At 42.0% G+C, this 132367-nt stretch overlaps 2 protein-coding genes and 1 pseudogene across 3 annotated transcripts in view; 2 read left to right on the forward strand and 1 right to left on the reverse strand.

Annotated features, from left to right (window-relative positions):
• Positions 1-7616, forward strand: part of fbxo22 (F-box protein 22) — a 13042-nt gene extending 5426 nt beyond the window's left edge. The window contains exons 5-8 of the mRNA XM_084062920.1: positions 1529-1681; positions 2321-2486; positions 5442-5679; positions 6202-7616. Of these exons, the coding sequence (XP_083919046.1) occupies positions 1529-1681; positions 2321-2486; positions 5442-5679; positions 6202-6354 (710 nt within the window). The 3' untranslated portion in view covers positions 6355-7616. The remainder of the gene's footprint in view (positions 1-1528; positions 1682-2320; positions 2487-5441; positions 5680-6201) is intronic.
• A 31124-nt stretch (positions 7617-38740) lies between these two features.
• Positions 38741-113945, forward strand: LOC311043185 (transmembrane protein 266-like; annotated as a pseudogene). The gene is made up of 12 exons: positions 38741-38775; positions 41224-41415; positions 88571-88725; positions 96791-96864; positions 98836-98892; positions 99554-99692; positions 103396-103511; positions 107121-107325; positions 111696-111758; positions 112706-113037; positions 113430-113671; positions 113895-113945. The product of its transcript is annotated as a transmembrane protein 266-like (transcript).
• LOC311042695 (E3 ubiquitin-protein ligase TRIM39-like) lies at positions 73871-74476 on the reverse strand (the record flags this gene model as incomplete). Its single annotated transcript, XM_084053600.1, has 1 exon — positions 73871-74476. One exon carries the CDS (start codon positions 74474-74476, stop codon positions 73871-73873), a length of 606 nt encoding a protein of 201 aa, XP_083909726.1.
• Positions 113946-132367: the final 18422 nt, after the last annotated feature.

A 132367-nucleotide genomic window follows, 5' to 3' on the forward strand; every position in this document is an offset into this window, starting at 1 on the left:
CTATAAATTACAGTACAACAAATGTTTATACATACCCATACCATTTACATTATGGTAAAATGCTAAATGTAAAGTGTTATGTTTAGTTTGGACCATGCACAAAACACATGGATCTCAAACAAAGACAAGAGATGCTTTGTACCAGATGATTAAAACAAATCGAATAATGTGGATCTCGGGATCCAAATGGGAACAGCTTGGCTTCAATGTGGATCTTGTCTGTATGACTGTTTTCAGCCTGATCAGAGCCGGATTATAAAAATAAACCTAAATATTTAAAAAAGTATAAAACATGCAGGAAAAAATATTAGTGGAGATACTTCTGTGGCACATGTTGTGTGCACACATGTGGTGCTGATTGGTCCAGCGGTTTGCGAGAAAACCTCTGGACACACACACACACACACACACACACACACACACACACACACACACAGACCCTCCCCTAGACGGCTTGCCTCTGAGGAGCTAAGCCGTAAAAAAAAGTTTATTTTGGCTAAGAAAACTTTGGGAACCATGTGCTGTGTACACTAATCCACATTTGAAATTAAACATTGGGCTAACACAGCTGTGTTTAATTTTTATTAGCCAGGACCTGGTTCCAGCAATCAAACTGGCTGTTCTTTATTGCGAGGCCAACAACTCACTTTTACAATAAGAAACTCAATGAGTTGTCATTTCAAGGTCGGAAGAGTCTGAATATGTCCATGTGGATCACAACGTTGTGAACCTCAATCATTCATAATGCTTTTGACTTATATGTACATATGTACAGAATCCAGTGTCACTCCATGCTGTGGTGACAGTAAATGTCTAGTGAAAGAGTGAGAATTCCTTCTTCAGCTGAGTGAAGATGTGGAAACGATTCAGAAACAGACTTTTCAGACCCAATATTTCTTTCCCATGAGGGACACAGCACACAACACAGACTGCAAAGACGAGAAAGGAGTCTCTAGGACAGTTGCATCTCCCACATTTACGTACTGTAGATCTGAAACGCACGATTACTGTGCGATTACGCAACATTCTTGTAGCTTTGCATGTTAACAACATTAAGCATGTCAGTCTGGCTCATCCAACTCTACAACTGGTTTCCCCTTCTCATTCATGTAAAGTCACATTTCCACACCCAATTGAAAGAACCATACAACTCGAGCACCGATCACTAGACCAGTCAAGATCAAGACCATTGATGTTTAAGTGTCTTTGCCTTAATCAAATTAACGGAGGGAGAATGGCTGCCAGAAACAAACGGATAGCTGGAAGTGAATATTTAAATTAAAAATATTTTCGCCTTATGTCATTGCGCGTGATGTTGCACTTAGTGTGGGGCACCAAAAATAGCAGATCTACAACCTCACAATACATTGCAGTGTGATGTGTAGTGAGCTCGTAGATCCACTGTTTTCGGTGCAACTAACTATGAATTAGGCTTAGATCAGCCAGCAGTTTGACGCCGTTGGGTTAGAACCAGGATAGGACCATCAATGACTACAATGTTTAAGTCCACCTTGTGTCTGTTCCCCAGTGACTCCCAGTGGCTCCCACTCGGGTCCTCCTCAAGAGTACCAGGAAGGAGAGGCAGGGTTCGCCATCATGTTCCCCAGCGTGGAGGGAGTTCACATCAAGCCCTTCCATTTCTGCAAGAAGACCATGTCTCAAACAGCCCTGGAGGAGGCAGGTCAGGCGTCAAGTTTAAGGCAGCTCACTGTACCCGGGGGCAAAGTTTGCCTTGTCGTAGGGCTGGGGCAATTAACTGAACATGTATCGAAACAGACATTTGGAACTTAATGTTTACGACTTAATAATGGATTTAACGTACCTATGCATGAAACAATGTCTGCGGTGTGGAATTAATTCAGTCTGAATCATATAACAAATTTGTCATTGTGACTGTGCAGCTTCAGTCATGCAAGAAGGAAGCAAGACACAATCGATTAATAGCAAACTTAATAAACCACATCCTGAATATAACTCTCCTTCGTGTGGAGGGGCGATATGTTTCAAAGAGACTGGTTGCAAAAAGCATATTGCGATCATATGTGAGATGCACTATATTACACACATAAATCCAGCTGTGGTTGTAAAATATTTGGAAAACTTCTTGTAAAGTTATTGAAAAGTCATAAAAATCCATGTCAAAATATACATATATAAACCCAGATTTATTCATTGTGTAAACCTGCGATATGAGATAATATACAGTTAAATCTGCAGCCGTATGTTGAAGCAATTCCTTGGCCCATGAATTTCCAAAATTGTGTGTGTGTGTGTGTGTGTGCCTCCCTCCCTCCCTCATTGCTTTCTCTCCTCTCTCTAGGATTAGTAGATAACCCAGAGCTTCGAGTGGTGCTGCTGTTTGTCTATGAGGCGTATAAGCCTGGAGCTGCTCGCTTCCTCAGCCAGGTGCTGGAACCGCTGGCCAAGAGCAAAGCTCTGGTAGCTGGAGGACTGGTGGAGAGCGCCTTCTCTCCTCCACGCCAGTGGTGAGTTAAAGCATTGGTTTTATGCCAAGGCCCCCCAAATTAATGTATTAAATTGTATTATTTGGCTGTAGACCCCCATCTGAAAAGATTTCAGTGTCCGGTACCCCCATACAATATTTTGTTGTTTCCAAAATATTCAAAGTTTCAACATTTTCCAAGATTTTGTTTTAGAATATAGCAGTCAATTAATCAATTTCATTTAAAGCCCGGCATGGACAGGCTCCCAGTTACATTTATGATATCGTCGCTGTCGGGTGGAAACCTCCAAAACAGTTACTTATCAGTATTCAAATTCAAAAATAGCAAAAGTAGCAGATCTACAAGCTCAAAACGCATTTCACGCCGCATTTCGAGCTTGTAGATTCGCTACTTTGATGCTTTTGTGTGACCCTGCAGTATGATCAAGTATAGGGCATTCATTTATGAAAAATCACAAAAAGTTACAATATGAAGAAAAGAGGTTTCTGCCCGACAGCAACGAAATGCTGGTCGCTTACAAGCCCGTGCGCAGCCTTAGATCCTCAGGCAGGGCCTCCTGGTTACCTCTAAAACTCGCCTCATTATTACCGGGGCCGATCAGGCTCGTGTGGGCCAGGCAGCTAGGCTTTGGAACACCCTGCCTGAACACCCTGCCTGAGGAGCTATGCCTAACAAAATCAGTGTATGCTTTCACTTCTGAAAACATACCATTACATCTATATCAAGTTTTTTTTTCTTAAAGGGATATTTCACGTAGGTGATAAAAATGACCCCAAACATATATCCCTTTATCCCAATTATCCGTTTATTTGCCTGTGATAGCTCAAATGTTCTAACTTATATATGAGACTATTATTATTATTGTATTCTGTTCTTACTTTGTTGTTTGTGGCTTTTTAACCTTGTTCTGTAAAGCACTTTACAAATACATTCATTTTCATTCAATATCATATTGAGGAAGTATGCAGTGAAACTAAAGAAGCTGTAACCCGACGCCACTGTGCGTCTGGTCAACCAGTATGCATATATACTGTACTGTTGTGTTCAAATGTGTTGCTGTCGGGTGGAAACCTTGTATGTCCAAAACTTACTTTACAGGGAATGGAAAAAAAGAACCTGCGTTCCAATGGCTCCAATATAATGTCATCGTTTAAATATCTATAAAACGTACAGTCAGACTTAACCACTTTCACTTAAATATTTTTTTCATAAAATATCGTAAAAAGATCTACAAGGGCACATCGCGACAATGTTGTGAGCTTGTAGATCTGCTTTTCGAGCTACTTTTGCATGGCACTCTTGTATGAAGAAGTAGGGCATTCATTTTAGAAAAAAACATGAAATATGGAGGAGATACAAGGTTTCTGCCCGTCAGTGACGATATGGAATACTAAATGAAGGCAAGGATATAGAAAAGTACTGTGAAGCTCCTTTTGGGACGTTTTCTGTGAAGAAAAATATTTTTTTGTAATAGAGAAAGAATGCATATGAAAGAATGTACTAATGAACCCAAGGGTCCATGTTAGGGTGCGTTCGGAAATTGCGCACTGGAGCGCACTCGCCTATTAGTTTGTATTGGCCAGTGTGCTCAGTGCTGTATTTCCGAACGCACCCTTAGTGTGCACCTTGGTGTCCCATGGAGAATTAACCCTACTGGTTCAGTTGACTCCAACACCATTTGGCCACAATTTCCACTTGCACACAAGATAATCTCAACATTTTAACGGACAGATGTGCTGTGTGTGTGGTGGATGAACCCTAACCATTTGACCCCCATGTGACCCCTTGGCGTTTTCTCATCATAATCTAATAGAGGATGAATCCTAGTGATTTTGTTAACCCATTGGCCTTTCTTCTAGTCTAAAGCCTCCGTCACTAAATAAACAACATTCACTGAGGGCTCCAAGGATTGTCGTCGGTTGTACACTGGCTATTTTCAAATAGCCAAAGTATAAAATAGGTCTCACGTGGTTAAATATGAGGTAAAGAGCTTTCTATTTATGTCATCCAATGTGTTGAGGCCTCCGAGGTAGTAAAATGTTTGAAACCACATTCTAATCTATTTTCCGCGAGGATGAGCCTGTGGCCACCTGGAGAGTGAAGACCGCTGGGGATACACTTTTCCAGGCTGTGTAACTTTAATCTGAGCCATTTTTCTCTTCTGAAAGTAAATTGGAGTACAATGCCTTGTTCCCCAGCAGCTGACGAGAGCTACTCTGCCTCTATAATGTGACTCCAGAGAAACTGGACTTATCAGCATTATTCCACTGGTGTTCTCGCTCTCGCTCTCTCTCTCTTTCCGTCTCCGTCTGTCTGTGTTTTTCTTTCTCTCTCTTTACCTGTCTCTCGCTGTCTTTCTCCCTCTCCCTTTTGGTCTCTCTCCCTCCCCTCTGTCTCGCCCCGCCATCTCCTTCTCTTTCTCTCCTTGTCTCCCCCCCCTCTCTCTCTTTCACTCTTTCTTCCTGTCTCACTCCACTCCTATCCTGTCTCTCATTCTCATTCTGCTGTCCCGTCTTGTCTCTCTCTCTCTCTCTCTCTCTCTCTCCCCGGGGCGATCAGAGCCCTGAACAATGACAGAGCTGCCAGGTCAAACTCAGTAAACAGCCCTGCCTGCTCACAACACGCCACAGCGGCACTATTCTTTTTGGAACAAAACCCCCTTGCACATGTTGTACTTGCACTATATATATATATATATATGTATCTTTGCTGTCAGATTTTATGTCCATAACTGTTAACTTTTCAGAAAACCCCAGAATAGATCAGGAGCGATTATCGGGTAAGATCATCTATCACCTAGTGCACTGGTTCCCAAACAGTTTCTCTTCTGGGGGATCCCTGGCAAAAAAAAAATCAGATGGGGCGTCTGCAGCCAAATACATATACATTTGGGGATTCCTTGACATGAATGAGTGACAAATAAATCCTTTGTTTCCCCCCCCCCCCCCCCCCCTCTCTCTCTCTCTTTCCATACAGCTGCAGTCAGGGTGCGTACGGCGTGGTGGGCGTCACCCTGAGCGGGCCCAAGGTGCAGGGGGCCTCGGTGCTGCTGGAGCAGGACGTCAGCAGCCCCAAGGCGGCCGAGGCCACCATCCGCCGGCTGAAGGCGGCCAAGCTGCCCGAGAGGAACACCCTGGGCTTCATGTTCGCCTGCGTGGGCCGAGGACACAACTACTACAACCAGAGCAACGTGGAGGCCGAGGCCTTCCGCAAGGTAGGCCCCTCACAGTTATTACCTAATCGCAATTATTTGAGATAATCGCAATCATTTTTGCTTTATCGTGATAATCATTTCCATGTTGAAAAAACAGCGGAAACAGAAACAGATCTACAAGCTCAAAACACGTCGCATCGTGACGCGTGGCTGTTTCCACTATTAATATTTTTTAATCTTTTAAGTATAAAGTTATTTAACTGTTCCTGTTCCTGTTCCAGTTGTAAAAAAGAAGGCATCGCGACCTCGTTCGCTTGTTATACGCCATTGAAAATAGCATGTCTCGCCAAAAATACATAGTAAAACACAGGAGATACAGGTGATTTCCCAAAAACTTTAAGTCGTCCTTGGCAGTGAATGAGTTAATATGTTATTTGTAATATCTGCCCTGTGCAACTTTATTTTACGAAGCCTAAAAGCTAAACAGAAATGTAAAAAGGAAACTCAAGTAAAAGTAACCTCAGAATTGTACTTGAAAGTACAGTACAAGAAGTAAATGTACTTGTTTGCTTTTCCACCAAGGTCTTCCCCAACACGCCGCTCTTCGGCCTGTTCGGCAACGGCGAGATCGGCTGTGACCGCATCGTCAAAGACGACTACACGCTGTGCGACGCCGACACAGACAGCCTGCAGCACGAGTACACCACGGTAATGACACTGGTGCACCTGGGCTGACCAATCAGCAACAAGAAACCCTGCACCTATAAGGAACAACAAAACATTCTGGTGCTCAACCACCTAAATAATAACCGTTGTTCTTCAACAGTGGTTTCCAGGGGGTCCCGCAGCTAAACGATTGATCGTTAGGAACCAAATGGACCCTTACAGGCCTGTAACTCAGAGAGCGTACAACTGGAACAAAATGGACCTGTAAGGGTCCAATTGGTTCTATTTGTACACTCTCTGAGTTATATTGGGGGGAGGGGGGTCCGTGGCCTAATGCTTAACAAACTGGGGGTCCTCTAAACTGGGGGTCCACGGTGATGACACTGGTGCACCTGGGCTGGCCAATGAGCACGCACAACCTTCCACTGACTGAACGAACTCAGAACGGTGCACCTTCAGGAAACTCCCAACATTCCGGTTGCTTGCCTGCCATAGAGCACCGAGATCTGACATCACTGACCGCTAGAGGGCGCTATCCCCCAGGGTTGCGTCGTTATTTTTTGTGTTGAAATCCCCATAGGGGAATCTTGGCTCACGTCATATATGTGATGTAATAAATGCATCATCCGGCGTTTCTGTCAGGGGGGTGACTGCATCATTTATGATATTCATTAATATTTGATACAGCCTGTTAATGGAGAAATTTTAATTGATCCTGCCTTGAAAGTCTTAAAAACTACACTTCCGGGTCTGAAATCACTGTCCCTACAGCAGCCGTGTTCATGGGAAATGTAGTCTTTGGGTCGTTTGACTTGTTTATAGCATTTATTGTGTTGCTCTTTGGGTAAATGTATACATTTCCACCTTCAGTCGATGCTTCATATCCATATGAGTAAAACTTCTGGGTAGTTTGTTAATTTTTGGAACACAGTTCTTATATGAGGCGATCTAAGATTCCCCTAATGGGGATTGCAACTCAAAAAATAACGCTGCGACCCAAGGGGATAGTGCCCTCTAGCGGCAGTGATGTCGGGACTTCGGTGCTCTATTAAGGCCAATTCCACACCAATGATTAGCTATGCAACCAAACCGTTGCAAAATACGCTGCTTAGAAGACTCGCAAGTCTGAATTGCCCCGTTGCAGGTCGGTACAGTTTTGGTATTCTGATGCACGCGGTTGTGAAGTTGCAGCTGGTAGTGTCACAGGTCACTGGTGTGGACTGGTTCTCAACGTGGGCTTCCAGGGACCCCCCCCCCCCCAAGGGGTTCCCAGGGGTCCCCAGCTAAATGATTGATAGTTAAGAACCAAATGGACCCTTACAGGCCTGTAACTCAATAATGTACAAATGTGGTTCCATTTGTACATGGGGGGGGGGGGGGGGGGGGGTCGTAGAAAAACAACATTCTGGTTGTTTGTGTGCTATATAATCCAGTGGTTCCCAACCTGAGGTCTGGGGCCTCCCTTGGGCAGGACGCCAAATATCATGTGGGCCTTGTCTGTTTGGAGGTTGTCAATTTTTTTAAAAACATGTTGCACAAAATCAAAACTTTGCTTTCATCCATTTTCAACCTGGCATCCCATTTTTGTGCATGACATTATATTGTCGGGAAAAAAAAAAAAATATTGGAAAACATTTTTTTTCCAAGATTTTCCAAAGAATTGACAAGCTCACACCGCGGTGCGTTGTGAGCTTGTCGATCGGCTATTACGCTGTTCTTCGTATGAGAACTTTAGTGTGTGTGTGTGTGTGTGTGTGTGTGCATGCGCACATATGGGGTCTCAGCTTTTGTCAGACGTAAGGGGGGCCTCCATTGAAAAAAGGTTGGGAAACACATGGGGAGGGGGGGGGTGTAACCATGGTGATGTACGCACAAGACAATATGGCTGCCACCATCACAGCACTTAAACACGCCAGATCTATCCTTAGGCTATTCGAAAATAGCCGATCTACAAGCTCACAAGCTGTTGCAGGCTTGTAGATCTGTTACTTTCGAGACATGGTGAAAGCTTTAAAGAGTTTTGAAAATGTTTGCCTATAATGACAGCGTGTTGATAGATCTGCTATAATTGAAATCCTATCGAAAGCTTTCAAGATTGTTGAAAGACTTTGAAGAATTGTGGCCTATAATGACATAATAGGTACGCCAGGGTGAAAGTGGTTGAAGTGGAAACAGGTGCTTTTTAACAAAGAAATAAGGAAGAAGTTTTACTTTGTTGTTTTTTCCCCTCTCATGCCTCATGGGGCTGGGCGATGCATTGATATTATATCGATATTCGACTAGAAATCGTCTGGGATTTTGGTGTTGTATTTCCTAGTTTTAATCACTTAAGCCTTAATTTATACTTTAAGAAATGTTCTAATAATTTGCAGAACGGCATTTTTTTGCTATATTGGAACATTTTAGAAAAAAAACTAAAATAAACTGTTATTACTCAATATCGATATTGAGGCATTTTGTAAAAAAAAAAAGAAAGTGATATTTGATTTAGCCTATATTGCCCAGCCCTAATGCCTCTCCTGCAGACATAACTGTGTGTACGCATGGCTTAGTCTTCTAGATATTAACGAGTTTCACAAAAACGGAAAACATTTACAGACCTTTTGTTTTGCTTCCTTCCTGTGTAATATATAGCATTCTTGTAAAATATGTGTATATTTCCTCCAAATTATGTGTACATTCAGCACATATATCTTCAGCACCTCCACCTCTGGGCTGCTCGCTTTGCATTTGTCTCAGTTGTGTAGCTGTTATAATTGTTGATTGCCGTAATTAAAAAAAGTCAATGTTTTGATGTCTCGATGTCTTCAAGTAATATTCCCATTTTTCATAGGTTTTAATGTGTCTTTGTCTTAAACATAAGAGGTTTTTATGTGTCTTTGTTTAACATCGGGGCAAAAGTTTACACTATCTTCGCTTGTATGTCCAAAAGAACCTGTTTTTTAATGTATCTAATGTAGTTATTATTTAGTCAAAAGCTCCCATTTAGACCTGAGGCTGATTCTGATAACGCCTTCTAAATCCTGATCCAAATATTTATTCAAAAATTAGAAAGAATGCATGTTGCTATATACGGTACCTAAAAGGGGTTCCCGCCCTGAAAGGTATAGTTTCATTGGTTCAGTATTCCGACGCTGTCGGGCAGAAACCTGACTTTTTGTGTTTTTTTGTAAATTAACGCGCTACGGCTACTTGATCATTCTACAGCGTCACACAAAAGTATCTGATCCACAAGCTTGAGTTTTGAGCTTGTAGATCTACTACTTTTGCTATTGTTTTATTTGAATCCTGAAAAGTGACAGTTTTGGACATATGAGGTTTCCACACGACAGACGATTTATAAAACTCGCCTACTAAAAGTGGATAATTTGTAACCACTAACTTAAAAAATGTATTTAAAAATGGCTAAAACGGCTCATAACACGTCACATTGAAACCTTGTAGATCGGCTACTTTTGCGCAACTCTTCTTAGGCCAGGGCATTAATTAACTGGAAAAATGGAGATACATGGTTTCTGCCCAACGGCGACGATATGTTAAAGCAGGTTGCTTGTTTCTTCCGTAGACGCCAGGATAGAAGAAACAAGCAACCTGCGTCATCTCGTTCTGCACGAATGGTGGCTCGTTCGCGACATTCACTGCATGTTTGAGTATCATGACACTCAACAATGAGCAGGAGTAGAGAAAAAAATAACTTTCCATTGGTTATATTAGGCGAATTTCAGCCTTCCACGCGCCTCCCATTATGCCAACGGAGGGGCTCGCCAGACTGGACGAAGGGGAATCTCTGAAATAACTCTACGTCCCTTTCAATGTTGGTGAGTGATTAGCGACACATTAAAGATAACACTTAACATGTCCGGATTTCTCCTTTAATTTTATTAAAGGAGTTATCCGCTATGCGCGTGTCTTTGTCCAGCTCGTCAGGTTCCTATATTCTACAACGGTTTTAACTTGTAACTCTCCCTCTCTCCAGATTCCACTGTCCACTTTAAAATATAATTCATGTGCTTTGGATATTTTCATACGGGCCACGGTGACGTCAACATTGCTTAACCTGGACCGCTGGCGTAGCGGTCCAGGCACCTAGGCACAATGTAGCCTGACAGTGTGTCGCGGGTTTGACTCCCGACCCCGAAGAACTTTGCTGCATGTCATTCCCCATTTCCTGTCAGCCTACTGTCCTGTCAAATAAAGGCCCTAATAAATAAATCTTAAACATTGATTAACGGAAGACTTGATAACAAGCCGGAAACGCAATGGTGAGATGTCATCTAATGCGATTTTAACAACACTACAAATTGAAAAGAAATGGTCAACGTTCATGTGTAAATGCACAGAAAAATCCTTACTGTTGTTTTAACTCAAGAGTTACAAATGGATAAAATAACAATGAGGATTTTACTGTGTACGCATTCAGATTTTAGGTGGATTTGCCGTCTTTCAGAATAATTTTCAAACTGCAGTGGAAACATTTTGACCACTATAAACAGCTTTGAGCATTTTGGAGAATACATTGCATTTCAGTCTTTGACAAGGCTTGATGTGTGGTAATTCTGCTAACATCAATAACAGCAAAAGTCTTAAAAACAAAACAAAAATATATGTATTCTGGAGCAAGTTTCTACTTTGCACAGTTGAAATGCTCTCAAACTTTAGAAATGTTTTTAAACATGAGGGCTCTCAGCAAAAATAATAAGTGAATGTGGCACTTTTTCCTGCAACATGTCTTTCCTAAATATCCCTCTTATGGAAGAGGACCTTTCAGTTAGTCGCTAAGTGTTTTGGTATTAAAAGTGCTTAAGTAAACTTTCCCGGAGCTTGCTATGCTTTTTCCTGGTCTGGTCGTGCATGAGCTTGATTATCTGGGGGAGAAGTAGCTATTTGGCAGCCTAGTGCCAGTGGGTCTGTGGCAGCATCTGAAACAGTGAGTGTTAGGGGAATATTCATGTCCCTTTTTGGAAAGAAGAAAAAAATGATCATTATTGTGTCTCAAACAGACGATTCTGTAACTGCAAGTATCAATTTTGGGATGCGACTTTTCAAATCTATCGTCTTTAAAATTGTTGGGTGTGGGGACCACCGGGGGTCAAATGGATCCTTACAGGTCTGTAACTGAGAGTGTACAAATGGAACCCATTTGTTTTCAGGGTCTTGCACTTTTATACAGGTTTTGCCAAATCATACTTGTTCTGTTATTTCTTCCTCAATAAATGACAGATACTGAATATATACATACAGTATGTAGTATTTCACTGTCAAATGCAGGCCTTTTTATCTCCCCAGAGAGTTTTCTGTGATCATGACGACGGTGGTCTATATCCCACCGGAGGCTAATGCTAACCTGGCTATAGGACTTTTACATGGCAGCATTAGCAGCCAGCTGAGCAAATATCCTGACGCCGTGCACATCATAGCGGGGGACTTTAACCATATAGACTTAAAAGCAGCACTCCCCAAATTCCATCAGCATGTAAAATGTGCTACAAGAGGAGATGACACTCTGGACAAGGTCTATTCTAACATCAAGCTTGCTTACAGGGCGAAACAACTACCGCACCTGGGCAAGTCTGACCATATGTCCCTGCTCTTAATTCCTGCATATGCCCCCGTCAGGAAAACTGCTCCCACCATTACAAAAACTGTCAAAACATGGCCTGATGATGCTTCTCTGCAGCTGCAGGACTGCTTCGACAGAACCAACTGGGACATTTTTGAACACCAGGACCTGGACATATTCACAGACAGTGTTTTGTGTTATATTAAGAACTGCACTGACACTGTCACAGTGGATAAACGCATCCGGGTCTACCCCAACCAGAAGCCCTGGATGACCCGGGAGGTCCAGTGGCTCCTGAAAGAAAGGAACACCGCCTTCAGGTCCGAGGACAGGGCTCAATACAACACAGCCCGTACGAACTTGAGGAGAGGCATCAGGAAGGCTAAGTCCGACTACAGGAGGAGGATCGAGGACCATCTGGACAGCAACAACAGCAGGCAGGTGTGGCAGGGAGTCCAGCATCTCACCAACTATAGGACTACCATCGGAGCTGTCGAAGGTGACGCCTCGCTGGCAGAGGAGCTCAACATCTTCTTTGCCCGTTTTGAGGCAGACCCACCTGAAGCAGACACGCCACATCCCACGGTCCACAGCGGCTTCACCCTCACAGTGGAGGAGCATGAGGTGAGGCTTACGCTGCGGGCCATCAACCCGAGGAAGGCTGCGGGTCCTGACGGCGTCGTGGGACGTGTATTAAATAGCTAGGCAGTTACCGGGAATAATCGTTCACTTCCGGATAAAAGCGCCAAAATTGGTACACATACTCCTTGGGTAGTACTGTTTTGATAAAACCCGTTAGCCACCTGAAAATTCAAGATGGCGGCCATTTTTCAAGATGGCCGCCATTGAATATACAGTAATATTACATTTCCCAACAAAATCCCATAGATACAAGCGCCAAAATTGGCAAACATACTCCTTGGGTATTGCTCTTTTGATAAAAACCAAAGATTTTAAGATGGTGGCCATTTTTCAAGATGGCCACCATTGAATATACAGTAATTCGCAGTAATTTCACAATAAAATGTCATAGATATGCACCAAAATTGGCACACACACTCTTTGGGTATTGCTCTTTTGATGAAACCTGTTACCCATGTAAAAATTCAAGATGGCAGCCAATTTTCAAGATGGCCACCATTGTACAGTAGGCTATATACAGTCAAATCACATTTAGAAGTAAAATAGCTTAGAAGCAAGCACCAAAATTGGCTCATATACCATTCTTTTAATAACATATTAGCAGCCACCTAAAAATTCAAGATGGTGGCCCTTTTTCAAGATGGCTGCCATTTAATATACAGTATTGCTACATTTTGCAATAAAATCACATAGATTAGCGCTGAGAGACAAGCGGATCTTGCAAGTGTAGATTACAAGTAGTAATAGCGCCCTGGGATCACCCTTCGTCTAGTCTCTACCCTTCGACCCGTTTGGCTTGGGTAACCTGTACAAGACTCCTGCCGACATAGTTCTAGGGGTCATGGACACATGCAAACTGCCCCACCACGTGCTCCTTCAGCGCTGATCGGGTTGGAGGAATGGCTTCATATGGTCTCTGCTTCCGAGCAAACATGTCCAACCTTGCATCATCAACACCTTCAGCTGCGCTTGATCTGTCATACATCATGAGCGAACTCTCTCTCCTCCATCCTGATACTCCTGGACCTGTCTGCAGCGTTCGACACAGTGAACCATCAGATCCTCCTCTCCACCCTTAAGGGGATGGGTGTCTCAGGCTCTGCACTCTCCCTGTTTGCATCCTACCTGACGGGTCGCTCCTACCAGGTGATGCTGAGAGGGTCTGTATCAGAACCACACAGACTCACTACTGGGGTTCCCCAAGGCTCGGTTCTGGGTCCTCTTCTTTTCTCTCTCTACACTACAACTCTTGGTGCTGTCATCCACTCCCATGGCTTTTCCTACCACTGCTATGCCGATGACACCCAGCTGATCCTCTCATTCCCCCCCTCTGACACACAAGTGGAGGCACGCATTGCTGCTTGTCTGGCTGACATCTCGGAGTGGATGTCGACGCACCACCTGAAGCTCAACCTGGACAAGACCGAGCTGATGTTCCTCCCGGGGAAGGGCTGTCCGCACCGAGACATGGCCATCACCATTGATAATGCTGTGGTGACGTCAACTCGGACTGCGAAGAGTCTGGGTGTGACCCTGGACGATCAACTGTCGTTCTCGGCAAACATCGCATCAGTGACACGGTCCTGCAGATTCCTCCTCTACAACATCAGGAGGATTCGCCCCTTCCTCACGGAGAAGGCAGCCCAGGTGCTCATCCAGGCTCTTGTCATCTCCCGCCTGGACTACTGCAACTCCCTCCTGGCTGGTGCTCCGGCATCTGCCATCAGACCTCTGGAGCTTGTTCAGAAAGCTGCAGCTCGTCTGGTGTTCAACCGCCCCAAGTTCTCCCACACAACTATCCTTCTCCGTTCTCTACACTGGCTCCCCGTAGCAGCTCGGATCCAGTTTAAAACCCTGGTGCTAGCCTATAGGGCAGTGAAAGGAACAGCTCCTTCTTACCTCCGGGCTATGGTCGATGCCTACACCCCTGCCCGACCACTTCGGTCTGCCACCTCGGGGCGACTGATTGCCTCGTCACTCAAGGGTCCTTCTGGTCGATCGACACGGTCACGACTTTTTTCTGTTCTGGCCCCACAGTGGTGGAATGAACTTCCCACTGATGTCAGGACAGCAGAGTCACTATCTTTCGCCGCAGGCTGAAAACACTACCCTTCCTCTTTGTCTTGTACAAGAAAATGCTACACATAATAGACTTATAACATAGCATGATCCCCTAATTTAGCAGAAGATTAGGATTCCGGGGCTGATATATGGTACAAGGAAGCCAGTGAAGTCAGTCCATGGGTCCAGATTCAGATTCATTCTACATAGTGAAAAATGTATGATTTGACACCAAGATTACTCAAATAGGACATATTATGGTGATTTTATTCAGAAATGCATTATTGGTGTATATTCAATGGCGGCCACCTTGCAAAATGGCCGCCATCTTGAATTTTTAGGTGGCTGCTAAAATATTATTAAAAGAATGGTATATGAGCCAATTTTGGTGCTTGCTTCTAAGCTATTTTACTTCTAAATGTGATTTGACTGTATATAGCCTACTGTACAATGGTGGCCATCTTGAAAAATGGCTGCCATCTTGAATTTTTACATGGGTAACAGGTGTCATCAAAAGAGCAATACCCAAAGAGTGTGTGTGCCAATTTTGGTGCATATCTATGACATTTTATTGTGAAATTACTGCGAATTACTGTATATATATGTGGCCATCTTGAAAAATGGCCACCATCTTAAAATCTTTGTTTTTTATCAAAAGAGCAATACCCAAGGAGTATGTTTGCCAATTTTGGCGCTTGTATCTATGGGATTTTGTTGGGAAATGTAATATTACTGTATATTCAATGGCGGCCATCTTGAAAAATGGCCGCCATCTTGAATTTTCAGGTGGCTAACGGGTTTTATCAAAACAGTACTACCCAAGGAGTATGTGTACCAATTTTGGCGCTTTTATCCGGAAGTGAACGATTCGCCTGTTTTTAGCCTGTTATCTGCCTAGCTAAAAGGACTGCGCAGTTGAGCTGGCTGGGGTCTTCACAAGGATCTTTAACCAGTCCCTCGCTCAGTCTACTGTCCCTCTGTGTCTGAAATCCTCCACCATAGTCCCCTTGCCCAAGAAACGTCATATTTCCAGTCTAAATGACTACCGGCCTGTCGCACTCACCCCAGTGGTGATGAAGTGCTTTGAAAAGCTGGTCCGGGCTCACATCACCTCACTCCTGCCCCAAGGCTTTGACCCCCACCAGTTTGCTTATAGGGCAAATAGATCCACAGAGGACGCAGTAGCCACAGCCCTCCATTCTGCACTGTCCCATCTGGAGCAGCCGGGGAGCTATGTGCGGATGCTCTTCGTGGACTTTAGCTCCGCATTTAATACCATCCTCCCCCACAGACTGGTGGACATACTGGGAGACCTGGGTTTTCCACACAACACCTGCATGTGGATTAAGAGCTTTCTGACTGATCGCAGCCAGAGGGTGAGAGTGGGACCTCACACATCTACGTCCCTCAGCATCGGTACCGGCTCCCCGCAGGGCTGCGTACTGAGCCCGCTGCTCTACACCCTCTACACACACAACTGCACCCCCACCCATCGCAGCAACACCATGGTGAAGTTTGCGGATGACACCACAGTAGTAGGGCTCATCTCCAAAGGGGATGAGTCTGCCTACAGGGACGAGGTGGTGCAGCTGACTGAGTGGTGCAGAGAGAACAATCTGCTCTTAAACACATCTAAAACCCAGGAACTTGTCATCGACTACAGGAGGAAGAAAACGGACATTTCACCAATAATCATAAACGGGGACTGTGTGGAGAGGGTGTCCTCCTTCCGCTTCCTCGGAGTCCATATTGAGGAGGGCCTGACCTGGAGAGTGAACACCTCTGAGCTGCTGAAGAAGGCCCAGCAAAGACTGTACTTCCTGAGGGTACTCAGGGGGAATAACATCACACAGAGACTGCTGGTGTCCTTCTATCGGTGCTCCATAGAGAGCGTATTAACACACTGTATATGTGTGTGGTACACCAGCTGCACAGCGGCTCAGAGGAAAATGCTTCAGAGGGTCATCAACACGGCAGAGAAGATCGTGGGCTGCCCTCTCCCCACACTGGAAGAACTACACAGATCCCGTTGTCTCAAAAAAACTGAGAACATTATGAAGGACACTTCCCACCCCGGCCACTCACTGTTCGAACTGTTGCCATCAGGCAGACGGTATAGATCAATTAAGTCAGGGACCAGCAGATTCAGCAATAGCTTCTATCCCACAGCGGTAGTCACACTCAATGCTGTGAGGAGATGATGATCTGTTGCATGGTTATGTGTATGGTTTTTGTTGTATCTCTGTCTGTTTTTCTTTGTTTTTTTTTGTTCGTTTTGTATAGATAGATTTTTAATGCACTGAACGGTTGGCACTTTTTAATTTCGTTGTACTCTGTGACAATGACAATAAAGCTACTACTATTATCATTATAATTTGCCAAGTTAAATATACACAGTTGCTGTCGGGTGGAAACCTTGTATGTCCAAAACGATTCCTTTTTTTATTTTAAAAGCCTTTAAAATAGTGAAAATAACTCGTTCTGAGCTTGTACTGCAGATATGCTAGTTTCACTACTTTTGTGTGACACTCTTGCATGATGAAGTAGGGCATTAATTTACAAAAAAAAACAAAATATGGAGATACAAGGTTTCTGCCTGAGAACGATACACCGATCGCAGCGAACCTGCCAGAGCAGAACCTCTGCCCAATTTGTTCAGATCGGCCTGTTATAGTGCCACTAAAAATGTGTTTTGCAAAGATCTGCCATCTTTGCAAAACACATTTTTTTATATTATTCCTACAAATGTTGTCCAAACATCACGCAAATCGGTACTCAGTATATCTATAGTCATTAAACCAAACAGGTCTTTCAGATTTGGTTAAGATTAGCTAAGTCATGTGCTCAAGACGGATCTGTCTGTTTCATGTTCCATCCTGATTGGCGAATTTCAAACATTGCTGCCCCACAATAACCTACCTGACCTGGCGGAGACCTGTGCTCCGAATAGCTTTTTTTCTAGTTCTAGACGAGAAAAGATCAGCCTACAGCGAGTAGTATGATCAGCAGAGCGTATAATGGGAGGCGAGCTCCCAGCGCTCCAGGAACTGTACAAAAGCGGTGTGTGGTCAAAGCCAAGCGCATCATCAAGGACAAGCACCACCCAAGTCACAAACTGTTCAAAACCTTACAACGACCGCGACCAGGCAAGGGGCCCTACCGCAGTACCAAGAGTAACAGCACCAGGTTCTGGTGCAGTTTTAATCCGGCTGCTGTCAGACTGCTGAATGAGGCATGAGCCTTGTTCAGCAGCCTGACAATAGGCGGTACTGTCTAGCTGGTATCTGACCTTTTTGCTCTTCCTTGAACACTCAACACACTGTGGATTATATCAGGGACAAAATGACTTGGATTTAGCTCTTCCTTGGACCCACCTGTGGATTACACCAGGTACAAGTGACTTTCTTTTTTGCTCTCCATCATGGAACTACTTGCGGATTATACCAGGGTCAGTCCACTTTCTGTGGATTATGCGGTCGACACGTACTGATATTTTGCACCTTAATCCCATGTATAACGCACTGACTTTTTTTTGTCTTTTATTGTGCTTTTCTTTTTTTCTCTAAGCACCTTGACCTCAGTCAATTCCAGATTTGGGCCAAGTTTCAGCGCACTTTGACTTCCAGTAGACTATAACATTTTTGTTTGTCCACTTGGTTCTGTAAAAGGTCAAATGAAATGTTCACAAGATGTTACATTTTTGGGACCAGCGGTTTGCGAGATTATCCCCATATAAACACACTGACCCAGAGACCCTCTTCTAGGCCACTGGTTCCATTTATTTTTTTATTTATATCTGGGACCCCAAGGAACCCAGAGAGAAAACATTGAATCGTGTATTAGGACGGTTGTGGTCTAATGCATATTGTTATGGCTGGCTAAATCACCACACAAGCATAAATGAAAATGAAATGAAACATACTCTTTGTGAGACCATTCCACAGCAATTATGTGGCACAAGTGAAGAAAAGAAGACACTCAGGTGTTTTATACTGTGTGGGGAGACTGGCCAGGTGTCTCTCCTTCCCCTGATTACATCCAACTCCACCCTCCAACCAGCACTGCAACAGAACCATGAACAGAGCAGCTACACAGAGCCTTGGCAAAGGCCCCAGGAGACCATAAGCGTGGTGAGTTTTATAAATATTGAACCAATGAGAAGTATTAATAAAAGCTTGTTACTAAATTATTATGTTGGAATTATTGGATTACAGCTTTTTCTTTTTAATCTCCAGAAAAGTAACAGTTTTGGACATACAAGGTTTCCACCAGACAGCAAAGATGTGTTTAATTGCGCGCACAGTGAGTGGAAAGCCTCTGCCTATAATAATAATAACATCCTCTGCAACCCACGACCAGGCGTGTTTAAATAAAGCAAGAGACGCTCTGAGATTGATTGATGTGCGCCATGTAACCATAGACTGGCTAATCCCGGTGACTGACAAACGGTTAAGCCAATTGCTAGAAAGATCATTTATATTCCCATAGTATCTTTATTTTAGGAAACTATAAAAACATAACCTCGTTGGCGACAAGGAGAGGAGCGACCTACCACCAGGCTTGTGAATCTAAAGTGTGGGGATAATCCACCAATTAGCCTACATACAGTATATCTGGAACTGCGAAAGCATAGATAGGCAATACACACACACACATCACGGCGAACATTGGAGGTGCTGCTATGTCGTGACCGGACCGAAGCACACGATTCCCTGGCTATAGTGTCACTATTAGCATCACGTTTTTGGATGGCATTGCCGTTTGGTAAAAAAAAAAAAAGACTTGGCCGCGTTTGTACCGCCGACAGACAGATGCAGAGATTGTCACCGTTTCAGCACCCTGGACAGTTCCCCTCAGAACCCTTCAGCACCCTGCACAGTTTCCTACAGAAGAGATTCCCCGCTGCGCGACGCTGCATGGGGGAAACCCACCAGAGAGAGAGCAACACACACGCACACGCACGCGCGCACACACCGGAGGTATAGGAAGAAAATAAGATGCAGTCAGCTGGTCATTTAACGTGCCGGGGACACTTCTTGTGGCTATAATATGATTTTGATAAAGGACGATGCCTGCTGCATCGGGGCTCCAGTCCTGCTCCGCCTTCGCTTTTTGCAGCGGGTTTCAAACAGCGGGGGAGCTTTATGTGGTCCGATGCACAAGTGCTGAGGAGGATAGCTGTAGTCTCCACACACACCGCCACACACTTTCCCCCAAGCCGGGTAAGCATCACCACCGTCAGCCAGGGCTGTAGCCTCCACACCGCCAGACACTCCCTCCACAAGCCGGGGACGGGGAGACATTATCCCCATCAACAACCAGGGGCAAGCAGGAGCCACGCTCACATAGTCAAGGATGTAACTCTCACACGCAGGTAGGTACAGTGGGTCCTTTATACCAGTGGTTCCCAAACTTTTTAGCTCGAGACCCAAAAGAGACAATTTATGTCTCCCCGGGACCCAAACTAGTGAAAATAGCCGATCTACAAGCTCACAACACGTCACGATGCGACGTGTTGTGAGCTTAGATGGGCTATTTTCACTACTTTTTAAAAGTACCCCCCCCCCCTCTAATTCATGGGTCTCTTTTTTTTAATGGAATTCTTTTGAAAAACGTTTGAATCTGTTTAACTTGTGAAAAATGTTTTTGGGGGGATTTGGGGGGAAAATCTTTTGAAACGATTAAAAACAAAATGTGTAGTAGTAGCCTAAACAAAAAATAAAGGGCTATTTACTCACGACCCACATGTGCCGACCTACTCTTTGGGAAACAGTGCTTTATACTGGTCCAAATCAGTGTGGTTCTCAAACTTTTTTGATTTCAAGGACCCCCCCCCCCCATAACCCAGAGAGCTTATACACATGGAATTGAACCATTGTACTAGCCTTGGATCAAGACTATCATGATGTATTTAATCGATTTTGGCATTTGCATAGATACAAAAGTATAAAGTCAGACTCGATCAAATATGTCTTGATCCATTAAGACAACACTTGTACGCTGTTACAGACCTCTAAGGGTCCATTTTGGTACCCCCATCAAAGAACCACCACCCCACCTTGAGAACCACTGGTCCTATTTCTAGCTGCTTGTGTGTCCCTCCCTGTGTATAATAACGAGGGCACCCCCCGTCGTGTTACGCGCACAGCCACTATACCTGTCTACAATGTGTGGTGCAAATAGCAGCGAGGACATTAAGCTGTCCCTGCATGTGCACGCCTTGCACGCTGTGCAAGAGCTGTTGTCGCCTTTGCAAGTTCACATGGTGTGTGTGTGTGTGTGTGTGTGTGTGTGTGTGTGTGTGTGTGTGTGTGTGTGTGTGTGTGTGTGTGTGTGTGTGTGTGTGTGTGTGTGTGTGTGTGTGTGTGTGTGTGCGCGTGTGCGCGCGCAAAAAAAACGCGTGCATACGGGGAGGACGTGCGTTTTAGCTTAACATATTTACAGCCCTACTGTTAATGCTATTATTAACCATTGTCTCGTGGTTTTGGGGTGTTGGTTGTGGATCTCATATGTATTCATGTCAAGGACCCTTACATTTAATATGTAGGCTATTTGGCCGTGGAATCCTATCTGAGAATATGTGTAAATATCTTTCAATTTGTGCCAATGACCCCCATACAAGATTTGTGTTGTTAAAATGTTTCAAGATTTTTTTTTTTCAAATATAGCAGATCTAACAAGCTCACAACTCTTCTTTGTGAGCTTGTAGATCAACAATTTCCAAATAGCCATTGTATATAGGGTGGTACTGGCCTCTGGAATCCCTGGGGGTCCCCAAACCCCACTTTGAGAACCACTGACCTACTGTAGCAAACACATTAATTTCAGTGTGTTATTAATTTGTATCTCATACTGCATGTGTCACAGGCACTCAACAGTATGGTGAAGATACACATTAGCACAGCCTTGAAATAAATGGTTTTGTCAGATTGTTCTAATAATCCATTCCACTGCTGTTTTTGTTACTTTATTACCACTCGTATAATCCAATGGTTCTCACGGTGGGGTCTCTGAAAGAATCCCAGGGGGTCTCCAGCGAGTTAATATAGCATCAAAACCAGTTTAACCACTTCAAGCCCTTTACTTGGGCCAACACATGTGAGCTTGTAGAGTTGCTATTTTCAATGAATTTAGAATGAATATATATATATACACGTATATATGAAACACCTCGATTTGTCATGAGTGTCACTCAAAAGTAGGGGAAAAAGCCAATCTACAAGCTCACATGTCACAACTTGTTGTCAATGTGGGGGTCCTTAACTCTTTAAGACCGGGAAAGCATCATTTGTGTCATTCTAAGATTTCTTTGGCTATTCAAAAATAGCAGATATACAAGCTCATAGCGTGGCACCGAGTGCCGTGCTATGAGCTTGTAGATCTGCTATTTTAGAAAAATCGTGAAAATGTGTGCAAATCTTGGAGCATATATATATTTAAAGTGAATATATGTAAAATATTTAGTTCCAGGGACCCCCAGAAGCAAAGATTTGAGTTACAAATGTCAAATATATATTGAAATATTTGCACAAATTATTTTTCAAAAATAGTAGATCTACAAGCTCATAGTGCGGCACTCGGTGCCACGCTATGAGCTTGTATATCTGCTATTTTTGAATAGCCAAAGAAATCTAAAATGACAGATGCGTTCCCGGATTGAATGGGTTAACATGAACATGTTTGAGAGCCACTGATGTAATCAATCAATGATCTTTATCTGACTTATGAGGCCATCATCTGGCTTAGCACGATGGTCGCTGTAAGAAAAACTGCTTGCAAGTCCAATGTGTGTAAACAGGCTCCTCACCGTGTGTTGTGTTCCAGACATGGAGTCAGTTTGTTCTAAAATAAGCCCCACTGTATTTATTAAACTCATGACGCAAGAGATGTGCTCTATTTTGGTTTTTAAACAAAGCTTTAATAAAACACAGACAGAAGTGCTCTTGAAAGTCCTATTGTTCACATTGACTCTGAACCACACAGGCCCTCCTTTATACTCCGTGGATAAGGGGTTCTCAAACCTTTTCGTGTCAAGGACCCCCAAACTGATATGTTTGCCCCCACCTGAAAAAAAAATAGAAAAACGTTTTTGATATTTTTCAAAAAATCTCAAAAATAGCAGATGTACAAGCTCGCAGCGCGGCACGAAGTGACGCGCTGTGAGCTTGTAGATCTGCTATTTTTGAATAGCCAAAGTATAAATGTATAAAGTGGTTTAAAATGATTGTGATGCTATATTAACTACTTTTGCTGGGGACCCATGGGGTCCCCGGACCAGACTTTGAGATCCACTGCCGTAGATGGTGTCGCACACAGCAAAAATAGCAGATCTACAAACTACAACGCAAGCTTGTAGAGCTGCTCCACCTATATATAATTAGCTGCCCCAAAATAGGGACGACCAGGGTTAATGAGGTTTAAAACATTCACGCAACAAACGATTTCTCCTGAAACGAAAGGTGCCGTATACAGTATATACTATCGCAGAGGTGAATCTGCCGATGATTTCACTTCAAATCCCCTCTGTTGCAGAGCAGTTACTGTAGATGCTGATGTTTGTGTTCCTCCACGCAGGTTCATCATGAGAGCATCAGTGTGTATCGGATGAAGAGGACGTACAGAGCGGAAACGTGGTGAACCATCTCCTCTCTCCTCTCACCGTCACCCTGCAACATGGCCAATGCTGAGTAAGTACTATACACTCTACCCCAGTGATTTTCAACCTGTTTTCATTACACGGAGCCCCGGTTTGATATGCATTAGGCCACAGACCCCCATTTGATATATTTTTGTGGATGTATACATGCACAAACAGCTGCAACTGATTGCAACACAAAGCCGAAACTGATTGCAACACAAAGTTGCAACTGATTGCAATGCAAAGCTGCAACTGATTGCAATGCAAAGATGCCAATAATTACGCTGATTTAAGAGAGAGGGAGAGAGACGGCAGCAGCCTGCCCGATCTTTAATTATCATCAGGTAATTAAAGATCACCAGGGGTCCAAATGGACCCTTACAGGTCTGTACCTCTGAGAGTGTACAAATGGAACCAAATGTAGCGTTGTAGCTTTTGTAGCAGCTACAAACGCCATTATGTATCTTTGTCTTTGTCTTCATGTCGCTTTGCTTCCACTGAAAATGAATGGTATATTTGTAGCTGCCAGTGTGAACGCAGCATGAGGGTCCATTTCGGGTCCATTTGGTTCCATTTGTACACTCAGAGTTAATGAACACTGAGGATTTTACAGAGTAGTTTGGGGTCCCAGAGGTGAAAAATCTTATCAAATGGGGGTCTGTGGCCCTAATGCATATCAAACTGGGCATTGTTGAAATTCAAAAGGTTGAGAATCACTGAATTGGGCTTTATTTTGCCTTTCCTCAAGTGGTTCCCTGAGTCTCCCAGTTCCTCCTTTACCCTCCCCCTCCACCCCCCCTCTCTCTCTCTCCATCCATTCTCTCCATTTCTGTGGAGCTCCATTGCTTCAGTGTGACCTTTGTTCTGAGAACATTGCTATGGGTCAGACGTCTCTGACCCCTGTCACCTCTCCCCTGAATGCTAAACACAGTCGCACATAGATGCAGAACACACACACGCACGCACGCACGCACGCACGCACGCGCGCGCACACACACACACACACACACACACACACACACACACACACACACACACACACACACACACACACACACACACACACACACACACACACACACACACACACACCGCTGGCAGCAGAGCATCTGTGTTACTGCGATGCACACAAATCACTACATCGTCGGCTGTGGCACAGTTTACCCATCAGCACCTTTACACGGCTTTCCATTTTTAAACTCCAAGCCTTTGTTGATACATTGGTTAAGAGAGACAGAGAGAAGCATTTCTGTAGCATCTTGTGTCGTGACTCGTGTGCATGTGTGGGTCATCTTTCTTTGTTAGCGTAAGGTTTTGCTAGCATGGTACAGTAGTACAACTTCCTAATCTGTCACATCTTAACTGGCCACGTTTATTCTTTTGACTTCTATGAATAGCACCAAATCATTGCTCCATTTTAACTTTAATGAGAGTGGAATGGCAATGCCATATCACACATTGGCCTGATGGCCTCTATTGTTGAACTTGTTGGGTTGTTTTTGTAAATTAATGCCCTAGTTCGTCTCGTCATACTATAGTAATGGATAATGATAATAATAATGGACCCTTAATGGACTTTGAGAGTGTACAAATGGAACCAAATTGTACACTCTCAGAGTTCAATTAACACTGAGGATTTTATAACATAGATTGGGGTCCCAGAGATAAAAAGCAAATCAATTGTACCAGAAGGGGGTTCATGGCCTAATGCATATCAAACTGGGGGTCGTTGACATTAAAAAGGTTGAGAATCACTGTATTAGGCCTAATGCTCTGTCCATATTACGTAGGCCTGTGAGAGCTCTCCCCTCATAATCAATGAATTGGTCGCGGTTTGGTCTGCCAAGAACTTGATAGTTGTTAGTCATTTTTTAAATATATTTCCCCCCCATGCATGTCTTGTAAACTCTAGATTATTCCCTTTAATTATACCAGTCTAAAGGCCAAAATAGTCAGAGTAAGTAGCCATTGTGAAATCAACATCAGAGTGTTCTAAATGAAAAGACATCTCTCTGCATGACTGTGTGCAACAAAGACCATTTTTAAAATATGTAGATTAAATCAACTCATCGATTAGTCGACAGATTCCTGCCTGACTAGTGGACTAAGAACGTCTTTGGTGGACACCAGCTCTAAACCCTGGTGTAATCCATATACAGAAGGGAACTAATAACTAGAACATTTCACAGATTGGCGCATTTTATTTGGACACTAAATACTGTTATGTTCCATCGTCAGTTTGTGTCCACCACTAGTCACATAAACCGTTAACCACACTCGTCAGATCAATAATAAACAGTCCTCATTGCTAATTTAGGAATTGACTCAAATGAACAGCTAATGTAGGATTTTAAGTAACAGATGCAGTATTTTGTACAGATTATGTATAGGCATCCATAATGTGGACTATTACGTGTGTGTGTGTGTGTGTGTGTGTGTGTGTGTGTGTGTGTGTGTGTGTGTGTGTGTGTGTGTGTCTGTCTGTCTGTCTGTCTGTCTGTCTGTCTGTCTGTCTGTCTGTCTGTCTGTCTGTCTGTCTGTCTGTCTGTCTGTCTGTCTGTCTGTCTGTCTGTCTGTCTGTCTGTCTGTCTGTCTGTCTGTCTGTCTGTCTGTCTGTCTGTGCGTGCGTGCGTGCGTGCGTGCGTGCGTGCGTGCGTGCGTGCGTGCGTGCGTGCGTGCGTGCGTGCGTGCGTGCGTGCGTGCGTGCGTGCGTGCGTGCGTGCGTGCGTGCGTGCGTGCGTGCGTGCGTGCGTGCGTGCGTGCGTGCGTGCGTGCGTTGTTTGTACAGTATTTAGGTCCAGGAGTTGAGGATATAATGGTGATATGTCCTTGAAACTCTGTAATATAAACTGTATAAGACTAGACTGCATGAATTCTTTTTTTCTTGGCACTGGCTTGCTTTATTTATTACCCTGGAGTAAACTCAAATGATTTCACACATTTATTCCTGACACTATTTTGAGCCCAAAGTCACTTCACAGTTTTTTCTTTGCTTTAACAAATGAGCAGTCCCATCATTAGCACATCATCCATACATCACCATAATGTGCTAATGAGTTTCAAAACTCCTACACAGCCACTGCTGACAGCCTCCAATACATCATCCTACAGAACACCTTTTAATAAAGAAACGCATGCATGGTCAGTAGTAGATGCGTGTGGCCTTGAGTTCAGGTAATGGATCTAATGTTTCAGAACTTAAATTAAAGACCCACTCAAAGTTCCCCCCCAAAAAGTTTTGTTTGGTTAAAGCACTGATTCCCAATCTGTGGGATATTGTAAGTGGGCCCTGGGACACCAGGGGTTAATATTAAGAGTCAGACAAATACAGGACTCAGACTCCACAAACGGAAACCTTCGATGCTGCACTGTCACTACAAACTTGCAGGAACAGCATTCGCCAAAGGTAGAACGTTCAAGCTCATCAATAGTCAATCTCACCAAGCCCATCCCTGCTCTCACTCACTGCCGTGCTATTGAGCCTGAATCCCCCAAAGTGTCTGAAGAAATTAAAATAACCTATTATTGGACATCCACCTAGGCTCTATTGGCCTTTCCATTTGAAAGGAGGAAAAAAAAGCCTTTACAGTCAGTTGTGTTAAAACATCTACAAGCTCACCGATCTGCTATTTTTGAATGGCCGAAGTGGGGGGCTTAAATGATTAATGCATGGTTTGTAATAATAATCCAAATCTACAAAGTAATTTCTCACTAAACTTGTCAAATAGTTAAAAGTTAAAAGTATCAGAAAATGGAAAAGTAAAAGTTTATGGCAAAGTAAAAGTATAGCAAAATTGCACTTAGCCACTTAAACTGCCGCATCCTTTTGCAGAAAATAGCCAATTGGCTTGTCGATTGGCTTGTCGATCGGCTATTTTCAGCTAAAACAGAAAAGACACTGAGGGATTTACGTGGTTAACCACAGCACTTGAGTAAATGTACTTTGGTTACATTCCTGGACTGCGCCAGAGCCTGCATGCCTCCCTCCAGGGCTTCTAAACTGTAAAGGTCAGATAAGAGGCTGGTTGCACCAGGGCCAGGACAGCTCCATTGTTCAGCCGCACCGATTCATCATCGTTTAATCTGTAATATTATTAATGAGCTAATGTTCCTGGCAGAACTTCATTAATATCAAGCTTTATCGAGCTGTGAAAAGTTTCTGTGAAAGTTTTGATGGGTGTGTAGAGACGGTACGACTCGAATTAAATGTAGTAAGATTGATGAGAAATATGAAAATGTGTGTAAAGCCATAAAGTCATTTTTTTATATGTCACAGATTCAGATGGTTATGTGTAATATATCGTTGCTGTCCTTTGTAAATTACATTTCTTCATACAACAGTATCATGTAAAAGTAGCGAATATAACCAATCTACAAGCTCACAGTTTGTCGCGACGCATTGTGAGCATGTAGATTTACTATTTTCACTTACATTTTGAAAGTGAAAGTTGTTGATAACTACATTGAATCCATTGGAGCACAGGATCTTTTTTATATTTCCATTTCTATTTCTATTTCCTGAAAAGGTACCGTTTTGGACATTCAAGGTTCCCCTCAGACAGCTATGACATATTACTTTATGCGAATAAGGAACATAAAGATTGTTTGCAGAGATGGGAGTGAGGTGTACTTGGTCAAAAAAGTGTTTGTGCTAGAACAGCGAGCTAAAGTGTTTTTATTTTTGCTGTTTCAGTGTTTTTAAGACGGTTTAACGAGAAAGGTGATAACCTCCCATGAGCAAAAGCTAACAGGGTCTGCTTTGGCCTTATATTCATCTTTTGATGCGAAATCCATATTCTACTGTATGAATCAGCAGCAAACGTTAAAAAAAAGAGTCAATCTACAAGCTTGTAGATCGGCCATTTTCACTATATATAAAAATATATATATACAAGTTTGACATTTTTGTGTCATATTTTGATTTGAAGTCTTATCGCCCAGCCCTACCACGTACATCAGTGGAGATTCACTGGGTGCTGTGGGTGTCAATCCAGACCAGTGGTTCTCAATGTTGTTTTTTTAAGCTCTGGACCACACGCATATCATCGCTGCTGGGTGGAAACCTTGTATGTCCAAAACCTTTCCTTTTTTATCATTTGTATTTTTTTGTGTGTGAAATGTTTCGAGCTTGTGGATCTTCTATTTTTGATACTTTTGTGTGACACTAGTATGATTAAGTAGGGCATCAATTTATGAAAAAAACATTGATAAATGGAGATGAGGTTAAAGACGGATTTATACTTTATACTTTTATTTTTAAACTTGTTATACTTATATTTATTCTTCCATATAGACAGATAACAGTGGAGCTTCCAGAGCTCAAATGAATGGTACACACACCGTATGAGTTTAAATTGCAAAGTGATGCAAGAGTGCGACTTGCCAACACCAACTTGGGACCCCTAAATCGCTGCCCTCCACACCCTCCTGTCTAGCATCAGGGTCTTGAGCTCTGTAGTGTTGTTAGCTCCACTGTCGCGCCGCAGTGTGTCTACATAGGTGGTGCACCTCTTTCCCCTCCTGGCTGTGCCTTGGGTTGGCTCCCACAGTGTCAGCTTGCTTGTCACCAGTTCCAGGTGCCTGACGCAGAGCCCAGCCAGCCGTCCATGTGTGAAGTACCATTCGTAGCATTTTTGTGTAGACGCTGTCCAGGACCTTTTCCTGCTGCACTGTGAGCGTCCATGTCTCGGCCCCATACAGCAGTACTGACTCCACTGTATAGTGACGAACAGCCGCCTCATAGGTCATCTCCCAGTGTTTATCATTGGCCTCTTAAGGTCATCTCCCAGAGTTTAAATTAACTCTAACTTACTGTGTGCTTGTGAGAACCCTGTCTTCCGCATGCCGTTGGCTGCTGTGCCTGTGGATGTAACACTAATGCAGAGCGATGGGCAGCCTCTCTCCAGTGTTCTCTCAACAGCTGTGCTGTGATTGGTGGACATCTGCTTCCTATCCTAACCTTCCCTGGACAGGTTGCCGTATGTTTGTAGATTCTTGGGTTGGGCTTTCACCTCAGAACACCAAAGGAGAGGTGTGTGTGTGTGTGTGTGTGTGTGTGTGTGTGTGTGTGTGTGTGTGTGTGTGTGTGTGTGTGTGTGTGTGTGTGTGTGTGTGTGTGTGTGTGTGTGTGTGTGTGTGTGTGTGTGTGTGTGTGTGTGTGTGTGTGTGTGTGTGTTGATCCCCTCTGATGCCAGGGACCAAGTGTGCACACAACGTGCGCAGATGGAAATCCATTTCCCGTGTTGTAAGGAAGTGTTCATTTCAAAGCGCTCGGGGCTGTAGTTTATGACGGGTTGATGTCCTGTCTCAATATGGAAACTTCGTTTTTTTTTCAGCCTATATGGAGGCTGTGATGGCTCATAACTTTTATGTTCTGTTCTGGTTTATGATATTCTCTTTTCTGTACTTAAACATTTTGTTTACTGGCCCCGTGTCAAATGGGTGTAATCTTTGTTCTGAGTGAATGCAGCTTTTTGTAGTATGCTATACATTTTTATAGCAAAATCACATTTCCATTTTTCATTTTTGCGGTACGTTTTTTGCATGATGAATGACACTTTCCATTGACTTTATTGCCTAATTTACACACATACAACATATCCAGTGCAGTAGCGTAGCTATGCAATATCTCCATGTGCCCTCCTTCTCGACCGTTATATTTTATTCAGATGATGTAATCTAATTCAAATGGTTTATTTGAATGCTACCTAACTTTGTCAAAGCAGAGTCTAGCCAGACTCTGTGATTTACGACAGGTGTTTCGTGAAAGTTATTAAATTGCTGAGTTCACTTGAAAGCACCGTGAAGTGAGACTCAGGTAGCCTAAGCAGTGGTGGAAAAAAGTACTCAGTTTTTACTTAAGTGTAGCGATACCACAATCTCCTCTGTTCCAAGTAAATGTCTTGTATTACTTAAGAACAATTCTCAGTGACAGATGTTGTACTTTTTACTCTACTACAGTTATTTGATAGCTTTAGTTAATAGTTACTTTGTAGATTTAGATTATTATTAATACAAAACAGACATTAACAACTAAAGCCCTTTTTTATGCTTTGTCTATTCCAAAATAGCCTATCCGCATAAAGCTCACGTTGTAGGCTTGTAAATCTTCTATGACACTGAGTATATTTCGATGCCAATGCTTTTAGGCTTTTATCCAAATAAAATGTTGATAATGGGTGTGCCCTCTGAGCATGTTATGCCTCATCATGACCTTTCCTGCCTTGGCTCACAACCACTGCCATCCACCATGTCATTAACTTAGCTGAAGGGACAGCTTGTGTCTATAGGTGACAGTGCCCCCCCCCCCCCATACTACAGCGTCACACAAAAGTATCAAAAGCAGCAGATCTGCAAGCTCGAAATACGGCTCGTAGCGACGCGTTTTGAGCTTGCAGATCTGCTACTTTGGATGTTTTTGAACTTGAATCCTTTGGTTTGGACATATGAGGTTTCCACAATATCCTTTATGTCCTCCTCGGTACACAGCTTGTCGCTGTCAGGCAGAAACCTTGTATCTCAATTTGTATTTGTATTTTTTTTTATAAATGAATGCCCTATTTAGGTTTGAAAGCAGGTTGAACGTGGTTCAGTGTGTCTGTAGGTTTCATAAATATTTAACTGAAATGAAGTATCAGTTGGACACACTTTCCACCAGACTGTGGTGATATTTAACATACCGTTGTGATTCATCTCATGTAATGCTTTTCATATCGACCGTGTGACTGAGAGGAGTCCTGCTTTGTTATGGACACTTTATATGATAAATACTGTTTATGTATACCAATGATGTTGGGCTGGCTTGTGCCAGACAATATCCCTTTTCATTTATACTCCCAGCATGTGGTCTCCTATCAGAAAATAAGTATTCAATCCAAGCTTATGCATATGATATGTGACTTGTAGAACCTCTACATATGTGTACCTAATTTATTTTGTTATGTTCCTTGCTAAAACCAGGGGTGGAAGAAGTGCTCAGATTGATCACAATATAAAAGTATTGTTACAAGTAAAAGGTCTGTAAAACTATAAAAGTTTTTTTCTCAACTTACAGTACCAAAGTAAAACATACTAGATACTTAAGTGGTTAATGTATGTTTTGTATTAATCTGAATTAACAGAAAATTAACAGAAATTCTGTATTCAATCAAAGCTGAGGCATAATTATGGTACATGACTTATACAACCTCTGCATACATTTACTTTCAGGTTTTTTTCCTTGTTAAAACACATGGGCTGGATCAGTGGTCGTTCCGCTGGCATGCAGCCAGGCCTTGCTCCATCGCCAGTAGTACATTTACTCTACCTCTTTTGAGGTACTTTGACTGCTCATTTTACAGTACTTTTATACTTAAACTGTAGTTGTTAGTTAATTTGTAGATTTAGATTATTACAACACATACATTAACCAATTAATCCCTATTTTATACTTCATCTATTCGGAAATAGACGATCTACCAGCTCACAACATGTCTTACCGCGTTGCGTTGTGAGCTTGTAAATCAACTATTTTTGGGAAAAAAATTACCCTTTTTTTTTTTACTTAAAAAATAAAAGTTGTTTTACTTTTGGTACTTTAAGTATATGTTGATGCCAATACTTTTGACATTTTTCTCAAGTCATTTTTAATATATTGTAGGCCTTTTACAGAGTATTTCTACATTGTGGTGTTGGGAGTACATCAGTGGTGTGTTCAAGGTTTTTTCGGAGGGCATACGATATGCTCGACGTGTGTGTGTGTGGTCAATGGATGAAATGGTTAGTAGAGGCCAGGGCTACGCTTCTTTTTCAAAAAGGTTCTGTGCGTCATACTACGTATTTAGCGTAACATGGTACTACACACCACTGCAGTACATCTTCCACCAGTGTTAAAACACATAGGCTGATCAGTGGTTGTTGTGCTGGCGTGCATCCAGGGCTCTGTGCTCCATCTCTGCATGCAGGAGAGCAGTGGTGGGTCTGGGGGAGGAGGGCTCTGGACAGCTTGGCTTTGTCACGAGTGGTTATGTGTCTTCGTCTTCGCTGTAGGGCAGAAACCTCTTATTTCTTAAAGGGATATTAAACTTTCAAATGAAATAAACATAGAAAAAAATTATAAAAAATAAATGAAACTAGAAAAAGTGCTCCTCGGAGCACAGGTCTCCGCCAGGTCAGGTAGGTTATTGTGGCCTCCTGGTGGCGTTATAATAGACTAATGTGAAAAGGGTGCCATTTCTTCTTAGGCCTTTAAAGGCAATCGGACACTGCATTCATGATTTGAGGCATTTTGTTCCAAAAATGTGTTTTGCTAAATTAGACCTGCTGGTGACGCTATAGTATTTCTTCCTCGGCCTAGTGGGAATGTGAGTGCAAAATTTCACGGAAATTGTACGCTGCGTTCATGATTTAAGGCATTTTGTTCAAAACGGACCTATCCTGCAAACTTTGGAAGCCAATGTTAGCCAACTAGGATTGAATATGAAGGAGTAATGTAAAAAAATGTGTTTTTCACAAATCAGCCTCCTCATGGCGCTATAACAGGCCAATCTGAAAAAATCCGGGGCAGAGGTTCTGAATTGGCATCCAGGGAGTGTGTGTGCACAGTTTCGCAGTGACCGGGTCAACGGTGCTGGAGATTAGCTTTACATAGACAGAAAGAATGACACGGACGGACGGACGGACGGACAGACAGACACACGGACGGACAGACAGGGTGCAAAACATACTCTCGCCATGCCTTTCGGCCTGGCGGAGACAAAAAGTAATGGAAAAATCACAGCCCTAATGCGTGAGGGGGCCGTGATTCTTTCATTACTTTTTTTATTAATTAAAAAATAATAATTTAATGTTTATTTTATTTGAAAGTAAAATATCCCTTTAACTTTTGGTGTTCTTTTTTTTTGTAAATTAATGTCCTTGATCATACTACAGCGTCACACACAAAAGTATCAAAAAATAGCAGATCTGCAAGCTCGAAACGAGGCGCGAAGCAACGCCTTTTGAGCTGGTCAATTTGCTAGTTTTGAATTTGAGTCCTGAAAAAAAGTAACAGTTTTTGGACATATGAGGTTTCCACCCGACAGAGATGTCTTGATCATTGTGGAAGTGGGCCAAGTCTGACGGTGCACTGGAAACCACAGAGATCAGTGGTAAAAACACACCCTGTGGGTCAGGACCCAATCGTAGGTGGCAGAATTCTGGCAGTGTAGATTAGAGTTTGAATAATCTTTCTGTCTTTAAAATGTATTTGCTGATAACATACCGTATAGTTACATGCACTTGTTTATGTACGTATAACTAAAGATCAGGATTTTGTGTTCCTTGAAAAACTTTATTAAAAATATTAGTTTGCCGAAGTTTTTCAGTTAATATATCGTTTCTGTCGAGTGGAAATATACAGTAATATGTCCAAAACAGTGACTTTTCAGCATTCAAATTCAAAAGTAAGCAAAAATAGCAGGTCTACAAGCTCAAAACGTGTGGCATCGTGACACGTTTTGAGCTATTTTTGCTACTTTTGTGTGACACTGTAGCAAGACGAAGTAGGCCATTAATTTACGAATGCCCGACAGCAACTATATGCAACCAAAAAAGATCAGTTACACCTTGACTGGTGCACATGGCGGTATCATGCACCACTTTGACTTTAGAGCACAGCGATGGTGATATAGGAGACAGACAGACATACCTATCAGCGATGCAGAGACAGGAGGAGGAGAAGAGTGGGCGGAAAGTCTCAAAAAATGGCTGGAGGCGAACTTTTTGACCTTTTTAGTTTTCATCTCAAACACAGAAACGCCAGCGGTTAACCAGTTGAACCCCGGCACCCCCCTCCCCCTGGGGGGAACATTACCCCTAATGGGGCGGGGGGGGGGGGCGTCTACAAGCTGTATCAGCTATATCTGGTGAAGAGATTTGGTTTAGAAGGAAACAACGGCAGACTGAGTACAGTTGTAACTCTAGGTGGACCCGTTTTACTGAGAATATATAGGGTTTAAGTCGTTTAAGCCCTTAAACAGAATGCTCACTCAGACAGGATTTTATGGGTGCTGAAGCGGAGTTGGATTCAGTCTAAAGGTCAGCTCTACAGAGATGTCAGTCAAACGGCCCGGAGATAGTGCAGCTCCTGACATAATTCTTCATCTTTGGTTCATCTCCGTAGGCAGTGAGCTGAATGAGAAAAATATTCCCAGAGAGAGATGGCTCCATCACACACACACACACACACACACACACACACACACACACACACACACACACACACACACACACACACACACACACACACACACACACACACACACACACACACACACACACACACAGTAGTTTGGCGCTTTAGATTAGTATTACAAAACATATGCCATTACCAATTAAGCTGTATTTATTGTGGTATTACTACTTTTAATCTTAGTACTTCTTCCACCACTGTGAGTTTCTGTGTGACCTCTGCTCCAAAGTCGGCTACAGTGAGTTAGAATACAGATCGGAAGATCTCTGTAGTAGGTGCCTCTCTCCATAAACACACATACACGCACGCGTGCAAGCATGTGCGTGTGCACGCACATGCACGCTGATGAATGATGATGACCTCCAACTGCTCTGTCACTCCTGATGGCATCAGAGGAACTTTGGCATTGGACCTATCTCTGTAATTGAGGTGTTTTCACTGATGGATAGGGTGGAGTGTGAGAGATAGAGAGGCAACAGAGAGAGAGAGAGAGAGAGGGAGAGAGAGAGAGAGAGAGAGAGAGAGAGAGAGAGAGAGCCAGACAGACAGACAGACAGACAGACAGACAGACAGACAGACAGACAGACAGACAAACAGAGAAACAGACAGAGAGAGACAGACAGACAAAGTGATGGAGAAAGACAGACAGACAGACAGACAGACAGACAGAGCAAGAAAGAGAGAGACAGAGAGAGCGAGACAGACAAAGTCATAGAGAGAGTCAGACAGACAGACAGACAGACAGACAGAGAGAGAGAGAGAGAGAGAGAGAGAGAGAGAGAGAGAGAGAGAGAGAGAGAGAGAGAGAGAGAGAGAGAGAGAGAGAGAGAGAGAGAGAGAGAGAGAGAGAGAGAGAGAGAGAGAGAGAGAGAGAGAGAGAGAGAGAGAGAGAGAGAGAGAGAGAGAGAGAGAGAGAGAGAGAGAGAGAGAGAGAGAGAGAGAGAGAGAGACAGATGATTTCAGACAGACAGATGTGTCTCTCCTGTCATCCAGCTGATGTTTCAGACAGGACGTCTGTCTCCTCTGATAGGTGAAGGTCACCAGGGTGTGTGTGTGTTTATCTTCATCATCCTGAGGAAGAGGCAAAGAAGGACAGGACGCTGTTCTCTTGAGCAAGACATTTTGGATAATGTGTGGATAATGTATTAATCGAAGTAATCAAGTTAATCGATTACAAAATAATAATAATAATAATAATAATATGTAATTTAATAAAATAATCAATTAACAAATATCAAACCTTATTTTGGACATGTCATAATAGGTTAAAAATGTCACAAAAAATGTAAAATCCGTTAAAATTGTTTAACCATAGCTAGTATGATTATATGAATGAATGATAACCCACATTTTGCAGAATATATAATGGAAAATGGATTGAAAAGAGTTGCATTTAGTTCCTCCCGAGCAGATGTACTTTAAATGTTGCCATAACACTTCAGTAAGATGTCAATTTGTTCCATTAATGTGTCAATGTAAGTAATTCAAGTGTTTGATTTAATTTGGTTTAACACTTTATAGATCCACGGTTCACATAAACATTCATATACCATTGTATACTTTCTCTTACGAGTGAGTCTGGCCTGAACCGCCTTTCTGCAATAATCGCTCTATACGCCAAACTGACGAGCCTATCAGCGTCGTCGCACATCGTTCTGTGATTGACAGCGACAGTTGGCCAATCAGGTGGCGAGTTCGAGTGAGCCCGAATGAAGCCGAGTGCAGCCTGACTGGGGCCGACAAAAGACGAACGGCAGCCATTGTTGTATCTGCGAGTGCCGTGACTTCTTATTTTCGGTTTTAAAACGGTCTCAAACTTCTTTTTTGAGGCACGGAATTTACTATTAAGATATCGTTTGGATAGAATTTTGTTGTTTAACTTCATATATGTGGTCAATTAATCATGACAGAGCCTATTTAAAAATATAAATTTAGAGAACCGGCAGGGGCGGGGAGTGACACGCATGTATCCCAATAAGGCAACCTATTTTCGGCATGGCCGTCCCAAAAGTCCTGTTGCGTCACATAGTCTGGAGCTCGTCAAAATGAACTGCTGATTGGCTGAAGGGGAAAAAACGATCATTGGTTGAAGGGGTTGTCAGTCAACGGTATTACTCCCGCCCAACTCCAGCCCACAGCGAATATTGCAGAAAGGCGGTTCAGGCCAGACTCACTCCTGAAATCAAATGGAAATGAGATTTCCGGAGGGAGGGTTTACCAGGCTACCTCCATGTACCACTAGCAGTACATGTACGCCCATTTGAGAACCACTGCTCCAAGGGTTGCTTTTAGACTCTAAAAGGGGACGGCGCAGTCCACACCACAACTATAAGTACGACAGTGGAAAGTGATATAATTGGGATCCCTTTCAGAGTGATTTAATGAACGAAACACTGGCAGCCAATCAAAGATCATACAAATTTACCGTAATGAGTCACTCACGTTCAACATGTTTACAAAACCTTATCGTTCATCAGTGTGGATGCTCACATCATTATCCTTATAGTTATCTTTATATATTGTCCTGTGGACAGGCGGCAGGCCTTTAGTCTTGTTATCCACAGGAAAAGCATGGTGTTGCCAACTGCCAATGCTGTGCCCCGCCACAACTTTCACTAAATGAGCCTTGCTTCCAGAACAATGCCTATGAAAGCGTTAGAACTCAACATCTGTGGTGGAAGTCACTGTCTGAGAAGTAATGCAACAATACTGCTGCCATTTACTTAATTGAAGTAGGTGAACAACAGCTTGTCACTTTGACGGCTGATTTGACAGGTGTTCACTCTCCATTCCGACATCTCACCACTCCGACTAGTGGCTTCCGCGTGCGGTTAGGGTTAGGGTTAGGGTTAGGTATAGGGTTCGTCAACGTCGGAAAGGCGACATGTCGTAAAGGAGAAATGCACCCGATTTGACAGCTAGCATTAACGGTAATCGCCCTTAACTTGCTATTCTGCAGAATCTGTTGCATTCATGACACGTCTTATCTTATCAAGATGCTGCTTGTTTTTTGCCTCTAGCTTGCATGTTTGCTTCCCTCTGGAAGAAAAGGAAAACATGTACAGGTATAAACTAAAAAACTAAAAACTTCTGCAAAGGAGACATGAAGGACACACTTGATGTATCCTCCCTGATCCTCGTTCAAAGTGGCTTGGGGAGCCTCCTCTCTCCTCCTCGCTCATGGCTCCTCCAAAAGCAATTTAATATTTTAGGATGTGAACAATCTGGACTCGGAGGTGAGGAGATTTGGGGGATTTAGCTTTGGTCTGTCTCTCTTTCTGCCCCTGTTTCTGTCTCTTCACTCTGGCGACTCTCAGGGGCCCTTGACTCTCAGGGGCCCTTGGGGGTAACTGGGCCGCGAGGCCATAGACAATTTTCTAAAATTAAATGTATAGGTTAATCAAATATCAGATAAGTAGGCCCCTCCTCGTCCTCTGTATTTACAGCTGAGGTTCTCAAACCCAGGGGTTGGGTTTGAGGCCTTGACAAGTTAAGGTTATTATTACATGCACATTCATGCACATACTGTACTTAGTTTAGGTTACAGACTGTAAACCCTGTATGATAAAATGTCCACATGTGCTTTCTTGACCCAAGCAAACCTGAGCAGTGTGTTTGTGTGCTGTGCCCACCTGACTGCCCGTTGTGGGTAGCGCACCCCTAAAAGATGCCTGGAGTTCCCAGGGATCAGCCGGGTCACTGATCAGCTACTGGGCTCATTGCGCTTGCTCACTGCCACATGCTCATCCTTGTGATGTGTCGTGTTCTTGGTCTGTTTTGGATGTTCTGCCTTTCCATCACATAAGCCTTTGTTTATTGTTAAATGGCCTCCCGACGTATTTTTTAGTTGGTTGCACTGGTGCACCACAAAAGATATACAATTTAACTTAAGTTTTTTTTTTTTTTAAGTTACCTAGTATTACTTTAACCACTTTAGACATTATTTTATACTTTGGCTATTCAAAAATAGCAGATACAAGCTCATAACGCGACACCAAGTGCTGCGCTATGAGCTTGTAATTTGTGCAAATCTCTGAATATATATTTTTTAAAGTGAACATTTGTAACTCAAATCTTTGCTTCTGGGGGTCCCTGGAACTAAATATTTTGAGATGGGGGGTCCACAGCCAAATACATATAATTTTGACATGAAAAAGTTTGAGAACCACTGATATTAAAGCAACATAAATGTTTCAGAAACCTGTTAGGATTTAGAAGACATTTGTAGAATCGGCCTCAGGTCTTAATGGGTTAACCAAGACGCCAGAGTAAGACTTATGATTCATAGCATCCATTCAATTGTTTCTCCTCATCCATGTAGACATGTTTTCTCATGGGTCACGTCATGTGTCCCCCACACGCCCATGTGGCATGTGACAGGTGTGATCCCATCGCAAAGACTGTCTCTGGCTTCTTTTAGATTTCATCTCATAGTCACCTCGTCCTCTTCCTGTTCGTCCTGTTTTTTCGTCTCTCTCGCCCTCTTCTTATCGCTCTCGCTTCCTCCCAATCCTCCTCCTCTGCCCCCACATCCCCTGTCCCCCTCCGTTCCCGAGCTTGCTTGGCGTGGTTTGAGGGGAGAGTGTGTGCTGAGGGAAGGGGAGGGGTGGGGGATGGCGGAGTGCAGACGTCACAACACACAACATAAACCAGCATCTGCTCTGCTTTAAAAATGCACCACACACACGCACGCACGCACGCACGCACACACACACACACGTTTAACGTTGACCTCTAAATGCCGATAACCCCACCTGAATGTTTGAATTTCTCTTGTGAGTTTCAGCCAGGACAATTGTCTTTTTCTCGAATTCTACTACACTACACTTGTGGGGGATATTTGGCCCCACAAGTATAGTAATACAAGTACACACACACAGCCGGTATGCAGCGGTATGGGACACACATGGGTGCACATCCGTGCTCTGGTGTGATGGTCTAGTTCAGGGGTCTTCAACAGGGGGTCCGGGACCCCTAGGGAGTCCTCAGAGTTACTACAGGGGGGCCACCAAATCGCTGGGTGATAGGATATATTTTTTTTACGTTAACTACTAGAGCCATATAGCATCTCTATTCCGAGGGGAACATTAGCCGAAAATAGCGGCCTGCGTTGCTAGTTGTTATAAGCTTGCAGATCGGCTATTTTTGTCGAAAAGGTTTGGTGTAGAGGGAAAAAGCCCCTTAGCAAACTAAGTACAGAGTGAAAGGTCAAGTTTACTAAACTAGGCTTAAGTGGGTTTAAGTGGTTAAATGTCTGGTAATAAACAAAAAACATGAATTTACACAGCACTGATGATAGTGCTGTCAAACAAGTCTATGAAGCTATCTATGAAATCTATGAAAAAGTTCAATCTGTAACACAGTGTTATACAACATGCAGTGGGGGTCCCTGCTTCATCTCTCTCAGCTAAGGGGTCCTTGGCCTGAAAAACTTTCAAAACCCCTGGTCTAGCTCTTAAACAAGCGTGGCCTGCACGCCTGCAGACTGGCACTTTATTTATAATAAGATGAACGTCATGGAGAAGACAACAAACTAACTGTGACTTTCAACTGTTTATTCAAGTTTTGGAATAAAATATTTACATTTTGCATATCCAATATTTAAAAGATTGAAATATGGCCTTTGGACTGTAAATGGTAGCATTATAGCCTAACTGCACTCAGAGAATAACACAGCTTTTGAATATTTTGTTTTAATTCAAAGTGTTGATGCATATAAGACAGTATTCCACGATGCCCAATAATTACCATACTTAGTTTACTAATGCACTCACTCATTATGTATACTTATTTGTTCTTTATACTTATTTTTAGAGATGTTCTCTATGTGCTGTTCTGAAGGTTAACAGTCTCTTCTCTCTCCATTGTCACGAATCAGGACTAAGGTATGCTAGGTTATCAGGGATGCTAGGTTCTCAGGGATGATAGGTTCTCAGGGATGATAGGTTCTAAGGGATAGGTTCTCAGGGATGATAGGTTCTCAGGGATGATAGGTTCTCAGGGATGATAGGTTCTCAGGGATGATAGGTTCTCAGGGATGATAGGTTCTAAGGGATAGGTTCTCAGGGATGCTAGGTTCTCAGGGATAGGTTCTCAGGGATGCTATAGGTTCACACACAGGGCCACTGGGATGCTGGGTTCACTGGGATGCTAGGTTTACTAGGATGCTAGGTTCACTGGGGATGCTAGGTTCACTGGGATGCTAGGTTCACTGGGATGCTAGGTTCACTGGGATGCTAGGTTCACTGGGATGCTAGGTTCACTGGGATGCTAGGTTTACTAGGATGCTAGGTTCACTGGGGATGCTAGGTTATGCTAGGTTCTCAGGGACACTAGCTTCACTGGGATTCTAGGTTCTCAGGGACACTAGGTTCACTGGGATGCTAGGTTCACTGGGATGCTAGGTTCTCAGGACACTAGGTTCACTGGGATGCTAGGTTCTCAGGGACTACGTTCACTGGGATGCTAGGTTCTCAGGGACACTAGGTTCACTGGGATGCTAGGTTTTCAGGGACTACGTTCACTGGGATGCTAGGTTCTCAGGGACACTAGGTTCACTGGGATGCTAGGTTTTCATGCATGCTAAGTTAACAAGGATGCTAGGTTCACTAGGATGCTAGGTTCTCATGGATGCATCTTGCTTAAGTGTTCCTGTTTTCCTGTGTGCGTGTGCATGTGCGTGTGCGTGCGTGTGTATTGTATGTGTGTGTGTGTGTGTGTGTGTGTGTGTGTGTGTGTGTGTGTGTGTGTGTGTGTGTGTGTGTGTGTGTGTGTGTGTGTGTGTGTGTGTGTGTGTGTGTGTGTGTGTGTGTGTGTGTGTGTGTGTAGAGAGGTGGAGCAGGTGGGGGTATCGGACCTGGAGATCATCTCTCAGCCGGTAGAGGAGAAGGCGTATGCCAGGTCGGTGCCGGTGCAGCTGGTGAGTTTTGGCTACAGAGACCTTCCTCTGGCAGCGCTGGACTTGTCCCTGGCCGGATCCCAGCTGCTCTCCAACGCCGACGACGAGGAGAACAGAGAGGGGTGAGTGAGCCACCGCTGGACGTCATACATTTACATCTATTGTCGCTGTCAGGCAGAAATATCTTATCTCCATATTTTAACTTTTTGTTTCTTTTCGTAAATGAATGTCCTACTTGATAATACTACAGCGTACAGCGTCACACAAAAGCATCAAAAGTAGCAGATCTGGGCCCCGGATGGCTGGCGGAACGGTCCAGGCACCTAGGCTGCTAATGCGCGGGTTCGAGTCCAGTTCCCGACGACCTTTGCTGCGGGTCACTCCCCATATCTCTCTCCCCATTTCCTGTCACTCTACTGTATTCTATCAAATAAAGGCAGAAAAGGGCAAATAAATAAATCGCCAAGCTCGAAACGCGGTGTGAAGTGACAAGTTTCGAGCTTGTCGATCTGCCATTTTTGCTAATTTTGAAAAGTAACAGTTTTGGACATAATGAGGGTTCCACCCGACAGAGACGATACAAATGCGAGACAAGGCTTTTTGGGGTAATATAAGGAAGCAAAACTTGCGCAAACCTATACAGACCGACTAGTGAATCGGAGAAGAACATGGGTCGACTAATGAGCAGGAAAGGACTCCATGCACACTATCTTCTTCACTTGTTGCAAACAGAAATAATGCAATCACTTCAAGTCCAGATGAAACGGCATTTTGAAAATATCAGTAACAGGATAAGCAGATGGGACATAACATTGTGAGGAATTTGATATTCGCAAAAAGTATTAAAGGATCTACACCATGAATTTAAAAAATAATAATAATATTTAATATCATATTGTTTATCTCCCTCAAACGTTTTTCAAAAGGTTTGAGCCTAAATCAAACCTCAGATATACTCATTCCACGGGGCGAGCCAGTTTGTATGCATGTTATCTCCTGGTTCTGTGTGGAAAAAGTAAAAAAAAAAGAAAAAGAAAAAACTTTTCTTTTTTGGGGGGGTTGGAACTGAAAAACGGGAGGTATTGTACCCTGACGTGACGTCACGTCAGGGTGCAAATCAGTTTGGCCTGTTTTGAGACCAATTTACAGAAAACGCCAGATTTGCTGTGAACGCCTGAGTGTTCAAACTGGGGTATTTTTGGGGATAGAAGAGAGTTAGGGGAGACCAAAAACACACAAAAAAGAAGAAAAAGTTAAAATTCATGGTGCAGTCCCTTTAAAACGATTATTTCACAATTTATTGGGGGGAAAGCAATACTTCGATCCCACACAGCTTGGTGAACGAATGTGCGGTAGATATACACACAAAGGACAGTTAATAAGACATGTTACATGTTTACATTACCGTTCTCCTTACCGTAGAGGGTTTTCCCTTTATGTGTAATGTTACCTTTAAGACTGAATACACACCTCCACGTAATTGTCTGTGCGACAGTTGTTGTTATAATTTTTGGTCTGAAAATAAACTACAGTATGAGCATATCATCTCCGTCCTTTCCTAAACCGCATTCCTACAAATGCATTGTTTTCTTTTTCTTTTAGATTTTCATATACCCTTTACGTTATCACATATCTAAATCATACAGTAGACTATATACCGTATAGAATTATAAGCAAACTTTCCTTACTGTTTCTCTGAGCCGACGGAAGCATCATAGCAGTAAATCGTTTTTAAATGAAGGGTGCGTTACTCAGACATGGTGAGTGCATCCATGGCCATAAATAAATGCACTTCACATACTACAAGGCCTAATAAATCTAGTTTCCCCTCTTGCTCAATAGGGCCAGATATGAGCCTATTAAATTATTTACCATTACTGGGTCGGAGACTTGAATGCATCTAATAATGTCACTGTGCTAGACCACTGTTGCCAGGCATGTAATAAACATAAATTGAAGAAATGGTCGGTACGTGTTTCTATGGTTCTATGTGGATCACACGCACCGAAGCTCCATTTATACTCCTGTTTTGAAAGTGTATCGTTGGTGTCGGTCAGAAACCTCTTATCTCTCATGTTTCTTTGTAAATGAATGCCCCTACTTGATCACACTAAAGCGTCACACAAAAGTATCAAAAGTAGCAGATCTGCAAGCGACACGTTTTGAGCTTGTAGATCTGCTACTTTTGCTGTTTTTGAATTTGAATCCTGAAAACAGTTTTGGTCATACTGTATGAGATCTCCATTCGACAGAGACAATATCTATGTACGTAGTGGGGCAGCAGTCGCTCAAAACGGTAGACCGGCCTCTTGGGAATCGGAAGGTTCCCGGTTCGATCCCCGCCCCTGTTCCCCTACATTAGTGCTGAAGTGTCCTTGAGCAGTGACACAGAACCCCTAACTGCACCTGATGAGCTGGTTGGTGCCTTGCCTGGTCTCCTCCACAGTCGGTGGTGTAAATGGGTGAATGTAATGCTCATTGTAAAGCATTTTGGATAGGGTACCATTTAGGTAGGTTTTATTCTTCAGAAAAAGTGCGCAAGCATTGATTAAAAACAGAGAACGATCAGAAGTATCTGTAAAGTATCTGTACAGTATAAATGGGCCTCAACAGTAGTTGTGAACTGAATCATATTTTATCGCCAGTAGCTCCCAGAGTCACTGTAATCTTGTACAGTATATATATCAGCACATACTTATTGTTGAAGAAAATTAACTGCTCTGACACAGCACACCCTATGAATCTGTGTATTGATCATTTTATGTATTTGTCCTTCATTTAGCGCTTGAGCCCTATTTAAAAATTGTGGCAATAACTGATCTATAAGCTCACATTGCGACATATTGTGAGCTTGTAGATCAGATTTTTTGCTATTTGTGGAAATGTTTTCGTAAGTATTTGTAAATAGAGATATGCGTTCGCCTCGTTTCACACAGGCACTGACAAAATATCTTGACAGCGCCGGGATTGCAAACTATCGTGAGCCAAACCTGTGACTATGGATGTGCTGTTGTGTTCCTCATGTGGCCGTGTCAGCAATATTCTAATGACAACATGCAATTTTGACTAATGACAGCCACATATGAAATCTCTCTTATTTGGTGAACCGTGTAGATTGCATAGGATGCACAGAATCCTAACAACATGCCGTTCCTGTAGAGGGTTTTTCCTTTTCATTAGGCAGGCGTTTTTAGTCAGTTAAAGGGATATTTCACTTTCAAAAAAACTTTTGGTCATTTTATGGTCTACTCAGGCTTTAGTGAGCCCTCCAGACCGTTTTTAAGTTGCTTTATTCAGTATTTAGATATTTGATATTCATTTTACCAGCCACGCCCCCTTCCTATACAAACCCATTATAACTTAAAACTCAATTTTTAACCTGTTTAACCATCAAAAACACCCGTCCTTGGTTCTGGTGACTCACCCTGCCCTCCTAATGCGTGAGGGGGCCGTGTTTTTTTTATTACTTTTTTCATTTATTTTTAATATATATTTTTTGTATTTAATTTTTTCATTTTCCAAAAAAAAATATTAAAAATAAATGAAAAAAGTAATAAAAAAAACACGGCCCCCTCACGCATTAGGAGGGCAGGGTGAGTCACCAGAACCAAGGACGGGTGTTTTTGATGGTTAAACAGGTTAAAAATTGAGTTTTAAGTTATAATGGGTTTGTATAGGAAGGGGGCGTGGCTGGTAAAATGAATATCAAATATCTAAATACTGAATAAAGCAACTTAAAAACGGTCTGGAGGGCTCACTAAAGCCTGAGTAGACCATAAAATGACCAAAAGTTTTTTTGAAAGTGAAATATCCCTTTAACACCAGATTAACTTCCGCTGTTGTGTCAAACTTCTGAACTTCTGGCACTTGCACTTGCTCTGTTTATTTGTTTGTTTTTCTTTCTTGTTTTTGTTTTGTTCTTAAACTATATATATACTAGACCATACCCGGTCGGCGCAGCCGTGGTGGGATATACGCACATGATCTGGCAACCCGGGAGGCAGTTTGTCCCATAGCTGGGCAGCCGCAGCTATGGGACGACATTCTTTGACACAAAAACGCTAATAAGAAGCTGAGATTTGATGAAATTGAAAAACGGGCTTCACAGTTAAGTTCAGATGGTAATGGTCAATGGCTGTGTGCAAAATCAGAGCAATTGGTCCAGCCAGTGGGGAGAACCGGGTAGCTTCACCACCACCACCACTACAAACGCACGCACAGAGGTTACTAGAATTATAGTAGGATATATATATATATATATATATATATATGCTGTCAACTTTTTTTTATCCCACGATTTTGTAACCCATATTTTTTCACCCAGTGCCAATTGCCTATGTAATCATGGGCGCTACTCTCCCTCTGCCAGCCTAGGGAGGGCCCAAGCTGAAGGATATATTTAAAAAAATATATATATATTCTTTTACTATCAGTTAAAGGTAGGGTAAGTGATTTGCTTTTGTTAAAATAAGTGTTAAATAGCTCTATATTCTGGTAGTACTCATTGCTATAGAGTGTTTTTTCAGTAAAAGGAGTCTCCCATGTCTCTCCAGCTCTTTATTAAACAGAAAATGCATTTTCAGTGCTCTCTCCTGATTGGCTTAAACTTTGTCACATACCTGAAAATGTACTACATTATGTTTATCTGTGACCAAACATACGCTCTGTATCACTTAGTGTTTGAGTAACTGTTGCACCCCAATTTGATAGCGCTGCAAAGGCTTAGCAGCCTGTTGGGGACCCACTTTTTTACGTGCGATCCTTAGACTTAGAGTACTTGTGAACTCCCAAAAAACAATAAGTGATTGTGTGAGATATGATGGCATGCAGCCAACTGGGATTTGAATTAATTAAACTGATTCAGGGTGTTTCTCTCATAGTGAATGGAAAGTGACTGTGATTTAATTAATTCACGCTGTTCTCATCACCGCTGGTGCTACTAGCTTTTGGACAAATAATATTTCAAGTAACACCTTGAAATATTCATACTCACTGAACAAGCGTGAGTATGAAAAAATGAAAATCTGTAAGGGAACATTTTCTACTGTACTTTGTGCACCTGGAGCCCCCCCCCCAACAAAAAAAAAACATTGAGACAATGTGATGTGGAAATAATTGTGTAATCAAGTGGAACTGCTTCGCTGTGCATAATAAAAAATAAGTTGCAAGTAACTTGACTCAAAGAAACAAAGTAGGATTGAGAAGGCTCAATCTTTGCTTCATGCTTCATGAGTTACTGCAGAATCCTGCCTGTAGACGGAGGGATGAGACCTCATCTAGTTTCACCAGATGATCAGAGATCTCTGCCTACTGATACATCTGATACACCAATGCAAAGACTTTAGTGTGGTCCTTGATATTGGAATGGTACCAGGATTGGTTTTCAAAGCAATGGGTGTGGGTTTGTTAGCACTGGTTTTCTCCGCTGTTCTATTCATTTAGATTTCCCCAAGACTAGAGCCAATCAGATTAGAGAGAGAACCACTCAACGTAAACACTTATACTTGGTAGGGTGCGTTCGGAAATGCGCACCGGGAGCGCACTCGCCTATTAGTTTGTATGGGCCAGTGCGCTCAGTGCTTGATTTCCGAACGCACCCTTAGTTGTATGAAAAGAAGGTTTGAGAGAAACTAAGGTGGCTAAAATATATACTATAACTTGCTATTATTTAAATAAGTTAAATGAGTTGTGTATAGGAGTAGATGTGAGACGTATACTGTATAGAGTAGTGTCTCCTGTTTGTAGACACACGCTTAGACACACACGCATGCACAAATGTCCCATATTATACATGATAACCATCAATCTAGAGTTCTCAAATTCTACCCGAACCCGACCGGGCCCGACCCGACCCGACATTTTCGGGCCGAGCCGGGCCTCAAAACTATGCTAATTGGTCGGGCCGAACCGAGCCTCGGGCTCCATGAAAAAAAAAAAATATATATTTTTTTTTTAATGATTTTTTTAAATAATAATAATAATAGATAAATACACATTCAGACATTCAGAACAGGAAAAAAAAATCTTATTTTTCCCCCCTCGGGTTTTTTCGGGCTTTCGGGCCTAACATGATGGTAATACTCGGGTTCGGGCCGAGCCTCGGGCCGGCCCAGTCGGGCCCAGTTAGGGCCGAGCCTTAATTTTCAGGCCCGTTGAGAACTCTACATCAATCGACTATTAAGTGTCTCCTTAAGCCCTTGACCCGCTGTCACCCCAATTCTACATGATGTCCATTTATCATTGGATGACACCCCCTGGCTTGTCCAGCATCCATATGTTAACTACAATCAATTAATCACATCACTCTGAATATCCGCCTGCCGTCCTCTCTCCCTCTCTGTGGGACAATTACAGCCAGTGGTGCTACTCAAGTACTGTACTTAAGTACAATTTTGAGGTCGTTTTACTTTGCCTGAGTTTTTAAATATTTCAATACTTTATACTTACTCCCCTACATCTCTGAGCCAGATATTGTACTACTCCACTACAATTATTTGACAGCTTTAGCTTAGTACTAATTACTTTTACTGATTTAGATTATTAATAAAAAAACATACACTGACCAATTAAGCTCTATTTAATATTTTATACAAATATTAAAAAATAACCGATCTACAAGCTTGAGAGCTTGTAGATCAGCTGTGTGAAATGGGGCATTCTGCGCTATTTACTTTGGTACTTTAAGTATTGTTTTGATGCCAATACTTTTACTCAGGTAAAACTTTTCAGGTAAAAGTATTGCAACTTTTACTTAAGGAAAAATAAAAACAGCCTTTCTCACAGCTGACACCCTGCCTGCACACCCCAATAATACAGCATGTGCTATGTCATCATAATCACTCACCAACTGTGAAACACTCTGCTCAGCCCTAAAACTTCTACAAGTTCTGATTTAGCACTTATTATTACATCTATAACCACAGCGGTCATTTGCACACTTTCAGAGTTACAAATGGATGTTTCACTGTCTACAATATGTGCCTGAGAATCACCATGGTCCCTGCAACTTTGAAGGTCACTGCAACACCACTCAGTTTGTCTGAGTTTACGGCAAAAATAAAACGTGTACGGTTTTAGAAATGTGTGTTCTCATAATTCAAATGGAGCTATTAATTATATGACTGCATAAACTCCTGAAGTAGCTTCATTACAGAGGAGATTGATTGGAAAATACACACACAAATTGCTGGTTCTTCAGCTGTTCTTCAGTGGTTCTTAAGGGTGGTTGTAGTTCTATAATATAGCACCACTGTCATACAAATAACCTGTTCAGACTCTGTATGGTTCTTTAGAGGTTCTGCTGGTTCTCCAGTTTAGTTTAGACACCTCTAATCGTTCTATAGCACCATTTGACAAAGGTTCTACTGTATATAGCACCTTTAAGATACAGTAGGTGCTATACAGTAGCACCAAAAGAGGTTCCCATGTGATTATGATCCAAAGAGACACTTTTGGTGCTATTTAGCACATTTTTTGTTTAGTTATAATACGTCATCTGGAAACAGCTCCCACTGTGAGATTCTTTGGCAGATAGTACCCAGTAAAAAATTATGCACTTTCAGAGTTACAAATGGTTAAATGAACACTGAGGATTTCACTGTGTAGGTGCCTGAGAATCACGATGGTCCCTGCAACTTTGAAGGTCACTGCAACACTCAGTGTGTCGGCAAAAATAAGATGGAATAAATCGTGTACGGTTTTAGAAATGTGTGTTTTCACATAATTCAAAAGGATACAGCTGCCTGCGGTATGAATAATATGACATTCTCAGTGTGCGGTGCAATTTAGGCATTTAGCAGACACTTTTATCCAGGGCAACTAACAATAAACAAGGGAAATAATCACATAAATAGAGTGCAGAGAGAACAATGTGGTACCTAACGAAACTAGGATACCAAGTAAACAATGCATCTGTCTAATCAACATGATCAACAAAAACTAGACTAAAATGTTAGTGAGGGACAAGTGGAGAAGAGATCCAGTAGAACTAAAAGACAAGTAATTTTATGCTTGGTTGCGCTAGGGTGTGCATGCTCAAAATAGCAGATCTACAAGCTCACAACGCGTCGCGCTTGTTGTGAGCTTGTAGATCGGCTATTTTCAGCATGCAACCAAGTGTAAAATCAAGCATTACGACGCCATCAAGGCACCGTCAAAATACATTTTAGTCAACTAAATCAACTGTAGATTTAGTCGACTATAGTCTTATGATATTTTCTCGACTGAAACTATACAAAAACTAAAACATTTCAGATGATTAAAATATGACTAAAACTAAATTACATTATATTCAAAAGACTATGACTAAAACTACCGGTAAATCAAAATTTGCTGTCAAAATCAACACTATAAAGTATGTCGGTAAACAGCAATGCTAACTAACTAATTAACATGATTAACATTTGTGGTCAAGAAAAACAAATCAAGAAACAAAATACCATGAGAACAAGTGACCAAGACATGTCTGCATATAGCCATATCTTGGTCAGTCACTAGCAAATATAGCATCAGTTGGTAAATATAGCAGTCTACAGAGCAAAACGCAGTGCTTGTTTATCAGATTCAGCGTGGATACAAGCAGTGCTGGTCTGGCATATGGATAGTATATGAGGTCATGCAGTGCAGGTCTAGCATATGGACAGTGTATGAGGTCATTTTTACAGATGTCCTTATGATTAGTCACAATATTAGCAGTTTGTATTTTTTCCTGTTCAAACTTGGCCGTCCAAGCCATCCTGTCCAGCCGTTGTGACTCAAACGTGGGTCTGACTGTGAGCTCGCAGTTGGACATACACAAACACCATAAGCCTAAGACCAGGATCCAACATGCACACACGCATGCACGTGCACACACACACATGGATTCACGTTCACACACTCGCACACACGCACATGTATACAAGCACGCACGCACACACGCACGCACACATGCACACAAACACACGCACGCGTGTTCGCATGCATGCGCGCTCTAATGCATGCAAGCACGCAATGCATGCACACAGTCACACACAGACATGCACACAGTTAAACTATCTTGCTTAAACAGTTTGTGCACACACATATGCAGCTAAATGTATACTTACAGTACATTAACCTTCTGATATGCACACACACACACACACACACACACACACACACACACACACACACACACACACACACACACACACACACACACACACACACACACACACACACGACGAGCCGCCTCGTCGTCCAAGTGCTCCGTTTGACACCAAATCAGGCCTCAGTCCATTGGGTCCCCTCAGCTCGCCAGAACAGATGGGATTCCACAGACACACCGTCAACGGTGGCCAACGGTGACACTGACGCCACGCGGCACGATGTCACAGCCAAACCCTGTACACAACAAGATCTATAATAGGAAGATACTATATTATCAATATAATATAGTATCTTATCACTATAATATCAATTATTTGGGGGTTCAACCATGTACTGGCCCGTCTAATATTGGATTCATTGCATACCGACCACTGAAAACCTTATGCCCATACCTAACACCATGCCAAAAATCTAAAACTTGTCACCAAGTGCACAATCCTCATGAATTCCCTCCCAGCTATCCTAATATTTCCTCTTTTTCACCCCCCCAGGCATTCGCCTAGGTTGCCTAGAAACACCCCTGCTGGTGATGACCAAGTTGAAGAAGACTCTTTAAACAATAGATTTATCAGTGGAGTGAAGGTTATTTTACCAGTGGGTTCCATTCATCCTGGCTGCGTTTAATGCGACAGGTCACTATTTCACATTAACCACAGTCATTAGTACAAAATGTCTGCCTGTAAAAACCCTGCCAGCACCAGTTGTAAAACTCATCATTCTGTCCTTTAGCTTAATGAGATTCCATTTAAAGCCAGCGAGCGTGAGCCGCAGATACGCTGTATCTTGTTACATCTCCACTACATATTAATTGCTACGCTAATAACCCCACATTAATTTACGTTAAGTTAACCAAGCCGTGCATTTGGGCTTTCATTGGAAACTTTTAAATGAGCGTTGGTATGTAACATGGAGGGCTACCGAGTGTAAAAACCAAAATGCTGCCTTAGCTTGACTGCTCCAATTGTGTCAGTCAGAAGGCTTAAGTCAATTTGCAGGAACGGGTAGGTGAATATGTGTCTCCAAAAAACATTGCTGGCAAATAGGGATGCACAATATTGACATTTTCGCCGATATCCAATTACCAATTAAGGTCAAATCAAGAATCAAGAATAAGCCAGTATCGACCGATACAATACTGTTATTGCAGTACGAGTTTCTAGTAGACTTTACTTTACACCTGTTATACAGTAACTGTGATTCTGGGTGCAGATGCAGACTTAAAAAAAACTGGGAAATCTTATTACCTGATTTATTAGGCCTACTGATGCAAAATGATCAAAATAAAGTAATTGTCAAATAATTGTCATGGAGAAAAAAGTACAATATTTGTTTCTGAGATGTAAAGGAGTTGATCTATGATGTCATATTGAAAAATGGAAGTACCTAAAAATCATCAAGTACAGATACTTTCCACTACTGGCCCCTTGCACTATAACTTCATGTTTCACTGCGGCTGTTCACCGCCCCGTGTGCATGAGCGATTCCCAGTAAACCACTTTGGCGCTCTCGCTTTCCATAACGTCCCTCTCGTTATAGGAATCGCTACTGTGTTTGATTACGGAATGTCGCAATAACGCGCAAACATCGCCGCAGCCTCGCGTCTGCATTGGCGTTACAGAGCGGCAGCATGAAACCAGCCGTTTCCTGAGTTCTGTGCGTCTGGCAAGAAGGAGCAATCGCTGAACTCACCTTTAGGGAAATGGGGCAAGGGAAATTACTCTTTCTTTTTTTATGGCTGTGTGGAATGAGGAACTGAAGTCGGGAGAAATAGAGACGGGCCGCGGTGAGTTCAATCCACAGCCATCAAAATGATAACGTATCAGGGAGAGGAATCTGTCGCCCGCTCCACTGACTCTCCCAGGGAGAGTGGATTGCCTTTCCTCCCACAGCCCGTATTAAGCCTGATTACGACTTTGTCGCACCGCGGTGTCGCGCGTTGAAAATGGCCGACCTACAAGCTCACTACGCGTTGCGGATGCGACGCGTTGTGAGCTTGTAGGTCGGCTATTTTCTGAGCATAAGTTAGGCATTAGGAGTTTCATTGGCTCCCCGAGGAGAAGGGCCGTAGTGTGCACTGGGGGGGGGGGGGGCGGCGAGGCTCGCGTGGCAGCGATGTTTGGCAAAGAGCAAGTGTGTGTGTGTGTGTGAGAGTGCGTCTGCTCTGGAAATTGAGAATGTCACGGTCACAGCGTAGGTGCTCTATCAACACAGTGACGCTTCATTGAGACTGAGGAGTGCAGAAGTGATGGTGCCGCTGCTGTATAGCAGCCTTGGACTTTTTGAAGGGGTTTGTCCTCATCTCTCCAGGTCTGACAAACGTTTTAAGGCTTCCAGTTCAGTCAGAGAACTTTCCATGTGTCCTTTGGGATGTTTTTTTTTTGGTCACACAGCAGCTACATTTGCACATACTGTGCGTGAAATGTGTCCGCTGCATTTACTCATCCCAACTATCAGTGGTGTGTGTGTGTGTGTGTGTGTGTGTGTGTGTGTGTGTGTGTGTGTGTGTGTGTGTGTGTGTGTGTGTGTGTGTGTGTGTGTGTGTGTGTGTGTGTGTGTGTGTGTGTGTGTGTGTGTGTGTGTGTGTGTGTGTGTGTGTGTGTGTGTGTGTGTGTGTGTGGTAGTTGTAGTAATAGTTGTAGTAGTTCGAACGGAACAGGTAGTAATGAAGAGAAAACTCTCCAAGCCGTCACAGTGTCATGATGACGTTTCCACTGTGTCAGCCATGTTGGCAGTCAGTGTTGGGCTTTTTACAAAAGAAAAGAAAAGTAATTGATTACTCATTACTCTGTTCAAAAGAAATAATATTTCTTTACCTCCCTGCCAACAGTAACATGTGTAATTTGGTTCAATTTGAGTTAAATGAGCACTCAGGATGACTCAGTGTAGTGATCGTTATGCAATCCTCTTATAATAATGGTTCATTTCATACTGTATGTCTGTTTACACCATCCTGTCTGTCATCCCTCATTAGACCTTCACCACTGATTATGTCCTTTTTCCTCCCTCCCTCTCTCCCCACCTTCCTCCCTTCATTCTCTCCTTGCTAGCTTCCTTTTCTTTGTAGACGTACACAAAATAAACGCCAGGAAAAAAAGAGAAAAAAGGGAGGTTAAGTATCACAGCATTCAAAATTATAACAAACAGACAAACATCACACAGGGAGAAGAGTAGATTTTGAGAACGCCACAACCCCACAGCCGCCGCCCCCCACACGTAGTTCAGTAACCACTGAGATACTGCAGGCCGCATCTCATGAGTCTATTCATTACAATGCACCATAACCGCAGGCACAAGAGGCACCGTCAGGAACGACTAGGTTCATCACAGTAACCGTAGGAGAGGATGGAAGGTTTGAAGCACCCACACGATGCGGATGTGATGCATTGCAAGCCTGTAGATCATTGTTTCCCAAACTTTTTAGCTTGAGACCCAAACTAGGGACTTGTAAATCGGCTATTTTCTCTACTTCTTAAAACATTTTTTAATGAAATTTCCTTGATTTATTATTTATTTATAACATTTATTTTGGGGGGAATTATTTGAAAGTCTTTTGAAATAATAATGGATACAAAAGGGATATTTACCTGCGACCCAAAAATGGGTCCCGACCCACTGTTTGGGAACCACTGCTGTAGATCAGCTATTTTTCAGTGGGCGTACATGGTCGTGCGACGGGGCATACGTCTCCTCTCTGAGCAGAGAGAAGGGGGCGACATTGGGGGAGGGGGGGGCAGGGAACAGGGAGGCGGTTAGTTCTCCGCTAGCATCGGGGGGGCAGCTCTAGCTGCAGTGTTAGCAGTTTGGCCAGTGCCATGGTAAGTGGAGTTAGGTTATTAATAGAGTTGAGAGCATCCATCTTCCTGTCTGGAAGGAGCGAGGTGGCGTGGGTTTGTGTTCAGCGTTTTCACACCCGCCCACTCTCCCTCCAGTCATCAAGATGCTCCTCTTTGTTTGTTTGCTCGCTCCGTTTTTTTTGCAGGTCGGAGAGCGTTGTTGTTGGTTTCTTTTTTTTTCTCCCTCTCCGAGAATTTCAGCTTGGACTGGTTGCAGGACGAGTGTGTTTGTGTGTTCGCTGCTTAGCGTATTACTATACTTGTGTGAGGATTATGTCCCCACAAGTATAGTAGAGTAAGTATTTGGTAATTATGGTTCATTCAAGTATGGCTTGAAACTAAAATAACAAAAACCCACGGAAATAAAATAAAATATTCGTTTTGTTTTTTTCCCACCACCATATGTGATGTCATGCATTCTTTCATCCTACCATTATCAGCTTCTATCAATCAAAGCTTTCGTCATACAGCTGAAACACCTGAAAAACTAAAACTAAGACGAAAATAGACGAAATTCGGGTGGGGGTGTGTGATTTTTTTGGGCTATAGCCTATAATGACAACCCCAAAATATGGACTTCAGGTTGAAAGTGGTTCAACTTTATTTTAGTGGTACTGCAAAGCAGAACACTGAGGCCGTGCAGTGTCTAATGCCCTTCAGATTCAAGAGAGAGAGAGAGAGAGAGAGAGAGAGAGAGAGAGAGAGAGAGACACACACACAGAGAGATGACTCTTTTCCTCTACAAAGGGTAACCAAGACTTTCCAGAACATGTGAAGTTCTATGATGTTTTTTACCTTTTTATTTTGTTACCCAAACAACCCCTGAAGGGGGAGGTACGCCATAAAAAACAAAAGTGAAAATAGATTATCTGTTTAGATTGTCTCTATTAGCTTTTTTTGTGGGGACATTTCTAAACTGCGTTCTGAGTTTGGGATTCCCAGAAACTCAGGCCTAGTAGCCTACTACCTACTGAGCAGGGCCCAAATTAGGCTCTGATTTGAAGACAAATCCAGAACCTGTGAAATGCGTTTCACTGCACGGCACTGACAGTACGCTGAGTTGTTGTAGTGGAAAACAGCCAAAAAGAGAACACCTTGGTGTGGTGTGAGTTGTGTCAGATGCCGTCCCGGTGACGTGCGCCCTGTTTGCCAGACCAACAGACAGACACATATGTTGACACTGTGACACTGTGACATGGCTGCTCCAAAACGTTGGGAGCGCTGGGTCCCATGCAGCACCAGATGGCGCGTCTAAATCTGTGAGCAGGAGAAAAGATACAAGATGTTCCTATCCCATGCCACCCACCAGCCACGGGCCAAAGGTCCAAAATACAACAAACTGGCCTGGTTTGCAAAATTCAGAGAATGTTTGGGGGCGGGGATAGACAGGGAGAATGCTAGGAGGTGGGGAGAGAATGCTAGGAGGTGGGGAGAGACAGGGAGAATGCTAGGAGGTGGGGAGAGACGGGGGATAATGCTAGGAGGTGGGGAGAGACGGGGGAGAATGCTAGGAGGTGGGGAGAGACGGGGAGAATGCTAGGAGGTGGGGAGAGATGGGGGAGAATGCTAGGAGGTGGGGAGAGACGGGGAGAGTGCTAGGAGGTGGGGAGAGACGGGGGAGAATGCTAGGAGGTGGGGAGAGACGGGGATAATGCTAGGAGGTGGGGAGAGACGGGGAGAATGCTAGGAGGTGGGGAGAGACGGGGGAGAATGCTAGGAGGTGGGGAGAGACGGGGAGAGTGCTAGGAGGTGGGGAGAGATGGGGAGAATGCTAGGAGGTGGGGAGAGCCGGGGGAGAATGCTAGGAGGTGGGGAGAGACGGGGAGAATGCTAGGAGGTGGGGAGAGAATGCTTTGGAGGTGGGGAGAGAATGCTAGGAGTTGGGGAGAGACGGGGAGAATGCTGGGTTGAAAACAACAAGCATCAACAGCAATCCAGCAATCCACCAATCTAGGACTGGTAGCAGGTGTTGGTGTTAAGGACATGTTGTAGAAGATGCCCCTGTTGTTGGGAGAGGAGGTGGCTCTGTGACATCACTTAGGTCACTGATGGTTCTCACACTTTATTAATTATAAGATTCCCCATGACTCTGAGCGTGTACAAATGGAACCGATTGGACGCGTAATATGGTTCTGTTTGTACACTCTAGGAGTTACAGACCTGTAAGGGCCTATTTAGAACACCCTCAAGGAACCCTGAGGGTCCCTGGACCCCACTCTGAGAACCACTGGCCTCCTCGTATTTATCAGATTTCATAGAGCCGTACATCCCAGCCAGAGCCCTGAGGTCAGCTGACCAGTTTCTCTTGAATGTGCCCAAAACTAGTTCTATAAAGTTCTATAGAGGTGACCGGGCCTTTGCTGGCCCCACCCGGTCCCTCCATATTCGCTCTACTCCTTCACCAGAGGCCTTTAAATGTGCTTTATAAATATTGAGTTGAGTTGAGGTCATGCTTTTGTTCCCCTAAAACTTGAAAGCCACCTGTGTGAATGCTAAAGCTGTAAAGTTGCCATATCATTGTACAGCAAATGGTGGTAATAGCCGATTTACAAGCTCACAATGAATCAAATGCTCACGTGTTGTGATCCTTGTGGGGTTTTTTTATGTTCTGAAAATGTTCGCCTATAATTACATTCCCCAAATAGCGATGCCAGATTAAAAGTGATTAAGTTCAAGTGTCCCAAAGTTAATTAACTTCAGAATCAGAATCTTTATTGTCACAGGTTTACAGAAGTAAAAAAGTGGGTGAAATTATTTTTTGTGCAATGTTCTATTGCTTTTGTTATTCCCATAGAAACAAAGAAAGGGAAGAAGAAGAAGGGGGGCGGGGCAAGGGGGAAGAGAGATCAAAATCAACAAACAAATGATCTACATATTTACACATAGTACCTGAGGTAAGATATAAAGGTGCGTGAGCATTATAGCAGCAGATGTATACTATACGTGATACTATGGACATTAGTTAAAGTAATACTAGGTAACTTTTTCAACAAAACTAAAGTTAAATTGTACATCTTTTGTGAGTGGCAAATGTTTCACAACACCCACTCCATGAATTTCACCTTCGAAAGCCTTTTCTATATAATTTCTATTGAAAAGGTGGCTCGGTGAGCCTTTCTCGCGAAAATGACATCATCCGGCCGGAAAACGGAAACGGAAATGCACCGGTTTCCTGTTTGGCCAGGAACTACCGCACCGGTTTACTGTTTGGCCAGGAACTACCACGCTAATAACAAAAAGGAATCTCACGCTGTTTTTAAGAAATTGTAGGATTTGAAGATCGAAAAACAACAGAAAAAGAAAACACAGCTCACGGTAACTAAAGCTCCACTGGCTAAGAGAAACGATCCACAGATAGCATAAAACAATTAAAAGAATGCGTTTTGAACCGCTTCCGTCTTCCGGTGAAAACAAATGGAATTCTGGGTAACGGAGGAATAAACGAACGGCCTGCAGTGACGGTAATGACCAGCAGAGGCTGCTAAAAATCGTTATTTGTGGACCTGCATTGTATTACTTTAAGGTGTGAGAAAAACACAAAAAGTTGGCAAAAAAAAGTCTGAGCAAAATGTCAGCGCGTGTCGACCGCATAATCCACATAAGTTAAACTGACACTGGTATAATCCGCAGGCAGGTCCAAGGAAGAGCAAAAGTCTAAGACCAGCCTGACGACAGGCTGGTCTTGTTCAGCAGTCTGACGGCTGCCGGGTGGAAGCTGTTCATGAACCTGGTGGTGTTGCTCTTGATACTGCGGTAGGCCTCCTGGCCCGGCCGCTGTCGTTGTAGGGGTTTGAACAGTTTGTGGCTGGGGTGGTGCTTGTCCTTGATGATGCGCTGGGCTTTGAATACTTGGGAACCAGTTTTAAATTGAGACCAATGACCTTGAATCATGAGCTAACTTTGACGTTCTTGTTTGGGCGGACAGACCTCTGATTTCACGCTTGTGTCACCATGACTCAGCCATAACCATATAAGGAGTTCCCAATGCAGCTACACCCAAATATGGAGTATACCTCTTGCATTAAAAAAAGTTACTAAAGTAAATGTAGAGGTAAGTGAGTAAAAGTATTAAAGTAACTCGTTACTACGCACCTCTGACTCTGACCCTAACGTTGCTAGTGATGGAGTATGTGCTCTGTGGAATAATGTGTTCTTAGAAGGGCGTTCGCTCGGTCGAGTCAATTTGGGCTGACTTAATTAGAAAGCAGCTGGACGCTGCGTGAGCGGGCGACCTGGGAGCGGCGAGCGGTATTCTTGTTATCTCCCGGGCCTCCTAATCCGTTCGCCACAGGGACGACTGCAGCCGCCAATAAAGTGTCCAAACAAAGGGCTCGCTGTGTGTCAAGAATTTAGTTTTCCCATCTGTTTTTTAGGATTGGTGGGCCCTGTTCATGTAGGCATAAAACAGACAGAAGTAATGTGGTTATTAAACCTGCAATAACTTTGCTCCTACCCGGTATTTGAACCCAGGTGCCCAATCGTTTACTGTTGAGCTATATTGTTTTGGAAGGGGAGTTATTTCCATTTGAGTTTCATGCAAAACCTCTTATTAACTAGTAGTGGTCCCACCCAATCATGGGATCTAAGTCAACTACCAGCACACTCTATGCTGCTTGTGTTAGCAGCTGAAGCAGCCATGTCCCAAGGCGACCCTGTATATAGTACTGATGTTGTTGTGGCGGCCACATTCAGCCCCTAAATAGACATAGTTAGGATCACCTTGAGAGAGAGAGAGAAAGAGTGAGAGAGAGAGAGAGAGAGAGAGAGAGAGAGAGAGAGAGAGAGAGAGAGAGAGAGAGAGAGAGAGAGAGAGAGAGAGAGAGAGAGAGAGAGAGAGAGAGAGAGAGAGAGAGAGAGAGAGAGAGAGAGAGAGAGAGAGAGAGAGAGGGACAGACAGACAGACAGACACTGCTTACAGCATAAGTTTGTGGTACTTTTACTTTACTTACTTAGTATTAACATTTCTCAATACGTTATACGTATTCTCCTACTTTTTACTCCACTACAGTTATTTGAAAAACCTTTGTTACAATTTACTTTGATTTTAGATTATTATTTTAAAACATACATTAACCACTTTATATTTTATACTTTCTCCATTCGAAAATAGTCACATTGTGACGTGTTGTTTTTGAAAAAGTTAATACGGTAGTTTAAGTATTTAGATGGCAATACTTTTGTGCTGCTTGCTACTACGGTAACATTTTGAATACAGGACTTTCACTTAGCAGAGTACTTTTTAGTTGTGGTATTGCTACTTTTACTTACTGCAAGTAAAACATCTAATTTCTTCTTCCACCACTGGTGAGTGGTTAATATTCACAGACATGCAAAGTGTGAGATTGCCTTTCTGGCTAAGAGAGAAGTAGATGAATTGTCCAGGGAAATCCCTATTAATGCAGAGCAGCTTGTCAGCTTCAGTGCACATGTCAGCAGATCTATCTCCATTTAGACCACTATTAAAAGCTAATTTCCCCATCCAAGAGCAACTTGGACATTCATTTATGGGGTACAGTATTGAACTGGGACTGCACAATATATCTAACATGTATCGTCATTGCATTATCAACGTGTGCGATGTGCATATCACAAAGACTTTTACATGACTTTTACATTTTGCAAAATAGATTATTTAACTTGTTTTCAGGTTTGTTATTCATTTCAACAATCCAGGTATAAATGATGTTTTTGTTTAGATTAGAGGAAAATGTTTTCAGTGGAGCAGTGAGAAGCTGTATTGCGCTGCTGTGCTGCCTTTGGCGACCGCAGGATCAATAAGGGTCTTCTGTTATGTTCTTATTAATCAGGACTACAGACTCATGCCCACATTTCTTATGCACATTTCCAGTAATTTGCAATGGTTGCTCTATCGTAGAGAGGTAGAGAGGACAGGAGAGATGCAACGTTTGTAACAGTTAAGCCCTATTTCTATACTTGTGTACTGCATGAATACTTTTTTCCCATATTTTATTCTTTTTAAAATGTTTGACTTTAATTTGATGAAGTCAGTGATCAGGCTGAAACCTTGGATTTGGAGTCATAGATATGTCATACAGGAGTGACATGATAGATGACTGACATCACAGGCTGGCCATCCATGGATATCAAAGGATCTTTGATCTCAGATTTCAGTCCAGAACTACACTGTTCTCATGTAGATCCTAAGATCCACATGATTACATTTTCTTTTAATTTAAATGGTATAATGTTTTGTTTTGTTGAGTTGTCATTAGCTCATTGACCGCCAGAGTTAAAAAGATGTCTATAGCTGTCCTCGCCAGCGATTCTGAGCGTTTTCAGTAACCTTTGAAAGATCATAGAATATCATTCTTCTCACAACGATCCACCTGCCGCACTATTTTTGAAATAAAGTGAAAACTTGTGCAAAACTTTGAATATATATATAAGGCGAACATTTGTAAATCAAATCTTTGCTTCTGGGGGTCCCTGGAACAAAATATTTTGAGATGGGGGTCCGCGGCCAAATCATTTTGGGGGTCCCTGGCACGAAAAAGTTTGAGAACCACTGCTGTAAGTAATTGGTCAAGGCTGTGATGCGGCTGTTTTGTTCTAAATCTTGCAGGATAAAAGCATATCTCTGAGCCACAGTGTAGATTGGTAACCTTGTGCTTGTGTATCCAGAGAACGTGCAGTTTGCCACTCTGTGGTGCTGATGTGTTGTAATCAATGGTGCAGGGGGTCGCATTGGTACTGTAATGGAGAACCTTTCAAATGTAAAATTAATTAGCTGCAATCTCACTACATCAGGGGAAACTCAGCATATATTTTGTGCTTAGTTGGTACACTCATTCATCCGTGCTTGTTTTAGCATGAAGCAGTGTGGGTATTGCGTGTGTGTGTGTGTGTGTGTGTGTGTGTGTGTGTGTGTGTGTGTGTGTGTGTGTGTGTGTGTGTGTGTGTGTGTGTGTGTGTGTGTGTGTGTGTGTGTGTGTGTGTGTGTGTGTGTGTGTGTGTGTGTGTGTGTGTGTGTGTGTGTGTGTGTGTGTGTGTGTGTGTGTGCGCGTGTGTGTGTGTGTGTGTGTGCGTGTGTGTGTGTGTGTGTGTGTGTGTACTTGTATTATTATACTTGTGAGGACCAATTGTCCCCACAAGTACAGTATCATTTGAGAGCTAGACATACAAGATAAATGGTTGTTTTATGGCAAAAATAAAAATTGGTTTTACAATAAAGCGATACATTTAGAGGTTAGGTTTAGGGGTTAGGGTTGGCATTATGCGTAATTCATTTGATCTACGAGCTCACGACACGTTGTGCGCTTGTAGATCGGCTAATTTTTGACAATAGCCGAAGACAACTGAAAACGGCATTCATAAAATCGCTGTCGCTCCTCACAAGTATAGTGATACAAAACGTGTGTGTGTGAGTGTTGAATTGTGGGATTTGAATTGTGCAACCCTGTGGAAGACACATTTTGTTTGTGGGGGAGGATTAACCCATTCAATCCGGGAATGCTGTGTCATTTTTTGTGATTTATTTTTAGCTATAACCATTATTTTATGCTTTGGGCTATTTTGGGCTAATTTTTGTTTTGAAAAATCATTTAAATGTGTGCAAATCTTTGAATATATATATTTTAAAGCGAACATTTCTAACTCAAATCTTTGCTTCTGGGGATTCTACCAACTGATTCTAAATCAGTTTTTTTTTTAAACGTATGTTGCTATAATCAATGGTTCTCAGAACATTTTCACGTCAAGGACACCCAAAATTATATGTATTTGGCCACGGGCCCCCATCTCAAATATTTAGTTCCAGGGACCCCCCATAAGCAAAGATTTGAGTTTCAAATGTTCGCTTGTATCTGCTATTTTTGAATAGCCAAAGTATGGTTAAAGTGGTTGAAATCTCAAATGACAGATGCTTTCCCGGTGTTGATGGGTTAAAGTGGGTGCAACGGCTGTCAAAGTGTTCCGTCCCGGTCGTTGTGTATTCGTCAGGTGAAATTCAACGTGTCGTCAGCAAGACAGTGATTCGTCATTAGAGACAGTTCTGCTCCATTGCTTCAAGAAGGAGGCACATTTCTCTCACACCGCATTCTTTCATTCTTTCTCTTGTCGAAACTAAGCACATTCCCAAAGCCAGTAGTGGTGGGAAGTACATTTACTCAAGTACTGTGCTTAAGTTCACATTGTACTTTCTACTCCAATACAATTATTTGAAAATATGAATTACTAGTTACATTGTAGACATAGGTTATTACAAAACATGACATTAACCAATTAAACCCTATTTTATACTTTGTCTATTTGAAAATAGCAGATCTACAAGCTCACATATACTTTGAGTATATTTTGATGCCAGCCCTTTTGTACTTTTACTCAACTAAAATGTTGAATACAGCACTTTTTACTAGTAATTCTATATTGCTTCTACTTAAGTAAAAAAGAAGATTGAGTACTTCTTCCACCACTGTCAGCAGACAGTGATTCGTCATTAGAGAGACAGAGTTCTGGTCCATCGCATCGGAAAGGAGGCAGCTTTCTCTCTCCTGGATCTTTCATTCTTGTCTGTCGAAATCAGATTCCCAAAGCGACGGAGAGAGAGCTCGCACGCTCCTCAGCAATAAAATACACCTTTACAGTCCATTCATCATCAAGGCTTTTTAAAGGGTTGTGACAGTAATGTTTGACAACCACAAGCCCAGGAGAAACAGACCGGTACAATATGTGACAGGGTGAAACAAAGGTAGCGTATGAGAACTCACATTTCAAATAGATTGCAAAGTTCATAGTTTTTCTTCAAGTTACATGATCAAAACTACAGGAACCAAAGTAAAATGAGATGAACTAGACTTAACTGTTTCATGCTGTGTTGGAAAAAGTGATTGTTTTACTTAAAGGACAACATTAGTTTTTTTACAACCAAGGTTTATGTTTTAGATTGTAATTAAAGTAAATAAAATATGAGTGTTAAAATTTTTGCGATCTTTTTTACAGTGGGCGGGGGCATTCTGTCCGGTGGCTAAATATGTCTTTTTTTACACAATAACCAGGCGTTTTCTTTATTATTATGTACAGTAGCTCTTCTAGCCCCCGATAACTCACATCTGGCCATCAAAGACCACAGGACTTTTTTTATTTTGTAAAAAAGGCATATTTAGCCACTGGACAGAATGCCCCCGCCCACTGTAAAAAATATCGCAAAAAATGCCCAAACTTTAGAAAGCAGTAAATGAAAAAAAAAATAACACTCATCTTTTATTTACTTTAATTACAAGCTAAAATATAAACCTTGGTTGTAAAAAAACTAAAGTTGTCCTTTAAGTAAAATAGCAATACCACAATGTACTTTGTTACAAGTTTAAGTCCTGTATTCAAAATTTTAAAGTAACAGTACAAATGTATTGACATCAGAATATACTTAAAACTCACAACGCCAAAGTATAAAATAGGGCATAATTGGTTATTGTATGTTAATGTTTTGTAATAATAAAATATTTGTAGTCGAGTAAAAAGTGCAAAATGTGCCTCTGTGTTGTAGTTGAGTAGAAGCGTAAAGTATTGCAAAATGAGTTCAATAAAAGATTTAATAAAAAAAAAATTCAAGTAGTAAAAGTACCTCAAAATTTGACTTCAGTACATGTACTTAAGTTACTTTCCAGCACTGGTTTCACGCTCTGCCTCTCTATCTCTCTTACTGGCGTTCTCGTTCTTTTCTCAGCATGACTATGACTCATCTTCACGTCGTTAACGAAGTGAAGGGCTAGCACATTAAAAAAGGTGTCGAGAAAAACCTACGTCACTTCCACGTGCGTGGCCGCACCTCTAGCCCCAGGAATAGCTGTCATTCTCCATTTAAAACACCCAGGATGATTAGCCAATAATAGACACTCAAGCCAAAGAAAGCGAAAACACGCACGCACGCACGCACGCACGCACCACACACACACACACACACACACACACACACACACACACACACACACACACACACACACACACACACACACACACACACACACACACACACACACACACACACACACAGCACCACATTTGCTGAAAATCATAGAAACTTTCCTGGATTGATTTGTGCAGGAAAACTGCTGCGTTGACGAGAATGGGATTATTGATGGAGTTGAGACGAGTTTGTCAGAAATGGAAACTCTTCATGCTGTGTGTGGAAGTAATGCAAAGATCAATGCAACCGATCACTAGGAGTTAGCAGCAACGCGTCTTTGTCATTCACAAGCCAATTTGTTTGGGGGGAGTGCTCATTTTACTCACTCACTCACTGTGTACTTATAGGGATGCAAATTAGAGCTGCTGGTGGCGCTATAACAGGCCAATGTGAAAAGGGGGGCATTTCTTCCTCGGCTTAGTGGAATAATGTGCGTACACTGCGTTCATGATTTGAGGAATTTTGTTCAAAACGTACCTATCCTGCAAACTTTGTTAGCCAATGTTAGGCAAGTAGGATGGAATATGAAATATCAGACACATCCATCTTGATCACATGACTATAGAGATACTGTGTACCGATTTGCGTGTTTTTTGGACAGAATCTGAAGGAGTAAGAAGAAAACATTTGTTTTACAAAAGTCAGCCTCCTGGTGGCGCTCTAAAAGGCAGATGTGAAAAATGCAGGGCAAATGTTTTTTACGAAACGTGAATCGGCCTGTTATAGCGCCACCATGAGGCTGATGTGAACGTTTTCAAGTGGCATTTCTTCCTGGGCTAAGTGGGAATCTACGTGGAAAATGTCACGGAAATTGCATGCTGCGTTCATGATTTGAGGCATTTTGTTCAAAATGAACCAATCCTGCAAACTTTGGAAGCCAATCTTAGCCAATCAGGATGGAATATGGAAAATCGGACAGATCCGTGTTGATCACATGACTATAGAGATACTGTGTAGTGTGTACCGATTTGCGTGTTGTTTGGACAAAATCTGTAGAAGTAATATCCAAAAGTTTCGCAAAAGTTGGCCTCATGGTGATGCTATGACAGGCTGATCTGAAAAATGTAGGGCAGAGGTTCTGCTGTGGCATCCAGGGAGTGTGTGTGTGTGCAGTTTCACAGCGACCGGGCAACCGGTGACGGAGATTAGCTGCTCGCAGACAGAAGGACGGACGGACACACGGACACACGGACGGACGGACACACGGACGGACGGACAGGGGGCAAAACATACTCTCTCGCCATGCCTTTCGGCCTGGTGGAGACAATAAACGTAGCGAAAATAGCAGATAAGTTAAATAAGCCTTACTGAGCCATGTGGCCCAAAGGGTAGGAGTACAGTCTCCTGTTTCTTTAGCGTAATGTGGCTTGATGTACAAGTACATCCTGACACTAGTATGTCCCAGGGACTGCTGACTGCCAAGCAGATAGATCAGCTATTTTGGCGTGAAATTATGTTTTAAAAATAGGGCTTAAGAGATTAATAAGACTAATCAATGTAATCAATTATTTAAAAAAATATCTATTTGAATCATTTAAAAAAAAGACTGCTAAGAACCAGGGGTCATCCGTGCCAGACCATGTCTGTGGCAAATTGTTGATTAAAAAAGATCCTTTGTACTCCAAAATGTATGCTTGTATATACAGTGGCTGACTTGCTCTCCACGTTTTCTTCAGTATAGGTACAGTAGGACTCTGATTTTATTCATGCAAAAATACCAGTGGTGTTTTTAGGGGGATCTACTGAGTTTATATATTCATCACAACTTTCATTTTTACTTCAATACATTTACGATAAGAACATTATACTTTTACTCCACTACATTATCATTGGGCAACTTGTTACTCAAGTACAATCAGAATTGATTGATCAAATTTGCTAGTCTCTCATCATCATTATATTGAATTTTCCAGTCATCATGATATGGAATTACCCAGTCTAACTGGCACTGTCATCAAGACAAGTTGCCTCTGTGGACACAACAATTAAAGGGACTTATTAGTGCCTGTTTCACGCATTTTGTTGTTTGATAGAATAAATGATGTTGCACAGGCTTGGATTTTCTCATTGGGAAAATAAGAAGTAGATATTCAAGTGTGTTCTGTGCATGGGGCCTGGCACAGAAGTGTCTTTGTAAGAAGAGTAGTGGAATCAATGTTTCCATGTTCGTATGAATGAAAGGGTTTTGTTTGTTGTTTATGTATGAGTGCCTGGCTGATAAGGGCATAATGACACAGGCTCTTATGGTGTGTTTGTTCTTTCATGAACCATTAGTTGAGAGGTAGATCAGTCAGCCTGGGACACTATTGAGTGACTGAATGAAACATATTAGGTGAAAGCTACAAGTGGATTTAGATGGAGAATTCTTTCTTTGGTGTGATGGACAGAATCCACTTAAAACTAAAACATACGACTGTGTTAAAGCTACAAGTGGATTTAGATGGAGAATTCATTCTTTGTCTGTGAAACTCCAAACAAGTGTTTGGAGATGAACAATTCTTTCTTTGGTAAGATGGACAAAATCCACTCCAAACTCAAACATAGCTGGGTGGAGATGAAGAATTCTCCCTTTGATGTGCACTCAATTCAATTCAATTCAAAGGGCTTTATTGGCATGAGAAAACATACTGTACGTTTACATTGCCAAAGCAAAAAGCACAATACAACAATACAGCAATACAATCAAAACAAAAAATATGTACATTTGAAAGTCAGAATCTTCAATAGATCAATTTCTATGTACCAAGATCACTGGGTGCAGGTATAGTGCAGGAATAAACACAATGATTAGTCTTTAGGGTGGTTGTGTTCCGTTTGATATCCTTCTCCTATCACAGCAACTCACGAATCTTGCTGCTGTGTTTGCACATTGTTGTACTTCTCCCAGCAGATATGGGAGTTTTTTGTCATTGTCTCCGCCAGGCCGAAGGCATGGCGAGAGAGTATGTTTTACCCTCCGTCCGTCCGTCCGTGTGTGTGTCCGTGTGTGTGTGTCCGTCCGTCCTGTCTGTGTGTTAGCAGCTAATCTCCGGCACCGTTGGCCCGGTCTCTCCGAAACTGTGCACACACACTCCCTGGATGCCAATTCAGAACCTCTGCCCCATTTTTTTCACATGGGCCTGTTATAGCGCCACCAGGAGGCCGATTTGTGCAAAACCCATTTTTTTTACATTACTCCTACAGATTTTATCCAAACGTCATGCAAATCGGTACACAGTATCTCTATAGTCATGTGATCAACACGGATCTGTCCGATTTTCCATATTCTATCCTCATTGCCTATGGTTGGCTTCCAAAGTTTTCAGGATTGGTCCGTTTTGAACAAAAAGCCTCAAACTATGCACGCAGCTTGCGATTTCCGTGAAATTTCACACGCACATTCCCACTAGGCCGAGGAAGAAATGCCACCCTTTTCACATTGGCCTGTTATAGCGCCATCAGCAGGTCTAATTTAGCAAAACACATTTTTGGAACAAAATGCCTCAAATCATGAATGCAGTGTCTGATTGCTGTGAAAGACCTAAGAATAAATGGCACCCTTTTCACATTGGCCTATTATAGCGCCACCAGAAGGCCAGAATAACGTACCTGACCTGGCGGAGACCTGTGCTCCGAGGAGCACTTTTTCTAGTTGCTCATGTTTTCAAAATCTCTGTGTGTGGTTGTAATCTGTGGGAAGTATGTGTCTCTGATGTCTTGGTACAATGGACAGACGGTTAGGAAGTGTAGCTCGGTTTCCACTTCATTTTGTGTGCAGTGGGTGCATAGTCTGTCTGCACTCAAATTGCTATTTTATGTTGATCTGCCACTGAAAATGTCAAGCTTTTGTCAAGCTGCCTAGCTACATCATTGTGAAAGTAGTGGATCTAGGCACAAGCTACTTGGAAATGTAGTTATGTAGTTGTTCATATGAGACTCAAGTATGGCACATTAGGAGTCCACTAATATACATTAGGGCTTGGCCTTTGTACAGTATTTCTGGTAATATTATTAGCCGCTCATGTCCGTTTGATAAAAATATCCTACACAAGCCTGCATGGTGATGACCCCTTATAAAAAAAATCCAGAATCACACGCATCTTGATTATTTTATTAATTGAAAATGTAATTGATAGAATAATTTACTATTCGTATGTGCAAGGTACTTTTTTAATCATTTTACAACAAGGCAGGCGAGATAACAGCGAGGATCTGCTATTTTCACTATTATTGATATTTTTTAAATGTTTGGAAAATGTCTGAATTTCTTGGGAAAAGATCAAATTTTCAATACAGCAATGCATTGATATTAAAATGAAAATGTACTTTGTAATTTGTACTTTTGAATACAACTTCACCCATTTTCAACCTATGTTCATATCATTGGTCCTCAATGATGCTCATTATAAGATGGCACCATTTCTGTCTACTCACTGTGTCCCAGAGGAGGGCTGGACAATTCAGAAACCTGACTACCAGTGACATCATCAGTAGGCAGGTTTGGTCATTTCAACCAAGATTCAAAAAATGTATTTTTTTTTGTATTAATGCGAGAACAATGGTTTCTATTATAGCATGCTAACTTTACAGGAGTAAAAAGCCTGCAGTTTCTATTAGCTTCGATTCCCCGCCGATGATGTCACTGGTAGGCGGGTTTCTGAACTGTCCACAGCCCTCCTCTGAGACACAGACCAAGTAGATCATATTACAATGAGGATTATTGAGAATTAATTATATGAAGGTTGAAAATGGGTGAAGTGTTTTTTTATGTTATGGAAACGTTAATGTGTGAATTGCTTTATAATTGCTTTACAATCAATATTCAAGTGTTTCAGTAACAAGGGTAATTTCTCTTGAGTGTTCTGTCTGAGTCATTGTTTGACATTTGGCACGGCTAAATATATCTGGTAGAATGTTCCATGGTGTTGCAGTAGCAACCAGGTCAGGATGACCAAATAGACAGGGCCTGGGGGGCCTCAATTAAAGCCCATGTGAACAGGGCGTGATAAGGGAAGAACATTATGATTATGGTGATGGTTATTTCTGATTGGTAGACTAAACAATGTTTTAGAAGGAAGGTGGAGTAATGTCCACTATACGTTTCAGTGGAGTCTGGTATTTCTCTTAAGCCAATACCGCCATTGATCCATGTGTAACGCTCCGGGATTCGAACTCGGGTCTCCCACGTGGAAAGCCAACATCTTAACCACTAGCCTGAAGAGGAATTCCCCCTTGGTCGGGGGAGATATTAGGCTTTTTGGTCTTCAGGCAGAGGCTCTGAGCCACTCTGCTACACATGGATTGCTTTTGCACTGCTCTCTGTCATAAACCGACAACTAAGATCTGTCTGTCATCTTTGGCCCCTTTCTTTCCTAAAGAAGTCTTCAACAAAAGCAAGTACTTTTGCATACTTAAAGGAGTAGTTCACCCAAAAAATTACTTATTTTCTATCAATTTCACATCAATTTTAAAAACAGATTTTTTTTTGTTTTTGTCGCTAGTTGTTAGCAAGTGCTAATTTGACAGAGCAGCTTTCACTTGCAGTTGAGTTAAGTAATTTTTGACCAGGAGTATCTATTCTTTGACTGCAGTACTTTGTCACACCACTGAATATCTCCCCCGGGGAAAGCGGAATCCCCCCCAACAAGTCCATGATCATAACACCAGAGGCAGCTCCACAAACTATGTTCAACCCAGATTTGGCACAACAAAGGGAATGAACTCGTTCTCATGCTATTCATCAAAAATGTGGAATGCCCTACCAAAAGGAGTAAAGGAGTGTAAAACCCTACTCACTTTCAAAAATGCCCTAAAGATACACCTTCAGGAGGCTGCAATTCAAAAATGGCCCTTGTCCAAGTCCTAACCTACCCCATGTCCTAACCTAACCTACCCCCTACCCACCCCCCTCTCTTTCTTCTTTTGTACATATTTTTCACTCTTCATACCAGTAACCTGTAAACTGATTGTATGACATTCTGTATAGTAGTGTGTATATCTGTCTGTCTCTTATATGTCATCATGATTTGTGTGCATGGGGATCTCATCTTAAACAAGCTAAGTGCTTAACTGAGCTTTCCAGTTTAGTAGACCTTGTATTGCAAATTTGTACTTCCATGTACTGTTATGTACTGTCATGTACTGTTCTCATGTCTTACTAAATAAAGTACATCAATCAAACCAGGGTGGCGCGTTGCTGAGGCGGACAACATACTGTAACTGTCCATAATCTGTAACAGTAATCTTCAAACTCATGTGTGCCATCTCTATTTTTAATCTTTTTAAATAATAATAATAATTAAAAAAAATATGCAACGAAAAAAAAGGGATATTTACTCGTGACACAAAAATGGGTCCTGACTTACTCTTTTGGAAACACAATAGTATCTTCAAAATGACAATCTCTGGCATACGGTTCTTAAATGTTATCACCCAGGTTTGTCCCAGCAAAGTGAAATGGTGGTGGTTATATACAGTACGTCTTATCTTGAATGCCAGTTGAAGGCAAACACAGTTAGTTCTCTTGTGAGACAGAAGTAGAACTGGAGTGCATTGTCACTCTTTAGAATCAATACTAAATCAATAACCCTTCGGCCCACAAGTTCAAAGCTTTGAATCCCTACCTGATCGGATCAGATTGGGATTTTGGGTAGTTCTAAACCAAATCAGGATTGAGATGACTCTGATATCCGATCAGGATCAAATCCAAGCTTTAATTTGGATCAAATCTTCAAAATGGGTCGTTCAAAACAAAAACATACTGCAGGATTGGGATCAGTTTTATCCAACAAATCAGGATTAGCGTGATCCCACTGGAAGGGTAGACTTAGAGTGGATTACCAGAGCAAAACACACAATTAATTTAAACATAATGTTTCATTATAAGATGTTAAAGTTTGTAAATTGAAATAGCCTTTATGTTTGATTAAAATGTTCATTTATTTGTGTCACATTTGCAGTGTACACTTGCCTACCTCTCAGAGCAGTGTATTCAAATAATTCAGGGCACTAGAAAAAAGTGCATTTGGGTGTTTGAAATCAGGATCCGGCAATCTTGAAAAGTTTGGATCAGGGTGATCCTATCCTGAATTTCTTTGAAATACCGGGACACATTTTGTTTGGATTGTCTGATCCTGGATCACAAAATATAGGATTTCAAAATCGTATCCGATCAGAAAGTCTATAGGTATTAAAAGTTTTTAACTCGTGGGCCAATGTGATTTCCCACTTTGTTGGGACCCAAACGAGACTAATGACATGTCCTGACAGGATCACAGACCAATGGTATTCTATTGTACAACGTTGTCGCTCTGCGAAAATCGAAAGATCACAACGTGCTGTGAGCTTGTACGTTGGATATTTTCGCTATTTTTTGTTTACGTTTGTGAAGATTTGCACAAGATTTTCTCCATGTATAACCCCCCCTCTCTCTCTTTCTCTCTCCCTCTCTCGATTCATCATTATAGGCTAAAATGTTCCAAAAAAAACTAGGGTAGTGAAGGGTTTTAAAGCACCGTTTCTCAACGTCGGGTCTGGGGACTACAAGAGTGTACAAATGGGTTAATTTGGTTCCATTTGTACACTCAGAGATAAATGAACACTGAGGATTTTACAATGTAGATTGGGGTCCAAGAAATAACAAATCATATCAAATGGAGGGTCCGTGGCCTAATGCATATCAAACTGGGGGTCCTTGAAATTAAAACGGTTGAGACTCACTGCTTTGGTGGTTCACATAGTGGGGTCCGGGGACCCCCTAGGGGTTCTTGAGGGTTCCAAGCTCAAATTTGCAAGCATAGATGTGCTATTTTCAAAATACCTTGACAATTCTTTGAAAACTGGGGGTTCCGGGCACGAAATATTCTCATATGGGGGTCTGTGGCCAAATACATACGGTATGAGCATGGGGGTTTTTGACATAAAAAAGGTTGAGAACCACTGCTTGAAAGCGATGAGACCATCAGAGCTGTGAGGGAAGCTGCCGCTGGTTGGCACATTGCTATTGATTACAGCTCCTGATTTAATCTGCACCCCTCTGTTCTCCTGTCCTGCTCCACTCCATCACCTGAGCCCTGGAGACTGGCGGAGCATTGACTGCTATATCAACCTGAGAGAGAAAGACAGAGAGACAGAGGGGCGGGGGGGGGGGGGGGTGTATTCAGTCAAAGCAGTGTTTCCCTCTGAATGCGCACACCCAGTCTTTCCATCGGGGTCGCCATAGCGGATCAAGGTTCAAGGCGCAAGGTTGTGCTTTATTGTTACATCTTGTGTACGGGTACATAAGAGCAAAACTTATTTCTGTTCAGCTTCCTTCAGACGATGCAGCAGCATAGGTAATAATAATAATAATAATAATAATAATAATAATAATAATAATAAGATTGTTTTTCTCCACGAAGATGAGAAAAGGCTGGGAACGAGGCTACCTCTTACCTTGCAGTTCCGTCTTCAGCATCCTTCTCCCAATGTATCCCCTCATCCCCCAAACCCTCTCAACCTTACCTCTCTAGTTTGTATCCCCAAAACTTCTAATTTCGGTTGATCCTCTAATGTAATCATTTCCGATCATGTCTTTCCTCGTCACTCCTAATAAGAATCGTAGCATCCTCAATTCTGCCACCACTAGCTCCGCCTTCTGTCTTTATGTCAGTACCACCGTTTCCAAGCTGTAAGCATGGCTGGCCTCACGACCCTCTCACTCTTGCTGATACCCTTCTGTCACAAATCACTCCTGACATTTTCCTCCATCCGTTCCACCCTGCCTGCACTCTCATCTTCACCTCTCTTCCACACTCCCCATTACTTCGGATAGTTGACCCCATGTATCTCACTTTCTGGGTCACTACACTCTTCTCTCTCTCTCATTTACTTCATTCATACTTCCATCTTCTTAACACACTGTCTTCGCTTGTTAGAACACTTTCCTCACTATTCTTTATCACCTTAACCTGTCCAGGACAAACAGAGGGAAGGAGATGGGAAGGATGTGCAATCCTTCCCATCTCCTTCCCTCTGTCTAGCCAATCTGTAAAGGTCATTTTCTCCCTTCTTGGTGTCCAACCTCTCATACAACTCCTCCTACTCCTTTTCCTTAACCATCGCCACCTCTCTCTTTGTCTTACCCCTCATCTCCTTGTGCTCCTGCCTACTTTCTTCTTCGATCTAGCTGTCCCATGTCTTCTTTGACAGCTTCTTCCTATGTATGCTGTCCTGTACTCCCTCATTCCACCATCAGATCTCCTTGTCTTCCTTCCTTTGTCCTGAAGTATCCCTTACCACTTCTGTGGTAGTTGTCCAGTCACCTGGCAACATTTCACTGCCACCCAGTGCCTTTCTTACCTCAGCCCTGAACTCCACACATTCTTCCTTCTTAAACTTCCACCATTTGATCTTTTTCTCTGCCTTCACTGTCTTCCGCTGCTTGCACACTAGGGTCACCCTACGGAGCACCATCCGGTGCTGCCTTGCAACGCTTTCCCCTGCTATCCCTTGCAGTCTTCTTATACGGCACCTTGTGTTCCTCCCTCTTCATGAAATAGGTGTTCACCACAGCCATTTCCATTCCACACCCAGTAATCCTTCTATTAATTCACCAGATCTCTGTGTGTCACTCTGTACTGGCATTACTCGGAAAGCGTCCTACCAAACGGCTTCAACGGCCTGTGCAGTGCCGACGGACCACGGGTTTACGAGAACCAAAAAAACAAGAACATATTAGAGAGCAGCGCCCATGTTGACAGGAGAGATAATCAGAGGAGCAGAGTTTTTACCATTATTATTAAGCTCAGGACAGAAGTATGGATATAGTCTCTCAGTGAAGGTGCAGCCAGTGAAAGAGTAGATATGAACTCTGGTCTCCACATCATAGAAGGAGACCAGACCCTCCTCATAAGCCACAATCACTCCTATTTTCTGGAGCTCCTCTCTTACAGGGAGGAGGACATCAGGGTCAGCATGAGCCTTGTACTCATTTCCATTCCTCAACCTTATAGTCCAGTAACCATTTTTTGGTGTCAGCTTGATTTGTCCCTTCCTGTTGATGGACTCTCTGGCCACTCCTAAACTCCAGTCAGTCTTCCCTTTAACCTGAACCTCATAGTAAAATCTTCCTGAGGAGAAGCTTTGGTTTCCTAAGACACAGGGACAATAGGAGAATCTCTCAGTGCTGTCTGGGAGATTCTTCCATATAGCTCCACGATTCACTTGTTTTCCATCGTCAGACAGGATGAGTTTGCAGTGTGCTGTATCAGGGTCCAGAGTTACATCCACTGCATATTGCTGGATCCTCCTCAGCTCAACATCACACAGCTTATTCTGCATCTCTTGACTGAGTGTCTTCTCCAGCTGAGCTACAGCTGTTCTCACAGTCCCCACATATGAAGATGGATTTACTTTGATGTTTGTACAGTCCTTGGTGGGTGGAGGGGTGTTGATGGATGTGAAGTTCTGGAGGTGATCTTCTGTGTGTGTGAGCTGTTCCAGCTCAGAGCTTCTCTTCTCTAACTGAGTGAGTTCCTTTTGCATCTCTTTGATGAGGCTTTCAGCCTTTTTCTCTGTCGTTTTCTGTTTCCCTTCAATCACACAAATGAGCTTAGCATGGCTTCTCTCAATACAGCTCACCAGAGCAGTGAAGACCTGCACACTGTCTTCTATCTCTCTGTCTGCATCTCTCTTGCTCAGCTCTACCGAGTGTTTGAGCTCCTGAATCTTCTGTCTTCTTTCCCGGATCATCTGATGAATTTCAGCATCTGTCTTTGCTTCATATTCCTCTTTCCACTTGTGACTCCTGAACTGATGAACAATCTCAGAAATAAAAGTATTGATATATACCTCTGGTCTCTTATAGAATGTTTTTGTACATAATGGACACTTACACACATCACTAGTGTCCCAGTAATGTGTGATACAAATTTTGCAGTAGTTGTGTCCACATGGGGTGGTGATTGGATCAGTGAAGACATCCAGACAGATAGAACACAGGAACTGCTCTTCAGACAGGAGACTGCCGGCAGAGGCCATTTCTGCACACCGAGACTAAAAGTGAAAGTGTGAAACACTGGAGATATATTGTAAAACGACTTCAAAATTGGTTAAGTGGAATAATGCTGTATCGGCAGGGGTGCTGGGATGTCCTCAACCAGTGATGTGTGACCTTACAAAAGAAGAATAGTAAGCTGTAAGGGTCTGTCCTTCTAAGTTCTAATGGTTTCTGGGGGTGTGGCTCTCTTTGACTAATGCCCCTCCCACACTGTGTAATCACCTTTTAAGCCGAGTTGACTCAAATCAAATGTGACGCCACTCTTGCCCAAATATGGACTTCCACATGGCTCAAGACTGGCCTCCAAGTATCAGGTAACCATGGCAACCTGATGACTGACATGAATACAGCAAGATTACTTTTTAGGATGTCTGTCCTCCCTCTATAAATTCAGGAAATCTCTGTGTCAGTGTGTGTGCGTGTGTATCAGTCCTTTGCGTATTTTGAGAACTGTCCAACCAATTGACTTCAAACTCAGCGTGCGTGTCGCAGAGAACCCGATGTGGTGCGGTGCCCTGCGTGTTGTCTCCATTAATTATATAGATTAAAATGTCAAATGTCCATGTCCATGCATTCTCATAAAATTACCAATCGCGGGGTATATATAGTGTACAAGGCAAGAGCATGGTTGAGCATGGCTTATTCCAGTGTCCTGCGTGACATGCAACAGGCACAAAAGGAAAATGGAAACAATGAGTGGAAAACAACTGTACATGGGCTTAAAAGGACAACGGGTATGATGACAATGGATGCAGCAAGCACAGCAGGTATTGCATAACTGTGTGGGGCATGCATTCCCAACTTGCAAACATTTCATAAAAGCAATGTATCACAACATTTCCTGAACATTTCAGACAATTTCAAAAATGTTTAAAATGTCATTCTGCATTTTAATGCTTCATTTCTGTATACCAGTCTGTACTCTGCTATAGCATATAGGCATGGTTTGCCTATATGCTATCTACAGTTACATGGCTATCTATGCCTTATTGCACATTTAAATGCCTCATGCACATTTATATCACATACCTTTTTTCTACCTGGCCTTTTTCAACTTGATGCCTCAAATATCCTGCAAATTGTTCTAGGTGGTCAGTGGTCAGTGAACGATATTATTACGACCCAAGTCCCAGGTGATATCTGGTCGCATATCACGATATGGATACAATATCAATGACATTGCCCAGCCCTGGTGTGGTGGACAGCCCTTTGAGGAAGATATGTTTCAACACAACCAGTAGATAATTTGAGTTGAGGAAAACTTCCCTTCCAGATCAAATTAAGCACACATCTTTGGAAAAAACTTGAGTAGTGATGAATCCATCTGCCCATGAATGATGGACTGATGGACTTAACATCTGCTAAACTCCAACGTTGGCCCACAGGCGTCTAACCACCACACACAGCATATGTTCCCAAAGTTAAAAAGTACAATATTTTCCGAGATGGAATGGAGTAGAAGTATAAACTATTGAAAAACAAAAATACTCATGTAAAGTAAAACCCATTAAGACCGCGAACGCATACATGTGTCATTTTAGATTTTTTGCTATAACAATAATTTTATACTTTGGGCTATTGAAAAATAGCAGATATACAAGCTCACAGAGTGGCACAGAGTGCCGCGATATGAGCTTGTAGATCTGCTATTTTTGAAAAATCGTGAAAATGTGTGCAAATCTTTGAATTTATATATTTTTACAACATTTTTAACTTGAATCTTGGGGGTCCGTGGAACAACATATTTTGAGATGGGGGTCCGCGGCCAAATACATATAATTTTGGGGGTCCTTGACATGAAAAAAGTTTGAGAACCACTGATTATAGCAACATACGTTATTTTTTTCAAAACTGTTAGAATTTAGAAGAGATGTGTAGAATCCCCAGAAGCAAATATTTGAGTTAAATATATTTGCTTTAAAAAATATGTATTCAAAGATTTGCACACATTTTCACGATTTTTCAAAAATAGCAGATCTACAAGCTCATAGTACGGCACTCTGTACCGCGCTATGAGCTTGTATATCTGCTATCTTTGAATAGCCAAAGAAATCTAAAAATGACACTGATGCGTTCCCGGTCTTAGTGGGTTACTGTAAGTCCCGGTAGAGCGGGTTGGACACCATCTGGAGCCTACACACTCGAGCCACCCAGAGCCAGGAAGATGATTGCCAACAGCGTGATTATGTCTTTATTAGATTAAGCATTCATTGTTTACAGGATGGTGGCTCTTAGGGTTGCCAACTACCTGAAATTCAAATAAGGGGACACACCGGGTCGGGCGTCCCTCATTTCAGAGAAAAGATAAGGGACGCCCGGAAAAAGATAAAATCTCACTGTATATGTGTACAGTTTTTTGTATATTATATTAAGCACTTGAACCCCAGCATCCATATTCTGGGGAGAACATTAGCCAAAAATAGCAGATCTATGTTATTTTTGGCAAAGAGATATAGTGTAGACATAACTTAACTATACCTTTACTTACACAAGTTTAAGTGGTTAATGTCTTTTTTTAAATAATAATACAAATCTACAAAGTAACTAGAAGCTAAAGTTTTCAAATAATTCTAGTGGAGTAAAAAGTACAATATTTGCCTCCGAGATGTAGTGGAGTAAGTATAAAGTATTAAAATAAGTTGACATATAAGTAGAGTACCTTCGCATTGTACAGTACAATACACCTACAGTACACTTTGTAAATGTACTTAGTTACTTTACACCACTACTTTATTGCCATGTAAGACACGTCTGATAAGATAGGAGTACTTAGGGAAATCTTTCACTCTCATCTCGTACTGCATGTCATTTGTCAAGCGTATTGATTTGAGGGATTTTGAGAGTCTTCTGAAATCTTTTTATAGGTTTAGTTCTGAGCCAATGATGAAACATTGGGCAGGAATGTTTACAGGATAATCCCTTACATAAGATGTTGCTACAAAACAGCCAATTATTTCCTTTGAGGGACATTAAAGACAGACAACATTTATTGTTCAATGGACCGCAAAATGATGCACATATACAGTACTTTTTTGTTTTTATTCTCTCTTCTGATTACAAGTATTTTCTGTTTACTAAAGAGCAGGGAGACCTGAACAAGCACTATAGCATCCGAATACTGATTCCAGCTGTTCCAATTCCAAACATGTAAGTTTACATGACCAGTTCTAATTACTACTTATTGACACTACATTTAGGTCTAAAACTGTGTGCAATCAAGCGCAAGCTGTTGCTTGTGGCAGAGGCACACAGTTTTAGACCTAAATGTAGTGTCAATAAGTCTTATACTTATAAGGCACTACATGGTTGTCAGGCTAAAAAGAAGTTTCGACGTGTGCTCAAGAACTTAATTTCAAACTGTCCACTTAGTTCAAAAAAGGTTTATTCACCGTCACTGTCAGCATACAAACATAAATAAAACTTAAACTTAAATGCACGGGAATAATAGCCCAACCGTTCCCTCAAACACAGTCTAAAACTGTGTGCCTCTGCCACAAGCAACAGCTTGCGCTTCGTTTTAGCCTGGCAACCATGTAGTGCCTTATAAGTATAGGACTTATTGACACTACATTTAGATACAGTCCATTGTATTAGATTCTATTGTATTTTTATGCCCAATAGTTAATACAGTATATAGTAATATCATAGTTTACATTTTGTGACTATTATGGGCTATTTGAGGGATGGGGTTTAGGTGAGAGTGCAGGTGTGGAAATGTTGTGGCCCTCTCCATCATCAAAGTTGCCCACCCCTACTCTATAGCAATGATTAATATTGGAATATAGATTTTCAACTTTTTAACAAGGAAACCTTTCGTTTTAACCAATAAAATATAGCTTACGCCACCTTTAAATAGGCTAAATCATTGTTTAGTTACAGTAAAGCCAGTTCAATGGGGCTGCACTAATAAAGCAAGTCACGTTTTCATACAACATGCTCCCATCTGGCGAGAAGTGAAATCCTGAGATTTATATGAAATTATGACCAATTAACCATGCTCACACTTTGTTCCCAAATGGCTGGAAGACCTCGCTTGAAGTCGACGGAAAAATAATAGGCCCACGTGTGAAGCAAATCAACCGTTTTCCTGTTATTAATGAGTGAGCAGAAGTTAGCCATGTGAGAAATGAGGTGATATGATTATGTCCTGCTAAACCCCTCAGGGTCTCTTCTCTAATAGCATGCACAGCGGCTACAGCGCTAGCCATCCCTATATTAACCACCCTAGTCTTTAGAGTGAAATGGACTTCAGTTACAACTGTACATGGACCGTCTGTATATTTTCCGTCGACACCAAATCTCTTCACCAAAAGCCGATCTACAAGATCACACAAAGCCTGGTGAGCTTGTAGATCTGCAATTTTTGGCCAACGTTCCCCCCCAGAATGAGGATGCTGAGGTTCAAGTGGTTAACAAAAGTGGCATTTTAAGAGTTTTAAGCATTTTGGGTATCACGATAATATTGTCATTTGCAATTGTTTTGGCCATAATAATCGTGACATGTCATTTTCATATCGTCCCATTCCTACTCTGTACAAGACGTGCAGCTTTGTTGTGAGCCTGGGTTGCTGAATGGGAGAGTGGGGTTCGATTCCAGCTCGGTACACAAACTGATACAATATAGTGTACTGTACTGTATGTGATGCACCATTATTTTAAAATCTTGTTTTGTGTGCATGTTTAATCCATTCAATCCGGGAAAGCATCTGTGTCATTTTCGATTTCTTTGACTATTCAAAAATAGCAGCTATGAGCTTGTAGATCTGCTATTTTTGAAAAAACGTGAACATTTTTGCAAATCTTTGATTATGTATATTTTTAAAGCGAACATTTGTAATTCAAATCTTTGCTTCTGGGGGTCCCTGGAACAAAACATTTTGAGATGGGGGTCCGCGGCCAAATGCATATCATTTTGGGGGTCCTTGACATGAAAATGTTTGAGAACCACTGACATAGCAACATGATATAGAAAATAGGATTTAGAAGACATTTGTCAAATGTTTGACAAATGAACATTTGACAAAATGACAGATGTTCGTTTGAAAACATATATATTCAAAGATTTGCACAAATGTTCTAACATTTTTCAAAGATAGCAGATCTACAAGCTTATAGCGTGGCACTCAAAATGACAGAGATGCGTTCCTGGATTGAATGGGTTAAGTGGTTAAATATCCAAATTCTCCATCATGGTTGAAGAGAAAGTGGTTATTTTTGAAGGCATGGTAAACAGTGAGGTAGTTGTGCCAGCGTCTCGGCTCAGATTAGCAAGCTGCCAGGGAATGAAGACGTGACCAGAGGAGAGGGACACGGTGCCAGTGTCTGAGTCCTCTATGCCAGGGCATGCAGAGCAGGGAGAGATGGACCAGCCACTGCCAACTTTCCACTCCAGCTGGAGAGACAGTGAGGGGCACTCTGTACCCACTGACACACACGCGCACGCACACGCACACGCGCACACGCACACGCACACGCACACACACACACACACACACACACACACACACACACACACACACACACACACACACACACACATTGCTGTGTCTTATCTCCATATTCAAATATTTTGTGTTTTTTCATGTGTTTTGAGCTTGTAGACCTGCTATTTTTTTATTTGAATCCTGAAAATAACAGTTTTGGACATACATTTGAGCCCAAGGATCAGCTTACGACCACGTCCACGTGTGATTTATCAAGCAGGTGTACCCTGTCAATTGCAGCGTAAAATTTGTCGGCTGTTGATAAATGTGGCGGACCCTCGCCCCACCTGTTTTTCGACATGAAGAAGCGGAATACGGCCGAGAAGGGGAACTTCTCCGACATGTGAAGTTTCCCACCACCAATCATCTACCATCTCCGTGGATTCACGCACAGCTACACAGCACACACACCTATCATATGTGTGGAATGGCACATGCTATTGTTCCATTCCACACAGGGCATAGACCCGATACCTGACACAGACACACCCAGTAAGACAATATAACACAAATAAAACAAAAATACGGCCGCATTCATAACAGCACACGTCCAACTTTAAGTGTCACGATTTGTCAGAAGAATGCGGTCTGGGGAAGAAAACATTTTTTTTAAATTCTAGCCATAAGTATCCTAAACGAAAACCTGAATTATGAATTCAATCATACATATCCTATGCGTTGTTTGTTTCCTGTAGGCCTACGTTGTTGAATGACACTACTCATATCATCATGACTGGAATAAGTTTGGGTTGTAATTATTGAATCCCTGAGCAGTGCGCACTGATTGGAGACACGCACTGTGCTGTTTTGCAAAATAAAGTCCTGCGTATTCCCGTGGCCCGTGGCCAATGGTGGAAAAATACTGACATGTTTTACTTAAGTAAAAGTATCAATACCACAATGTAGAAGTACTCTGTACAAGTAAAAGGCCGGTGTTCCAAAATGTTACATGAGTAAAAGTACAAAAGTATTGGCATCAAAATATACTTACAAAAATAAGTACAGATCAGTCAGTCAATCAGACAGTTTACAAGCTCACAACACGTCGCGATGCGACGCGTTGTGAGCTTGTAGATCGGCTATTTTCAAATAGCCTATGTATAAAATAGGGCTAAAGTGGTTAATGTGTGTTTTATAATATAATAATTAGTATCTGCAAAGTAACTAGTAACTAATAATTGTCAAATAATTGTAGTGGAGTAAAACAATATTTGCCTCTGAGATGTAGTGGAGTAGAAGTAAATGGGAAATACTCCAGTAATGTAAAAAATCCTCAAAAGTGTACTTAAGTACAGTATTTGAGTAAATGTACTTAGGTACTTTACACCACTCCCCGTGGCTGTGACGTGAGAGACAGCATGGGGCTGTCATCATGATTTGAACGTTTAAGTGATTGATGAATGCGTCAACATTAATGGAGGTTGGTGTGATGTGTGGTGGGCTGGTTGGGTTACCTATATCGCCGATCTCCCGCTGCAGTCCCGTGGCCAAAACCCACAATGAAGATCACTTGCGCTGGGCTTATAAGCCACATTGCGTAAAGTTGCTTGTAAATAATGGTAGTTGCGGGTTGCGGTTGAGAGCTTGTACTGTAGATCGTCTATTTTCAAATAGCCAACATATATAATAATATGCACATTGTTTAATGGCCGACATACATTGGTTTGAAGTGTTCATGTGGCCTATTATAGCTGCTTCTTTTGGGCTTGTTTTCATAGACCTGGTTGCTTATTCCTCTCGCAAATTCTGGCAACACTGCTCCTGTTGCAGGAGCCGCACTGGAGCGCTTTAACATTGGACACCATACGCCCAACGTTTACTACATAGGCTCTAGCCTTTGATTGCATTTCAATAAAACCACATTTGATAGACATAAGTATCACCTACTGTACTTGTTACTGATTAGAGAGAATTTTATATTTTTGTAATCAGTTCATTATTTCCTGTGTAATCGATGAATAAAACTGAAGTGTGTAATTTGGAGAGCATTCTTTGAATAGACTATCATCTTATATAAACACAATTGACGAAAGGAATTGACACAATCATTTCTGCTGATTATAGGAACATTTGAATCACAGATATTTGTTGAGAATTAGGAGAGAGGGAGCCTTTGAATGTTGTGCACCCTGGCCGTCCCCTGACATGTCCATTGCAGGCGCGCTCTACCAAACCAAGTTGGCATAGAGGGTGGTTTTAGATTCCGCTATGCGCTTTCCAAAACGTGTGTGGGCAAAATAGCAATTTGGGGGATAATGCAACAACATGCTCATATGCCTTAACACAGAGCCAGTAAAGCACTGTAAGCATCTAACTTGTTATATTGCAAATAAGTAATATTGTTTTTAATTGCTCGATTTGCATTGCTCGGACACTTGGAAATATCCTACCAATTTCATATGACACATTGTCGATGTGTATGCCTATACAAAATGTATTTTTTATTAGTTTTATAGCTATACATTTTTGGAGTGAATACATATGTTTAGATGCCTGTCAGACGGTCAGACAATGCTGCTCTGCATGTCTACGATGGAACAAACTGGTGTAGCCAAAGCCTACACGCCGTCAGACCAGACGTCAGATTTGAGCGTGCGTTACGCTCAAGTCAAAATCACGATAGATTGATAAATAGATTGATTAATCCTGGTCTCGATGTACGCCCGTTTTTTTGTCTGTGCAAGCTTGATAAATGAGGGCCATTGTATACATTTTGTCCAAACAAGCAGTGTGATTGTAAGTGGATATGTAGCTAGGATCGCTCATGTTTGGTTACAGTGAATCTGTTCATTGCTCTCTGAAAAGACACTCCATTAGGATTCCACTCACACATGATGGACGAGTTACACTGACTGCCCCCCCCCCTCTCTCTCTCTCTCTCTCTCTCTCTCTCCCTCAATGCAGTCTCTGTCCCCCACAGCTTCATCTCCTCTCTACTATGACCAGCATGGTGGAAAGTAGCTATGTCACTCAAGTACATCTTTCAATATTTTATACTTCTTCTCCACTACATCCTTGTAAATCCACCTGTTGGGGGGGGGGGGGGGGGGGGGGCTTGAGTCAATATTCTTGAATGGGGGGAGGTGGGGTTTTGGTGGGCGTTTGTGTCCTGTCAGTGGTGGAACTCGAGAGGAGCGCTCTTTTAGCTTCACTCAACGCCCTGCGTATGTGCAAGCTTTAACAACAATCACTTGAGAACAAGGCAGGCACACAGGAGTGCACGTTCTGAGCAGCCGTGAAACAAAACGAGTGCATCCTATAGGCAGAAATCGCTTCCTTAGTCCAAATGTAACACATCGGTACCGTCTGAGTGGGCAAATCCTAGTTGGGATTTTTTTCTTTTTATTCCTATACATCCCTGGATTATGTTTTTATATGATAGCCCTTGCTGACTGGTAACTTATTCGCGTTTTCACCTCTTTAAGTAATGGACTGCTGCAGTCATTCAAAAACGGGAAAGCGCAAGTGCCTTCCCAGGAAATCATATGTATTTCATGATATCCTCTCGCTGGGATGTGTCGACTCTGCACTACTGGCAACTCATGCTGTAGATACTTGTAATAAGCTCCTATGTCATGTTGGGGAAGTAATTTGTCTAATACACAGTGTTATTTAAGCCATTTGTATTTTTTCAGGGTCGTAAATCTGAACACACATTATATCGCCACTATACATCGCCTCATCTTCATCATCACAGGTTCATGTTAGAAGCACACACAGGAAAAGTACATGCAAAAACATAAACACACAGGACAAAGTACATGCAGATGGCCATAGGCACACAGGGCCAACAAACTCATGTTCGACCCCGGACTAGCTTTGCACACACACGCACGCGCGCACGCACGCACGCGCGCACGCACGCACGCACGCACACATGCACGTCACATTTATGAAACATAGAATCATGCCACTTATGAAACGGGGGCGCACACATGCCTGTGTACACAAACACATACACACACACACACACACGATACACAGAATTCACTGAGGTGCATGTACTTCTTCTTCTTCTCTTATCCATTTGTCGCCCATTCCTATACATCTCCTTCCCTTTATCCCACCATTCTCCACTTTGTGTAATTAACTAACTAACTAAACTATGCCCAGAACTTTGTTAAAGCCTCAGCGTCCCGTCTTTCCCAACCCTGAAGATACATTTACAACTCAGGTTTAAATCATTGCAAAGTATTTTCCATGTACTTTTTCCAGGTAACACTTCCTATGCATTTCATACAGTATAATGCGTTATAAACATACTTATAATTCAATTTTCAATTCAATTCAAGTGTCAAATGTTCAATTCAAGTGTCAAATGTTCAATTCAAGTGTCAAATCACAACAAGTTGTCTCAAGACACTTCACATGTAGAGCAGAGACCCGACAGTCCCACCCTGAGCAAGCAATTTTGCGACAGTGGCAAAAACGAAAAACTCCCTCTAACTAACTGGAAGAAACGTCCCAGGCTCTAGGGTGGGCGGCCATCTGCCTCGACCGTGTCGGGGGAAAGAAGAGAGAGAGAGAGAGGGAGAGATAGAGGAGAAACAAAGAGAGAGATACAAGTAGTAGTAATAACAGTAATAGCAAATATAATAGTGTAAGATAGACAGTATATAATAATATAATATAGTACAACAATAATGTTATATAGTATATATGGTATAATATAAGAATGTTGAGATAATATACAGTATAACGGTATAGTATAATATAGTATAATATTGTAGCAATGCAGTCATGCTCTGAGGCCCGGTCCGCAGTCACATTCTTGATCTGCAGCTGGGGGTCCATAATAACAGTCCATGGAACTGCGAAGTGGGAGACAATAATGCATTGTAATCTGCATACAACACTGTATAATTATATTTATACAAAACTGATAATTACTAATAATGCTTTATAACAACAATCATAACACATTCATCTTTTTTTTTGGAGGGTGGGGGGGGTTCTGGCTTCATTTGTATAGTTGCCTACAGTTGAGTGAGAGAGACAGGGAGTGACATGCAGCAAAGGTCATCGGGCTCGGTAATCGAACTCGCAACTCGTTGTCAGGCTACAGTAGAGCCTAACTAGGCCATCGGCACCCCACACACATAAAGCATTTTATAATTACTTATTAGGTCAAGTATTATAATACTTCATAATTACTGGACACTCATAGATTGTTTTTGGCAAGGATCAAAGTGTATTATAATTCTCATAGTTGTAAAACATTATAATAATTGTATAGTTTATTATACTGACAGTTATAATGCATTATAGAGTGATTATAAATCACTTTAAGTGGTCAATGAGTGCTTTAACCTCTGAACCTTTGAAGTGCAGTACCATAACCTTAACCCTCTTGGATGCATAAGGTACAGCATCCCAGTTGCCTCCTCCAGAGGCCTCAAAGTAGAACATCCAGACAGCCGAAGGACCATGTTGGCTTCAGTGAAAGTCCAGGTAGACTTGAAACAGCTCAGGGCTTCTTCCAGGAGGTGAACCTCTGTTGTATGTCTGCCCTTTAGCCAGAGGAGAGAGCCTTTCCAGGCAAGCTTCATCAATGCTTTGTAGACAAGTATGTCTGCTCTGTTGTACTTTCTGCCTTCTATCACATCAGCTACTGACCGACCTTCCACAATAACACGAGACTCAGAGGTCCCTCAACCCTACAGCCTGGGATCGAACCAGGAACCTTCCGAATTCTAAGCAGCCACTCTGCCTCCTGGCAGATGTGTCTTATATTCATTAGAATGCCTTCTGAGGGCAGCATTTAATGTCATTGGTTCTCCCGCCTGTCCAATCTGCTGCCTCCTGGGCCACTGTGGCCCGCTATAGAGCGTTGCAGTTCCCGCCCACTTCCTGGTGCCGGAAGTAAATACTCAATGCATTTTTCCCATTGACTTTTACAAAAATATTTATATAAATTTAAGCCTAGAATCAAGCTATCCAGGATAGCGGTGAATCATGACCATAAAACGTTTGATTCTATGAAAAACTTTTTTGAAAACGGCAAAACAAAGGGTATTTATTAAATATAGTATATCATATCATTAATATAAAATTTAAAAAAATCACAGAAAAAAAGGTTTTATGGTCATGATTCACCGCTATCCTGGATAGCTTGATTCTAGGCTTAAATTGATTGATATAAATATTTTTGGAAAAGTCAATGGGAAAAATGCATCGAGTATTTACTTCCGGCACCAGGAAGTGGCGCAACTGCGATGCTCTATATGACAGTTATAATGACATGCTAATTTACAGATTTAGATTACTTTTACAAAACAAAACCCATCTAGCTCACAATGCAACACAATTTAAACTTTTGAAAAAACTCTGCATAATGAGTAGCCTACTTGTCCTTATGACGCCAATACCTTTGTACCATTACTCAAATAAAAAATTCAATACAGGACTTGACTTACTAGTACTTTTTCCACCATTGCTCTCTCCTCTCATCTCCACCACCTCCAAACTCTGCTTGAATCTACTACAGTAAAATCATGTCACCTTTTTACCAGTGCCAACTAGCACCCTCTCCTGGCCATTATGCATTTTGCTAACAGATTGAGGTCACATTACAGGTTTAGAGAGGGTGGAATGTGTGTACAGGTTCCCATCATTTGTAGTTTTCAGGAAAGGAATGGATAGAAAGGAAGAACAAGGAAATACAGATCAGACATTCAAATATCCCTGATATGAGTTCAGTGAAATAATGTACATAAACAAGCAGGTCACATATTCCATAAAAAGGCAATGGTATGAGGCAGCAGATAGTGATTGATTGAATATTTTATTAGACACAAATGCAAAACAGCATGAGTACAGTCAAACACTTGGTCTAAAAGGATAACACCAAAAACGTCCTTGCGGTCTTGTTTCCATTGGGGTCCCATGTATTCAATTGTATATAGTATATACAGCACATAATCTGCAGCAATAGGTATGTTTTTGCACCTTAAGTCTAACCTCATGTACAGTACAACCTGTTACTTCCTATGCTATATGTATACATTTCTCTCTTTTCTTTGACCTGGTTTCTTTCCTGTTTTTGGGCGGTGTCACCGCCCCTATATGTGAGGTTTGGACATCGACATTCGCTGCACTGTGATTGGCCACCATTGTACCCCCCTAACCCTGCACCGTGATTGGCCACCATTGTACACCCCTAGCCCCTACACATTCAATGCAAATCTACACTTTTCTTTAAGTGAGCTTCCATCACTATGATGACCACTAGCTGTAATATGATTGGCTGACTCTATTGGCTGACTCTATTCAGCACTGTGATTGGCTAGCGAGACACATGACACATGTGCATAGTCCTATAAATAGGACTATGCACTTAAAAAAAAACACATGTATGTTTTTTTTTTAAGTGAGTCATGGGTCTGTGATGACCACTGTGACCACACCGCCAACTTCACTTCATTATGAGCATGAAAAATGATGAACAAAAACACTTAATTCACCCTGTTTCAAATGGGAGGAGTAGGACAGAGGCAATACGTCCTCCCAGTGGGGGCGCCTCACTTGCAGGTGAGCCAGTAGTAGGCTACTCTGTGGAAACTCGGGTAGAGCAGGGGTTAAGAAGCTTACCGGTCTATCGGCTTGCGGATCGTTTATACCAGGGGTCTGCAACAGGGGGTCCGGGACCCCTAGGTGGTCCTCAGAGATACTGCAGGGGGGCTAGTACTAAAATGTTTGAAAATAGCAGATCTACAAGCTCACAACGCAATGCGACGCGTTGTGAGCTTGTAGATCGGCTATTTTCAAATAGCATAGGTATAACATAGGGCTACAAAATAGGGGCTATAAAAAAAGGTATACAATAATTGGCTACTCAAAAGAAAAAACAAATCAAAATTACGTTGGTGCTATGTGCTGTGTGTCCCCATGCAGGTCCAACTGGCTGAAGCCGTGCTGCGGGCGCAGGGTGGCCCTGTGGCAGGTGTGTCTGCTCAGTGCTGGCTTCAACTGTGTCCTGGTGGCCAGTCTCCTGCTGCTGGTGGTCTTTCTGTCCCTGGAACTGCTCATAGACACCAAGCTCCTACAATGTAAGTCACCACCTCGCAATAGTAGCAGCTTCATTTTTACACTATACGTTGCCTTGGGTTTCTGATGAAAATACGTTGTTCTTTTTGTTGCCGAGTCGTCTGGCGAAGTATAACTAAGCGCTGCACTCTGATATTGCTTCACTGTGCTGTGTGACTGCTCCATGTCACAAACTTAACGTGCCCGTATTTATCATTGCTATAGGGTGTACATCTTGTATGTCCTTTTTTATTATCGGCATTAATATACCAAAAAAAACATAACACGTTTAATTATGGAGATACAAGGTTTCTGCCCGACCTGTTGCAAACTACCTGGCTTTCATGAATGCAGACACCAAACAATTACTAGAATTATCATTCATGTTAAGCAAATGATGCGTAAGACATTCGTAAAGAGTATGTAAACCATTTGTGGTGTTAGGGACCAAAAAAGTCACTACAAAGTACTACCAATCAACTCTAAATTGCCTGAAACGTACTCCTAACAGGTTTTTAGGGGGACGATTTTGGCCTCCACACTTAGTGATTATTTCGGATTTAACTTTCGTTTCAGTGGTGACCAACTTTCGTTTCGGTAGTTTGATTACAAAATGTAAGTTGTGTAAAAAATAATCTGACTATACTAAGTTGTTATTTGTTTGTTTAAGTCAGGCTATACTCTACTCAGAGTCATAAGTTTACAAAATGTACTAAAGTACAGTGAACGTCTGTGCGGTTTGTCTTCATCACTGAAAATAACGTACATGTAAACTGATGTCATGTGCAGTTGGGGTGAAGAAACACAACCATTTCACTCCTAATAATACCTATTTGATTTGACATCCTGACTTGCTGCTGTAGCTGAGGCTTGAACCTGTTACCTGCGGCTCACTAGTCAGTGACTCTATCCATTCACCTACAGCTGTGTCCTTGGAATCTGTGGTTCTGAAACGTTTTGTTGTCAACCCCCCAAATTGACATGTATTTGGGCAGTGGACCCCAATGTGAAAAGATGTAGATGTGTCAGGGCCCCCCATGAAAAAGATGTATATTTATGCTGTAACACATTTTTTAAAAGTTATTTGTCTTGTTTGCTGTTCAAGTCAAAGCACCAGGAAGGCTGTACTTGTCAGCAATCTGTTAGCTCAATGGGTTGAGACGCAGTATTCATGATCCAGAGGCCATGAGTTCAAATCCCATTGATGTCTTTCCTATGATTCTTTCCTTTGCAGACTGGCTTCCAGAAGATCAACTGAAAAGTACCAGGAAGGCTATATTTGTCATCCAACTGTTAGCTCAATGGGTTGAGACGCAGTATACATGATCCAGAGGCCATGAGTTCAAATCCCATTGATGTCTTTCCTATGATTCTTTCCTTTGCAGACTGGCTTCCAGAAGATCAACTGAAAACTACCAGGAAGGCTGTACTTGTCAGCCATCTGTTAGCTCAATGGGTTGAGACGCAGTATTCATGATCCAGAGGCCATGAGTTCAAATCCCATTGATGTCTTTCCTATGATTCTTTCCTTTGCAGACTGGCTTCCAGAAGATCAACTGAAAACTACCAGGAAGGCTGTACTTGTCAGCCATCTGTTAGCTCAATGGGTTGAGACGCATTATTCATGATCCAGAGGCCATGAGTTCAAATCCCATTGATGTCTTTCCTATGATTCTTTCCTTTGCAGACTGGCTTCCAGAAGATCAACTGAAAACTACCAGGAAGGCTGTACTTGTCAGCCATCTGTTAACTCAATGGGTTGAGACGCAGTATACATGATCCAGAGGCCATGAGTTCAAATCGCACTGGTGTCTTTACTGTGATGCTTCCCTTTGCAGACTAACTTCTAGAAAAACAAGTTAAAACCACCAGAAAACCTGTAACTCTCAGCCAACAGCATAGCTCAACTGGTAGAGCGTCTGTCCAATAACATGACTTGACTTGACTTGAGTGGGTTCGATTCCCACTCGAGTCAAGTGTCCCCGGTAACTTGGGGTAACGGATAAATTAACTGATATCCTTAGTGATGCTTCCCTTTGCAGACTAACTTCTAGAAAAACAAGTTAAAACCACCAGGAAACCTGTAACTCTCAGCCTACAGCATAGCTCAACTGGTAGAGCGTCTGTCCAATAACATGACTTGACTTGAGTGGGTTCGATTCCCACTTGAGTCAAGTGTCCCCGGTATCTTGGGGCAACGGATAAATTGACTGATATCCTTAGTGATGCTTCCCTTTGCAGACTAACTTCTAGAAAACAAGTTAAAACCACCAGGAAACCTGTAACTCTCAGCCAACAGCAGAGCTCGACTGGTAGAGCGTCTGTCCAATAACATGACTTGACTTGACTTGACTTGAGTGGGTTCGATTCCCACTCGAGTCAAGTGTCCCAGTTAACTTGGGGCAACGGATAAATTGACTGATATCCGTAGAATAACTTGTAGGAGTGTGCTGGTTCAAATCCAGTACAACCCAGATTCCCACTAACGTCAAGTCCCCGGTAAATTGGGGCAGCGGATAAATTCCGTTGCCCCAAGTTAACTGGGACACTTGACTCGAGTGGGAATCGAACCCACTCAAGTCAAGTCAAGTCATGTTATTGGACAGACGCTCTACCAGTCGAGCTCTGCTGTTGGCTGAGAGTTACAGGTTTCCTGGTGGTTTTAACTTGTTTTCTAGAAGTTAGTCTGCAAAGGGAAGCATCACTAAGGATATCAGTCAATTTATCCGTTGCCCCAAGATACCGGGGAAACTTGACTCAAGTGGGAATCGAACCCACTCAAGTCAAGTCAAGTCATGTTATTGGACAGACGCTCTACCAGTTGAGCTATGCTGTAGGCTGAGAGTTACAGGTTTCCTGGTGGTTTTAACTTGTTTTTCTAGAAGTTAGTCTGCAAAGGATAGCATCACTAAGGATATCAGTCAATTTATCCATTACCCCAAGTTACCGGGGACACTTGACTCGAGTGGGAATCGAACCCACTCAAGTCAAGTCAAGTCATGTTATTGGACAGACGCTCTACCAGTTGAGCTATGCTGTTGGCTGAGAGTTACAGGTTTCCTGGTGGTTTTAACTTGTTTTTCTAGAAGTTAGTCTGCAAAGGGAAGCATCACTAAGGATATCAGTCAATTTATCCGTTACCCCAAGTTACCGGGGACACTTAACTCGAGTGGGAATCGAACCCACTCAAGTCAAGTCAAGTCATGTTATTGGACAGACGCTCTACCAGTTGAGCTATGCTGTTGGCTGAGAGTTACAGGTTTTCTGGTGGTTTTAACTTGTTTTTCTAGAAGTTAGTCTGCAAAGGGAAGCATCACAGTAAAGACACCAGTGCGATTTGAACTCATGGCCTCTGGATCATGTATACTGCGTCTCAACCCATTGAGCTAACAGTTGGATGACAAATACAGCCTTCCTGGTAGTTTTCAGTTGATCTTCTGGAAGCCAGTCTGCAAAGGAAAGAATCATAGGAAAGACATCAATGGGATTTGAACTCATGGCCTCTGGATCATGAATACTGCGTCTCAACCCATTGAGCTAACAGATGGCTGACAAGTACAGCCTTCCTGGTGCTTTGACTTGAACAACAAACAAGACAAATAACTTTAAAAAAATGTGTTACAGCATAAATATAAATCTTTTTCATGGGGGGCCCTGACACATCTACATCTTTTCACATTGGGGTCCACTGCCCAAATACATGTCAATTTGGGGGGTTGACAACAAAACGTTTCAGAACCACAGATTCCAAGGAAACAGCTGTAGGTGAATGGATAGAGTCACTGACTAGTGAGCCGCAGGTAACAGGTTCAAGCCTCATCTACAGCAGCAAGTCAGGATGTCAAATCAAATAGGTATTATTAGGAGTGAAATGGTTGTGTTTCTTCACCCCAACTGCACATGACATCAGTTTACATGTACGTTATTTTCAGTGATGAAGACAAACCGCACAGACGTTCACTGTACTATAGTACATTTTGTAAACTTATGACTCTGAGTAGAGTATAGCCTGACTTAAACAAACAAATAACAACTTAGTATAGTGAGATTATTTTTTACACAACTTACATTTTGTAATCAAACTACCGAAACGAAAGTTGGTCACCACCGAAACGAAACTTAAATCCGAAATAATCACTAAGTGTGGAGGCCAAAATCGTCCCCCCATAAACCTGTTAGGAGTACGTTTCAGGCAATTTAGAGTTGATTGGTAGTACTTTGTTGTGACTTTTTTGGTCCCTAACACCACAAATGGTTTACATACTCTTTACGAATGTCTTACGCATCATTTGCTTAACATGAACGATAATTCTAGTAATTGTTTGGTGTCTGCATTCATGAAAGCCAGGTAGTTTGCAACAGGTAAGGAGAAAGTCCACATTAACAGACAGTCATAAATGATGAACTGTCTTCACTTTACTGTAGGGCACATAATAACATGTACAAAGGATTTATAGATATTTTAGGAATGTTTTACAAAGCATGTTAAACATGAACAAACACATTAACAGACAGTTGTAAATGATGAACTGTCTTCACTTTACTATAGGGCACATAATAACATGTACTAAGGATTTATAGATACTTTAGGAATGTTTAACAAAGCATATGTTAAACATGAACAAGCTACCAATAGCTTGTATATATTATGTAACATCAGTTACAAATGATTTAATAATCATTTACAGATGTATTATACATGGCTTATTCATGAATAGTTACTAATACCTTTATAGATGATTTGTAACCGTAGTTATAAAGGTTTTAGTAATCATTTACGAATGTCAATAAACAGGTTGTTAATGATTTGTTAATAGTCTACAAACTGCTTATAAACGTTTATAAATGCTTTAGAATGGGTCGTTACAAATGATTTAATAATCTTTTACAGATGTACAGTATATAAATGGCTTATTCATGAATAGTTCACTACTTACTAATACTTTACAAATGATTTGTAACTGTAGATATAAAGGTTTTAGTAATCATTTACGAATGTCAACAAACAGGTTGTTAATGATTTGTTAATAGTTTACAAACTACTTATAAACGTTTATAAATGCTTTATAACGGGTCATTATTGTAAAGTGCTACCAAATTACCAAGTCCATAGCTCGATGAATGTTAGGGACCAAAAAAAAAGTCACTACCAATCAACTTTAAATAGCCTGAAACGTACTCCTAACAGGTTTTTGGGGGAACAATTTTTTTTTCGTTTCGGTAGCGTCACTACCGAAACGGAAAAAAAATGACTAAGTCCAGAGCTCGATGAATGTTAGGGACCAAAAAAAAAGTCACTACCAATCAACTTTAAATTGCCTGAAACGTACTCCTAACAGGTTTTTGGGGGAACATTTTTGTTTTCGTTTCGGTAGTGTCACTACCGAAACGGAAAAAAAATTACTAAGTCCAGAGCTCGATGAATGTTAGGGACCAAAAAAAAAGTCACTACCAATCAACTTTAAATTGCCTGAAACGTACTCCTAACAGGTTTTTGGGGGAACAATTTCAAAGATTCCTTTTCAGGCAAACATGTCCACAGTAAGATGAACATTTTAAAGTATGAATGAGGTTACTAGGCGTAAGTATGTAGTTGTAAGCCTGCCTTTAAATGTCCATTGCCGCATTGACAATGCATTGGGCGCTTAAAGTTAAATATCTTCAAAACTACAAATGATTTCAAAGAAAAAATCTCAAGCATGCATGTCCACAGTGAGGTGGAATTTTTGAACTGTGTAAAAGTTGGAAAGATATCTTTGTTGGTTTTGAACTCAGGACCATCTGTGTGCAAGGCCTGTATCTTAACCACTGCTCCACTATGGTTAATACTTTTTATGTCTCTTGCACATTCTTCAGTGAAAGATTAGATAAAGGTGCAAGAGTCTAGCCTGGTAAACCCTCCCTCCGGAAATCTCATTTCCATTTGATTTCAGGAGTGAGTCTGGCCTGATCGCCCATTCTGCAATATTGGCTGTGGGCTGGAGTTGGGCGGGAGTAATACCGCTGACTGACAACCCCTTCAGCCAATGATCGTTGTTCCCCTCCAGCCAATCAGCAGACCTCCAGACTAATGTGACGCAACAGGACTTTTGAGACGGCCATGCCCAAAATAGGTTGCCTTATTCGGATACATGCGTGGCACTGCCCGCCCCTGCTGGTTCTCTAATTTTTTATTTTCAAATAGGCTCTGTCATGATTAATTGACCACATATATGAAGTTAAACAACTAAATGCCTCTGCCTCGGAATGCCACTGCCTCGGACCCCACTTTGAGAACAGCTGGTGTATAGGACTTACCTCTGTGTGACGCCCGGCCAGTCGGAGAGGAACTATGGTGTCTTTGTGTGTGTGGACAGCACAGGGCCTGTGATGTAGAGTGATGCAGAGAGGTGATAATGAAGCCGGGCTCTTGTCAATGGCGGCAGGGAACGCGTCTCCATCGATTACGGGCCGGGGCCGGGCGTCCATCGATTGCGGGCCGGTGTCCAGGACACGCGAGGCTGTATAATGATACCTGAGGTTTGGCTCCGGGGCGCGCAGCACGGACAGTCACTTCAGATGTACGTCCAATCAGCTGCTTTGGCCGCTGCCAGTCTCACAAGACAAATGGAGGAGAGAGAGACAGAGAGAGAGAGAGAGAGAGAGAGAGAGAGAGAGAGAGAGGTGGAAAGTATCTAAGTACATTTTCTCAAGTACTGTACATAATATACTCTCTACCTCGACTGCTAAACCTCAAAGGCAAATCATTCTACTCCACTATAACTATTTGAACAATTTACTTACTGCTTAGTTGCATATTTAAATTATTATTACAAAACATATATTAAGTCCTATTTTATACTTCGCTATTTGAAAATAGCCGATCTACAAGCTACTCAAGTACATTTTTGAGTACAGGACTGCTACTTGTAAAAGAATCAGTGTACTCGTTTCAGGAGTGATTGAGACAAACTCTCACATAGATTAGTAGCCTAGTGTCAGAGGAGATGGAGGGCAGCGGGTTGGCACCGTGGGGATTAATGGACAATGTCAGAGATGTGGGGAGCGATACAGAATGCTGATAAATGCAATGTGGAAGTAAGGATCACGATGGGTGATGGGGAGAGAGAAACAGAGGGAAATTGATTCAGGCACGCAGGAAACACACACACACACACACACACACACACACACACACACACACACACACACACACACACACACACACACACACACACACACACACACACACACACACACACACACACACACACACACACACACACACACAGAGAGAGAGAGAGAGAGTTGGCGTAACAAGTCAAAGCTGGATCGACTCTTAGCACAAACTCCTTTAAGACAAAATGTAAAGAATTACTATTCCAGCGACTAGCGAGTGACGGGATGCAACTCAAAGAACACACAGACAATGGTGCTTAAAGGGATGCTTCACCCACAAAATGACTTACAATGACAATTACTCACTCCGTGAAAGCCTTGAATTCATGGAGATCTTTTTTAGTTTTTGTAGTAAAGTTTGCTCAAACTTTACTTAAAACACTCCCGGGATAAATGTTCTCACGCAGAAACGAGGAGTGCACCTGGGCCCAGGGCCGCATTAACCGCGGAACTTAGTGGAACTTGTGTTCCACGGCCCGCAGCCTGCAGGGCCCTGTGAGAATTGTGTATTTAATTTTTGTGTATGTAAAGAAAAAATGTTGATTTGTATTGGTCAAATAGAACCAATATAACGCGCGCAGGTTGTGCTCATGCACGCGCGCGAAATTACGCCACTGGGGGGCCTTTGATTTTGTGGTGTTCCACGGCCCTGAGGGGTCTTAATGCGGCCCTGCCTGGGCCAGCACGTGCATGTGAATTCAGCTTGCGATGAACCCAACACACACACACATACACACACACACACACACACACACACACACACACACACACACACCCTCACTCGCAGTATTTTCCTTGTTTATCGATTCTTCATAGAAAACAAAACTTGTCCATGAATTTTAGGCTTCGGGTGAGTAACCGTCAGAACTGGCGGAGTCAACAGTTTGTCTCGAGACCCTAACCTTACTTTTTTGTCCCTTTTCTCTGTAGTTTCCAATGCTTTTGAGTTTGCCAGCATCATCCACTGGATCAGCCTGTCCATCCTCTCCCTTTTCTTCTCAGAGGTCAGTGTCCATCGAACTTTAGACTTAATCAATTATGTTCTTGGTTGGAGTAGGAATTCACTTCCACCCAAAATATTAGGGTATGAAATATTGACAAAAATGAAAATTAACAACATTATATGATTTCAGTTAGTTTTAGTTAGTTAAAGTAGCACTTCACCCATTTTCAACCTTATCTTCATATAATTGGTCCTCACTAATACTCATAAAATCGAACAACCCCCGTTATATCGTCCATCGTTATTTTGTTAGTTTCAGTTAAGTATACCAATGGTTCTCAAAGTGGGGTCCGGGGACCCCCAGGGGTCCTATAGGGGGTTCCAGGATGTCCCCAGCTAAATTTGCTAACTACATTTGAACCCCCTTATCCATATTCTTTGGCTATTAAAAAATAGCAGATATACAAGTTCGCAGTGCAGCACGCATCTGCTATGTTAGAACATTTTTGAAAAATGTTGAATAATTTTGCAATTCTTCACACAAATCTCCTCTTCTGGGGGTTCCCTGGCACAAAACATTTGTAAATTCGGGTTGGGTCCTTGGCACGAAAAGGTTTGAGAACCACTGAAGTATACTAGAGGGAAATCCAAACAAATGGACGCCCGTTTAGCCTTACAGACCAAAATGTTGGGCTATAATTAAGCATTAAGCATATAATTAAGCTTAATTAAGCAGTGAAGCGACATGGGTCATAATTAACACCAGGGTTAATGAGCAGTGAGGGATGGAGTTACGGTGACGGGATCCTGACACACACAACACATGTCACCGCAGTGCTGTCGCTCGGATGTCACCGCTATTGTTGTCACAACAAACGGCGGTGTCAGACACAGGTCCCACTTTGATGGATTAGCCTGGCTATTACATGACAGGACATGCTAATTGGATTGTAAATCAATGGCCACAACACACAACCAGTGGTGGAAGAAGTACTCCGCTTTCTCGCTTAAGTAAAAATAGCAATACCACTATATAAGTATGAAAGTCATGTATTCAAAATGTCTAAATGTTGCTTGAGTAAAAGTACAAAGGTATTGGCATTAAAATATACTTTAAGTAAAAGTATTCATTATCACAAGGTTCTTTTTTTCCCTCATTTTTTGCTTTTAAGTTAAAAAAAATGTGCAAATCTTTCAAAAATAGTTTGTCTATTTCTGAATACAGTGTATATTTTTGCATAATCAAGTATTTTTTAAATTACATATTTAACAGAGCAACTTTCACTTGAGTAATATTTGACCGTGAGCATCTATACTTTGACCCCAGTACTGGGGTTGAGTCAAAACATTGCTGCTCTGTACAGATTAGACTGGACGCTGTGAAGATCAGTATCTGTCTTAAGCGTTTTAATATTTATATGTATATATATCCTGCCGAAAGAATGTAGTGAATGTGATGACAACTCAGTTACATTTAACACATTTTATACGATGATTCAGCCTTATAAACCTAATAAACAATTTTTGACGTGCGACACAGGCTATAAATTAAGCATACAGATGTGCCACTTCAAAACTTCACACGTTACTGTTCTTTCCCTGATAGTGCCCTGAAAATGATTTTTTTCCCTCCCTTTTCTGCCCTTAAAATGCACTGTTTTGCCCCTGAAAAGAAGTTGTCACTACACACCCCCGTTTTTCCCTTCAACAGACATCCATATACATGAGAACAAAAGAATGTGTGTTGAACAAGGTGTCAGACTCATTATGAGGCGAAAGGTGATTTGACCAGTTGCTCAAATTAATTAGCATCATAAAAGCAGTGATCATCAAAATAATTCAGCATTTTAAATGCCCTTCTTTGTCCCTCTTATTGCCCTGGGAATCCCCTGAAAATGTACTGTCTTGGCGATGGCAGGACATGTGAAGTTTTGAAGTGGCACATCTGTATCTCTTACCCCTTCCTAATCCCCCCCCCCCCTCCTCTCTCTCTCTCTCTCTCTCTCTCTCTCTCTCTCTCTCTCTCACACAGACTGTCTTTAGAATCGTGGTTCTTGGGATCTGGGATTACATCGAGAACAAAGTTGAGGTATGAGGTGTAACTCCCTCACGCTATTTTAATGTGTTTGGAAAAGTAGTTTCACTCATAATGTGTGAAGTGAACACATCAGACTAGAGGGAGTGTGTAGCAGAGTGGGCTCAGAGCCTCTGCCTGAAGACCAAAAGTCTAAAAGTGGATAAGATGTTTGGCTTTAGTGTCCCTTCCTGTGTGGGACACCGGGGTTCGAATCCCGGGCATTACACATGGAGGTGTGAGGGGGGCATACAGTATGTGTACCTGCATGTGTACCGTATGTACAACGATCTGTAATATCGTCTCTTGTCGGGTGGAAACAGGATTTCAGAATTCAAAAGTAGCAGATCTACAAGCTCAAGGCGCGTCGCTTCGTGCCGCGTTTCGAGCGTGCAGATCTGCTACTTTTGATACTTTTGTGTGACGCTGTAGTACGATCAAGTAGGGCATTAATCTACGAAAAAACACAAAAAGTTTAAATATGGAGATAGGAGGTTTCTGTCTGACAGCAACATGTGTACCTGCACTGTACTGTATGTACAAGTACTGTATCTGTAATATCTAGAGATGTATTTAGGTGTGTGTGTGTGTGTGTGTGTGTGTGTGTGTGTGTGTGTGTGTGTGTGTGTGTGTGTGTGTGTGTGTGTGTGTGTGTGTGTGCGTGTGAATGTGGCAGGTGTTTGACGGTGCTGTCATCGTGCTGTCCTTGGCACCCATGGTGGCCTCCACGGTGGCCAACGGTCCCAGCAGTCCCTGGGACGCCATCAGCCTCATCATCACCCTGCGCATCTGGAGGGTCAAACGCATCATCGATGGTGAGAACATCCACCGTCCTGGACCCCCTTTTATTCTGTTCATTGGAGCTGCCCGCATGAATGAATGCCCTCTTTAACTCTCAAGAGTGTATAAATGGAACCAGATGTAGGCTACCTGTCAAGGTCCATCTACAAATGCATGGAATCTCTGTGAGAGAGTGAGTGTATGCGAGTGTGTCCGCGTATCTCGAGAACCATTCAACCGATGGACTCGCCGTGTGTATCACTGAGGACCCGAGGGAGTGCAGGGCCCAGTGTGAAGTTGGTCGGATCAGCGATTGTCAGGAATTATCTATAAATCCACACATCTCTGTATGTGTCTGTGTGTCTGTCTGTCTGTCTGTCTGTGTACCTTTTATGTCCTGATGTCATCAACATGACGTTAATGTCATAGACTGGTCTCTGAGTACTATGATAAAGGCTGCTGTACTAAGTACTCTGACAACACTATACTATAATTTAATTAATACTTTATTTCAAAAACCTAGGAAATCATGAGATAGCAAGCTCACTAAAGTTCCAGGTGTCTGGGTTAGGATTAAGGTTAGGTCCATTTATACATCATCTTCATCTGATGAAGAGCCGGTGAGGCTCAAAACGTCACGTCCAAATGGTGGAAACCAATCATTTTTTACTTCGGAGCATGATCCAGTATGCAGACTTTACTTTTTGGATATCAAGCAGGTTACACATCTCCGGAATGTATTTTTTATATACTGTAGTACCGAAATGAATGGAATCCAATGGATTCCTCAAAAAGTAAAACAAGGTATGTTTTGGGAGATGGTTGGCAGTGAAGTCTGTGGTCTAAACCTGACCTTAAGCTTACTTTGTGGAACAAAGGACTGTTCTCAGATAAAGCTGATTGTGACTGAAGTGAAACATAATACAGTATGTCGATGCCCTGGTTTATATCAGCCGAGGGTTTCATCCCACTTTAAGTCAAGTCTAGAGTCTAGTTTGTGTCTTATATGCACCATTAACACACACAGTCGTTCTATGACAGCATTTCAATGGGATTAATCAAGCCAGATGATTATAAAAATCTATACTAATAACTCACTTCCATGCTTTCCCAGTGACTCTGGGCCTTGACACTGATGTACGCAACACATTATTACGGAGTACAATGACAAAATGACCCCATTCGCCGCATGATTAGACAAATTATTTACTATTCAGAACAATAAGGCTATCGACCAGCGCTCAGAGTAAATTGCTGCCACTCAGCCACTCTAACGCGTATTGATGGGAAGCAGATCGTAAGCAGATTCAGAGGAACCATAATGAATCTTGTGGCTGTTCAACATGTTAATGTAGGCTGGATCAATACTGGCTCGGAGGTCACCCCCATAGTGCTCTTTCCCTGTCTGTCTGTCTGTCTGTCTCTCTGGCTGTCTGGCTGTCTCTCTCTCTCTCTCTCTCTCTCTCTCTCTCTCTCTCTCTCTCTCTCTCTCTCTCTCTCTCTCTCTCTCTCTCTCTCTCTCTCTCTCTCTCTCTCTCTCTCTCTCTCTCTCTCTCTCTCTCTCTCTCTCTCTCTCTCTCTCTCTCTCTCTCTCTCTCTCTCTCTCTCTCTCTCTCTCTCTCTCTCTCTGTCTCATACTCCTCTCTGGATCGATAGCAGTTGGGAGGTCAACCTCCTCGTGGCCTTGTCCCCCGGTTGCATGTGGGATAAAAAATGTTCTATTCTATTAGCTTGTCAACCCGGCTCTCATTGACTTCAATGCACTCCATGGAACTTCTGTTTGCCTCCCAGTACCTGACAAACGCTGAGGAATATGCCGGTGGGAGCTCCAGGTGAGCCAGTATACAGTACAACGGCAGCGGCAACACAGAAGTGTGTGGGTAGTATTACTTGTTATAACAACTAAATTGGGAGTGGTAAATTGTGCCTTTTTTCCAAATCACTTTACAATGTGATTATACTCACACGCCAATGGCAGAGGACACCACGCAACTTAAGGCACCACCCTTCTCATCGGGAGCAGTTAGGGGTTCAGTGTCTTGCTCAAGTACACTTCAATGCAAACACGGGGGGAGCTAGGGATCGAACCTGGAACCTTCCGATTCCCAAGTGGTCGCTCGACCTCTTAAACCACTGCCATGAAAAAAAATTGTTGTTCGGATTAAACATAATTATATTCGTTGCTGTCGGGCAGAAACCAGCTAACTACATTTTTCCGCTTTTGCATTTTTTCCCCATAAATCAGTGCTATCAAAAAAAGCGCTTCTGACAAAACCAGGTAACTCCATTGGATCCTCAAACTTTCTGCTAAACCAGCTAAGTCTACCAAAGGGGGGTGGAGTTAGCTGGTTTTGCTGACTCCAGGCTCCACCCCCTTTTGACCTCCAACCTCATTGTGAGCTTGAATGTCCATTTAGCTGTTCTTATCAATGATGAACAAAACCTCCTAACTCCACTTTTTGTTTTGTTTTAGTAATTTCCTGAAAAATGAACATTTTGTAGTTAGCTGGTTTCTGCCCAACAGCAGAGATATATTTATATAGAAAGGAAAGAAAACAAGTACACAACAGTGGGGCATCACCCTTACAGTTGTTAGTCTTTAATAAAAGGAAAAAAGGAAACCTCATTCCCAGTTTTGTCTCCATCTCACAAGGAGATAGTGCCTGGACTACTGCCTGAGGTAGTCTGGCATAGCCAGACGGCCAAAGATACAAATTATGCGATGAATGCTGTCTTTGTTTTTCCTAAATGAGTGGCTCAGTGTTTCCATTCAATCCCAAGAGAATCTTCCAATGCATGTGCACCCAGCATTAGCACTCTGGCTGCTAATCCATGCACTTTACTGAAGCTGTTGAACTGTGAATGCACCAGAATTGGACATGTATGTTTTTGTGTCTTTCCCAGCGTATTGCTTGATGAGGTAAGTTAGGCTACAGCATGTCTCCACTGGAAATATTTTGTCATTAATAATAATCATAAAAACAAATCCATGGGTCTGCTGTGTAAACACGATAAAAGCCTGGGACCTCATGAAGAATTGAAACATACAGTAGAAGGTACTGAACTGTACCGTGATGAATGTATCTGTGTGTAACTCTTTTTAATACCAAATTGTGCAAACTGGCAAATATTACGTAAGAAAGAGGCAAACTAGCCTCTAACAAAATAGCCGATCTACAAGCTACAAAATAGCTGATCTACGTAGCTCACAACGCCTCGCACTGCGAGGCGTTGTGAGCTTGTAGATCTGCTATTTTCACAATGTTCATGTGTGGAACCGAGTCAAACTAAATGTAATGCTAACAATTCCAAGTGCTTGTCAGGGTGGGGGGTCCCCAGTTCAAATATGATTACTTTGGGGGGTCCCCAGTTCAAATATGATTATATTGGGGGGTCCCCAGTTCAAATATGATTATTTTGGGGGGTCCCCAGTTCAAATATGATTACTTTGGGGGGTCGCTGCCTGAAAAGTTTCGGAACCCTCGCACTAGATCAGTGCTTCTCATGATTTGAGTGCATGGGGATCTCATCTTAAACAAGCTCAGTGCTTAATGAGTCTTCCAGTTTAGTAGACCTTGTATTGTGAATTTGTACTTCCATGTACTGTTGTTCTCATGTCTTACTAAATAAAGTACATCAATCAATCAATCCAGTGTCCAATGAAAGCCCCATCAATAATTTTGAATAAACTTTCAAATTAATACAAATGTCCTGTCTGTCTGTCTGTCTGTCTGTCAGCCTATGTGTTGCAGGTGAAGGTGGAGATGGAACTGGAGATCCAGCAGTATGAGAAGTCTAAAGCTATGAGAGAGGAACAGCTGGAGCGGCTGACTCAGATCTGCCAGGAGCAAGCTGTGAGTCTGAAATTACACCTTAAACCAGTGGGTCCCAGACCTTTCAGCTTGAGACCCAAAATATTAATTTGGTGATTACCCGGGACCCAAACTTACAAAAAATACATCATTTTAAATAATGAAATGATAATTTCATCACAACTATAAATTAATATACTATATAATAGGTCTGTTGAATTACTAGCTCCATATATGGGCACAAAAGGGGGCATGCCCATATATGGGCATACTGTATAATGATGACATCAGCGATCTCCATGTATGGGCATTAAAGGGACAAGGACTGACAGATACAGAGATCCGGTTGTCGCGAGCCACAGATCCGACCGCTATGCCCGTATATGGCCATGTGCATATATGGAACCGAACAACTTCAAAGGACTCAGATAGACAGGTACAACGGGTACTCTGACAAAGCCTCAGACATATTGGTCGGATCGGCGGTGCGACGTAGGAGTGAGGGCCGCATAGCGGCCCAAACCTCTGTAGATGTAAGCCTTTGGCTATATCTACCTTTGACCCAGGCTCAGGATAAATGTTTTAGTTAGTTATAGAGGTTTATCATTTTTATCTTAATAATGTGCAGGCACAGCACAGAGACACAGAAATAACTTCTTCCCTCAGGCTATGAGAGTTCTGAACATTAACGATGCCCCTGATGTCAGGTCAACTGTCTTTAACCCACTCACCAACAGAGCACGTACATATAGTTTTTTGGCTATTTGCAGCATGTACTGTATATGCTTGGTTATCCTGTATATCTTTGCTTGCAAACATATTCTCCTATTATTGTCTGTATATTCTATATTATGGTATATTATTCTTTTTGGCTGCAACATATAAACAAATAGTACATAGACATACACCGTATGTATTGTATTTTAATAACCAAGGAATTTGAACATACTATACCCTAGTGACTAGGGCCTAGTCCATGGGCCTTCAACAGGGGGTCCTCAGAGTTACTACAGGGGGGCCACCAACCTTTTTGTCTGATAGGAAGTCGTCCCCCCCCCCCCCCCCCCACACACACACACACACACACACACACATTAAATGTCTGAGAATACACATAAACAGGAATCCAACATAGTATTAGCAGAGATAATGTGTAAACAAAAATATGTAATTTACTCAACACTGATGATAGTGCTGTCAAATGAATCTTGGAGGGTACCCATAGTCACTGAAAATAAAACATGTGAAATACTTCCAAGCTAGTCTCAAATCTCTCAACAATCCACAGACATTGACGAGACAATCAGATAAGTATGGTGAGCTAGCTTTGAAAGCATCTAATCAACTTAAGGAAGGCGTTCCAAAAACAAAGTGTAATATGCAACACAATTTTATGCACTACATATAGTGGGTCTCCCTGCTTTGTCTCTCTCTCAGGTAAGGGATCCTTGGCCTAAAAAACATTTAATACCCCTGCCCTAGTCTAAGGTAACTCACCACTATTATGTGTTTACACTTATTAAATAGTAAGTGGTAAATGGTGCATTACATGCACCCATTACCAGTGTCTGAGGAAACCATGCAAGGCACCAACCTGCTCATCAAGAGCTTTTAGGAATTTGCTCAAGGACACTTAGACACTATTGGATCAAATTGGGAACCTTCCGTTTCCCAAACGGACGCTCTACTGTACCTCCTGAGCCACTGCCGCCCCTATTACCTATAACTATTACTATTAGTGGGCTTAGACCTGTGATAGAGTTTTTATTTTCAGCTTTTATTAGTTACTTGCATTATATATTGTATTATTTACTGCATGATGGACATTACTTGTTGTAGCATAGTCTGACACACCAACATTTCACACATGCATGTGACAAATAAAGTCTTTGAATCATCTTTGAATCAATCAACAAAACGTTACAGTATACCGTGTACAAAGAACTTAATAACTTAATAATGTGTTCTAATATATAGTCACTAGTCCTGTCCTGAATATGAGAGTATGAGACAATATTAAACTAATGCCATAGCCCCACCATAAAGTATTAAAGTAAGTATTTTGCTCTGGGCTGTAGTCTGGTGGTTTAGTTCATAAACCACCAGAGGATGGCAGCAACAGCTCATATAAAAGTTCAAGGTCCATATAGCATACAAAGGATGTCAACATGGTTATAGTACTTATTCTGTATAATGAGATCAGCTAAAAGAAGGCCTTGTTAAAACAATTCTGCAAACAACATCATATTAAAAAAAATGTATATATATAAAAACTTCCTGGCTATATCCTCCCACAAACAATGTGTTAATAACGCTTTTATAATAACTTTCTAAAACCGTTACATTTGCTTCCCTGCATAATAGTGGATAGGCTTTCATGTGAACAGACAAATATACAGTAGCAATAAAAAAAAATATATATATATATATATATATATATATATATATATATATATTTACACACATAGCTTGTAGATCTGCTATTTTCTTTTTAAGAATCGTGAACATGTGTGATATCTTTGGGAAAAAAAAAATCTATCTATATATATATGATATATCTATATATATATATCTCTCACTCTCACACACACACACACACACACACACACACACACACACACACACACACACACACACACACACACACACACACACACACACTCTGTTGCATTATCCATAAAGGACACACAATGTGTATAAACATGTCAGAAGTTGTTATTGTGCCCCATGTGTTCCATGCCTGCATGATGCATGTTTATGTATGAATGCATCTCTCCTTCTCTCTCCCTTCCTCAGGCTCTCATTCCTTTCCACCCTCGCTCCTTCTATTGTTTGACCTCTATGTCTTTATGACACTGTTTTCCCCTCTTTTCTCCAGTTCATGGCTTCACCTTTCTCTCTTCTCTTTGGTTCTTTCCTTTTTCTGTCTCCTCTCTTTCTATCTTTCACACCCATTTCCTCCTCTTCTCTCTCTCATCATCACAACCCTGAACCCTCTCACCATCCTCCACACTTGCTCTCTCCTTCTCACCTTCTCTCCATTCCCACACGCACGCACGCACACACACACACACACACACACACACACACACACACACACACACACACCTACTGTATACACATTTTTACAATAAAGACAACCTTGAGCCTTGAGATAGAGGGATAAAGACAGTGTGAAAGAGAGAGAGAGAGAGAGAGAGAGAGAGAGAGAGAGAGAGAGAGAGAGAGAGAGAGAGAGAGAGAGAGAGAGAGAGAGAGAGAGAGAGAGAGAGAGAGAGAGAGGTGGGTGGGTGGGTGTGTGTGTGTGTGTGTGTGTGTGTATTAAAAACAGGTTACATTGAGTTTGGACATTTTAAAAAATAAAAATAAAAGACAGTAATAATTAAAAAAAATACACTTTTCTTTTATTCATTCTCAGGTTAGTAAGCTCACCAGGCCAAAACCTTTACACATTTACATTTCTATTTTACAAAAAGCCTTTTTTTGTAAAAATGGGTTGTATAATTGTATTACTGTTTTATTTGATGTATTTATTTTATCATAACATTGAAAAGTGCTATATAAATATAGTCTATTATTTATATTAGAAATTTGTATCCACGCACCACTCCCTCTCTGTCTCTCTCTTTCTCTCTCTCTCTCTCTCTCCAGTTTGAGATCCGTCAGCTCAGAGCCCACCTGGCGCAGCAGGACCTGGACCTGACGGCGGAGCGCGAGGCGGCCCTGCAGATGCACCACGCCTGGGGCAAGCAGGGCAGCGCTGGCTTCCAGGTGGTGGAGGGTCTGGGGGTCCCCGGGGGGGAGTCTGATGACGAGGGGGGCCACAGGGGCCCCCGGGAGCCCCGAGACACTGCAGGTACACACACACACACACACACACACACACACACACACACACACACACAGTGAAATCCTCAGTGTTCATGAGAGTGTTCAAATTGAACCAAACAGACCCTTATGGCAGTGGTTCTTAAACCTTTTAATTTCAACAAACTCCATAACTCTAAAAGTCTAAAAGTGTACAAAATGTATCCGTTAGGGACCATTTGATTCTATTTGTACACTCTCAGAGTTACAGACCTGCAAAGGGTGCATTTGGTTCCATTCGTACACTCTCAGAGTTACAGACTTGTGAGGGTCCATTTGGGACCCCCTCAAGGAACCCTGGCGGTCCCTGGACCCCACTTTGAGAACCACTGCCTTATGGCGTCTGCCGCACTCCAAATGAATACATTCTGCAAAAATAGCCGATCTACAAGCTCACAACGGCACCTACAATAGCATTTTTCTATTGCCCTGATGGGTGGCAGTGTTGAGTGAATAGTAGTTTCTCCGTATGGCGGACATATTATATTTTATAGCCAAAAAGTGTATTTAATACAAAAGGTGGGGTTCTGAGAGGCTTCCCACAGCGCAGGAAAGGCTTTCAGCATCATGAAACTGCTTTTGTTTTGGTGAGTATAATGAAAGTACATTATTTATTTTTACTAAAGTGTAGACATTGTAAACCTGGTCAATGAGGAAATACATAGTCCCATGCATAGCATTAGGAGAGAACTTGCTAACGCTGTGGACCAGAGCTAATGCGCACGCACACACGCACACGCGCACGCACGCACCCGCGCACACACACAACAGCACTATGACTGCAGGCACTGCCTGCAGGATCAATACGTGGGCAAAAAAGCTTTTAGAAAACACCCATATTCTCACACACCACTAACGCACACACACGCACAAGTTTGCATTACTATATTTGTGAGGACATAAAGATTTTAGGATAGCATTGAAAATAGCAGGAAAATTGCAGATCTATACAAGCTCGCACCGCGTCAACATCGCGGATAGCTGAAGTATAGAATATGGGTTTCTTATTAATTAAAAAAAAATTGCAAAGTAGCTTAAGTTTTCAAATAATTGTAGTGGAGTAAAAAGCATAGTATCTGCTTCTGAGTGGAGCAGAAGTATAAAGTAAAGTAAAAGTACCTCAATGTTATACTTAAGTACAGTACTTGAGTAAATGTACTTGAGTTACTTTCCTCCACTGCCCAGAAGCCCCCCCTGGCTAGCGAGGCAGGTCCCAGACCACTCTGGGGCTATTTCAGGTACAGAGTGCTCTGTGCTTTGGGGTCTTGTGGTGTGGAGAGGGTGGTCCGCCGCCAAACATCTGTTCCCTTCACCTGCGAAACCACAATAGGGCCCCTGCGAGACCCCGGAGGACCCCGTTGACCGAGGGGCAATCTGCCTCTCAAGGAACAAGCGAGGCTTTTTACGGAAACACGGTCACCGGGACGAGCACTTAGGCCTCAGGGCTCGCTGGGCAGCCTGCAGGCTGCGAGGCGATCTGAGTGGGGAAGGACGTGGCTCTCACGCTCGCCTGAGGGGTGTCACCAAAATGTCATTCATTCTCATTCTGGCTGGTGGCCAGTGGTGGAAAAAGCACTCACATTTTTTACTTATCAATTGCAGTATCAATACTGCAATGTAGAAATACTGTTGTATGTTTTGTAATAATAATCAAAATCTACAAAGTAACTAGTAACTCAAGTTTTCAAATAATTGTAGTGTCGTAAAAGTACAATATCTGCCTCTGAGATGTAGTGGAGTCGAAGTAAAAGTACTGACAGTAAAGTAAAAATACCACAACATTGTACTGTACTTAAGTAGAGCAAAGAAAGAGCAAGACATTCAAGATGTTCATTGTTACGTCTTATTTTTCAGTGATCAGTGTGACCGCAGGGTTTTCTCTCACAGCTTGAAGCTACTGTAGTTTATTTTCTAAGAACAACAAGTCCACATGAAGATGAATGCATGAACACTTTTTTCTAAATCCTGCTGAGACATACGTCCTTTAAAAGGATAGTTCAACCCCAAAATGATTTTTTTCCTATCGATTAGTCACCCCATGGAGACTTGAATTCATGGATATTTTTTGGGATATGTTTTTGTCGGATTCCTAAGCCAATAATTTGACGACCATCGGACCGGTAGGCAGCAGTTCCGGTAGGAGACACAAAGGAGACTCTTTGTGTCTCCTACCGGAACCGATCTACAAGCTCATAGCGCGGCACTCAGTGCCGCGCTATGAGCTTGTAGATCTACTATTTTTTTTAAATCCCTGGCACAAAATATTTTTTAGACGGCGGATCCGCAGCCAAATACATATCATTTTGGGGGTCCTTGACTTGAAAAAGTCTGAGAACCACTGCGCTATAGGGTCCATGTAGTTAAGTTGACTTTCTTTGAAAAGCCTTTGAATAACAAAACCATTCTTCTCTTGCCTTGGCTGGATCTGACACCTTTACCTTGACAGTGATTTAGAAATGAAATGCCGTGACCTTTTCACATGGCCCGTCCATTTCCTTTAGTCAGATGACAGCCTGATAGCCTGGCTATCACACAGACGAGGAGAACAGCCTCTTATGTTTGCCGGACGGCCCATTCTCTTAGCCCAGACTCATGTCTTATTAATCGAGGAGCGATTGTCTCGGCCTTGTTTTAGTGCCGCACGATGCTTCTTCCTTCTCCGAAAGGGGATGGCTCACTGGGATTAATATTTTAGGCTGCAAAATAAATGAAATTACCCGTCAGAGCCGGTGCGTGGGGTCCCGCGGGACGGGGGCTAGCACTCAGGGCACTTTGGGCGCCCTGCACTCAGCAGGCAGACAGTGAGATCAGGGCCAATGAAGCGGAGCGGAGCATAGGAGAGCGGAGCGGATCACTGTGAGGCCTGATGTGTCTCTGAACAAAGAGTCGGCCTCATTCTCCATCTCTCTGTCTCAGTGTCTAAATACCCCCAGCCCACCCCCTCCCGTAGGGCTGGCTGATACAGACACAACCAAATACCTCCATATTGATGTTGTGACGACGATATTGTATTGTGACAATTATACCTTTTTTTTTTCAAATGTTTTTTAATACAATTGCAAAGATAGCCGAACTACGTGCTCACAATGTGTTGCATTGCGACACGTTGTGAGCTGTTACATTTTTTTAAAGTATAAAATTGGGCTTTAAGGGGTAGTTCACCCCCAAAAGGACTTTTCTTCTATCAATTACTCACCTCATGAAGCCTTGAATTCGTGGAGATCCTCAGTGCAGTCCTCCTTGGATTACAATGTGAGTTCTTTTTTTGCTTATAAATTATTTTAATATAGTTTTACTTCTGCCTCCTAAAAACAAAAGAAAATCTCCATGAATTCAAGACTTCATGGAGTGAGTAATTGATGGGGGGAGTGTAATTGATTTTGGGGGTTAGGTTAAAAGACTACGTACACATGTCATGTCATGTCATGTCACAGTATTATTTTACAATATCCAAAATCCCATAGTCTCAGATCAAGATAATATTGATATATTGCCCACCCCACCCACTCTGGTGTCTCAAGTCCTCAAGGCCTTGTCCACTTCCATTCCTACAGACTGCATATGCACTGCTTAAATGTAATAGTGAGACTTGCACGTAAACACCTGTTATTGAGTGGTGAACATGAGAGATGTTTTCACTTGGGGCCCATTTATTTGCTTAACACAAATAAAGGGCCCACCTATATAATCAAAAACGAAAGAAAGAAATCCTATTGAAACTGAATAATCCTAAAATGGAGAGATGCTATGATGCTGTAAAAGGGTCAGTGACAAAATGGGGTTGGCAAGGTGACACATTTTAAAGCCGTGGGTCAGGTTTCTTTTAAATATACATATTTAGTCATGTTGGTTTCATGTCACTTGAACAGATATTTGCTTCATTTGAATGAAAATTACAGAATGCGCCCGAAAATGTCAAATGGTTTTATCACATACAAATTTGAATTGAATGATAGCGTTCTCATAATATTTTTGTTTAGTTTTTTACTTTATTTAAAACTATAAAATTAGCATTATTTTAGATGTAGACAACTGGACCTGATGCTCAACAGACATTAGACAATTAGGCATTAGACCCTCCTAACACTACTAATAATCAGCATTGATAGTCAAAAATATATTTCTGGGTAGATAAACCTTATATCTGGAAGAACAGGACATGATATTGTTATTGAATAATAGAAATATATTATTTTGTTCTAAATATCCACAGGTTGACAAGACATAGCTAATGTTCATCTTGACACTTTATTTTATATATGAAAACGTCCATAGTGTTAGTTGTGGTCATAAAAGAATCACTTATAAATGTATTAGATTAGAACATGTACTGAAATGCTCCTGTCCATTTGTACTCAGATGCAGTGGTACGTGACGACATGAACAACTATATCAGTCAGTACTACTGTGAAGCAAGTAGTGGTAAGTTACTATCTACAGCAGTGGTTCTAAACCTGTGGGCTGGGGCACGCAGGGACTCAGGAGGTAGAGCGGCTGTCTTGGAATCGTAAGGTTCCCGGTTCGACCCCCAGCTCCCCCTGGCTTAGTGTCAATGTGACCTTGAGCAAGACTTTGAACCCCTATCTGCTACTCATCACCAGGTTGATGCCTTACTTGAATACAGTAAATGCACCATTTACAGTGGCCAGTCAGTATGAATCAGTGACACCTATATAACCCATACCTTATAAAAAACATTGTTGAAGGTGATTTAAAGCCAAAGTACAGTAACTACGTTTTTGGACACACCGACTTATTTGTGTATCTCAAAGGTCACATTAGCCTTCGTGATTTTGGGGGATAAACAATTACCTCAAGAACATATACAATTAGTGTAATATCACTTATATGCCGTTATCTCATTTGGCTGACCAGTTGAATCACTTTTAAACCCATTTTTCAGTGATCTCTTTTTTCGTAGTTACTGCACTTTGGCTTTGTAGCTCTTCTGTCTCTCTAATAAACAGAAAATATGTTTTCAGGTGGGTTGCCAATTTCTTCGAATCAGCTTCAATGTCTCTCTGCAAATTGGATAAAATCCCGTCCTGAAAATGCATTTTCTGTTTATTTAAGGGCTGGGAGAGCCCTTAAATAGAGCTATTTAACACTTATTTCAACAAAAGAAAACCCCCTTACTGCACCTTTAATTGCATATCTTCACATGAATTCAGTTGAAATCAGTTTTGCTGCTTCATCTTAGACAGCCTCAATTTAAAAAACAATATGATTTATTATTTAAAATTATTTGTTTATTAAAATGTATTTATTTTAAATTAATGTTTAAATTTAGTATGCAAGCAATTCAAAAAGCCCTGTGTGTTTTGCCAGTGTTGCTACACTGATCCCCTCATCTTCTCCCTCCCTTCCAGACACGGGGGCGTCTGCGGCAGGAGCCAGGGTGATCACCACGGCGGCCATCGACGTCCACCTCCCCACCGTGCAGAACCCTGTCCGATCAAACCCGCTCCTGGTTGTGGAGCGGGCGGGCAGCGCCCTGAGTGACGCCTCCACCGGCGTATCGTGCTCCAGTGGCAGCCTGACGGCCCGCCCCCTCAGCGTGAGCACCCTCAGTGTAAGCACCCACACGCTGGGTTCGTCCACAACGGACTGCGGGGGAACCGTCGCACGGGAACTCGCCTCGAACTACGGCATCAGCAGGGGTTCCCAAACTTTTCAGCTCCAGACTCAACAGATACATTTGGTGTCTCCCCACCGGGACCCAAACGTACAAAAATACATTATGAATTAACCACTTATGCCCTGTTTAAAAAAATAGTGAAAATAGCCGATCGACCAGTGCTGGTCGATCGGCTATTTTCAGTATTTCTTAAAAGTTTATCTTATTGCATTTTATGAAAAATGTCTTCGTTATTATTTTTTAAATAATAATTCTTTTTTTGAAGGAAACATAAAAAGGGATATTTACTATATTGATCCATTGACCCAAGGGATATTTATATTGACCCATAATCGCTAAGATTATGTGTATAGAATAATCACTGAGAAAATAATCCATAGTTGCGGCCCTACCCCGCCTGGGACAGAAGGGCCTAACTGTGCACCCCGTCTACATACTTGACTGACACTCCTCAGACGTCCAGAGTCTTGAAGGCTCCTCAGATGATGTCCACAGAATTGACTCTCCTCAGCCCCCAGCTGGACCACAGGATAAACATCCACAACCGTAGGAACCAGGGGGGAGTGCCGTGGCCAAGGCAGGGGTGGCTGTGTACTGCTGCAGACTAAACCTCTCCTCCACCTTCAGGGCGGTGGCACTGAGCCCTCCCCAGAGGAGAAATAGGCTCCTTTGGCCGGCCGATACGCCTGCCAGATGTGTAGGTTTTGGATTTAACACAGATGCGGGAAAACACATGATTTATATTGTACACCTGTTTGGCCTAGATCTTATCTTTTTCATTGTAAGCTCTCTAAGTGCTCCTACTGTAGATACTTAACAGTATCTTCATATTATCGGTCCTGACTCCTCAATCATGTTCATTATAAAATGGCACGATTTCAGGCTATACTTGCTCTGTGTCTCATTGTGTCAATGGACAGTTCAGAAACCTGCCTACAAATGGCACCATCGATGAGGCTAATAGAAGCTAAACTACAGCCTAATTCATTTTTTAAATCCTCTCTTCCTGGAACTTTAAAATGACCAAATCTGCCTCCCGATGATGTCATTGGTAGGGAGGTTTCTCAACTGTCCAACAGCCTTCCTCTGAGACAGAGTGTGAGTAGACAGAAATGGTGCCATCCTATAATAAGCATTAGTGAGGACCAATTAAATGAAGATAAGGTTGAAAGTGGGCGAAGTGCTCCTTTAAGGAAAACAAAACATATTGTTCTGTTACTGTATAAAATTATACTGTTACTGTACAGAGCTGGTTTGAAGCCTCCACTTGTCAACTAAAGGCCTTTGCCCACATAAACAATTTTTTTCACACAAAAAAGCAGACAACAAAAATGGAAAACAAACACACATCTCAAAAATTGCCATCTGACGAGCGGTGCGTAATTTTTTTTATCAAACCATTTCGATTCCTGCATTTAAAAAAAAAATTATACATGTTTGTGCAAGGGCCTTAATGCCTAATTTATACTCCGTAATGCGACAGTGTCCCTTGGCACAAGCCAAGCTACAAGCTAATAACGCGTCGCAACACATTGTTAGCTTGTAGCTTCTTAGGTTGTAGTAGTCGTGCAATGGTGTTTAAATTAAGCAGAAGACTTCTGAATTCTCTCAAAAGTTGTTTCCAGAAAATCACACTATCAGCTGGCTCTTTTACTCTCTGTACAACCTACCTTGAGGAATTCAAGTAAACAAAAATAACAGAATTATAGCACAACATGGACAGCACCATCCCGGGGACTGGAGTGATGGTGCTAACGTCTTCTCATCAGGAATTCCTATTATGACTGGGATTCAAAAATACTTAACCTAAAGTGAAACAAAACCAGCAAAGGGGCCATTATTCACTAACTCAAGCCTGAACCGTGACAGCTTTCTGATGTTTTGAGCTCCGAACAGTGTGTCCAGGTGGCTTCTGTTTGACTTTTTGACTTTTAACGCACATTGTACAGTTCTCTGTGCAAAACGCCACAGGGTACATTAGACTGGTATAGCCTTGTCAACCAAGGTTAGTATAGTTATAAATCAAATTAAATATCTCAAAAGAGATAGGTCAAACATTTTCAAAAAGTGGATAAATTGACTGAATAAAGACTAAAACATTTTCTCTGATTTTAGTTAGTTTTGTAAACACACAATACAGTATAGTTTACAGTATTGTTTGTTTTATTTTTATTTCAGTTAACTAAAGTGTTTTTTCAATTCTACTTTTTGTTATTTCGTTTAGTGAACTATAATAACCTTGGTGCAAACAACAGCCAATTTCTTACCTTTACCTTTCTAGCACTAAATGATGGATGTTTGGGATGAAACCACAGGTTTATTTGACAGTATTATTCTTTTCTCTTAACTTTATTGAGACAGTTAGGAGGGTACATGATGTGTGTGTGTGGGTAGATTGATAAAGGATGTCAGTGGATTATGTACAAGACACCAGACTGGAATGCTTGTGTAGCATGAACCTTTAAAGAAGTACAGTAAAGTACAGTACAGTATGCCCTGAATGGCAGGCCAATCCGTTGCACTTTAATGTTTACACATGGTTTTGTAAACTTAATAGAGAGGAACGAGTTGCCAAACATAGGTGATGTCATTCGAATAAAAAATAAATAAAAAAAAGGTGTATTTACATTTTTATTTATATATATTTTTTGTATTATTGAGTTGTAACAAAGATAGTCATTAACGTAATCTAGTCAGCACCATTGTCAGTACCATAGTCAGCGCCATAGTCAGTCACCATAGTCAGTCACCGTAGTCAGCACTTTAGTCATCAATGTAGTCAGCAGCACCATAGTCAGCAACAGTCATTAACATAGTCAGCACCATAGTCATAAACGTAGTCAGCGGAATTTAACCCCATTCTAGTAAACCAGGAGTTCCATACCTGTCTTTAGCTTTTTGAGTTATTTAGGTTGAAACATTACAATTCACACTCATTTTCATTACTACAGTAAAGTCACTTCAGACAATGAACATGAGCTGTCAACTGACAGCTCAGTGCTGTGAGAGGGTCCTGATGCGACTTTATACTGACCATGATACTGACATGATACTGACGTGATACTTACAGGATACTGACCATGATACCGACATGATACTGTAGATCAGCTATTTTCAAATAGCCAAAGTTTTAAAAGGGCTGGAGTGGTTAATGTATGTCAAAATATACAAAGTAATTAGTAACAAACATTTTCAAATAATTGTAGCGGAGTAAAAGTACAATATTTGCCTCTGAGATGGAGTAGAAGTAAAAGTATTGAAAATTAGAAATACTCCAGTAAAGTAAAAACGTTTTTTTTTACAGTACAGTACTTGAGTAAAAGTGCTTAGTTACTTTACACCACTGATAATGTATCCCTATTTTGAGCATGTAATAGAGGATATGCGTGAGACATCATCATCAAGTTATGCAGGAATGCCTACTGAGTGTAAAAAAAAATACTTTCTGGCCTTTACACTTTTTTCGCCTATATCCTCTATTATAGGCGAAAAGCTTCAACATTTGTTTTAAATGTCAGAATAAAAATAGCTAATCTGCAAGCTCACAACACGACAAAAGAAAGTACATAGTTTTGTGCGTTCAGAAAGACCTGTTGTTAGGTTTGCCTACTTCCTCAAGGGCTGCAGGATGTTAACGGTCTTGAAAACAAGGACCTTGGTTTGGAGAGTGTTGTGTAGTGTTTGGTGGAAATGTTACGTAATTTGTAAGTGAAGTCAATGAAAAGGTCCGATTAATTTAGCACCAAGGGTGCAAATAAAATGTTAATAATTTTAGAATTAAATGTTAATTAATTTTAATTAGACCTTAATTTGGAGAAATGCATCATCTCGACATGTGACATTTAATGACCAAAATGTCATTTTAAGAGTGTGGTGAGGTGTTCAGGCCTTTTATGACATAAAACCCTCGGGCCGAGGGTTAAGAAAGGCTACTGTATGGTTAAAGGGGGCAGAGGGTTAAGAAGGGCTAGGGTTCTGATATTTCCCTTCTGGACACTTCTTAACCCTTGTGGGTCAGAATGGGACAGTGGGACAGTGGGTCAGAAGGGGGTGGGGTGGTTATAAATATTGACCCAATGAAAAGTATTAACAAGAACTTGTGACTAAATAATAACTAAGTTGGATCCATTGGAACACAGGTACTTTTTTCACATTTCCTGTAAAGTAACCATTTGGGACATACAGTACAAGGTTTCCACCCGACAGTGACAATGTACTATGTCATATAAAAATCACATACTAGACTACTGTCAATTTAATTACTATTCCTATTTGCATCACAAGACATTTCAATTATTTAGGGTAATTAACATTGAAAGACCTGTCACAACAGCTAATTGGTCATGTCATTGTAAATCCTAAGGAGAATTAAGTTTCATATAATTAATTCAAAAGATACAGTAGACTACTGTACCATTTTGTTGCTTGTTAAATGTTTACAAGTGTAATTGTTAAACAGCAATTAAGGCTCCAAGCAAGCGATCAATACAATAAGAAACTTAAGTACTGAAAGTAATTAATGGTGTAGAAGATTTCCTTCCAACAAAATTCCAGTATGGGGAACTAGACTTGTTTTGTTGTTTTGTTTTTAGAGCTAGAAACAAAAGACTATGACTGACTTATGCTTACTTTACACTAAATTACGTTGATTTACGCTTGTCGTTCTGCTATTTTCAGCACGCGATACAGGCATGCAGATCAGTGGAGCTGCTCAGTTGAAATGACAGGCCCATGGTACAGGTAGTCAGGCCCATTTGACATAATGGAGTCCAAAAGGGGGACAGGCACAAGCATAGTGCTTATCAAGCCCTACCCCTGGCTCAGATTGCATAGATACTGTAGATTCAATCATCACAGTGTTTACATCACACTCCAAGGATGCATGAATTTTACATGGTGTTTAGCACGCATATTCATTTACACAGCATGCCCTCCCACACATGCGTCTCTCTTTCTCTCACTCACTCACTAGCACGCTCGCACGCACGCACGCACGGACGCACGCGTCAAGATGGCGAGAGCAAAGCAGAGCACGAGTGTCAGTATACGGAATAGGCGGCGCAGGTCTAGGTAAAAGTATGGGTCGCAGCACAATTTACGGTACACTAATTTGACATAATAAGCCGTTATTACAAATAATGTGTTTCTTATTAGCAATAATGTTTTTTTATTAGAAAGAAACAAACGTTGTTATACCCTTATTTTCCACTATTATCCCTTAATTGTTTTAATTAGAAATTGAATGAAACGTAACAAAAGGCGTTATTAGAAATGGTGTTCTCTGCTATTAGACAGAAACAAACAAACACAGATATACGCTAATTATGGAACATAATTCCTAGAGCATAATAAGCATAATAAGACCTAACAAAGCCTATTAAGATGTTATTTCCACTTACTTGACCGTCACATTACAACCCCGCAACTACTAACTACACGATGTGATGTTAGGCTAGTGTACTATAAGGGTTTCGTTAGAACAATGTGTTCTTTATTAGGCCTTTATTTAATGTTATTTCCACTTACTTCAAGTTACTTTACATCTAATTTCAACAGAACTGTACTGTAAATTGCACATCAGCCATTCTGGGCTAACTTCATGACCCATTATACTTCTGCCTACCTTTTTGCTTAATAAAAAAAAATGTGTTGTTATTAGGAACAAATTACCTCTCATTACCACAGAATTGTACCATAAATTGTACACCAGCTATTCCGTGCTAACGTCATGACACATTATACTTCTGCCTACCTTTTTGCTTAATAAAAATTAATATGTTGTTATTAGGTGCTTTTATTTTTCATAAGTCATTCATATGACCAGACCACAGACCAAAAAAAGTCACTACAAATGGTACTACCAATCAACTCTAAATTGCCTGAAACATACTCCTAACAGGTTTTTGGGGGGACGATTTTGGCCTCCACACTTAGTGATTTTTTCGGATTTAACTTTCGTTTCGGTAGTGACCAACTTTCGTTTCGGTAGTGACCCAATGGTTAAAAAATAAATTGACTAAGTCCAGAGCTCGATGAATGCTAGGGACCAAAAAAAGTCACTACAAATGGTACTACCAATCAACTCTATAAATTGCCTGAAACGTACTCCTAACAGGTTTTTGGGGGGACGATTTTGGCCTCCACACTTAGTGATTTTTTCAGATTTAACTTTCGTTTGGGTAGTGACCCAATGGTGAAAAAATAAATTGACTAAGTCCAGAGCTCGATGAATGTTAGGGAGCAAAAAAAGTCACTACAAATGGTACTACCAATCAACTCTAAATTGCCTGAAACGTACTCCTAACAGGTTTTTGGGGGGGACGATTTTGGCCTCCACACTTAGTGATTTTTTCGGATTTAACTTTTGTTTCGGTAGTGACCAACTTTCGTTTCGGTAGTGACCCAATGGTGAAAAAATATATTGACTAAGTCCAGAGCTCGATGAATGTTAGGGACCAAAAGAAGTCGCTACAAATGGTACTACCAATCAACTCTAAATTGCCTGCATAATAAATACAGCATATGGAAATACAATTTCAAATTAATAATATTACAACCCCTAATCCAAACACATTTCTCACGCTCATGCTCATATACGCACAATGAGCTTTTCCCCGGAGAGCTGCATTGCTGTTTGAAAATAGCTAGCCGATGTGGACTATAGTCGCTTCTAATCCACCATGGAAATGGAAATGCAACGCAAACCATGAGCAGGGCACCACAGGGATTTGAACCCTGTCTTAGTAAAACCAGGGGAACCAGACCAGTGCCTTTTGTGTTGTTTTGGTTTGTTGCGTTTGTTTTTTATGGCGCAACACAAGTGACCTAGTCATCGGATATTAGCTAATAGTGGACAAGGGTGGATTTAGCATAGCTTTGACCTAACCAAATACAGTTTTTCATGACATCATCAGCACTACTAAAACAAGACAGGTCTCGACATTAACTTTTCTATTTTCATTTGATTTTATTATTAGCTTTTGTATTATTATTTATGCATGTAGAATTTATTTTTACTATTTATTGCATAGCAATAAGACAATATGTCTCAAAAACACTGGCTTACAGTTGAATTATTGGCAATAAAATAAATAGGAACTCAAGAAATTAAGACAAATACTGACAATGCCTCTGAACATTGGCTTTGCAGTTATTCCACATGCAATAATAATAGTAGGCTCATCATCGAGGATGGAAAATAAAGTTGTCCTTTTGAGGAGCAGTGGAACTTCTCTTAAAAGGAGTAGGAGTAGTTCACCCAAAAATGACTTATTTTCTATCAATTGCACACCCCATGATTGTTTTTGTGGCATTCCTAAGCCAATAATTTGATTCCCGTCTCCTACCGGCTAATGTATCCGGTAGGAGACAAAGTAGATTATTTGCGTCTCCTACCAGGTACACACCCGGTCATCAAAGTATTGGCTTAGGAATGCCACAAAAAAATAAATCCATGAATTCAAGGCTTCATGGGGTGTGCAATTGATAGAAAATAAGTCATTTATTTGGGTGAACTCCTCCTTTAAGTAGGCCTACAATGTTGAGGTATTTTTTACTTGTGGAGTATTTCCAATTTTCAATACTTTTACTTCTATTCCCTACATCTCAGAGGCAAATATTATACTTTTACTCCACTGCAATCATTTAAAAAATTTAGTTACTAGTTACTTTGTAGATTTTGATTATCATTGTAGATTTTGATCATCATTACAAAACATACATTATCCACTTCAGCCCTATTTGGCTATAGCTGATCTACAAGCTCGCGACGCGTTGTGAGCTTGTAGTGAGCTCCACCCAGAACAGATGTGTTAAGTGCCCATTACTCAGATTGTTTACTGAAATAAAAGTATCAATACTGCAATGCAGAAATACTGTTACAAGTAAAAGTCCCGGAATTCAACATTTACTTGAGTAAATGTAGAAAAGTATTGGTATAAAAATCTACTCAAAGTACCAAAAATAGAAATTATTGAAAATATTTATGCAGAATGTCACAAGTTTTCAAATGTATGAAATATATGAAATAATTTTGGAAATAGTGGATCTACAAGCTCACAATGCATATTGTGAGCGTGTTAGATCGTCTATTTTCAAATGGCCAAAATGTATATAGGGCTGAAGTGGTTAATGTATGTTTTGTAATGATCAAAATCTACAAATTAACAAGTATCTAAAGCTTTCAAATAATTGCAGTGGAGTAAAAAATATAATATTTACATTTGAGATGTAGTGGAGTAGAAGAAAAAATAGTGAAAATTGGAAATGCTCCAGTAAAGTAAAACAAATAACTAAATTTTACTTAAGGACAGTACTTGAGTAAATGTACTTAGTTACCTTACAACTGTGGTTAAATGGCCTGTCTTGGTTTAAAGCCCACTCACCACGACAAGGTGCAGGCCGAGAGTGGGGGGGGAGGGGGGCGATCAACAATTGGGACGAGACAACATGAAACATTTATTACAAACATAGCAAACAGATATTTCATAATTGTATGAGACTTGGGCGTCTTCTTCTTTCGTGTATCATCATCAGATGTCTAGCTCAATGACGTGCAGCAACGCTCTCGTCTCAGGTCCCACATCAAAGAGACCGGCCTCCGATGGTGATCTGTAGAGGACACAGAGAGGTGATTATGTGATCAGCCGTCTGCTAAAGCATACTGTGCTGCCGGCCCAACATCTTCATGCACGTTTTGAAGTGTCGAACCCCAGTACGCAGTCGGTTCAGCTAGGTCAATTGCCGGTGTGGCGGATCTTCCTCCTTTGATGCCGTCTCCTGGGTCCCAGATCTAGCGGTGACAACGTGTGGGCCCATGCAGAAGACTCCCCACTCCTGCTTCCAGGATGCCTCCCATCCATGCCTTTGTAGACAGGTCCTCAGGGATAGAACTGAGCATCTCTTGTTGAATGGGCGGCGGGACTTGAGTCTGTTTGGAGGCAACGCTGTCATAGAGGTGTCATGCAGGATATGCCAATCATGTTTCTGGGCTTTCCTTGGGGCGAGGATGTGAGGGCAGCAGCCTCTCGTTGGAGTCCGGTTGAGGCAATTCCTGCTAGGATTGGGAAGTAGAACATTCAGGCGGGATTCAGGCAACCAGTTATGATCCGGAGAACGTAGCTAAATGGCAGCATCAACCTTTTTGGCATGTGGGCTCCTACACCAGGCTGAGGCACAGTGTTTGGCTGCAGCGAAGACCAGGGCTTGCGTGGGGATTCGTAGTACCTTGGCAGAGGAATCTCAGGACGTACCAGCGAGACATCAGATTGGCGAGACCCTTGATGACACTTTGGCCTCTGGGTGTTGCTTAAAAGACAGTGTCCTATCCAGATACCTTGGGGCTTGCTGGAACTCCAGCTGGTTGTTGTCCATGAACACATCCGGTTCCCTTTCTGCTTCACTGTTGTTGAGGTGATATGCTGCCAACACCGTCTTGCCAATGCTGAGCTGCAGGCGCCACCAGCAAAAGTAGGCTGCCAAGATGTCCATGTGGACATGATGGAGGTCATTGGGGTAGAGCGGCTTAGTTGGATTTTACAGACCAGGAGTGTTAGTATAGGGAGAGGCATGGCTGAAGAGCTTTGCACATCACTCACTTCTTGCTGATGCCGAAGTCAGAACACAGTATATACCTCATTGTGATAGCTGTATGTCTGCAGTACACCTCACTGGTGGCAATTGCCTGGTTGTGATGCGTAGATGTGATCAATCAGGGTAAGCTCTTTGGCCGTTGCAGTGGATATAAGCTAATTTGTTGTTGCATTTTTTAGAGATATTTCACTTTGAATTTCACCATTGAAATTAATGGGATTTTCCACCCGTTCCATCCGTTTCTTTGACGGCAAACTAGCCCTTAATTATTTTAGCTACAAACTCTGTTCCAACTCTACAACGTTTGGCCTACTTAGGACATGTCGGCTACCATTTGAATTTTTGAAATCATTTGTACTTTTAAACCTTTTGAGCCTTTCAAACCTTTACATGTTTCAAACCTTTAGAACCTCTTAAACCTTTTACACGTTTCAAACCTTTAGAACCTCTAAAACCTTTAAAACCTTAAACCTTTTAAAACCTTAAAAAACCTTAAACCTTAAAAAACCTTAGACCTTAAAAAACCTTAGACCTTTTAAACCTTAGACCTTTTAAACCTTAAACCTTTTAAAACCTTAAAAAACCTTAGACCTTTAAAAACCTTAGACCTTTAAAAACCTTAGACCTTTAAAAACCTTAGACCTTTAAAAACCTTAAACCTTTAAAAACTTTAAACCCTTTAAAACCTCACCACAGTTGAGATATTTGTTGCGGCATTTGTGGTCTTTTTAAATAATTTTGATCACATATACGCATCACAACCAGGCTATTGCCACCAGTCAGGTGTACTGCAGACTTAGAGCTATCACAATGAGGGAAATACTGTGTTTTGACTTCGGCATCAGCAAGAAGTGAGTGATGGGCAAAGCTCTTCGGCCATGCCTCTACCTATACCAACACTCCTGGTCTGTAAAATCCAACTCATCCGCTCTACCCCAAATGACTTCCATCATGTCCACATGGACATCTTAGGAGCCTACCTTCGTAGGTGGCGCCTGCAGCTCAGCATTGGGAGGACAGTGTTGGCAGCATATCACGTCAACAACAGCAAAGCAAAACGGGAACTGGACGTGTTCATGGACCACAATCACTTGGAGTTCCAGCAAGCCCCAAGGTACCTGGATAGGACACTGTCTTCTAAGCAACACCCAGAGGCCAAAGTGTCATCAAAGGTCTCGCCAATCTGATGTCTCGCTGGTACGTCCTGAGATTCCTCTGCCAAAGTACTACGAATCCCCACGCAAGCCCTGGTCTTTGCTGCAGCCAAACACTGTGCCTCAGCTTGGTGTAGAAGCCCACATGCCAAAAAAGTTGATGCTGCCATTAACAATGTTCTCCGGATTATAACTGGTTGCCTGAATCCCACCCCTATATTCTACTTCCCAATGCTAGCAGGAATTGCCTCAACCGGACTCCAACGAGAGGCTGCTACTCTCACATCCTCGCCCCAAGGATAGCCCAGAAAGATGACTGGCATATCCTGCATGACAACACTATGACAGCATTGCCTTCAAAACAGACTCAAGTCCCGCCACCCATACAACAAGAGATGCTCAGTTCTATCCCTGAGGACCTGTCTACAAAGGCATGGATGGAGGCATCCTGGAAGCAGGAGTGGGAGTCTTCTGCATGGGCCCACACGTTGTCGCCGCTACATCTGGGACCCAGGAGACGGCATCAAAGGAGGGAGATCTGCTATACTGGAAATTGACCTAGCTGAACAGACTGCGTACTGGGGTTGGACACTTCAAAACATACATGAAGAAGTGGGCCTGGTAGACAGCAGAGTATGCTTGTGCAAACTGCTGATCACTTGTATTGCTATTGGATTGTATAGCTACCTTGCGATGATGTAACTCCAAAGGTGGGCAAGAAATACAAAATAGTTGCTCCATTGGTTAGACATTTGTCATTCAAAATGTACATCTCGTTGACTCAGTTCAGGTATGTTGGGACACATCGACATGATGTTCTTGATCTTGATCTTGTTCTTCTTCGGGCAAGAAATTAAAACTTTTAAATGGAAAAACGTAGATCATCTTGATTAAAATGTAGCAGCTTCATGTGATTCTTGTTCTTCTTTGGGCAAGAAATAAAGTGTAGCAGCTTCATGTGATTCTTGTTCTTCTTTGGGCAAGAAATTAGACAGTTCCCCCCACCGCGACTTAACACCCAAAAAAAGTGACTTTTCAAATGACCAGGTCTTTTGGACCTTTTCAAATGACCAGGTAGGGGCCCGGATTTACAAAGGCCTATGTCTAAAAACCTGAAAAAAAAACCCAGCAGGTTAGGGTTAGGGTTAGAACAGCATACGCCACAAGTAGCATCCAACACAAACACTTCATCCTTTGCTGTATGCTGCAGCATGAAGCAACTGCAGCATACAGCAAAGGAAAAGGAAAAATTAGGACCGTCACAATTATTACATAATCGCAAGTATTTCAGATAATCGCAATACTTTTTTGGGGATAATAGTTATAATTGTCATAATCGTTTCCATGTTGAAAAACATTTTGATATATTTTCAAAATATTGTGGAAATAGCCAAACTACACGCTCAAAACGCATCACCACGTGATGCGTTTTGAGCTTGTAGTTCGGCTTTTGATTACGAATTCAGAAAAAAGTTCAAAATGTTACCATAACGCAATTAAAAACGCTAATCGCAACTATTTGAGCGACAATTAATCAAGCGTCAAGTTAATCATAATCGTGACAGCCCTAAAGAGGTTCCTACTTTGAGCAGTCTTCAGAGGAAACCCCCGCGGGCCGAGGTCTTTGGCGGAGCCAGTGGTAGTTTCACAGGAGGGTGCAGCCTGGGTCGGTTCACAGGAGGGTGCAGCCTGGGTCGGTTCACAGGAGGGTGCAGCCTGGGTCGGTTCACAGGAGGGTGCAGGCTGGGTCGGGCTGGGTCACAGTGTGATGAATACATCCAAGGATGTGCCTTCTATTTTTTGCCTTAGTGTACCGGAATGGCTTCTTCTCGTCTGAAAGAAAGCTACCAAACATAAAAAAGAAAAATGCTCATTATTAGAGTGTGTGTGTGTGTGTGTGTGTGTGTGTGTGTGTGTGTGTGTGTGTGTGTGTGTGTGTGTGTGTGTATGTATTGTATAGTTACCTTGCTGTGATTTCACTCCACGGGTGGGCGAGTGGCATTGGTTAGAAATTGAACAACGTGATCTTTAAGATGACCAGGTCCAGGCCCGGATTTATACAGTTCCCCCCCATCCCAGCCAGAAAAAGGTGACTTTTGGTACCGACCAAAAAGTGACTTTTGGGACCTACCAAACAGTGTCCTTTTGGTACCTACCAAAAAGTGACCTTTGGTCTTATGGACCACCAGGTCCAAATCCTGGATTTGCCACATCAAAATAAATATTGAATGCAAACTAAACAAACTACACTACCAACATAGTCTTAGATTCAACGTCAGCCTTGAAATCTGAAAAAAAGAGCACACAGCTTTAACCACATCAACAGACCTCCGACAATTCGTATTTCATACATCCAACCAGTATGAAATACACCACAAGCATCATCCATTACAAAATACACCACAAGCATCATCCATTACAAACATCATCCATTACAAACTGCAGCATGAAGCAACTGCAGCATCCAGCAAAGGAAAAGGAAAATTGTCATTGTCTTTAGGACCGTCACAATTATTACATAATCGCAAGTATTTGAGATAATCGCAATACTTTTTTGGGGATAAGTCATAATCGTTTCCATGTTGAAAAATGTTCATACAATTTCAAACATTTTCCAATCATTGTGGAAATAGCCGACCTACACGCTCAAAGCTTGTAGTTTTGAGCTTGTAGTTCGGCTTTTGTTTACGAAGCCTAAAAAAGCCGGACAAAGTTTTATTCAAAATGTTACTACGACGCAATTAAAATAGTTAATTGCAACTATTTGAGCGACAATCAATCAAGCGTCAAGTTAAATGTCATAATCGTGACAGCCCTAAAGAGGTTCCTACCTTAAGGCATCTTCAGAGGAAACCCCCATGCAGCTAAATCCAAGGATAGAGAGAGTCACAGGAGGTGTAGACAGAGGCTCTTCAAAAGACTTGTAGACAGAAGCTCTTCAAAAGACTTTGTACACAGCGGCTCTTCGAAAGACTTTGTAGACAGCGGCTCTTAGAAAGACTTTGTAGACAGCGGCTCCTCCTCGAAAGACTTTGTAGACAGCGGCTCCTCCTCGAAAGATTTTGTAGACAGCGGCTCTTCACAAGACTTACCTTAGTGTAGAGTCTACACTAAGGTAAGTCTTGTGAAGAGCCGCTGTCTACAAAGTCTTGTGAAGAGCCTCTGTAGCGGCTCCTCCTCGAAAGACTTTGTAGACAGCGGCTCCTCCTAGAAAGACTTTGTAGACAGCGGCTCCTCCTCGAAAGATTTTGCAGACAGCGGCTCTTCGAAAGACTTTGCAGACAACGGCTCTTCGAAAGACTTTGTAGACAGCGGCTCCTCCTCGAAAGACTTTGTAGACAGCGGCTCCTCCTCGAAACACTTTGTAGACAGCGGCTCCTCCTCGAAAGACTTTGTAGACAGCGGCTCCTCCTCGAAAGATTTTGTAGACAGCGGCTCTTCACAAGACTTACCTTAGTGTAGAGTCTACACTAAGGTAAGTCTTGTGAAGAGCCGCTGTCTACAAAGTCTTGTGAAGAGCCTCTGTAACGGCTCCTCCTCGAAAGACTTTGTAGACAGCGGCTCCTCCTAGAAAGACTTTGTAGACAGCGGCTCCTCCTCGAAAGATTTTGCAGACAGCGGCTCTTCGAAAGACTTTGCAGACAACGGCTCTTCGAAAGACTTTGTAGACAGCGGCTCCTCCTCGAAAGACTTTGTAGACAACGGCTCCTCCTCGAAAGACTTTGTAGACAGCGGCTCCTCCTCGAAAGACTTTGTAGACAGCGGCTCCTCCTCGAAAGATTTTGTAGACAGCGGCTCTTCACAAGACTTACCTTAGTGTAGAGTCTACACTAAGGTAAGTCTTGTGAAGAGCCGCTGTCTACAAAGTCTTGTGAAGAGCCTCTGTCTACACTGTAGACAGAGGCTCTTCACAAGACTTTTTTGAAGAGGATCCTCTGTCTACAAAGTCTTTTGAAGAGGATCCTCTGTCTACAGACAGTAGCTCCTCTTCAAAAGACTTTGCAAACAGAAGCTCCTCTTCAAAAGACTTTGTAGGCTGGGTCGGTTCACAGGAGGGTGCAGCCTGGGTCGGATCACAGGAGGGTGCAGCCTGGGTCGGTTCACAGGAGGGTGCATGCTGGGTCGGTTCACAGGAGGGTGCAGCCTGGGTCGGTTCACAGGAGGGTGCAGCCTGGGTCGGTTCACAGGAGGGTGCAGCCTGGGTCGGTTCACAGGAGGGTGCAGCCTGGGTCGGTTCACAGGAGGGTGCAGCCTGGGTCGGTTCACAGGAGGGTCTAGCCTGGGTCGGTTCACAGGAGGGTCTAGCCTGGGTCGGTTCACAGGAGGGTGCAGCCTGGGTCGGTTCACAGGAGGGTGCAGCCTGGGTCGGTTCACAGGAGGGTGCAGGCTGGGTAGTTTCACAGGAGGGTGCAGGCAAGAACAACCTCGGCAAAACTCTCTCCACTCTAGTTTCTAGCTTATAATGAAGAGGAAGGGGGTGGTCCCCCCCCCCCCCCCTGCAACACCTCTGCCAGGATGTATACTTGAGTATCTGAAAGAAAACAAACAAAGAAATAAAGATTTATTCAAGTGACCGAGAGCCACATTTAGGATGCGTATACTGTATCCTGGTTTTAACATCAGGGGATCGATCATACTGGAGATAAATATTCTGTGACTACTTGAAACGGTAACAAAATTGAAAAATCGCTGGCAGTGGGCAAACACAGCCAGAAATAAGTCTGGCACTGAATCGCACTGAAAGGGTTAACTTAATGGCAATATGGCCGATGTTTGAAAATGGTCTATTGACGGTTTAAGTGGTTAAATGTCTGCCACTAATTTACAAAACACTGAGAGTCAATGAATCTATGAAATCTATGGAAAAACTTTAATCTGAAACACAATTTTACACAATATGTAGTGGGGTGTCCCTGCTGTGGGGGTCCCTGCTTCATCTCTCAGCCTGAAAAAACGTTTAAGACCCCTGAAGTAGGCTATGCCTAGGGCTGTGACAATTAAAACGTTTAAGTTGACGACTGTCATACAAATACATGTGATTAACCATTTAGTTGTGTTTTTTGGCATTGGATCATATGGACAGTGGTGTAAAGTAAGTAAGTACATTTACTCAAGTAGGCAAGGCAACTTTATTTATATAGCACTTTTCATACACAGGGCAATTCAAAGTGCTTTACAGAATAAAAGTATTGTACTTAAGTACAGTTGAGAGGTATTTTCACTTTACTGGAGTATTTCCAATTTTCAGTACTTTTACTCCAGTACATCTCAGAGGCAAATATTGTACTTTAACCCCACAACAATTATTTGAAAACTTTAGTTTACTAGTTACTTTGCATATATAAATTATTATGTCATAAAACATACATTAACTGCTTTATCCATATTTTATACCTAGGCCATCTAAAAAATAGCCGATCTACAAGCTGTATTGAGCTTGTAGACCTGCTTTTTTCAAACATTTTAGTACTTTTACTTTTGGTACTTTAAGTATATTTTGATGCCAATACTGTTGTACTTTTACTCAAGTACATTTTGAATTCCAGGACCTTTACTTGTAACAGAGTATTTCTATATTGCAGTATTTATACTTTTCCTTAAGTAAAACATTTGAGTACTTTTTCCCCACCACTGCATATGGATAAAAATGTAATTTCTGTTTGGCTTTCAGGCTTCGTAATAAAACAAATTGCACATGACAAATAACCGTAAGGGGATATTTCACTTACAAACTTCTTTGAGCTCATCTTAACGTCCACTCTGCTTTTGTGATTCACCCCAGACACTTTAAATTGCTTGATTCGGTATTTAGATGTTTATGATATTCATTGTATCAGACACAGCCCCTTCCTATACAAAACATTGTAACTTCAAACTGCATTTTAACCATGATAGATTCATTGAAAACACCCGTCCTTGGTTCTGGTGACTGAAGTGGACCTTCTAATGTGTGGGACCGTGTTTTTTCAGCACTTTTTTTTATGTATTTACAAAATCTTTTCTCAAAAAGAACAAAACGGTTAAAAAAAGTAAATACATGAAAAAACTTATTGCAAAAACCCGGTCTACTCGCACACTAGAAGGTCAATATCAGTCACCAGGACCAAGGACGGGTGTTGAACCATGAATCTATCATGGTTAAAATGGAGTTTGAAGTTACAATGGGTTTGTATAGGAAGGGGCGTGTCTGATTAAATGAATATCAAATATCTAAATACTGAATCAAGCGACACATCCCTCGATGGAGGGAGGTGTGTAATAGTACCCCCAGCTTTACAATATAAACTTTGGGTTTTATCAACTGTCCTTTTCTGATTATTCCTTAAGAAGATTAGTTAACATTCTTTGAAAAGTTAAGTTTTTTTCCCATTCCAAAGTTTGTGGGCCCTGGGTAGACAACCCGGCCTGGCGGAGATTGGCGAAAATCTCTGCTATGAGGAGGAGCATTCTAGTTAAGACAGTCCATTAATTCTACATGGCTCAGCCCTTTAGTAACTCTTGCCTTAATTTCTCATACATCGCAGGGAACACACTTTTGCTGAAATGCGAACTGCTGCCATGGCCCTTTGTAACATTCTAGATACACTGTTTGAATATTCAAATCCAGCGTTCTCCATCACTGAAAAGGTTTGCATGTCACGAGACTGCGCTCGTTTCGTTATTTCTTGAGTAAGATCCGCGGGTCGAATTATGTGAGAGTATGGGAAGAAACACGCGGTTTCTCTCTCTGTCAACCCGGCTGTGAGGCTTCCCTTTGCCCCGTCAGAAGGAGGAATGTACAGAAAAAACAGCGAACGCATGGCTTCCCTTGAACCAGCGTTGCAAGATATTGTGAGAGAAACAAGCAACCAGGTCTATAAAGAGAAGTCCAAAATAAGCGAGCCCAAAGTAGCTTATAATAAGCAGACTTGGCAACACTGCCTTGGACGCGGGACAGTGAGAATCGCGATACGGCTTTCAATTTCGGTACGTATCGTGACACCCTTAAAAAAAATATATATATATATATAGACACACACACACACACACACACACACACTTTCCTCAGGTAGTCACAAAAATCTCACCTGCACATTGTAGCTTCACCAGATAGTGAGTCATTAGAGGTGGATGTTCTGGGAGGGTGTTATACTGTAGGCGAGAACCTCAGTCTTCTGGTGTCTGGGAGGTTATACTGTAGGCGAAAACCTCAGTCTCCTGGTGTCTGGGAGGGTGTTATACTGTAGGTGAGTTATACTGTAGGTGAGAGCCTCAGTCTTCTAGGCATTTATGGCACAAGGACAACCTCGGCACAGTCCGTCTCCACTCTGAGAAAGAAAGAAAGAAAGAAAGAAAGAAAGAAAGAAAGAAAGAAAGAAACAAATATTAATTCAAGAGAGACGAGAGCCAGATATATACGTAAATTGTATCCTGTCACAACATACACAGCCTAGAATATGGAATCAAACTTTATTTATAGAGCACATTTAATAAACAACAGAAGCTGAGAAAAGTGCCGTACAAGGTTGAGACAAACACAGCATCAACACACATTTGTGCATAGTTAAAACACATTAGAGCAGAGGTCTTCAACAGGGGGTCCGGGACCCCTAGGGGGGGTCCTCAGAGTTACTACAGGGGGTCCGCCAAATCTTTGTGATAGGATTTTTTTTTTTACATTAACCACTTCAACCCTATTCTGAGGGGAACATTAGCCGAAAATAGACGATCTACAAGCTCACAACGAGGCGTTGTGAGCTTGTAGACCGGCTATTTTCGGCAAAGGAAGAGGGGAAAAGAGCAGACTAAGTACAGAGTGAAAGTTTACTTAGTGTTGATGGTTTAAGTTGTTAAATGTCTGAAAATACACATTAACATGAAACATCTATGAAAAGCTTTAATCTGCAACACAAGTTTATGCTATATATAGAGGGGGTCCCTGCTCCATCCCTCTCTCTCAGAGAGGGGGTCCTTGGCCTGAAAACGTTGAAGACCCCTGCATTAGAAGATCCAGTGACATTAAAATCCAAAGATAATAGGTGGGTTTTCACCCATTAAGACCGGGAAAGCATATGTGTCATTTTAGATTTCTTTGGCTATTCAAAAATAGCAGATATACAAGCTCATAGTGCGGCCACCCCTGGTCTTTTTGCTAGTCTTTGCCAACGCCCAGTAACGACTGAGCGGCAAGACCTCAGAGCCCTGGCTAAGGGTGTAATGGTTCCAGGAGCTCAGCGAGGTACAGCGGAGCTATTACTACTAACCTGTTTAAAGATTTAAAAGCAAATAAAAAGGACCTTAAAATCAATTCTAAAATTGACAGGGAGCCAGTGAAGTGAGGCAATACGTATACTGTATCCTGTCACAACTTGGTTCTCAGCCCAGGTTGCACAAACTGGCCTCACCCAGTATCACTCTTGGGGCCTGTCCTTTCCAGCTAAACCCTCAGTCAGCTACCTTGGTTGTCAGCTAGATCGCAGGCTGGGTGGTGAAACAATGGCTCTTAAGACCATCAGTAAGGTGAATGGCAGAACCAAATTCTTAGCCAGGGAAGCGCAGTTTCTGGACTCGGCCAGTCTTCGCATATTAGCAAACTCACTGGTTTTATGTTGTTTCGACTATGCTATTGGCTCATGGTACAGTGGCCTAACCAAAGCCCTAAAAGAGAA

The sequence above is a fragment of the Gymnoscopelus microlampas genome, assembly GCF_963454915.1.
Source record: "Gymnoscopelus microlampas genome assembly, chromosome: 1".
Classification (NCBI taxonomy): domain Eukaryota; kingdom Metazoa; phylum Chordata; class Actinopteri; order Myctophiformes; family Myctophidae; genus Gymnoscopelus; species Gymnoscopelus microlampas.